This window comes from Cavia porcellus, unplaced genomic scaffold, assembly GCF_034190915.1.
Source record: "Cavia porcellus strain 051 isolate PalLab524CR breed Dunkin Hartley unplaced genomic scaffold, mCavPor4.1 scaffold_30, whole genome shotgun sequence".
NCBI classification, from domain to species: Eukaryota; Metazoa; Chordata; class Mammalia; order Rodentia; family Caviidae; genus Cavia; species Cavia porcellus.
This window is the reverse complement of record NW_026947513.1, coordinates 17,876,043-17,983,225: the sequence shown is the minus strand read 5'-3', so window position 1 is coordinate 17,983,225 and position 107,183 is coordinate 17,876,043. Positions and strand designations below refer to the sequence as shown.

At 40.8% G+C, this 107,183-nt stretch overlaps 1 protein-coding gene across 4 annotated transcripts; it reads right to left on the bottom strand.

Annotated features, from left to right (window-relative positions):
• Positions 1-9,613: 9,613 nt before the first annotated feature.
• CUNH4orf19 (chromosome unknown C4orf19 homolog) lies at positions 9,614-106,835 on the bottom strand. Of its 4 annotated transcripts, none has more exons than XM_003471533.5 (4): positions 106,744-106,835; positions 46,385-46,434; positions 27,081-27,135; positions 9,614-25,616 (listed from the first exon to the last, which is right to left on the bottom strand). In XM_003471533.5, the coding sequence occupies exons 3-4, from the start codon at positions 27,110-27,112 to the stop codon at positions 24,698-24,700; spliced, it is 951 nt and encodes a 316-aa protein (XP_003471581.1). In that variant the 5' UTR covers positions 27,113-27,135; positions 46,385-46,434; positions 106,744-106,835; the 3' UTR covers positions 9,614-24,697. The 4 variants fall into 4 exon arrangements, with proteins under 4 accessions (XP_003471581.1, XP_063096803.1, XP_063096802.1 ...); XM_063240733.1 differs by lacking the exon at positions 106,744-106,835 and adding an exon at positions 80,382-80,402; XM_063240732.1 differs by lacking the exon at positions 106,744-106,835 and adding an exon at positions 78,192-78,214.
• Positions 106,836-107,183: the final 348 nt, after the last annotated feature.

The window sequence follows — 107,183 nt, the reverse complement described above, 5'->3', positions numbered from 1 at the left end:
GACATCCTGTTTGTGTTAGGGATGCAGCCCAGAGCAGAGCATGTGTTTAGCATGTATGAAGCCCTGGTTTGGATCCATGGTGCCACAAAATGAAACAACCAAACAAAACTCTCATGCTTGTTAAGGAAAAACAACCAATCATTCTGTGTTCTCAGCAGATAAAAGGAATTCATTGGACTTTAGCTCTTTGTAGTATTTCTCTTTTTGCTTAGAAGTCGCTTGAAAGCTCAAGGGAATGATTGCTTTAATGGGATTGCTGTTGGGAGAGCATTAGAAGAAAACTTGTGAGGAATCTCTAGTGAGGGTTAAGGTATCTCTATCCCAGGGGAAGAGGATGCCACTGCAATCCCTGGGCAACAGTAGAGTCTCTTGGAAGGCTGAGAACTGTAGATTTCACCTTTCCAGCATTTATTCACATTTTACTTAAAAATCAGTTACATAATGCTTAACATTTGCTATTTGTCCCCCCAGAGGTGAGTGGTGATGAGTCCCATTACAGCTTCTAGACTATAATCTTCAATAAATTGTACCATGACTCCTATGCAAATATACAGTGACCACATGGAAGATTTTACTCATTTATCAGTGAATGAGGGGACCACTAAGATGTTAAAACTGGCCTAGTTCTAAAGCATTTTGAAGAGCAGATATTCATATATGCTATCAGGAATCTGAAATGAATATTTTTAATGTTTGGAAAACTTGTCATTCTTTTTAGATGATGATATACAAAACAAATACTAACAGAAATGAAAATCAAATAAGCAGTAACACAGCTATACCAGGAGACCTTAATACCCATTGACACAAACAGACAAATCAACTAGACAGAAAATTAGCAAAGAAATAACAGAACTGAATCACACCTGTGAACAAATGGGCTTGGTGGATGTATTCAGTGTTCCACCTAACAACATCAGAATGTACATTCTTCTCAGCAGCACATGGGATGTTCTCTAAAATAGACCATATACTAGCCCACAGAACATGCTTACATAAATGCAAAAGAGTTGAAATTATCCCATGCATATTATCAGATTATAACACCATGAAACTAAAAATTAATGACAAAAGAAACTGCAAAAACCTGACAAACACATGGAAATTGAATAAGATACTCCTGAGCAATCAGTGAGTCACAGAGGAAATTAAAGAAGAAATTAAATAATATCTATAAACAAATGAAAATACAAATACAACTTATCAGAACCTATAGGATACAATGAAAGCAGTCCTCAGAGGAAAATTTATTGCGGTGAATTCCCACATCAGGAAAACAGAACAAATACAAATAAACAACCTGATGCTACACCTCAAACATCTAGAAAAAGAAGAGCAAGTCAAGCCCAAAGCCAAAAGAAGGGAGGAAATTATAAAGATCAGAGCAGAAATCAATGCAGTAGAGACTAAGAAAGCAATACAAAGAATCAATGATCAAAGATTTGGTTCTTTGAATGAGTAAATACAATTGATATGCCCCTAGCCAACCATATTTAAAAAAGTAAAGAAAAAGCTCAAATTCATGCAGCAAGGAATGAAAAGGGTGAAATCACACAGACCCTGTGGAAATACAGAAGATCATCAATACCTATCTTGAAAACCTCTACTCTCCTAGGTTTGATAACACAGAAGAAACTGACAGATCCCTAGAAACATATGAATGACCAAAGCTGGATCAAGAAGATGTAAAACTGCTGAATAACCCAATTTCAATTAATAAAATTGAAAATGTAATTAATTAAATTCTTGCCAACAAAGAAAAGCCCAGGTCCAGATGGATTCTCTGTGGAATTCTATAAGAAATTCAAAGAAGAGTTAATGCCAACACTCCTCAAACTCTTCAGTGAACTTGAAAAGGAAGCAATTCTCCCTAACTCATTCCTGGAAGCAAGTATTATCCTTGTACCAAAACCAGAGAAACACCCAACCCAAAAAGAGATCTACAGGCCAATCTCCCTAATGAACATAGATGCAAAAATTCTCAATAAAATATTGGCAAACAGAATGCAGCTAATCACCAAGAAGATTATACTCCACGACCAAGTGGGATTCATCCTGTGCATGCAGGGATGGTTCAGACATATGCAAATCAATAAATGTAACACACCATATCAATAGAGCCAAAAATAAGAACCACACGATCATCTCTATACATGCAGGAAAAGCTTTTGATAAGGTCAAAACTCATTCATGGTAAGAACCTTACATAAAATTGGAATAGATGGTCTTTACCTCAATATGATAAAAGCCATCTATGACAAAACAACAGCCAGCACCATATTAAATGGCCAAAAACTGAAAGTCTTTACTCTAAAATCAGGAACAAGACAAGGATGTCCATTATCACCACCCTTACTCAATATAGTGCTGGAAATACTAGCCAGAACAATTAGACAAGAGAGAGAAATAAAAGGAGTAAGAATAGGAAAAGAAGAAGGTAAATTATCAGTACTTGCAGACAACATGATACTCTACATAGAAGACCCCCAAAACTCCATTGAAATACTTTTAGATATAATAAACAAATTCAGTAATATAGCTGGATACAAAGTCAACACTCAAAAATCAATAGCATTCCTATACACAAACAACAAACTCACTGAGAGAGAAATAAGAGAAGCCATATTCTTCATAATAGCATCCAAAAAAATGAATTACTTAGGAATCTGTCTAACAAAAGAAGTAAAAGATCTATTCAGGGGAAATTATAATGCCTTGAAAAAAGAAATTGAAGAGGATCTCAGAAAATGGAAAGACATTCCTTGATCATGGATAGGAAGGACAAATATTGTGAAAATGGCCATTCTTCCAAAATTGTTATACAGGTTTAATGCAATCCCAATCAAAATACCACTAGCATACCTTACAGTTATAGAGAAATCATTCCTAAAAGTCATCTGGAAGCAGAAAAGACCTAGAATAGCAAAGAGAATTCTGAGCAACAAAGTCAAGGCAGGAGGCATCACAATCCCTGACTTGAAGTTACAAAGCTACTGTAATAAAATCAGCATGGTACTGGAATAAAAATAATCCTGAAATCAATGGAATAGATTAGAAGATACAACTGCAACTACAAACACACTCTGCTTTTGGTATCTTTAATAAAGGGGCCAAACAATTCATTGGAAGAAAGACAGTCTCTTTAATAAACGGTGCTGGAAAAACTGGCTCTCTATATGCTGAAAACTAAAACTAGACCCATGCCTATCACCATGTACTAAGCTGAGGTCAAAATGGATCAAAGACCTAAATCTTAAAACAGAAACATTAAATCTGCTGGAAGACAAAATAGGTAAAAATCCTGAAGACATAGGGGTAGGTAGAGAATTCATGAACAAAAACCAAACTGCATGGGAAATACTTTCCAGACTCAATAACTGGGATCTCATCTCATTAAAAAGTCTTGCATGTCGAAAGAAATCTCCAACAGAGTAAAAAGGAAACCCATGAATTTTGAAAAAATCTTAGCCAACTGTCTCTCAGACAAAGAGCTTCTATCTAGAACATATAAACAATTTTAAAAATCAGACAGCCAAAATTCAAAGACTCAATCCAAAAATGGGCATTTGAAATGAATACACAGTTCTCAGATGAAGAAATACAAATGACAAATAAATACATGAAAAAATGTGCAGCATCATTGGTTATTAGAGAAATCCAAATTAAAAACCACTCTGAGATTCCATTTCACTCTAGAAAAAATGGCCAGGATAAAGAAAACCACCAACAACCAATGCTGGAGAGGTTGCAAAGGGAAAAAGGAACTCTTCTGCACTCTTGGTGGAAGTGCAGACTGGTGCAACCACTGTGGAGGTCAGTCTGGAGGTTCCTCAAAAAGCTGGGATTGGAAGTCCCATTTGACCCAGCTATTCCACTTCCGGGCATATTCCCAGAAGAACTGAAAGCATCTTATCACAATGATATGTGCACACCCATGTTTATAGCAGCACAATTTGTCATAGCCAGATCTTGGAAACAACCTAAAGTGTCCATCAACTGAGGAATGGATAAAAAAGATACGGTATTTTTATACAATTGAATACTATAAAGAATGATCACACTGAGATATTTATAAGTAAATGGATGCAACTTGAGACCATACTCATAAGTGAAATAAATCAAACTCATATGTGTAAATACCATATTGTCTCCCTAGTGTAAGAAATGGTAAGAGTACATACAAAATCTCAATCAATATAGTGAAAGGGAAAGAATCTGCTCAAAGAGGAAAAAATAATACCTCAGGGAAAAAGAGGAAAAGAAAAAAGGAAGGGAAAAGAAAAAGTATCTAAATTTGTATAAACACACTTTGGATAGCTAAGATGATTGTGCTACAAATTCTATAAGTTCATAGAACAAAGCAGTTAACATTCGTAGGAATGGAACAATTTTGCGTGTTTTTGTCAAGTGACCTGAAGAACTCGTGAAGATCACTGTGTAAAATATCAACCTTAGTTCTGTTCTTACCACCTTGTTTTGAAAGCCTGTATCATCATTGTTTTGGGCTCTTGGCTATTGTTATTTATTTATCTTTTTGTTTCTTATTTTTCTAGTAAATTGTTTTGTTTTCCCCTCTAATGCAGAGAGGATAAGTATACATGGAGGCTTACACACACCTAGAACTTCTCCTAAACAGTTTACAAGAATCAATTTTATTATGTGTGATGAAATGAACAGCTACTTTAAAGAAAAATAGACATGGTATCCATTGCTAATTCTGTACTGTCATGCTGTGAAATCCAGTAATGCTTTTATTCTTTGTTCAGAGTGGTGTTACTCTGTTTTGTATTGTTTAATTTCAACATACATGAAGGTATGGACAGCTATTTTGAAGCGAACAAGAGGCATTAAGGTAGCCATTGTTGATTTTCCTACTGTCTGGTTTTGAAGGCCTATAATGCCTTCACTACTCTGTTCTGATCAGTTGAATACTATTTTGTTTTGTATGTATTCAATGTGTTTGAAGATACAGACAACTATTTAGAAGAAAACAAGAGATACTATGCTAGACAGTGAAGATCTCCTGTTGTCTTGCCTTGAAATCTGTGTCACTTACATTGTTTACTTCTGATCTGTTTTGTTATGCTTAGTTTTAAAATAAAAAAATTAATAAAGAACAGAAAAAAGAAATTAAACTGTTACATCTTTGGCAACTCTTAGATGGGGACTAATGGAGTGTGTATAAGGGACATGGCTGAGTTTTGGGGGGGTCTAGGCATGGAATGCTATGATTCTAACATTATTATGGCTGATACATTGCATCAACTTGAAAAGTTTAGAAGTTTAACTAACAAACTCAGCAGGAAGACAGGATTCTTATTTTGTAAATATCCTCATCCTGTGCAAGAGGAGGGCACAGAGATTTTGTGAGTGCTATAATCATCCTTGGGGGCAGAAGGTGGCCTCCTTCAATATAAGGGAGAAAAAGAGGCTTGCTTTTCCCTCTCTCTCTCTCTCTTTTTTTTTGGTTGCTTTTGCTGGCTGCTGCCTTGAAGTGTTGTACCAGTGCTATGCCATCCTGCTTTGGAACCAACTGATTATGGACCTCTGTAGGGAGTGGCGCAACAGCCCATTGTTGCCTCCCCATCTCTCTCTCCTATGGGCACATAATGCACCTGCCTACATTAACCATAATCCTCTCCTGCTTAAGTCACATACCCGGATGTGACGATGACCTATCAGAAACCACCCCATAGCCTCTTCCTGTCCCACCAGCCCACCCTTGGCCCATAAAGATGTGACCACTTCCTGAATAAATGAGGCTTGATCGGATTCTCTTGACTTGCTTCAATCTCTCTTTGTCTCCCCGCTGTTTTATTTCATCCCTGTTCCCCCTCCAGGTATATACCCCACAAATTGATCCATGGACCAGATCAAGTGGCGTGTGGGGGCTCCTGGCATGGGGGAGTCAATGAGGGAGCCATTTGAGAATGCTGGCTAAAAGTGGAAACAAATTGAATCAAGGACCGAGACCTGTGTGGACGACTGCCCAATGTGCTGCCTGAGTCATGGTGAGTGAATGGCAACCCCATTCCCTTTCCCGGACATGGGTCAAGCATTGAGCGAACATGAATTGTTTGTGGGAGGCCTTAGCAAGGCATTAAAGACAAGAAGGGTGAGGGTTAGAACTAAAGAATTATTGCAGTATTTTTCAATTTATTCATAAGGTTTGCCCTTGGTTCCCCCTAGAGGGCTCTATAGATACCAAGAGGTGGAAAAGAGTAGGAGATGCTCTAAAAGATTATTATAGGGCTTTCAGTCTGGAAAAGGTTCTGGTAACCACCTTTGTATACTGGAATTTAATCTCTGAGCTGCTGACCCAGCAGCATGCAGATCCTCAGATTGAGATGGTCGCACAAGGTGAGGGGCCCTGCGTGACTCCGCTAATTCTACCCTAAAACTGTCCTCAGAAAACTCTGAAGCCTCTGACCTCTCAGACACAGAGGCTGACGACCTGTTAGAGGTCCTCCAAGATGGTGATCTGCTGCCACTTCCCCCTGTCGACATGATTGACAGGTTCCAAGATGGCAGCCCGCCACTCCCCATGCCTTCACGGCCAATTGGGGATTCATATAAGTCTTTATACCCCGACCTCTCTGATTTTCAAGAGGTCGACTGGGAACAACTAGAACAAGCCTCTACATACCATCCTGACCCTGTTGTGGCACTGGCCGCCATTAAGCCCCCTGACTATGATGATGCCCTTAGCGTCTGCCCTCAACCTTCTAGCACACTAGTGGAATTAGAACAAAGAGAAAGGGACAGCTACAGATACAGCTAGAAAAAGAATACCAAAATCTTTCAACTCAATTGCAGGCCCTCCAAGCTACACAGCCTTATAGTGCTCCTAAGATGGTGCCTGCCTCCGGCAAGCCTCGTGGTGCTCTTAAAATGGCGCCTGCGTCTGGCAGCTGACCCTTAGCGGTTCTCGTGGCCAGACCCTCCCCTACAGGGGGATCAACTCAAAATTGGGAATGCAAAACTAAACCCCAAATTATACTCAAACAAAATAACCGACCGGGGCCTTGCCCACAGGAGTATAAGTCATATCAGATAGAGATACATAGCTCCTGTTATGATGCTGTACAAGAATATACTGGCTTAGATAATGCCACTTATTTTACAGCCATACTTACAAAAATAAAAATGCTAGCAGCCAGAGGTGATTGGGGCCTCAACCCCTCTGTATCGGGAAGCCCCATATATACCCAAGCCTCCTGCAAAGGCAAAATCAACAAGCCGGTCTGTTGGTATAAGAGGGCTCCAATCCATGTCTCAGATGGGGGAGGTCCTCAAGACAAAATGAGAGAACTTTATGTTGAAAAAAAACTAATAGAAGACAGTCTATTCCCAAAGATCAATTACCATCCATTAGCTCTCCCCAAATCACGGGATGTGGATTTAGACCCACAAACTTATGATATCCTTTCACCCACTCACCATGTACTTAACCTCACTAACCCTGCTTTAACGCAAGACTGCTGGTTGTGCATGGCCTTAGGCACTCCTATGCCCTTAGCCATCCCCTCCAACTCAACAATTGACACCTCTCGTGATCCACATAATTTTACCTGTAGACCTTCCCAATCACTTCTAGTCCAGCCATTGACACCCAACATATCCATGACTTGCCTACAGGGCTCTCTCCAAAATGATTCTACCCTTACAGATATGGGCCATCTCCTGTCCACCACCTGTGTTCAACTTGTCAATCATACAGGCCCTCTGTGCCCCCCGACAGGACACATTTTTGTCTGCGGTAATAATAGGGCCTATACCTATATTCCAGCCAACTGGACAGGTACATGCATAACTGCGTCCCTCCTGCCCAACATAGATATTATCTCAGGTGAACAACCTGTCCTGGGGCCAACACTTGATTACATTACTGGCCATCAAAAATGAGCATAACACCGATCCCACTTTTGGTGGGAATGGGCATCACTGGCACTCTAGCCACGGGTACTGCTGGCCTCACCGTTGCCTTAGATAAATATGCTGACCTGTCCAACCAGTTGTCTAAAGATGTTCAAGCCTTATCCTTTATGATAAAAACTCTCCAAAACCAATTAGACTCACTGGCAGAGGTTGTCTTACAAAACAGACGAGAGCTAGACCTGCTCAGGTAGAGCAGGGGAGAATCTGTCTTGCCTTACAGGAAAAATGTTGCTTCTATGTCAATCAGTCCGGTGTTGTGTGAAGCAAGCTCCAAGAAATAGAAGAACGGCTTCAACAGCGATGACAACAAATGGCTACTAACTCCTTCTCCTCTATGTGGGGGGGACTTTTCTCTTACCTAGTGCCCCTTTTGGGTTCCCTAGCTGTCCTGTTGCTTCTCCTCTCTGTGGGTTCTTGTATTTTTCACAGGATTATGACGCTCATTAATAACCGGATAGATGCGTTTATGGCAAAGCCCATTCAGGTACACTTATCACCAGCTGGAGATGGCAGATCAACAAACCTACTGGGAAGGAATTCCCACGAGTGGCCCATATGACGATGTGGCCCAACTGCCCTGGGGCAATGGACAGGCAGCCAGAGATGGGCAACTAGGACATACATGTTACTCCATCGGCCTCCTAAGACAGGCACAGGACCAACTGCTGTCCTGCAAGCCCATGATGGGTAAAGCCTGGTTGGGTCCATGTAATGAGGTTCCTTGACCTAAGGCAGGTGCTGTCCTCACAGGGCCTTGCCATACTCCTGATTAAATAATATAGAAAGGGAGGAGATGTAGGGAGTGGTGCGACAGCCCCATTGCTGCCTCCCTGTCTCTCTCTCCTATGGGCACATAATGCACCTGCCTACATTAACCATAATCCTCTCCTGCTTACGTCACATACCTGGATGTCATGATGACCTATCAGAAACCACCCCATAGCCTCTTCCTGTCCCACCAGCCTGCCCTTGGCCCATAAAGGATGTGACCACTTCCTGAATAAACCAGGCTAGGTTGGATTCTCTCGACTTGTTCAATCTCTGTCTTCCCCGTTTTATTTCATCCCCGTTCCCCCTCCAGGTATATACCCCATGGATTGATCCATGGGCCAGATCAGACCTCCACACAATGAGCTAAACAAACCTTTTCTTCCTTCATTTTGGGTGTCAAGTATTTTATTCCAGCAATGAGAAAAATAAGACTGTAGCCAAGACAGTAATATAACATTGATTGACTTAATACTGGTTCTTAAGGATTGCTAAACCTGTGTTGTAATGTGCAAGTTGTGAAATGATAAGAATAAGCATCTCTTTTTATCTGGAAACCTGTTTAAAGAACTGTGGTTGCTAAGTTGACAAAGCGGTGGATTGTAATGTTTGACACACTGTGTCAACTTGAGAAGCTTAGAATTTCTTTTTATTTTAAAGAAAATAAAACCAAGCAAAATAAAACAGAATAAAGTCAATCAAAACAAAACAGAGTAAATGATAGAGGGCTTCAAAATAGGATAATAGGAAATTCACAATGGCTACCTTAATGCCTTGTGTTGTCTTCAAAGTAGCTGCAAGTACCATCAGACATAGGAAAATCAAACAAAACAATAGAACCAATAAAAACAAAACAATGAACACAAAACAGGGCTTGCAAACAAGAGTAAATAAAAGACAGCTACCATTAATATAACTGGTTATATTTGAAACAGCTACTCATGCCATCAGAACTAAACAAGAAAAAAAAGAATAAAACCAAACCAAACCAAACAATGAAATTTATGCAGGACTTTACAACAAGATAATAGGGAATTAACAATGGTTACCACCTTCAGAAGGAGATCTCCCATCTATGCTATATTTCATCTTGTTATCCTCTAAACAGATGATCAGATTACCAGTTTTAAGCCTGTAATGAAACACTAAGCACTATAAGCATTAGGTTGTATTTTACCTCAATAGCCATCATGTTAGCCTGTGTTTCTCCAGATCAGCCAGTTGCTCAAGGGGGAGGGGGAAATTTTGGCTCTTCTTGTCTCCCAGCCTGTGCATCAGGAGGGGCTGGCGTGTGTTCTGCCCATGGCTTGTGCATGGCACTAACTCACAGGGAGTGGCTGGCTTCTTCTTCTCCTCCCTGTGGCCCACAAATGGCACAGACTAACAGGAAGGGGCTGGCATCTCAAGAACTTTAGAACTTTAACTGAACTAAATTTTAACTAAACTCAGTAGGGGGCCAGGGTCCTCACTTTGTAAACATCCTCATCCTGTGCAAGAGAAAGGTAGGGAGATTGTGTGAGTGCTACACCTGACTTAGAGAGTGGTAAGGGAGGAAAAGAGGGTTGATCAACACCTTTTTTGCTCTTGCTGCTTTTGCTGTCTTCCACTGCCAGAACTGTTGGCCCTGCACCATGCCACCCTGACTTGAGGCCAGTTGTTTATAGACTAAAACCTCCACAAAGTGTAAGCTAAATAAACCTTCCTTCCTTAATTTTTGGTGTTGGGTATTTTATCTCAGCAACAAGAGAAAAGTAACTAAGACACGTTGAAAATAAAATTTTGGCATGGGTTTTAGCCATAGTACTTGGTAGTAGGTTTGTGCATCTGTTCTTTAACTAGAGATCTAGCTGAGACACTGAGTCTCTTGCTCTGAACATAGCCTATTAGCATCAGAAGTCATCATAGTTGGGTCACAGAGGGAAGGAGAGCCCACCTTCTGAAGAGGCACAGGCCAAGAGTAAAAAGAAAACCTGAGCATGGAGAGGCAGGATGTCTAGAGAACTTCTCTTCTGGGAAGCTTCTCTCCTTCCTCCTAGACTGCTGCTGGGTACCCTGCCCCCTGGTCATAACCGGACATGGCCAGGTGAGCAAACAGCTCAACTGCAATCTGGCTTCAAGGAGCCACTCCCTGGGACGTCTGAAAACTGCAGTTGGACAAAGTGGTTTATTTTTCTGGTGGGGGCCTGATGCTTTGAGGAAAGGAAGGAAAAAAGCAAAGTGAAGATGAGTCCTGGTTGCTTTGGGGCCCTGTGGCACAACTGCCCTTTTGTTCTCTGAACACATCAAGGGTATTTCCCCTTTCCTTACATAGTTTTGCTGTCACTAGTAACAACAATCACCACAATACACAAATCTCATGACCAATGCAGTTAGTTATTCACAGACAAATAAATTAATGAGGAGTCACAGAGGCACAGGGTTCATGAAGCCCTGGAATCCAGTTCTGTGGTGAGACGCTCCAGAGCTGCCTTGGCTCTGTGACCAGGAATGCCACCATAGTGTGTTCCTGCTCTAAAAGTCTCTCATAATACCACTCCCCTTGGTCTCCTCAGAATCATATTCTACAACTTGCCTTGACTTAGCACAAGGCTCATTATTATAACTCTTAGCAAGAGCACAGATTTGGCACTCAGAGGCTTTGGGGCATCTTAAACTCTTTGGACCACAAATTTTTAACAACAGAATGAAGGAAACACATGCCTTGAGCTGAGCTTGGATGTGTCATGCACTTTGCACAGGGCCAGATACCGTTGGTACTCACTCACTCTACTGTCACTAAGATTACATAGAATAAGGAGCTGCCAAGCTCTGGCACTCTTTGTGAGATAAACAATGGGAGTCTGACCACACGAGAGTCAACACTCTTGATGTTCCTGCCACATTGCCACTGCTTAGCTTTTGAAGATGAACTGCAGAAGAACCAGGGACAAGATAAGTTATACCGCACATCAGGCCAGAGACTTATGGTGCCACGTCATAAACCTTATTTGAGGGAAAGAATTTCTTTCTCTAATACTGAATGGATCTGGATCTAAAAGATAAGAGGCATGCTTTTTCTGTTTGTCCAGGTTGAAATTTTATCTTATCACTCTTATGGTAATATGGGCATCTCAGTGAGTTAAAAAAATTTAACTTATTTTTATTTCCAAGTTAATCTTAGCTGAGAAATAACAAAATGCTCTTGGAGTCATAATATTATACTCAAATTGCAACATATATGGTTTTGCTTATTGTGCATGAAAATTGGCCAAATCCAAAAAAAGCCATAAAAAATGCCATATTAAATAAAATCCAAACCAATACAATCTCTCAAAATAACCAAACCACACTCCTATCCCTCTCAAGGTTTTGTTTTGCAGTAAACATTCATGTTGTAAAAATTTATTTAGGGCAAGAAGAAAAAAATAAATAGATCATGCTAGGAAGATGGTGGAGTGGTAAGCAGCAGAGCAAACAGCCTCTCTGGGAGTCACCATCCAGACACTGGAATGTAGCATCATGAGGAAGACAAGCAAGGAGGGAAGCAGGTCCTTTGGAACCTGGAAGAATCTGAAGTGCACGTCGACACACACAGAGACAGTGAAAAGAAAAACTTCAATAAAGAAGAAGGCGGTAGCTGGTGGCACTTCTCCCTGAAACTGGACTCATTGCATGAGAGGAGCTAGTTAAACCTGAGGATGCAGGGCCATGATGATGGGAAGGGTGGAGACCTCAGAGGCCTCTACAGAGAGACATGGCAATGAAGGGGAGCAATGGACATGGAGGACTGCACTGGCTGGAGCTGTCAGTCCTGGTATCCCATGACTGAGATTGACTAAGAGTCACAGAAATACTGTGGCACAGTGCCAAAGAACCAGGGACTAGGCCAAATAAGCAACAACTTCTCATCTCTATCAAGCAGAAGAGGTAAGATCTTCCAACTGTCATAAAACCCCAAAACCAGCTACATTTGGAAGATACCTCAGAGAAGTAGTCATCACTTAAGGGTCCTAAATACTAGCAATAAAGCAACCCACCATAGGCAATTTACAAGCATCATCCCAGGAACTAAACTAAAAAAAGAGAAAAGAAAATGAGAAGACACTTAAGCAAAATGCAACACCAGACATTCAGTTCACAAAAGACAAATCTAGGGAGCAATGAGGTGGGACAAATCTGAAAACCCCCCATCAGGCCTCTCTGAAGTGTTAACAACAAAGTAATTGAAAGAGGCCCTGGAAAAAATGAAGTAATCTCTCTGGTAACTACAAAGATAATAAAATACACACCATGCTTAGTGAGGTTAGAGCACACACAGACAAAAACCAAGATAGACAAGCTTAAGAGAATTATGGAAGCCCAGAACAGGAAAGAAATGGAATCCATTAAGCAGATTCAAATAGACATCCAGGAGAATAAAAATTCTATTGAAAGTATTCAAAGCAGATTAGGCCAGTGTGAGGACAGGATCTCAGATATTGAAGACAGGCTTGCAGTTAGCAACCAGGAAAAGAAAGATTTCTCAAAAAATATCCAGGGACCATGAGAAATCAATCTGGCATGTTCTAGATGAGACAAAGATGAATAACTTAAGGTTGACTGGAATTAATGAAAAAGCAGGTGATACCACAAGTGACATTTAAAAAATGTTCACAGACATCATGACAGAAAACTTTCCTGGTAGATAAAAATAATCTGACATTCAGATAAACAAGGCACACAGAATTCCAATTAGCACTGATAAAACAAAAACAAAAATGCATATCATGGTCAAGATTCCAGAAATTCAACACAAGAATAGAATTCCAAAAGCTATTAAAGAAACAAATCACCTACAAAGGAAAGCCCATCAGAATTATAGCTGACTTCTCGGCACAAACTCTCAAGTCAAAGAGAGCTTGGAGTGAAGTACTCCAAGTTCTAAAGGAAGATAGCTTCAATCCAGATTGATGTGTTCTGCAAAACTATCTTTCAAAATTGATGAAATAAGATATTTCCATGACAAAGAACATCTGAGGAAATTTATGACTACCAAACCAGCACTCCATCATGCTCTGAAGGACATTGAAGAAAGAGATAATAAAGACTACAGTTCCATGAACACCAACAGGGAAGGCAAACAACTAGAGGGAAGGGAAAAAACAGGAAAATAATATGACAAGGATAAGTCAATACATATCAGTTATAATCATCAGTGCTAATGGTCTCAATTCACCAGTCAAAAGACAAAGACTGGCAGAATGGATCAAGAAGCAAGATCTAACAACAAGCTGCATACAAGAAATACACTAAATTCAAAAAGGAATTCAAAGACTGAGAGCCAAAGGATGGACAACAATATTCTATGTGACAGGAATCCAGCAAAAGCAGGGGTAGCTATTTTTTTTGCAGACAAAGTGGAGTCCAAGAATGATTAAGATAAAGGTCACTACATCCTTATAAAGGGAATAATCCAAGAGGAAGAGGTAACAATCATAAATTTATATGCAACAAATACCAGTACATTGAACTATATAAAACTATTAATGGACATGACAAATCATGCCCTAATACGATTGTATTAGAAGACCTCAATACCCCATTGCCACAAAAAGATTTATCAACTGAACAAAAAAATCAATAATGAAATGTTAGGACTGAATGAAACTTTTGAGCATGGATTTAGTAGATGTGTATAGAGTGCTTCACCCCTCAACATCAGAATACACATTCTTCTCAGCTGCACATGGAATGTTCTTCAAAATAGACCATATACTGGCTTACAGAACATGCTTAAGTAAATGCAAGGAATTGAAATTATCCCATGCATACCATCACACTGCAGTGCAATGAAATTGGAAATCCATGGCAAAAGATACCATAAGAAGTTTGTAAATACTTGGAAATTAAATAGAACCTTACTGAACAACCAGTGAGTCACAGATGAAATTAAAGAAGAAGTTAGACAGATTTTGCAGTTGAATGATAATACAACATACCAGAACTTGTGGACACAATGAAAGCAGTCTTAAGAGAGAAATTTATAGCAAAAAATACTCATATCAGGAAAATAGAGCAACAACATAAAAACAATGCTGAACTTCAAACTTCTAGAAAAAGAAGAGCAGGCTACTAGCATCCTAGTAGCCTAGGATGAGGGAGGAAATTATAAAGATCAGAGCAGAATTTTACACATTGGAGACTAAAAAAGTAATACAAAGTATCAATGAATTGAAGAGTTGATTCTTTGAAAAATAAAATAAAACTGACAAACCCTTAGCTGACCTTATCATAAAAAGGAAAGAAAAAACTTAAATCCATGCAATTTAGAATTAAAAGGGTGAAATCACAATAGACCTTGCAGAAATCCAGAAGATCATCTATTCCTACTTTGTAAACTTGTATTCTAAAAAGATGGAAAATACAAAAGAAATGGACAAATTCCTAGATACATATGAACTACCAAAGTTGAATCAAGAAGATATAAAAACCCTAAATAAACTAATATCAATCAATGAAACTGAAGATGTAATTAAAAACCTATCAACAAAGAAAAGCCCAGGTCCTGATGGATTCACTGCTGAATTCTACAAGAAATTTAGAGACTACACCTAGCACGGTTACACTCAAGACTCTTTAATGAAAGTGAAAGGGAAGCAATACTTCCACATTCATTACTGGAAGCAAGTATTATCTTGATATCAAAACCAGAGAAGAACCCAACTAATGAAAGAGAATTATAGGCCAATTGTACTAATGAACACTAATGCAAAACTTCCCAATAAGATACTAGCAAACAGACTGCAGCAAATCATCAGTATGATTATACACCATGATCAAGTGGGATTCATCCCAGGGATGCAGGGATGGTTCAACATACATAAATCCTTAAATACAATACACCGTAATAACACAGCTAAGGACAAAAATCATATGATCATTTGAACGGATGCAGAAAAAGCTTTTGACAAAGTCTGGAACACATTCATGATAAAAACCCCTACACACATTTGGAATACATGGTCTTTATCTCAATCTGATAAAAGCCATCTATGACATACCAACAGCCAACATCACATTAAATGGATGAAAACCGGTAGCTTTCTCTCTAAAATCAGGAACAAGACAAGGATGTCTTATTCAGCTCTTACTCAACATAGTCCTAGAAACTTTAGCTGGAGCAATTAGACAAGGGAAAGAAATAAAATAAATAAAGGAAAGGAAGAAGTTAAACAATTATTATTTGCAGATGACATGATACCCTATATAGAAAACTCCACCAAAGACTACTAGGTTCAATAAGCAAATTCAGTAACACAGTGGGATACAAACTCAACACTCAAAAATCAATGGCCTTCCTATACAAAAATAACAAACTCATTGAGAGAGAAATCATGGAAACAACATCTTTTACAATAGCATTCAAAAAAAAAAATGAAATACCGAGGAATCAATCTAACAAAGGATGTAAAAGACCTCTACATTGAAAACTAAAATACTCTGAAACAGGAGATTGAAGAGCATATTAGAAAATAGATACCCTGTGCTCTTGGGTAGGAAGAACCAATACAGTGAAAATGGCCATACTTCTAAAATTGTTATACAGATTCAATGCAATTCCAATCAAAATACCATATCTCAATTAGAGAAAACAATTCTAAAATTTATCTGGAAAAAGAAGAGACCTAGAATATAAAAGACAGTCCTCAGCAAAAAGACAAGACTTGGGATATCACAATTCCAGATTTGAAATTATACTATAAAGTTACTGTGATTAAAAACAGGGTGGCACTGACAAAAAAAAAAAAAACCAAAACAACAACAACAACAACAACAACAACAACAAAAAACCCAGATCCGAAGATCATTGGAACAGATTAGAAGATGTGGCAACAACTTGAGAAGCACTCAGCCACCTTATCTTTGACAAAGGTGCCAAACACATTCATTTACGTGACGAAAGCCTCTATTCTAAATGGTCCTAGAGAAACTGATTTTACACATGCCAAAGATTAAAACTGGACCCATATCTTTACCATGCACTAAGCTAAAATCAGAATGGATCAAAGGTCTTAATATTAAAACAGAAACATTAAATTTGCTAGAAGTTAGAGTAGGTAAAACTCTTGCAAACATTGGTGCATGCAAAGACTTTATGAACAAAACCCCAGCTGCACAGGAACTACCACAAAGAATCAACAACTGGGATCTCACCCTACTGAAAAGCTTTTGCACAGCAATAGAGAAATCGCCAACTGAGTGAAGAAATAACCTACAAAGTGGGAGAAAATGTTTGCTGGCTGTACCTCAGACAAAGGACTATTTTATTGAGAACATATTAAGAAAAAAAATCAGTCCTCCCAGTTTAAAGATCCAATCCAAAAATGGGCATCTGAGATGAATACACACTTCTCAGATGAAAAAATACAAACAGCAAATAAATATTTGAAAAAATGTTCAACATCACTGGTTATTTGGGAGATGTAAATTAAAACAACACTGAGATTCCACCTCACCCCAGGAAGAATGACTAGTATTAAGAAATCAAGCAATAACAAATGCTGTAGCTCTGGGGCTAAGGGAACCCTTCTCCATCCACTGTTGGTGGGAAGGCAGACTGGTGAAACCACTGTGGAAATCCTCAAAAAACTAGGACTAGTTGTCCCATTCGGCCCAGCTATTCCCCTTCTGGGTATCTTCCCAAAATAATTAAAAATGTCAAACTACTGCAATATGTGTGCACCCATGTTTATAGCAGCACAACTTGCAATAGCCAGATCTTGGAAACAACGTAAATGCCCATCCACTGAGGAATGGATAAAAAAGATGTGGTATTTTTATACAATGGAGTACTACTCAGCCATAAAGGATAAACTAGAGATTTTTATAGGTAAATGGATGCAACTTGAGACCATCCTCGTTAGTGAAAATAAGACACGTGTAAACATATTCTCACTAGAGAAGCTGAAGGAAACAACATATTTATATGTGTATGTATGTGCATGTATATAAAAAACTAAGATAGTTATCCTACTGCTTTCTCTAAGTTCACTGAAGAGAAAGATTTGTGCTGGTATTGTTTGGACAATTGATTTCAGATATTTTGTGCTCCAGGTGAATGATTTGGGGATGACAATGAGCAGTACCATTGTTGCCCCCTAATTGTCATGTTTTGAAATTTTGTGTTAATTTTTCTTTTTTCCTTGAAATAAAATGGATTTGAAAAGTAAATAAATAAAATGAGGAAAAAGAAAAGGATTAATTTTAATCAGGGATTTTCAGGGACTCACTTCAAATGCAATGACTCAAATTTTTAAGTAAACATAAATTCCTGGGTGCCCTGCAGTTAACTGATGAAAAGAATGAGAATAAAATCGGTACTAGAATTTAAGTATCCCCAAGTTGCATTTTTGGACTTATAATGATAATTAATGATGTTGACAGAAAAGAATTTATCTACTTTGGACACTATTGTTTTTAGAAGCATTGAGAGGTTTCAATGAATATCAATCAAGATTTACTGAAAGTTATTCACAGAAGTGGTCTAGTAACCTTGGCTAAGTGAAACCATCATATGTAGCATTTATTATTAGTTTCATGACAGCCCAGAGGAAGGAACAGCTGTCTCCTCTGCTCTGCACATGAGTGAAGAAATGAACCTCAAGCTACACGGGACAGTCACAGGTGAGTACGGATGGCCCAGGAGGGCTTCCTCTTGCCTTGTAGGATAGCGAAGATCATGGTCCTACAACCAATGGAAAAATACATTGCCAGTGAGCAGGCTCAGAGATTTTATAGGTGAGGCCTTGGCTAGACTTTCTATTCTTTATAAAAAATCTTCCTTAGAATCAAAAAAATAAAAAGGAAAAAGCAACCATTCCCTAATGGTAATATATATTAACTTTACATTTGCAAGAGTGAGTTTTCCTGATCCCTATTACTTTGTTCTAATGTTCTCTTGTCTTTCAGAGCTTCACATTGACTTTATTGATGGTTGCACATTCCCAGAAATAATGAAGAATTTTCTGAGAAATTTCCAGTCTCTGAGGAAAGCTCACATTATGACTCAGCCCTTATTTGTGTCCAACAAGGGCATTTCCATAGTGTGGTTGTATCATTTAAACAGTATTTCAGCATCCTATCGGTGGGAGATTGGGTCCAGGATCCCCTCGGATACTAAACTCCTGGGATGTGCAGGTCCTGATATAAAATAGCATTGTATTTGCATGTAACCAATGTACAGCCTGCATAAATCATATATAGTTATTATACCTACCACAGTGTACTTGCTATGGATAATGTACTGTTGAGGAAATAATAGCAAGGTACAAACATCTTTATTCATCTATATTCGGTACAGATGCATTGTTTTTCAACTGGTTGAATCTGAAGGTGACAGCTCATAGACAGAGAGAGGTAATAACAGTCCTCAAAAGCACCAGGATTTGTGCACTCTAGGCCAAGTTGGGACTGTGTCACTGATGGGTTTTATGACTGTTCACAAAGTATTTAACTTTTTGATCTCCATTTCCCCCAGCTGTATGGGGTTGTGGCAATCATAGCCATGGTGGATTTAAAGGAGGTGATGCATGATCAGGATGAGAAAAGGAGCTGACAGGACTAAAGGTTTAACAAGTGTGTTTCTTTTTAAATAAGTTAAGCTATATTTGCACCTATAAAGATATATAAAAAAGTTTAGTAGCTCTCAGGTATTATCATTAAATGACTTGTATATCAAGTATAACTTAGCAAATCATCTTTAAAATAATTTCTCTGCAGGTATTTCTCCTTCTCAATGTTTTTTCCCAATAAAGTTTTCATTTAAACATTATTGCAGTCTTCACTGGTTTGTCCCCTGGCTGATGACTGATGTCATGAAAATCTTGCAGGCTGAATCTTATGATTTCATAAATTTGTTGAAATTTAAACTTTTTGTTTCAAGCATTGACATGGCAGACTGGACATCAGTTGATGAGCAGAGACCATGAACCCTTTTTGGTGTGAAAAATCTTCCCTCCTCCTGTAAGGCCTGAGGTTTAAATACACACATCTTCATAACTTTAGGAATATTTTGGAGGACTGGAGAAGGGTGAATAGAACCTGGACATGAAATTTGTTTTTCTACTGGCGATCAAATGCAGGGTTTCACACGTGCTATCCAAATGCTTTACCACTGATCCACATCCCCAGCCTCGAAATTTTTTATTTAAATTGGTGATTCAGGTCAACAGACATTCACTGTATTGTTTTCCCATTCAAGTAGCAACATTCCTATTAAACAAATATTTTAACCAGTCTGTCTTTCAACAGTTTCTCCCATTTGAGTTTGGATTATGAAATTTTGCTGAGAGGAATAAAATTCTCTACCTTCCTTTGTGTCTCTAGGTTTGAATTTATCCTAGTTTTATATTAATTACTCTAAAATGCCTAAAAGCAGTAAATACAGAAGCCTGCTACATACCAGAGTCAAGGGCAGTACAGGTGAGCATGCATTGTCACAGGTGAGTGGTGTCAAGGTATTTCAAGCACAATGCAAATCTCTTACATGCGTGTACATGGTATTGCTAGAAATATTAACCGCGCTTTATTTACAAAGTGATTTTATATATGAAAACTTCAGAGCAGGTTTTGCATGCCCCAGGAGTGTGGGAAGAAAACACGAAATCCCCAATATTTAATTACTGACTCCTCCAGGTGTCAGTAGTACAAAACTTTTCACTAGTATAAGATAGGACATTTATTTGCAAACATGACTACATCCAGAGTGTGCAATGTTTTTTTCTGATAATCACTGCAAAATCAACTGGGTGTTGTAGTCTCTTGCTCTTCAGCCCATCTCCAGTCCCAAACCTACTGAATCCTTGAGGTCCAGAAAAAGTAAGCACTTCTGTCAGTGCTGGAAAACAGGTAGGATCTTCATTTTACAGATGAGGAAACTGAGTTAAGAAACATGAACCCAAGGTCAACAGCAAGAGACACAGTCAGATTCCAGATTTGTTAGGACTAAGGAGGCAGAAGTGTGTGCCTGGAAGTCACCACGCTGGTGATCCAGAAGCTGGGGGTGCACTTTTCCCATCACTAGGAGTTAAGAGACTAAGAGAAAAGTGAGATCTGAGTCTCTTTACACAAATACACTTCTTGTTTTTTCTTCCTCAGGATTTTAAAGATCGAGTTCAAGAGGATTGGAAAGTGGGTCACCTAAGCTCCCAACTGCTTGCCTCCAACACTGGCCTTAAGATTTTTGACTTAATTTAGAATTTTCATCCTCAGGGAACACAGATTCATTATGGAAATTTAACCAAATTCTGTGTATCCACCTTCCCATGGACCACCCAATGCCTCACTCTTCCAGTGGAGCAGTGTAGTGTGAGGACATGAGCTTAGATAAAAATTATCTTTTCCATTCAACTTGGTTCTTTGCCACCTGTATGACATCCTGTCACCATGTCGAAAGCAGCATTTGGAAACCTCTCCTCAAACAACAGTGGGGAGAGTTCTTGAACGAATAACAATAACCTACAAAGTTCCCACTGTGTGTCATGGGTGACCTTGGAGCTAGATGAAAGGCACGAATTAGTAGTCACTTTAGTTACAAAAGCAAGTTGCCAATAGCTGACTCCCTGGGACTTGCTTTCCTGGCATCTCAGAACCAGCTGCAGGCAGCAGCCTGGCTTCATCTGGTGGCTGAGGCTCTTCCCTGGCTCACAGACTGCTGGGTATGTTTGCTAGGACCTGCTGCATAGAAGAAATTTGCACACTTTGCTACTTATTTTGGTAAATTATCAGGGAACACATCCATGAGAAACAAACATCAGCTTGTTTGCATTTAATTAACACCATCTCCAAAATCAAAGATTTTAAATGAAAGAGATTTGATCTAGAGAAAGACACCAAAACAAAACCAGCAGCAAGGATTCCCCCATTTCCATCATAAAGACTGGTTGTGCAAATAGAAGCCCCTTTGGTGAGATGCCAAGTCCAAGTTTGAGACTGCAAGTAGGTGAGAGTTACGGGAATGGGTTCACCCCATCTGCTAGCAGCTGTGCACAGACGGCCAAATGTGGGGTGTCAGTAGATCTTTGCTCACATACTTGCTTTGGCATCTCATTCCTTCTTCCCAGGGTTTTGGGCTTGGGGGTACTGATGGGAGAGGCAGGAAGAGAACAAAAAAAGGCAGACAGGCAGAGTAGGACAGAAAGGGAACTGACAAATGGCCAGCACTTAGGAACATGAGAAATGGGTATGTATCGTGTTAGAAACCTAAAATTCTCTTCACTTTTATGGATGTGATTCGTGTGCTATAACAATTTGCTGCTATCTACCTTGGCAACCATTAAATATTCATTTGGTAATTTCCCCCAGTAAAAAATAAAATTATTTTAAAACTGTACTTTATTTATAATATGGAAATAAAATATTCCTAAATCAAAATCAAGATTCAACATGCAATGTAACCGGCTAACAATAGTGGAGAATTGTCAAGTCTGGGCCTAATAATAGTACTTCACAATCAGAATGCATCTGTGTCTTTATTGTCCGGGATGCCTGAAAAGCTTCCATTATCTTCAGTATCACGTTTCTGGTAAGAGGTGGCACCAGGCTACAAAAGAAGACCCCTGCACAGAGCAGGATGCTCAGCCACTGGACTACTTGTAAGATAAAGCTGCAGTCTGTAATTTCTTTTCAACTAAACATCCTGACTTTACCTCTGAGGTCATTGGTGAAGCCTAAATATTGGGATAAAGATACAAGAGGGTAGTAATGCTAAAAAAAAGGATTGAAATTTCTGGTTGGCTGTTATGAAGCATTTAGTTACCTACAAAACAGAATCTTTGTAACTTGAGAGAGCTGTCAGCTATGGCGAACTTTGCAGTAGCTGTCACGTGTAAAATGATACGTGTGTGCTGTGCAGAAGGGTGTTTCTGGAAAGGGAATGCTTTATTTGTACAAATACCTTACTGAGTATTCTCGTCTCATCCGTTTTGGAGACATCAGAAGGAAGCTGAGATGGCAGCAGCTGTCCACTTCTGCTTCCCCAGGATCAAGGCCTGGAGCTACTTTTGTGTCACACTCAACATGAATACAACCTTTCAGCCTCCTCTAAACCAGCTCTATTTCAGGCCTTTGGTCTTTGAGGGCCTGGGGTGATAAGAGATTATAAGTTGACCAACTCAAAATCCCCAACCAACCAACCAACCAACCAACCCCAAATAAAAAACAAAAACCACCCCAAAGCCTCAACATCTATTTTTCTTCTCAGTAACTACAGCCCAAATATATTTGGGAAAGTCAACCACTCCGAAGGATAGCTTTTCTTAACCCCTTTTGTGCTAATGTGGCCAAATGTCTGGATGTCTAGATGTTGACCAGTGAAGTGGAACAGGAAGCAGTGAATTATGCCTCTGGGAAGTCCTTAACAGAGAAGGATTTTTGACCCTCTGTCTTCTTCCCATATGAAAAGCAAGTGTAATATCTGGAACTGCAGCCCTGCTTTCGAATGAGGAAAACACAGGTATTGGTCAATCTGAGCCCCAAGGAACTAAAAGGTTAGTTTCTGGACAGAAGGAACATGGAGGTCATAGGTACATGGACTTCTCTCCTAGCCTGGACTGCTGCTCCCAGAGGTGAACAGATTTCTGTTTATCACATTCAGCTAAACATAAGCCCAACAATACGAGTTATAAGCAATCTGAAGAAGTAAGCATTCGGTGTACTAAAAACAATGTCAAACATACACAATGCAATTAATAAGGCCAATAGTTTGTATTTTAAGGGCTCTGAGAAACCAGGTACACAGAGATGGTTTGTTGTTGCACTATCAAGTAACTCCAGGGTGTGACTGTTTTACTAAGCATCTGTGACAGTGTCATCCTTCACGTGCTCGAAGGCTGAAAAATTATGATGAATAACTACTAAAAGGAAGTGATAATATTATAAATACTTCACAGTATTAGAGTTTTCAGTTGTGAGGATGTAAAAATCTTTAAAGAATTTAATAAGATATCATGGCTGAGCAGCTTCTGTGTGTCAGACAAAGGTGTAAATCTTTACAGTACATATTAGGCTCTCACTTAACAGGCAATGAGAAAAGATGAATTATTTGCCCAAAGTCAGTTAAATTTCAGGGCTTATGTTGCAAAGCAGCAGAATAAAATATCTTACATGCTTATATTTTTTTCTCCACAGTTTTGATCATCTTAACTCTTTTCAGTTTTACAAGGAGCTATGTCAGAGCCACCTCTAAGTCCATACAGAGAGACAAGCTGTTGTATTTTCATTAGGATCACACTTTTAATGGCTTAAACCCTTCCACATATACTTTTGCTATTCTAAAAATTCATGAATCTAAAGCCCAAATAGGACAAATGAAGTTTTAAGAACTGTTTTTGCCCTGGCCCCCCCAACCTTAAAAGAGATTTTTAAAAAGTCACAATGTAAAAAAAGTTAAGGTCAAGGTGTTTTGCTATCATGCAAAAGACTAACCATTTGGTTACCGGTCACTTCGACTCCCCCTGAAAGCTGCTCAACCAAACTTGTGTCCAACAAGTGGTTAATTATTAATTCCCTGGGTGACTGTCCCTGAACGTGGTAGGCACTTTAAAGGGGTAGCTACCTTTTCCAGGCTGAGGACAACATTTGGCTCTCACAAGCAAGACAAAGAATTTACAGTTGAACATGGTGCTCAGCGACTGTGTGCCCTTGGGGCTAGGAGAGGGGACTTCACAGCGTTCTCACAACATCTGCACCAGATGTTGAGGGCTGTGACCGTTGGCAAGCTGGGCGCTCAATTTCTCAGTGAGCACAGCAGCTCACTCTGATATTTATCCTGGTGTCCTGAGCCAGGGCCCATTCACATAGTGAAGCTACAAGTATTTAACAAGCAGCACAGCCCACGCACCCACCATCACAGCAGATGCTGAAGGTAAACAACTCCTAAGTTGCAGCAAATGGTCAGTTCTGTGTCCCAAGGAGCAAAGGCGTCTCCCCTTACTTAGCATGGCACTGACTCCCCTGCCCACCCCAATTCTGTCTTCTAATCTGCCTCGTCCTCATCTTCTCCTGCAGTAGCTGCTTCTAATGCTGCAAGGGCTTCTGCCACCGCCTCATCCTCGTCCTCTTCCTCCTCCTCGCTGTCTCCCTCGGAGCCCTGGGCAGGCATCTGCTTGCTCCTGGAGTCAGCTATAGGCACGACCTGAGCAGGACCCTTCTCGTTAAAGTAGATACTTAGAACCTCAGTTGCCACTGCCTCATTCAAGGAGTCCCAGTTCCTTTGCATGGGGAAGGGAATATTTAGTTCATACTCGGTCAACCCAGGATGAACTTCTGCCAGGGGCTCATTCTCTGCATGAGTCTCAAAGAGACAGTCCTTTTCCTCCTGCTCCTCACTGTCCCCAGCCGGGTCCCACAGCTGAGGGTAATCCGGGACTGGCAGCTGGGGGATGTGGGCTTGTCCTTCCGAGACTGGGCTCTCCGCCTCAGCAGGAGCCCTGCAGCCTCCTCTGCCCACGGCTGGAGTCTCTCCCGAGGCAGGTGGCACACAGTCCTGGCTCCCGGTGTCCCTGCCTTCAAGGAAGGGTTGAGCTGAGTGAAGACTGTCTGCAGTGCTGGCCCAAGAGCCCATGGGCCCAGGGTGAGGCCAGAGGTTTCTGGAGGATTCCGGGGAGGCACTGGGGCCAATGCCATTGGCGGTGCCTCCAGGCTTGGTGCAGAGCCCCTCTCCAGGGTACCCCTGAGGGAGTGATCCTTGGGGAGGCCCGCAGGGCTCCTGTGGGCCAGCTTCCCTGCTTCTGCTCTCCGTCCTCCTCAAGCCCTCGCCCCAGAGTGCATTTTTATGCACCAAAACCTCACTGCTCCGACTTTTTAAGTTATCAGTGTGGTCTTCATCCAACTTGGTGCTGCTTACTTCACTGACATAGTCAGGGGATGGTGCTTGAACTGCATCAAAGAGGTAGCTGGGGGTGAGAGGAGTGGAAATCAGTGAGTTTGGCATCACAATGGAGAGGCGAGCACGTGCACAAGCTCGGGGATTACTCCTTTAAACCTCTGTGTGTCTAAATCAAAGATATATTATTGGTGTAAAAAATGTCCCGCCATTGGAAAGAGAGCTTAAGAAGAGATACAAAAGGAGGAGAGAGGAAAAGTGCAAGGTGGTTTATGAAATTTTAAAATAAAAAATAAGGGAAACAAATGTCCTCTGAGAGGAAAAGGAAACAAATGTCCTCTGAGAGGAAAAGGAGGGGTGAACACTGGTGATACATCTCTGCAATGGAATATTATGCAGTCATTAAGATGTTAAGTATGAAATCTGTAGTGGCATAAAAAAAAACTGTCCCTCTGCATCTGTGGAGAACTGCATCTAGGGCCTTTTAGACACCAAAATCTGTACATGCTCAAGTTGTCTGCAGAAAACAGAGCAGGATGTACATATAACCTATGCAAACTTTCCCTTATGCTTTAATGTTCTCTATATTAATTAATACAATGTGAATGCATATCAAAATTTACCAAACTGTATTGCTTAGGATGGAATAAAAAGAAGTCTGTAAGTGCTCAATACAGCTATTTTTTTTCAGAATATTTTTGATCTGTCTGTAGTTGGTTCAATGAACTTGGAATGCAGTTATAGAGGTCTGATTATCAATAATTTTTTTTTGGTTTTGTTTTTCAACACAGGGTCTCACTATGTACTATGGGCTGGCTGTGAACTTACTATGTAGCCCAGACTGGCCTCAAAATTATGGTAATCTTCCTGTTTCATGCTCTCCAGTGCTGGTACTACGGTACATCTCAGCATGCCTGACATAATAAATATTTTCTCAGTAGAGCCAAACATCACATGACTATGGAAGAGTACAACATCTGTTGTTAAGGAAGCGAGACTAGCAGTTACCTTACTTCCTTGTTTTATGATTCATCATGTTTTTCTGAAATGAAACAGACAGAACTAACAGCGTAGATGTGACGGGGTTTATCTTCACTGATTTCATTTGAAGTATCCTCTGAAAACCAAGCTTTTCTTTTCCCTGAAGCTCTTTGAAGAAATGGATATATGATCCAGACCAAATCATCTCAGAGAATGATAGCATTCTCTGCACACTAGGCGAAAGTTCAAAAAGCCAGGCCGCACATGCTCTGACATCAAAATCATGCCGAATGCTTACTGAGCAGCGGTGCTGATTGGGCCCCATGCCAGGCAAATGCACTGACTGCATGCACGGCCTTTATTACTGTTATTTTAACATATTGCTACTGCCTGTTAATTTTATAAAATATTGGATTTCAACATGGTACTTTCATGCATGTATATGTTTTGATAATATTCTTATTACTTCTGAACCACTGTTATATGCATGAACTTTAAAAGTGACTTTATAATCAGATTCCTCAAGTTGGATGAAGTCTTGGTTCAACTTTACCTTTGTATTATTTTACAGCACTTGCACCCCATCTGGATTTTTTTATTGTTACCATCTGGAAAAGAAAGGGCAGAAAGGAGAGAACATCGTGAATGGCATTGTAGCAGGAATTCAGTTCACTTTCATTCCCCCAAATACTCAAAATTCAGACTCACAAATTTCAGCAAAGGGTGACACACAGATGGAGGGGGAGGAGGGCACTGGATACCCAGAGCAACGTTACCTCTCTGAGGGCCAATTTGGAGTTCTCAGATATTGCTGACTCTCATCTCTGTGCCAGAACCCGTCCCCACTCCTATGAGTCATAATCTCCATGTTTATAGATGAGTAAAATATGGGTGCAAGATTGGCAGCGAGGGCATGGGCCTACTCTTTCTGTCACCCATTGGCTTTCATGGAGGACCCAGGGAACTTACCAGGGCACAGCCCACTGAAAAGCTGTAGGATTTATGAGAAGTTCTGAGATGCGTCCTTACTAGGGGTTAGCTATGCAGTTCTGATGGGATGCTGCAGGGAACGTCTCCAAAGGACAGTGGGATCTTGGTTGCTCTTGTTTTTCTTACTTCCCAGCTGCTATGAAGTGAGCAGCAGGCTTCCTCTACCATGTGTTGGACCATCATATGCCCAATCGACAGGGCCAACTGACCATGTGAGCACAAATAAACCTTCTCTCTTTATATGTATTAGTTTGTGTTAATGCTACAGATTATTTGAAATAAACAAAAGGAGGAAAGGTTTATAATGGCTCATGGTTTCAGAAGTATAAATCCACAGTTTTTTGTACCATGGCTTTGGGCCTGTAGCAAGGAAGACATCGTGGCAGACAGCGCCTTCAGAGCAAAGCTACTCTTCACACCAAGAAAGGCAGAACATTTCTTTGTACCAATGTGCATGTTACTCATTGTAATTACAGCTGTGATTCATGAGCCCTGTTCTCCTGCAGGTCAAAGAAATATCTCTGAGGTTTCCTGGAAAACATAGATTCATACTGTGACCTGCTCTTTTCCAAGTTGGATCTCCCCATCCCATTTTCTTCTGAACAAAATCTCTTCATGTAAAACTGGCCTATCATCTATGTAGAAAATCCTAAAGACTTAGTATGGAAGGCTCTCTAAATCAGTCTTTATTTCTAATAACTATGCTTTAAAAGTTACCAACATCTGTATTAGTTAGCTTTCTTATTGCTGGGACACAATAGCTAACACTCATAACAGAGAAGAGGTTTAATTTTGCTCAGGGCTCAGGGGAGTTAGTACATGGTTGGCCAGTGCCAAGGCAGGAACATCATGGTGGAAGGGCACAGAGGCGCAAAGCTGTTTGGTTCATGGAGACCCAGAAGCAGAGCAGGAGAACAGTGCCAGAGAGGAAAAGGCAAGGGATCAGCTAAGGTACCCAAGGGCACACTTTCACGACCCTCCCAGACACCCTAAAAGTGTGCTGCATCAAAGCAAGCAGTTCCCAAGCCAATCAAGTCGACACAATCAAACTTAATTATCACAAATACCAAAGCCCCAAGTTCCTCTGTGTCTAAAAAATATGCACACTAGGAAGAGATGAGTTGTTGCTGGGTATCTCTGCCTCCCTCATTCTCTCTCCTTTCTTCTTTCAGCCATAGATAGATTTCTTAGGATGCCACCTTATAAGCCTTTCCCCACAGGGAAAACAACTGTTGCTTTTTAAGAACTGACAGGCTGTGGAGTGCTGCTCATCACAGGGCCTGGAGTCACCATCTGATCAAATGACTTTGCTAGTGTGTCTTCTGCCGTGAGAACTTTGGGTACCTCTAGCAGCGCAGCTGTGACCTTGGCTGACCATGGGAACTACAGCGAGGCCTCCAGAACCCCTTGGAAACTGGAAAAGGACTCAGTGGCCTTGGAGGGTGGGTTTGTGACCCTCACTCAGGAGGAGGGGGCACTGCTGTGTCCCTCCCAGAAGAAACTTCATAGAGACTGATGTCAGAAATTCTTACGTGCTTGATATTTCTTGGAAGAAAGTTGGAAGATAATAATTTGAAAGGTTGGTATAAAAAAATGGGAAGAAAATTTAAGATGAGGTCTTGTGTTTCCCTGGCTGGTCTCAAGTTCCGTAGTTCAAGGGACCCTTTCACCTCAGCCTGCTGAGGAGGTGGAACTACCAGCACACGAAATCTGCCCCATTAACTGGGACACATGGTCAATCTGTGAATATTAATATGCAGAAAGTGTGTGACAGTAAAGAATTTTGTTATTCTGGAAGAATTACCAAGATTTCAAGTTGTAGTCTTAGTAAGAAGATTCCTATTGGAGTAAAATCACATGTGTGTAAGTTTTGTGGATACTCTCCACGTGTCACGCATCTCTTATCAGGTGCACAGTTACAGTGAATACAAACAATGTGAGAATCAGGAAGGTATAAAGAGAAATCATACACCTATACACAGCGTGGCAAGGCCCGTAGTTATCACCACTGTCTTCAAAGACATGAAAGGAGTCACATGACAGAGAACACGTATCGCTGTAATTAAAGTCGAAAATCCATCATTTCTCTTAAAAGTCACACAAGACACATGACATTGCACACTAAAGACTAACCTTATAAATGTTAGACATGTGGAATAGGCTTTTTGGTTCCAGTTCATTTCTAATACATGAGAGGACTCACAATGCAGGGAAATCATACTATTATGAAAAACGCAGAAAACCTTCCACACATTCTAGGACCATTAGAAGACATAAAAAGATTCACACTGGAGAGAAACCATATCTTTGTAAAGAAGGTTGGAAATTCTTCAGTGACCCTGGTTCTTCTAAAGTTCGTGAAGGAGTCACTCTGGAGAAGAGCCCCTAAATATGAAGAACGTGGAAAAGCCTTTGCACATTCTGCTCATTTTTAAGCCCATAAAGGTTTCAAACAGGAAGTTTCACATAGAGATCCTGTGAGTGTAAACCATGTGGAAAAGCTTTCACACTTTCCAGGGCTTTAGAATCCATGACAGGGTTCACACAATGCAGCAACTGTATGTAAAGAATATGGGAACTCCTTTAATGATTCTAATTCCTTTAAAGTTCAAGAAAGGATTTAAACTAGAGAGAAACCCTTTGAATATAAAGGGGGTTGTGGACATTATCAAGTCCTTGAAATAAGTCACACTGGAGAGAACCCCCCACACTGGAATCAGTACAGTAAAAAAGCAGGAAGGAACATGGGAAAGACTATAAGGATTCTTGTTCTTCTTAAGTTCATGAATGGATTCACACCAGACAGAAAACTGTGACCTTAATCTGTGTGTCAAAGCCCTGGCTTATTCTAGGTCTTTTCCCTTTATTAATGTGCTCACCACAGAGAAAGTTTGTGGATATATGCAGTGTGCAAAAGCCCTCAGGGATTCTTTTTTAAGTCCATGGAAAGATTCATGATGCAACCAAACATGAATGTAATATATTTCCATTTCATGCATGTAGTGTTTGGGTGAAGGAAGTATATTTGTAATATGGTGGTAGTTGCAATTTTTGCATGTGAATAAGGATCCACTGAAATGATACCTGCTTAAGTGTTACCATTTTTCTATTAGTCTACAGAGCAGGTACTTGGCATAGTTTTTATTCTAATAAGAAATACTTTTAAAAATCAGGGCTGAAAAGTTTTGTTTTGTTTTCCTTGCCGATAAATTCTTAGTACAAATTTGCAATATTAATTGTGTAGCTGTATAAATTACTGTTCTGCTAGTTTTGATATTTTTTAATAAAACTTCTTTATTAAAATAGAAGAATTAAACCATTTATGCTGAAGATTGTATTGTCTTGAATCTTTATAGGAAATTCATATATGTTACCTAGAAAAATTCAAGGAAAAAGAATTAAGAGAAAAAGTTTTATTGTGTTCTATTTTAATGAGTGTTCTAAAAATGGAACACTAGGCACTGGAGGGTAACAGACTAGTTAGATGCTTATGGGGGACTATATTTACTACATTGAAAAATAAAACCCTCAAATAACCTGTCATAGGCTGAAAAATGGCTTCCTAAGAGAGATCTCTGCACTACTGCCTGAATCTGTGAATTGCCTTCCAAGGAAAAGCAAAGACTCTTCAGATGTGAAGCGGCCTTCAAGTTAAGGGTCCTAAGATAGAGAAATCTGCTTGAGTTACCAGGCAAACATGGAGGCAATTCCACATCTGCTTATGAGGGGAAGGTTTGGTCACAAGGCGAGGAAGAGGCAAGGAACGGATTCACCCGTAGAACCTCAGGAGTGACCCCGCTCACAGCTCAGTTCAGCATGGTGACACTGATTTCAAGGCTTTTGGCCCCTAGGACCATGAGAGAGTAACTTCAGTTGCTTTAAACCCCCAAATCTGTAGTCTTTTCTTTGAGTGGCACAGGGAGTAAATGCATCTACAAGTCAGTTCATTCTTGGGCACCAAATCCTTGCTTCATACTTTTCTTGGGAAGAAAACAAATCAGTAGAGTCCATTGGGCCACTCAAGCATCATTGGTCACCTGTATCTCTTGAATGTCCCTTCTTTTCCTCCCTAGAAGGTACTACTACTGGATACTGAATCACAGTTTTGAATCTGAGGGAGTGCTGTGAGGCAGGGTGTTTCCCATAGCAGACTCCCAGCCCTGGGGACAGTGCCTGAACCAGGGACATATAATAGCTACCTCTGTAACCAGTGGGTTTTCTAATGGCTACAGCTCAAAAATGAGAGCAGAAGCTGCAAGCGTTTGGGGCAGCTGTGATGAATCAAGACCTCTGTCATAGGCTGACCGTGTCACCTAGGAGTTATGAGTAGGTACCGGGGCGAGAAATCCCTGGTTCTGAGCCCAGCTGTGCCTCGGGCTCACTGTGTGACTTTGGCCTCAGCCATTTCACAGCCTCTCACAGGGATAATACTACACTGATCTGATGGCATTGTTGGGATACACACAAGTAATATTCAGAATAAGCATAATGCTGGTAGGTATGTATTACTCAGTGCTTGAACTCACCGGCTTGCACACAGCATATTAAAATTTTTTCAAAAACATGCATGTCTTGCACTCATGAAAAATACACTTTAGTTGGCATGATACACACCTACAAACCACAGCATTAACAATGCCAAGGAGTCTTTGTTACCAGAGGAAGGGGCAAATGATGTATCTTTATCAACTCTGACAAGGACTGGAAGACATAAGCCCCATCACAACACCAGTTGCGTAGAGATAGAGATCACTGAGGGGCTAGAAGTGCTCTCAGTGAAATCACTCAATTTCCAAAGCCCAGAGGTTTGTTCCCAGCCCCATCTCCTCACTTATGCCCCACCTTTCTGCTAGTCACTCATAGATCAGCCTGACAAACAGGATGCATGAAACATATCACCGGCACCTATTCCTCAGCGTCAGCGCCTCTCCTCCCTGCACGGGCTCTGGGATCCTTATCCTTCCCTGCCTGCAAGGCCTTTACCTACCCAGGACTCCGTAAACAAAAAAGCAAGCAGGAATTAAAGGAAAAGTCCAAATAAGGAAAAGGGGCTCAGAAGTGTTTGAAAAAGAAACAAGGCAGACCGTGGGTTATAATAATGTAACTGTGGCTATTGTAAAATATGAATCATTGAAAAACCTCAGGTCTGCTTTATATTCCTGAGTTTATGAGCTGTAAGTGGGGAGGGAAAGGAAGGAGGGAAGAAGGTTAAGGGGAAGGGATGAAAAAAGGGGAGAAGGAAGAAGGGAAGGGGTACATCCTGAGCAACACCTCGCTTGACAAGCCGGATTCCAGCAGCTGCCCAGGACACTCGCTGGCCTGAAGCGGGCTGGGGGTTTCTTTCTGGCCCTGTGCTGCTGGGTGATGCCTGGGAGCCTCCCTGCACCGGGAGGACATGACTGCCGGACTTTAAGAGCCCGACTCCCACACCACCATCCCCGCTGCTTAGACTTCATCAGTGGCTTTCAGTCTCTCCTTCTTCTCCTGAAATGTGCAGAACCTGCATGGCGCGGCTTTTGGGAGCCTGCAGTTTCAGACCTTTTGGTAGCCTGTCCCCCTTCAGGATCCACTGGCCAGCTTGGTTTGTTCCGCCCTTGCCAACTTCCCCTTCAGGCACAGCACATGCCTTTCCTGCCCACCTGTCCCCACCCCGCGGTCATGCTCCTGCACCCTGCATACTCAGTGCAGCAGCCACTTCCTGATTCCAGGTTCTGCCCTCTTCCACTCTTTTCTTCCCCAGCAACATTCCTTCTCTAGAGAGCTCTGTGTCCAAGGTTGTATGATGGGGGGAGTGGGGGAACAGGGCGGGGGACCAAGGCATTCAGTCCAAGTCGCTGCATGCCTGTCCTTCCTTATGTGATATGACAGATCAAATTCAATTCACTCTCTTTTCATAGTCACTGCACAGCTACACAGTATTTAAGGAAGAATCTCTCTTCTGATAGGAGCAGAAAGGACAAACTTCTCATCCAGCATAATCACAGGAGACCAAGGTCCACAGCAGTGGTCTATGTGCTCTGCTCTGCTTCTTTTGGCAATAACTAGCCTGAAGTTCAGAACTTGGTTGTTGGGTACCCTTTATTGTTAAGCAGAATTAAAATTTGCTTAACAGGGAAGTAAAGGGCAAATCCTTCACAGCCATCTCTTGGTTTACACAGGGCAAAAACAAATACCATTAGGGTGGCCCTGTCTCTCCACTGCAGGAGCCAGCTGCTCCTGTATGGGAGTCCTGTGCTGGGTCTTGGCTCTGTCCTGAGTTTCGTGTTGAAGTTAAATAATACCGTGTTTGAGATGGTCATACTAACGCCCATTAGCTACTGGATGTCTCTTTGCAGAAAAACCCTGTTTTACAATGAGGGACGCAGTGGAAGGAGGAAGACCATGAACAGTTAGGAGATTTCTGATCAGGCAGAGAGGTGGACTGAACGTTCATCAGGAATTCTAGAGAACACTGGAAAGAGTTCAACTCACTCAGAAAGGCTGCCTTTAAACACAATTACTGCAGAGAGTGACAGGAACAGACAAAAAGGTATTTACCCACAGAAGCCAGATAGAGGGGTTCTTACTGGCCATGTCAAGAACCATTAGAACATCAAAATAAATACTACTAATGTGAAGGATCACAGTCCACCAAATGCAACAAGATTCGGGAGTCTAAAATGAGATAAAGAGAGGGGAGGGCCTGCTTTGTCTTCCAAGTAGAAATCGTGCTTACAACCAGGGAACAATGAGAGTAGGAAATGCATCATTTGACTTCTCTCATAATAACTGGTTCATGGACCAATCACGACGGACCTGGGGACTGAGGGGTGAAAGCTTGAGAACAGGATGTGCAGCCTCAAAGCATCTTTTCACATCCTCACTCAATTTACCATAGCGACACCTGGTGCTCTGGATCTTCACCAGGTGATCAAGGGAACACAGCCAGAGTGAGACTAATCAATGGGCGGTCCTGACGGGATACACTGCAAACCCACCACCCCTTCTGGGAGTTTCCTGCTGAAATTGTGTACCCTGTAGTAAAATATGAGACATTCTGAAAAGCAGCTGGTCTGTACTTGCTTAAAAAATGTAGTGCTTTTAAAAAAAAAAAAAAAAAAAAAAAACCAAGACAAACTATTCCAGAGTGCAGGAGACTAACAAGACAAAAAAGTGGATGTACTACACAGTCTTCTTGATAAAGGTCATTATTAGCATGCCTGGGAGAAATGAGAATAAAGTATGCAGATCAGGTAATAACATTAAATCAACGTTCATTTTCTAGTCTTGATCATAAGACCCAAAGGAATAGTCTACTTTCTTCCTTTGGGTTAGGGTTATAGAGGAAAATGCTCCTATTTAGCAATTCTGGTAGAGGACATATAGGTATTTTTTGTACTTGTCTTACAATTTCTCTATTCAGACTAAAATAATGTCAAAAGTTTAAGAGAGAAAAAGAGCACAGATCTGACCTCACTTCTTATACTGCTTTTCCCTGGCTTAGGATGCAGAACCTCCAGGAAATCACTGATGTTCTGTTTAAAGAAAGCCATGGAGAAAAATCCTGGAAAAGAGAACAGAAAACCCCCAGCCTTTCTGAATTTACAGGGTGCTACTGTGTGCACGTCTTGAGAGGCTTTGCCCAACATAGTCCTAGGCAGCAGAACTCAGAAATAAAGGGTTGGGCTGCTGTTCTCAGACTCCTGCTCCATCCTGAAAGGACTCTCTTTCCAGTGCTCTCGTGTTGGTCTAAGTCTGTGGCACATGGGGCAGCTCACAGGAAAAGCCTCTCCCAGCCAAAGCCCAAGTCATATGGAGCACATTTTCAAGTGAAGGACTGATTGGTGAGTGAATGGGTGGTGTTAGGGTTTACACGTTATCCCAGCAGAGCGTCTACTCCTTTCCATGATCAAACCTCACACTCACATTACCCAAAGCCAAGTTCACGGCTGAGCGGGATGTGGGAGACTGTGCTTCCCACTTCTCAGCTTGGGAAGTGGCCAAGCCTTCCTGGCACAGTTCCCAGGGTCAAGGACATCCTGCTTCAAGGGTTGTTAGATGAGGCTTTAAAGCAGCTGCTGGGAAGTAGTTTGAGTGTATAGCAGGTAACTGGAGTATTTGCAAGAGACTTTTAATAAAGTGAAATGCTTAAATTTCAACTCTGCTTAAAAAAAAAAAAACCACAACTTGCTAGTGTTTAGGAAACAAAATCCGGGACTTTTGGAACCTGGCCAGCAGGCAAAGGTGACAAGTATTTAATGAGCCACTCCTGGGTGAGGGTATGGAGCTCCTGACTCAAGAAGAATGAATGAAAATTACTAACAGGTGATGCGGGCTCCTTTCCTAGAAGAAACTAAAGAGATAGTGGCCAGCTTCAAAGACGGAGCTCAGACCATCAGTGAAAACGGAGAAGAGTGGTGGTGGCCAACCTGTGGCACGCGCACTGCAGTGGCTGCTTGTTATCACTGGAAGCTCTAAAAGGTTCGCCATCACTGGGCCAGAAGATGAACTGTGGACGCCTCAGCTTATTTCCTTGGCAGAACCATTTCCGCCTTTTTGAGCAGGCTTTGAAAACACACAGACTAGTATTTTTGGTGTGTTTACTTTTCTCCCAAAGGGGCTGACCTTCGGATTCTTTGGAGAACTTGAAAGACTATGTGAAGGCTTTTATCTTGAACACCATCTAATCCTCCACTTTATGGATTCTCAATAGTTGATGTGCTACATACAATTCATAGGCGTTAACAACATCTAGCACCAGGTATTTGTGTATAGAACATTCCTAAGTTTCTTCTCCAAAAGGGGCCAGCTGGTATTCTGCCTGGAACATGGCGATTAACACATTCGTGGTTACACAGAGGAACTGTACACCTGCACCCCGAAACCACATCTCAGCTACAACTCTATCACCACGAATGGCAAGGAAGTAGACAAGTTATTTAATCTCTTTGTTCCTTAGTTACCTTATGTGAAAAATTGGGGGCCGTGATACCAAAGCTCTCCACAAATATAAAATCTAAATGGTAATGGGAAAGGAGCACTTTGCCTCATCATCTTGTCTGAGTGTATCACCACTGCTTCCCAAGCACCTTGCACACCATGGGCCTGGGCACTTCATTTATACAGCGGTGCATGTGTGTGCACGCATGTGTGTGTGTGTGCAGGGAGAAGGGCGGCAGGTATAGAGAGCAGATGGAATTTACGTAACCCTGAGAAGACCCCTCCCCCTTACACTCGCAGCCCAGCACAGTGGTCACTAACGATTTGAGGTCAGCCTTAAATTCTTGCCTCATTTATTAGCTGTGACTTTTAAAACTTTAAATGATGCTGGGGATTGACCCCAGGGCCCTTGCACCGAGTGAGTGACCTCCTGCCAGCCTCCTGCCTCAGTCTCCTGAGTGCTAGAATGATAGGCGAAAAATTTTTTCAAAGGTCTTCCCAAGTCCATAACTTGCCCATATTAGGCTCGAATGTACTATTTTCCTGTCTCAGCCTCCTAAAATGCTGGGATTACAAACTCGTGCCAGTGTGGTTGGCTTAGCCAGTGACTCCTAGGCAAGTTTCTTTGTTCTGTGAACTTCGGTTCTCTTATCTGCCAAAAGAGATAACAGTTCCTGCTTATCAGGACTGTAACAAAAATTCATGCGATAAAAATACATGAAGCATTTACTATCATGTCCAGCATATTGTCAGTGTTTCTAATAAACGCTGCGGTTATTACGTGTTTACTATGTACCGAGGCATTTCAGGGACTTTTTATAGTCACTTGTTTCAGCTTTACAAGAGTTCTTTTAAATGGGAACAGGATTTTACTATTATTTTGCGTTTTTGAGTTGGGGGCTTTTTTTTTTTTTTTTTTTGTCTTTTTGAGACCGGGTCTCACTATGCGGTTCAGGCTGGCTTTTAGCTCACTTCATAGCCCAGGCTGGCCTCAAACTTACAAGGATCCTCTTGTCTCAGCCTCCTGAGTGCTGTGAGTTAGGGTCTTGCTATGTAGTTAGGCTAAATTTGAATTCGCAGTATAGCCCAGGCTGGTCTCAGACTAGTGGTGATCCGCCTGGCTCAGCCTCCAGCGTTCAGGGGTTACAGTCGTGCACCACCAAGCCTGTTTGGGGAACAGTGTTTTATGGAACACAGCAAGATTATACTACTCACCTAAGGTTATAAATTGGATAGTGGGATAGTGTTGCTATCATAAAAGCTGTGGTTCTAGTTTTCATATTATGACTGTCTTGGCTTCTCTTTTGTGGATTCCGTTTTTTTCTGAGTTCACTGGATCCCATCCCAAGATGCAGCTTGTGCGCCAGTAACTTGTAAAAGGTTCCGTATCTAGATTTGGCCTGGGGCACAATTATATAGGTGTAGTTCCAGCTATTTGCCACCAGATGGCGATTAGTAGTTATTCCTCTGGTCTAAAGGGAGGGACTTTGTAGAGAAAGGGCCTCAAAGGATTCCAGGGCTACAGCACAAATAGCAAAGGTGGCTTTCCACGTGGCATCTTTTAGAGCTGGTGCCGTGGTAAATATTTTAGACAGTTACTGTCACCTTCAAGTCCTTGTCGCCATGGCCCCAACATCTGGCAGGGCCTCCAGCAGCACTGGACAGGCGTGTGGTTTATTCTGCAGCCTGGGCAAAGTGCAGTAGTTAAAGAGCACAGGATCCTGGCATGCAGTGGCTCGTCAAACCCACGTGTCTGTCTGTCACCCCCACCCCACAGTTGGGGCAAACATTCTGTGGGAGGGGCTAGGTCTTCCTCCGGTGGACTGGAAGCTGCTGGGCCAGCATCTGAGGCTGATTCCACTCTGCTGCTCCCAGCCCTGTGGCTGCAGATGTTGTGAGCGGAGGAGGGCACAAGCATGTGAGCTGAGGGGCAAACACCATGGGCAGGTTCGAAGGGCTTAGGGGGAGAAATGCCTGGTATCTGTATTTAAAGTAAATTAAAAATACTGTATGTGAAATGGCGATATTTTAATGATTAGAACGAGTCAGAATGTACACAGAACCGTCAGCCACCCGAGGGACCTGAGCCCTGAGCTACAGCGCCAGCCTTTTATTTTAATAATTTATTTTCAGACAGGGTCTCACGAAGCAGCTAAGCTGCCCAGGCTGGGCTCGAACTTGTCATCCTCCTATGGCATGTGCCACCACACCTCGCTTTGTTTTAGGCTAAGTTTTGAGAAGCCAGGTGCCTGTTGACCTGTAGGCTCCTGCCGGGAGCAGGTGAGGGCAGTTCATGACCCAGTAAAGGCACAGGGGTGTGGGCACAGGCAAGGATCCCGCCCGGGTCTGCAGGGGGCCTGAGGTCAAGCTCCTGCAGGATGCTGAGGGTGCCTGGGGACTACACTTTGAGAACCACTTTTTTAGTGCTTTAGAGCTAGAAGGGCAGTTCAGGCCTCCTCGCTTTGCTCAGCTGCTGGTTGGCTTATGTCAGCTTCCTTTAAAGGCAGAGGTCAACATTTTAAGAAGCTTGGTGAGGGTTGGCAAACCTCTGGCAAACAGTGGAGTCATGAGCATCAGTGCTGGATTCTTTTGGTAACAAGTAATGTGGCTCACATCAACTTGACTCGCATTATCACTTGGTTGCAACATTGTTTGGGCAGGAACTAATACCTGAGTCACCGCTCCAATCCTCTCCCCAGCTGCTACAGTTTCACAAAGTCTTAAATGTCTAAAAGCTGTCTCTTTTCCAGAACTTGCTTCCTCACATGTTGTAATTCATGTTCACCTTTTTATCCTCATCTGTGGGGGTGTAAGAGGGCAACCTTGGAATAAGTCAAGTACGTAAAAAGACAGGATTCACTTGCACAAGCTAAACATTAAACAATTGGGGAATGGCCAGAACAAACTCAAGATTCTTTGTCCTCGCACCCATTTTCCGATTTCCCTTTGCATGGCGCAGACTGTTGGGGCACCACACTGTGGAGGGGCACCACTCCCCTGCCTGCTGGTCTGGCCGGGTGCCAGCATGGGAAGTGCTGGCCAAGGCTGCAAAGGGGAGAGGGGAGAATCCAGGGATGCCTCCTTTTCTCTTTCTGCCCTGTCCATCCTGGCAGCAGATGCCCATCCTCACAGATGCCCATCAAGTCCTCCCTCCTTGGCTCCAACTCTGCAGCCCTTCACTGTGGCTCCAGGGGCTGCTCTTGTAGCTGCTTCTGCTTCTTACCATCAGGTGGTGTCTTTTGCCCACTTTCTGTTGCTGTGACACAATGTTACAGGCCTGGTAATTTAATAAAGAAAACAAATGTGTTTCTCACAGTTCTGGAGGCTGGGAGGTTCAGGATCTGAGGTTCCACCTTATGAGGGCCGCCTTGCTACACAGTAACACGAATGCACAGTAACACGAATGTGGGCTGGTGCACAGGAGAGAAGGGGGCCCTGGGAAGTGTGGGATCAGGAACCCACTCCTTAGATACCACTCAGGAGGACTGAGGCCTCCTGACTTAAACACTGTTCGGCTGGCCCTGTCTTCCACAGCATGGTTGTTCTGCGGATTGAAATTCAAAATGAGTTGGGGAGGGAAATCAGGAGCAGCAGAACAGCAGGAAGAAAACCTGTGTCTCCTCACCAACTCATTTGGTTTCTCAGCTCTTCCAACACCTGCATAACCAAATGACCCTCCACACACAATCCCTGCCAGAAAGGAGGGGTTGCTGCTCCCGGCTGGGCCTTACCTAATATTATTAACATCCTGGCCAAGGTTTGTACTCTGGCTAAGTAAGCAACTAAGTAACAAGCAGGAATGGTCGTGGACTCCGTGAAAACTGGAGTCATGTGACCCACATGCTGTGTTTGCTGCACAGCTTGACATGGGGCAGGTCACGGTGGGGTGGAGAGGGTTAGGGTGCCCACTGAACACTGAAGGATATGAGTGCTTCGATGATTTCTCTCAAGGTCTCTGTCCCTCTCTCCCCGCATCAGTCACTTCAGGCTGAGTCTCAGGGAATCTCTTCCAAGTTTCTAAGCCCCTTTTAAGTTAATGTCCTAAAATTGCCATTGGAGAAAGTGTCAGGGCAAAGAGACCTTCACACTACCTTCCATAATATGAAGATATCATGGGTGCGAGGGATGGTCAGTTAGGAAGTTTAGATGTTCTTCACATTTGCTAAAATGTGGAAGGTGCTATCTGTTATTAGTATAAATGCCAAGCACCATAATCCATGCCCCACTATCTATGCAGCAGCAGGGAGTCCATATCTATTTGCCCCCGGTTTCCTCACTGAAAGTCCAATTCATTTGTTTAAGACATCTACAACTCTTGGAGTTGGTAATCAAGACATCTTCATATGCTTATGTATGCACTTGTGATGTACAGGAGTTTCTTGACATCCACAGGGAACTGATTCCAGGATGTATGTATGGGTAACAAAATCCTTGGATGCTTAAGTCCCTTCTATAAAAAGTGCTTCAGCATTTGCATGTAACCTACATACATCCTTCTTTGCATTATAGACACAGATAGGGTATAAGTATAGGTATAGATATAAATATATAGACAGAGAACTGGAGAATGAACTGGGTATTGAGCTCAGGGCTTTTGTACTAAGCTACACCCTTGGCTCTCTTTTATGTTTTATTTTGAGATAGAGTCTTGATAAATTGCCAAGTTGCCAGGGTTGGCTTGAATTTGCAATCCGCCTGCCTCTGCCTCCCAGGGTGCTGGGATTAAATATGTATATCACCATGGTTGGCTTATGTTGTACTTTATCTCTAAATTATTTATAATACCTAATACAATGGAAGGTTATGTAAATAGATGTCACAACAAGGACTAATGATGAGAAAAAGTTTGCACATGTTCAGTACAGATGCATCCACTGAAGGCTTACCTACACAGTGCATGACAGCAACAATGTTACATTTTCCCCCCAAAACTTTCTATCTGGGGCTGATAGGAGCCACAGGCGTGGAACCCATGGGTATGGAGAGCCGAGTGTGTGCTGCAAGGGTCATGCAAGCTGTCACAAATGCATCTGAGGAGAAAGTGCTGGGGACCCTGCAAATAGCTCAACCAGTCACACATGCAATCTCAAATCCAATCAGGTTTTCATCGTTCACTTTTCCCTAAAGTGAGCTACTTGAGTAGAACACTGTTCACGGAGGAATAAGCAGAAAAACCTCCTTCAAACTGAGCCTGCTGTTCAGTCCCAGCACTGGGGTGATACCGAGCCAGCGTGTGACCAAAAAGGCTTTTAGTTTCCGAACAAAATGGAAAACTCAGACAATACAAACACCATCTTCTTGAGGAGATGATTTCTAAACCCTGAAAGATGATGTTTTGCCATTCTGTGTGGAAGTTCTATGTATTTTAAATGTGGATTTAGTGGACCCTTTCTGTCCAGCTCATCTGATGAAACTTACCTTAACTCAGCTTGTTACACTGATTTGCCACACTTTGGTTCAGGTTGCAAGGCGAGCTCAGCATCTCCAGTCTTTGGTGGGGGACCTGCCCGTGTCAGAGACAACCTTCTACCTTCATTTCTATGGTTTCCATATCAGAAGGCTAGTCAAAGAGTAACACATCTGTGGGGCATACCTCTGCACCCAGCACTCTGGGAAGCTGGGGCAGGAGGATTGTAGATTGAGTCCTGCCTGGGAAACTTAGTGATTTAGTGAGACTCTATCTCAAAATAAAAAATAAAAAGGGATAAGGATATAGTTCAGTAAAAAGGCCTGGGTTTACTCCCTGGCACTATAGCAACCAAACAAACACTCATATAAAAATCATATCAGGAGTTGTGATATAAAAAAATATTCAGTCTTTCCTCTTGGTTGTCAACAGAGAGCTCCTCAAACCCTTGGAATTATGTTAGTCATAGGAACATCTTTGGGATTTCCAAGGTAACTACTGCCTTGGACTCACAGAACTCAGAGAATACTTTGTTTACCTCTATTGATTTGTTGTGTCATAAAAAATAAGGATGAACACTTAGATGATGAAATATATATGGTAAAGTCCAAAAAGGTCAAGAGCAGGAGCTTTTTTCTTGTGGGGTTGGGGTACTTTACCCTCCCCCAGTGGTGCAGTCACCAACTTGGCATCTAGCACACTGGAAAGTTTACGAGGTTATAGAGTTGCACCCAATACCTTCACACCCATGCAGCAGAGGTCATGGCCTTTCTGGTGACAGTCCCCATCCTGAGCTGTCTAGGGCCCCAGTCTGAGTCATCTCATTACCTAAGCACAAAATAATCATGTTCTACCAAACACCTGAGCAATGCTCAACAAATGGGCCAAGGTCACAAGAGACTGAGAAAAAGAGACTGAAGAAGCCTGAACAGAGAGGCTCAACAGTTCATTGAGATGTCCTGCCCTGGACAGAATTCTAGAAAGGGGCCACAGTGAGAAGGTCTTCAAAGGACAGTGCTAAAATTAATTTCTTAGTTTTGATGAATGGAGCAAGTTATGAAAGATGTTAACATTATAGGAAGTCCACTGAAGCATGTATAGGAATACTCCTCCATCTTTCAACTTTGCTGTAAACCTTCTGTAAATTTACAGATCTTCTATAAAATTCTTATGGAGGAACATTTAAAAGTGAATTCCCATAACACAGTTTTAACATTATCATGGTGAACTAAGACCATTTATAATTAGACTAACGCACATACACGTCACGCATCAGGAAGATGTAAAGTTCTACCCTGTCCAGAAGCCATCCGAAGTGCAGAAGTCTTGTGTGACTGACTCCTTACGTCACAGCATCTGATGACAACTGACTCCAGGCAGCCACAGTCACAACCGAATGAAGTGACAGGACACTCAGCTGGTGTCTGGAGCTGAAGGATGCGCTTGATGTGCAAAAGCCCCACATATTGGCTCTCAAAAGCCAATGTGCTCCATACAGTAATACAGGAAGCTTCATCTACCGAGGACAAGGCACCTCAAGGTCATCTTGTGATGCTTTTGGGTGCAGGTTGACAGCTGGTGCTACTGAGGACTTCCAGAGTCCATACGAGCGGCAAGTCAGAGCAGGGGTACGAATCCTACCTCTAGCAGTGTCTCCTAAGCCTCTCTTTCCTTCCGTGTGCACTGCCAGGGTCCTGTCCTGAGACATCATTGTCTCCTCACTGTGATTACTGCAATATTTTGTCACCTCATCCATTTGTGTCCCCTTTCAAGATATTTGCCACACAGAAGTCACAGGATCTTTTCAGGCCACAAACCTGAATCACTGTCACTTCCTCTCTGAAACTTTTCAGAGGTGTCTAATGCCCCCAGGATATTTAGCAACACATAATAACGAAGATGAAGATGATGATGATACAAATAGCAAACTTACACAGAGCTTCTTATAATCCGAGACTGAATTACACATGCAATTGACCTTCATTAATTGTAGATTCTGTATTTGTGAATTCGCTCAGTTGATTAAATTTCTTAGTAACCCCAGATCAGTACCCGCAGTGCATGTGTGGTCATTTTGGGTGCACAAAGAGTGGCAAAAACTGGGTCACTTGATGTGTGTGTTTCGACCTTAGATCAAAGAAGGTAACTGATTGTCTGCCTCTGTGTTTGAGCTTTGATACTCTTTTTGTGAGCTATTTAATGCCATTCTTTTGTTTATTTTGTATTTCTCTCCCTCGTTCTTTTCCCCTTATTTCCTCTCTTCTTTTTTTCTTTCCCTTCCTTCCTTCCCTCCTTTCTTCCTCTTTTTCTTTCATTCTTCTTTCCTTCCTTCTCCCTCTCCCTCTCTCTCTCTTGCCTGCCTGCCTGCCTGCCTGCCTTCCTTTCTTCCCTCCTTCCTTCCTTCTTTCCTTCTTTCCTTCCTTCCGGTGGTTTCACTCTTTGAAAGGTCCTAAGCCTGGTGCTAAAGTGCTCTCTGGAGGTCCTAAGTGTGGGAAGGCTGTGATGTGCCGTGCAGAAGAAATCCGTGTGTTACATACTTTCCTTCAGGTGTGCCATATGGTGCTGCTACCTCTGAACTCACTGTGTTAGTGAATCACCAAAGTATTTTTAAACAAGGTGCCTGAGACAGAAACACACATAAAACGAGGCTATCTATTGATTAGTTGATGAAAATGTTGTGATGGGAGACTCAAAGGAACCTGTGCCTCTATTCGCTTGGAACAACGGTTCCATATGCACTAGCTCATTGTTTGGACAATTTTATAGAACATAAGCATAATGAATTGTGTGTATTGACTGCAGTAACTCACTTAGAACTTGTAAGAATCTTATAAGCCAAAGTACTGGCATACATAACCCTCTAGCATGTCATCTCATTTCTAGTCTCAGCCAGACCTGTCTTCTTTAAAATCTTAAAAGTGTCTTTCCAGGACAGAGTAGACAATTATATTAAGGACCTCCCTAATTTGCATTAAAAATATCAATATAGAAAATAAAAGCATCTCTCTGCAAAAAAAAAAAAAAAAAAATCAAGGACTTTTCATAGACTATTTCCTCTGCCTCTGACCTCAGTTTCAACCCCTTTTATCACAGCTTCTTAGCATCTCTTAGTTTATTTAACTCATTGTTTAATGTGAGTTTGAGGGCCAAAGATCCTAATGAGGTAAGAAAGAAGGGCGGAAAAAACCAGAGCCAGTAATGTGGCACCTTTGTACATGAGAAACTTGGAACATGGAGAGATGATGTCCTGTATCATGCCAGTAAGTACAGTTTGCAGTTACTACCATGGGTTAGGATGTAGCTATGGAAGGAGACGGAAATGTAGCTGAGAATGACTCAGTGCAGGAAGTCAAGAAGGCTTGAGCCTTCGATACTGAATAATACACAGTAGCTGGGAAGTGCCCAAAGCATAGTGACAAGTAGAGGAAAGGGCAGAATAGGAAGATGGCACTGAGCACCCAAAGGAACTGAGGCACCGCACAAAGGAGTCAGCTGGGGGATCTGGAGATCACAAGGGCATTGTGCCCACTGGCTTTGAGAGACAAACAGGTTTGGGGAGGGCTAAACCCACTGGGTGAAGTATGCACAAGATGGGAATGATGACGGTGTTGGGGAGAACTAGAGAGAAATAAATGGAAGAAGAGTCTGTAATTCCATGGCCTGATTCCTATGCTTGAGACTACATTGGGGGGCTGGACATCATCCCCCAGCTTCAAAGTAAGTAGGTCTGGGATGGAAACAGAAAAACTGCATGTTATGGCTCGTGTCTAGATGTCTCGTGGTCTCCCACAAAGCCTCATGTAGTCATAGTTGGTGCTTTTTCACAGGCTGGATCTAGAGTGTGTGATGCTAGAACTGATTCATGGTGCAATGCTGGTGTCGAATTTAGGGTTTGGGTGCCACCCCCCTTAAGCAGCCTTGATGATATAAAGGGATGGCAGGAGCTGTGGTTTTCTTGTTGTTTGCTACATGCTGTCCACTATGAACTATTTCTCCTCGGCAATGCCTGTCTGCCATGCCACCCTGTCTTGGAGCCAGCCAGTAACGGACTAAAACCTCTACAAACTGTGAGCTAAAAGAACCACGCCTCCTTTAATTTTGGGTATATTTTGTCTCAGCAATGAGAAATGTAACAAAGACACAGTATTTCTAAAAGTTTCTGGAGGAGGCTGGTTCTGCAGCTCCTAAGATGAAAGCCACTCTTCTGGGTGGCATAGTCTATACTCTGAAACTCCCCAAATGCTTGAAGGGACAGCCCGCCTAAAGCCTTCAGCATGAAGATGTGGACAGGCCATGCCTGGGTATGGGCTTTAGGCTCATCTCCCCAAACAACAAAGGTAGAAAGAAAAGCACAGAAGTCTATGTAAACCTGGGTGAATCTTTGGGATTTGGGGAAATACTTTGGGAAGTACTCTGTCCACCAGCTCAAATGATTTAGATGATTAAAAACTGTATCGCAAATGGATAGGAAATTTAATAAAAAGTGGAAAGTGCAAAGAATAGACTTTTTCTGTGAAGCATAGAAAAAGAAAATAGCTTACCGGTTGAGGAGATTGTCCATTAGGTTTCTCTAGGAGTTCAAGTTCTCTTCCTGCAACAACAAAATGGTGAGACTTGAGGCCTGCATGTCACTTCCTTCTCACAACCAGGTCACATCACCACGGTGCGGGAAGATGGCGTTATTTTGTATGGCTTTGGGCTGATACAGGAGATGGAGTTCCCAGCCCATAACTAGCGAGTTGCGGCAGGCAAGAGGTTTGAAGCTTGTTAGGCCTTATTTGGCAGCCCAGCGCTTGACACTTAGCAATCAATTAACAATTAACCAATGTTTTAGTTATCCATTTATAAAATAAGATTGTAATGAGATTTAAATGGCACAGTGTGTAAGCTGTTATCACATGTTGGAATTATTCAATAACCCAAAGCTCCCTATTATGATCTGAATGTGTGTCTCTCTTTAAAACGCCTGTGTTGAGACTTAATTCTCAATGTGACGGCATTGGAAGGTGGAACCTTTGGGAGATGATTAAATCATGATGGTCCATGAATGGGATTGATGCCTTTTCACAAGAGAGTCCAGAAAGATCCCTCGGCCCTTAGATAAAATGAGGGAAAAGATGCCCACCTAGGATGCAGCTCTCTTCAGAAAACAAATTTGCTAGTGCCTTGATCTTGGACTTTCCAGTATCTGGAACTGTGAGAAATGTATTCTGTAGTTAATAAACCATCCACAAAGCTGGGCATGGTGGCACGTGAGTTTAACTCCAGCACACATGGGAGCTGAGGCAAAAGGATTGCAAGCTTGAGTCCAGCCTGCTCTATATAGCAACTCAGTAAGTCTGTCTCGAAAAAAGAAAAAAAAAAAGGACTCTGGTTGTAGCTCAGCGGGAAGACCTAGGGTTCAATCTCTAGTTACCACAAAAAGCAACCATCCAGCCAAACAATCAAAAGAAAGTATCGATAGCATTTTTGTAACAACAGCCTGAAACTAAGATACTCTAATCCTATAGTTGTAAATAGCACTGATAAATTAATAAATACTACATGACAATGTGCCTCTTCTCCGATGGGTATAGCTTCAACTATAAGTAAAAGAAAAATTAAGGAATTTGCTACATGAGGACATATCAAGCATTCAATAAATAAATGTAAATTTCCAATGAGAAATATATCACTTGGAAAATACCTTTGCTTAAATTGAAAACGTGTAGCATCTAGGATAAATTGAGTGTTCAGATTTCTTTTTTCTTTTTTCTTTTTATCGGTACCGGGGATTGAACTCATGACCGCCTGCTTGCAAGGCAGGTGCTTATGAGCTAAATCCCCAGCTCCGAGTGTTCAGATTTTTAACAATTTCTTGGTAATTATTAGAATATTTTACATAAACACAACTTTTTTCCCCTCAAGAAATGCTTTATTGGATATTTAGATAATGAACATGGCCTCAAATTTACCACCCAATATTGGAATGGTCACATCCCTGAAGATGTGTCAGTTGCATAGGGGTACAGGGGACCAAACTCATGACCCTGTGCTTGCCAGGCAGGTGCTTATGCTGCTGACCTAAATCCCTGGCCCCAGTTGCAGATCCTTGTCAGACACATCTTTTTTCACTTATCATTTTTTTGTTTAATAATTCCTTAAATTCTAAAATGCTGCTCAAATATCACATGCTTCTATTGTATTCTTAATTTTTATCACAGAACCCAATTTCATTTCATATATTAATTGATAATCAAGACATGAGAAGGCCAAATTCATGTGCAGATGGAGCCAAGTATCTAGTTGGAAAGGGAGTAAGAAGAGCTCACAAATAATTAAAATATTATGCAGGCTACAAATAATACCCTAAAGGGGGGAAAACCCAATAATCCTAAGGAGGTTCAGGTCTGAAAGATTGCAGGATGAGCATTTTGAGCTCATTTGGAGCTTATCAGTGGAGAGATGAGAGGACAGGGGCAGAGGGAAACTCATCATGGCCAGGAGCCTTTCAGGCAGAGCAGGGATTGTGACAGAGAGGCAGGAATGGGTGGATTATTACTTATTTTGCCAACAAATGACTCTGAATTACTCTATGACAAGTTCTGCTCTAGGAACCAGGAAGTGGCAGTAAATGGGACGCTGTATGGAGCACCACAGAGTGCAGTGGCAGCCTGGTGGTTCTGGATTCTTGGTGTTCAAAGAGCAAAGCAGTGAGGAGACCAAGATAGATGGAGACTTACTTAAAGGCAGAAGAAGAGGGAAGAAGACAGAACCCTCCAGGGGGTCATCCAGGGGTTGGACACCTGCATGAAGGGCCCGCAGGTTCTGGGCAAAAGAAATGGAAGGAGCATGAAAAGGTTTCTGAGAGGAGGAACCAGCCCTGGGGAATGAATGCTGAGCAAAGGAGAGAAGCAGTTCTTACAGGAGGACGCTTCTTGTCCTTTCATTATACTGTATCCCTGTACAACAAATCTGAAGTGGACCTCGATGGCCACCCTTTTGTCTCTTTGGCATCAGACCCTATTTTGCCTATCAGTGATGCAGCACTTCTAGCAAGACCTCAGCAGTCTGCTTCAGCAGGCCTACAGCTTCAAAGAGGAAGACACAGAGGACCCAATGTTAGCGACTTATCCAAGGTCACCTAAGGCTTCAGCTGAGACAAAAAAGGAGGCGTTGCTGTTCTCCTAGCTCAGAATTGGTAACTTCACGTAATCTTTGTTACTGCCTTGATTAAAGTACCCAACGGTTAGAAGCCAGTCTTAGACGTCTGTCTCCACATGTAGTGAAGAGTTTTGAGAGCTGAACAGGGTGCTAAAGCTGAGAGTATAAAAGGGAAACAGACCATGTTCCTTCCCTGCCATGTGGTTGGGAGGTAAGTGGTGAAGCAGCCAGTGATAAGTGCTTCATAGGATTGGAGGTGGCCATTTGGAGTTACAGATGTGCCTCCCCTTAAAGCAGAACATTTACACTAATATTCAAAACTTGAGATGGAGGCAGCCTTACAAAAATAGGTCTCATCCAGCTGCTTCTTTGGTGGAAGCTGTAAGCGGTGCTGTATGGCTGACAAGTCTCTGAGGTCCTCAGCTGAGTATTCAAGGCCTTCCCCAACAGGCACAGAGGGTTTGCCTAGAGGACCCCTGAAATGCTAATTCTGTTTTCAGCCAATCTGAAGTTTTTGCTGCTCTTAAAAAGCCCACCAATGCTCTCCTGTTTCTAGGCCTCTGGGCCCACTGTTTTTCCAGGTGGCATGCCTGCAAATAATTCACAGTTCCACTTAGCTTTCAAAACCTGTTTCACACACAGCTTTTCAAGGAATCATTTAAAAACTCCCCAAGCCAAACTAAATGTAATCACTCTAGACATTTTCTATGAAACCTTTAAGCTTTTGGAGAGCTCTGTTCATTTTCTGTTTTGGATTATCATAATTTATTTATATAACATTTTATGTCCCTTTCATGGTGGCATGGGGCCACGGTTATCTCACTGTTTATACACCGTGTCTTCTGATATGGTGACTGGCAGGTAGATGGCACAGTGCATGTCTTTTCAAAATGTGGATTATTACGGACAATTTTAAGATGCCTAGCACCAATGAATTAGATTATAATTTAATGATGCCCACAATTTAACAGATAATGCAACACTACTTTCACTTTTAAGATCTTTGGAATTGGAATCCACATTGTAATCACTGCCAAATCAGTGTTAAATTGGCAGATTTTCTATCTTCCTGACACATAAGATAATAGTAAACACTATAATCAATGATATCTAGTATTTGATGTAATATGGCATTTAATACTATACTATAGTTCATCTTTGGAAAATATGATGCACAAATTTTCTTTAAAAATCTTATATTAAGCGTATCTACACAGATTATACAAAGTAGAGCAAAATGTGTTCAATTTGTCCAAGAACCTTCTATCATGAAACTAAGAATGTCCAGAAAAGGACGTCATGAGCTCCATGCACTATAATGATCATGTATGAACATAACAGTAATAGCCATCACATATGACGCTTCAAGGAAATTCTGATTTTTCCCAGAATGATTTTCTGCAAGATAAGCCTTTAAAAGTGGAAATATTTTGAGTACACACTGTTGGTGCTTTGGAAGCACATTTCCACACATGGAAATAAGCCTGCCTACTTTGCGTATTGGTCAAGCTGACACTGACAGTGAATTGGCTTTTACATGGTGAGGACCTGATTCCTCGCACAGCCAGCAGCACTAAACGTCTGAGGAGTTTGAGAGAAGCACTTCTCCCAGTGTGACTAAGCTACCAAGAAAGGCTTTATGAAAAAATAAGGCCATGAAAGCACATAGAAATTAGAGGGGGCAGTGCTCATTCAAACCGAACAAGAAAGAAGACACGTGCAAAAGACAGTGAGGAGACCCATGTTGTGGGTTTTGCGGTGACAAAATCAATATGGCACGTATGGTCAGGTTATTGGGGCCATTGAAAGTAGGCCCAGAAAACTGAATGTGCAAACGACAGGATGAAAGAGACATGCTAGAAACTGTCAGCTGCTAGTTGAAAGTTGAGAGAATTAAGAGATGAGTACAAAAAGCCTTTCAAAGAGTTGACCATTTGGTGCAGTAATGAGAAAAAAAAGCCTGATATATGTTGGTGGTGAGGGGAATCCACAGGAAAGCACAAATCTAGAAAATTTTGTTGTTTGCAGTGTTGGGATTAAATTCAGGGCCTCACACATGCTAGCAAGCACTTTGCCACTGAGCCACGCCCCCAGCCCTGGAAAATCATTTTCTTATGATTCTTTTGGTTTTCTAGTTAGTAATGATTTCTGCTGCTCCTGGTTACTCTTAGTATTTTGGTTCATGCCTTTACTCTATGTGGTGGCTTAGAAAAGATACGTTGCCTTTCACATTGCTTCCTTTTGCATAAAGCAATGATAACAGTGTCTTTTTCAGCAAGTAGCTGGGAGTAAATGAAAAACCGTGATAAAGTATTGGCCATAGTGGCTGGCATGATGTACATTCTTGATGTTGTGTACGATTTACTTATCACTACCCTCAGCAGCAGCATCGTCATCATCAACATTTGTTCGACCGTTTTTCTTCTTGCTACTAAAAAGGAAGCTCCTTGAATCCAGTGAAAGTATCTCTTTGTTTCTTCAAAAAGTAGGACTTCCACAAATAGACTCTGAACTTACAGTATAAAAAAGGTCAGATCTCCATGAAAGAATAGAATCATGTGAATAAAAAAAGGGTCATTGTAGTTATTTAGGAGGCTGAGTGACGGGGAGAATGGCAGCTCCATACAGGGCAGAGCTGGTAGGATAACTATGTATCTGACATACCAGATCCCAAGTCAGCATTCAGTTGAAACAGTGGAAGGGAAGTTGACAACAGAAATGTGGTCGTGGAATAATATCCAATCACTGTCCAATTTAGAAAGTCATAAATCCACAGGGACAGCAAGAAAGAAGGTAAAAGTAGAAAGGGCATGGTGTGAAGTAACTGACCTAGCAAAAATGAAGATTAGCCCTTGTTAGATGGTGAAATCCTTAAACGCTTGAGAAAGTAAAAGGGGGGTACGTTTGGCACGGTGGTACACCTCTTGGAAGACTGAGGCAAAAGGATCACCGCAAGTTCCAGATCAGCCTCGGCTAACAGTAAATTCAAGGCCAGTCTGTACCACACAATAAGACAGTGAGACCCTGTCTCAGAAAAAGAAAAAAAGAGATAATCTAGAATATGTCTCAGAAGTTGGGCTCCTACATCCTTCTGCATTCCTGGTCTCATATGGTTTCACTGTCCCTCTCAGATGAAGAACATAGGTTTTGTGTCTGAAGACATAAAATAGGATTTCTGCATTTGAAACACAGTAGAGGATTAAGAGTGGAGGGTGGCGGTTCCACCCTAAAACTGGGGGGCTGAGTGAAGGGGATGCGGAGGGGAGCTTTCAGTTTGCCCTGTTCTGGGAACAGGGAGAGCCACCCTCAAGATCTCCCCCAGATTTCTGAGCAAAGTCTCTGACTTTAGGATAGACTGAAACCAACCAACCAACCAGAGCAAAACAACAAACAATGATCTCTTCCTGTCATTTGCATCTGAAAAGAAGTGAAAGCTATTTTTTTTAAAGAAAAAGAAAATTACAGCAGAAAAGCTCTTGGAAATTAAAATATATAAAAAAAAAGCATATCTCAGTAAAGAATCTGGAAGAAAAAGCTGATAAGGTCTTGTTTTTTTAGCAAAAGTAATAAAGACATAGAAAACTGAATAATTAGTTTTAGAAAGATAACACACAAAATAGAGGATTCATTGATAAAATAATTGGAGGAAATTTCATATAATTGAAGGATATGAGTGAAAAGAGAGAGCTACCCAAGTCGATGGATAAAAACAGAGAACACCAAGACATGTCATTAACATCTTTCAGAACTGGGAAAAAAATGAAGATTCCACGGGTCTCCAGAAAAAAAATAAGATCAAATATAAAGATTTGGGATCAGAATGGCTTTAGATTTGTTAAAAACACACACACACACACACACACACACACACACACACACACACACACACAAATTTTAAACCTGGCCAAACTACCAACTAATGTTTGATGGCTATGACCTCATTAGGTGACAATAATTTTCTAGTTCTATTATAATCTTTTGGGATCACCATCATATAGGTGATGCCTTGCTGACCAGAACAATGTTATGTAGCACTTAATAGAAGGGATAGCTCATTTACATTAGAGAAAGTAAAAACACTCAGGACAACTTTTGAAGAGAAGAAATTGGGCTGGAGCGAAGTTCAGAGCACTTGCCTAGTATCCTGGTTACTTTCCTCTCATTGCTTGGGCAAAATACCTGCAAAGTCAAGGAAGGAAACGTTTATTTAGCTCGCAGTTTGTGGAGTTTTCAGCCCATAATCAGTTGGTTCCAAGGCAGGGTGTTATGGCACAAGGGCAGCACTTCAAAGCAGCAGATGACAGCAAAAGCAGCAAGAGCCAAAGGGGAGAAACAAGCCTCTTTTCTTCCCCTATATTACAAGCAGGCTACCAGCCTGGGATGAGTATAGCCCTCACACCATCTCCATGCTCTCCCTTTGTACAGGCTCAGGATATTTACAAAGTGAGGACTCTGGCTCCTTGCTGAGTCCCTTAAACTTTTAAACTTCTCAAGCTGATACAATGTATCAACCATTAAACCTAGCATCCATAAGGCCTTGGATTTGACTTGATATCCAGTGACAGAAACAGACAGATAGAGATAGAGACAGAGACAGAGATAGAGGGAAGGGGAGGAGAGGGAGAGGGATCCTCAGTGAGAAACCCAGACAAGAGAAAACAGAAAGACACAGACTAAAGTGTCCCAAATTTAGAAAAACTAGTGTTCCAAAGAGAGATTTATATAATAGGGAAGGAATTAGGGGTTGAATCAGTGGTAATTATAAATGAAAATTGAGCTATTTGTTATCCCCCAGAAAAAAACTGTATAGAAAAGGAAATAGAATTTATTACACCTCCTTTAGTTGTGAACAATATTTACATAGTTACAATAAATGTGCATCTAAACAAAATTAGCCAATGGCAGTTTAAGGGGAATGGGACCATTGCTTATGGGTGGGGGCAGGAGGTAGCAGTTGAATCATCTTCGATTCTAGAGTAAAACAATGCCTAAAACTGGAAAAAATTATCAAGAAATGTCTAGAAATCTTCCTTTAGAGAGTAGCAAATACTAAAATACTCCACTTAAAAAAAATAATGTGAGAAAGAAAAAACGTGCTCATAGGTGAGGAGACTGGTCATAAAAGCAAAGTCATGAGAAAGAGTAAACTAGATGACTGCAAGCAGTAACCATGCCTCTGAAAAAGCCAACATATCCAGTTATTTAACTTGCAATTATTATTAAACAGCTACTGCTCTGGGCCAGGTCATGTGCTAATAGATGATCATTGTGGGATGAACTAACAAGACATCAAATTTATAGTCTACTGAGATGGACAAAACTTAAATAAATACGACCTAGTATTGTGATAGAGATACCAGGCCTTTGCCTTACTGTCAACCTTTCAGAATACTTTAGAGCTACTTAGTCCAATAGGATAACTGCTAGGCGCATGTGGCTATCTAAACTTAAATTATTCAGAAGTAAATAAAATTCAAAGTGCACTTCCTCCATGACACTAGCCAGCTGTATTACAAGTGCTCAGAAGTCAAGTGTAGCTGGTGTCACTGTACTGAACCATGGTGTCACATGTTCCTCATTGCTGAGAGCTCTGTTGGATGGCCTGGTCTAGAAGTTCTGAGACAGTGATTTTTGTAGTGTATTCTTTTGCAGCATATCCCAGTACAACATTAAACCTTTGGAGGCATCGCATTCCATGGTCAAATTAATAAACAGTCTTGCAGAGCTTGATATTTAACTAGCTAAGTTATCTATACATGGAATGGAATTTCTACCTTGTTAGCCCATTAGCTTCCAGGAGAAGCCATTGCTGGAGCTAAGCAAAAGGAGGGTATTTTTTACTTGTGATACCGTTTGATCAGGGTAAATGCTGCTGGTTATCCGAAACCTACAAATCTTCAAAAATGCATTTTTGCTTAGTGCAAGAAGGGGTGAGCTCTTGAGCAAGAAAATTCTGAGTTTGCATCTGACCTTTACTACTCATGAGTTGTGTAGCCTCAGACAAACCTCTCAACCTCTCTGTGCCTTTCTTCCTTCATGTGGTGTATACATCAGAGGTGAACCCGGGTAGGCAGGTGGTAGATGCAGAAGCTGCCATTCTTGTTCATGTCCAGCATGTAATGCATAAGTTCCAAGGGCAGGAGCTCCTTATCTCTTGATGTTTCTTCTTATCATTACCCTAATTTCTAGCTTTTACTAGAGGATCTATCACTGCTCAAGTACTAAAATGCCTATAACAAAAAAGGGAATTTCTGTTCAAAGAAGGGTGACAGTAAAGGACACTAACATTTACCAAGGCCCATAAATCCTCCGTCCAGGTCCAGGAGGAGTCACAGGATGTGGGGACGGCAATTGGAGGGTGAGCGGCAGGTGGGGGGAAAGCAGCCTGGTGGGAGGTAAAGCCACAAGGACGGGCTGCTGGGTATGGGAAAGGCCTGGAATGCCACACTAAGTGCCTGCAGCCGGGGATAATAAGTGCTGGCATCATGTTGGCCTCGTTGCTGGGCAAGACAGTGGTGAACTGAGCCAGACTATGCCAGTCCACATTCAAGGGATTTTCCATCCCAAGTTTATGCTCCAAGTGGACAATCTCCACTCTCTTTTCTGACTTCCAAACCAGTTCTCTCCAAATGGGTTAAACTCTCAATTCGATAAGCCTGAGTTGGCATGGACTGTGGCTGTAAGACTCCACTTTTCCTTGTAACTGGTCAATGCTTTCAGGTTTGTTTTTTGTTTTCCTTTGATGGCTTTCCCCTCCCCCACCCCCAAGCGGGGCCAGTATCTGAATAGAAAGAAAAGACTGCAGGCAGGCATCCTTTCTCTGAACAAGCTTTGCAAGCTTTGCACCATCTTCCTTGGATACGGTTCAGTTGGGGGCCGATTCTCTGTTCCAAAAGGAATTCCTGTTCCTCACACAGGGGCCTTTGTTGTCCGAGGTTATGAGAAGTTAACCACCACTTCACACAAGGAAATATCTTTTCATTGTGCAAAGTCATGATCAAAGAGGTCTATCGTTTAAAACCAAGGGAACCAAATCATGATTTATATGTAGAATCACTACAGAAAAAAGAACGATCCCAGTTACCAAAATAAAACTCTATTCTGTAATATGTGGCACGAAATTTGTTCATCTAGTGATGAAGTTTACGGTTTCGCCCTCGGTAAATGCCAAATTCTAAGTCTTTTTATTACGGTATAAAAACTTTGCTTCTGTTTGCATTTGTTTGGCTTATAAATGTTTCCCATATTTTCCAAGTCTCTTTGAGATCTTTTTGTTAAAAATTATGTACTATAGGGGGCCAGAGGCATAAGTGCCTGCCTGGCAAGTGCAACGTCGTGAGTTCAATCCCAGGTACCAAAAAAAAAAAAGTATTATAAATATTGTGTATGTATTTGTACACATATAAAATATAACTGATATACAGCGTATGTGTAAGATAGGTATAGTTACATGCATGTACATATACATACAAGCACACAAAGGTTAGGAAAAGAGAAGGAAACAGTTCAGCTATAATCATAACTATCTAACTTTGGGTTGTGTTCAGTTTTTCCTATAGTATACTTTACATCCACCTACATTATAATTTTACACGATATTAACTACTTCCTGCCCTACTGTTTTGTATAGTTTTAAATGGATTTTAGAATTTTTAGAAAAAGATAAACTGTTTTTCCAGCTTTTGATGCTAAGAACAGAAACTTCCCCTGACTGCAGCCCTGGCACAGAGGAAGAGTCTGGGTCCAGCCCTGACTAAATCTACATCTGTGTATTTGTGAACTTTTGTTCCACTTTTTCTGTAAAGTGGAGTACCTGGGAGGAAAGGGCACAATTTGGCTACATTGTTTACAAACCTGTGTTTCCAATTTCATGGGCTTTCTTCATACTCTTGATAGCAGGAGAACAAATACATCCAGACTACTAGGTACCAGATTCAGACCTTGGATCAAGTTCCTGGTAACGTGGCTTTTTGCATGAGAATATATAATATTCATAATGATTATTTTAAATGGCTACAGATTATTCAAGGAGTGATCTGTCATCATTCCTCTCCAGAGCTTAACATTTTTGGACTCTCCATTGCTGGTAAAGTCACTTTCCTTGCATTTTTCAAGTTCAAAGTCTGCAGTGCTGACCATAAACACGACATATTATTAATGTGTGACATGACTTTGATTTTCCTTGCCCTCCATCCTCTTATAATTTTCTTCTGACATGAAGTGAAGATGACCTGTAGGACCAGGTGGTTAATGACCAATCAAGGGGCTAAGCTCCTCCATCACAGTCCAGGAGTACTGGATCTACAATCCAAAACTTTGAGCCAGGAAAATCTGCAATATAGCAGGCAGAAAGTTTTATTTTCAGTTTCCAAGTAGCTTAAAACTCCGCACAACAGAAGAGAATCCAAGCCAATTTTGAACTCCTCTTAAGTCTGAAAGCACAAGCTTCCCACAAGTTTTTCACAAGCACAAGTGAGAGGCGACCAAGTGTGTCTGTCTTAGCAGGAGGTGACATCCTGTAAATCTTTAGGTACTACATGTCCTTTCGATATACTCTTTTCTAATGTCCTTATTTTGTCTGAATTTTCACAGATATAGGGCAGTAAGAGATTTGACTCAGACATGCAAACTTTTTTGCATATGATGATCTGCAGGGCAGATGAGGGTGAGTGGGAGCTTGAGTGAGGCAGGACTCAGAGACTGAGTCACTGTCACTGGAATGCTGGCAGTTCTTTTAGGGTGCTCAGGGAGGTTACAGCCACAGTGCTGTTCACTGGCGCCATGCATGCAGATTTTCATAGCCAAAATTTGGGGCTCTGAATGGTGGTAGTACAGGTGGTGATGGTGGTGGTGATGAAGGGGGTGATGGGGATAGTAGTGGTGGTGGTGGTAGTGACTGCTAGGGTGGTCGTGGTGATTTCTGACCCTTGATCATCCACTGTGTGCTTAACACTTCATGCGTGCTATGTCATTTTCTTCCCAACATGCAATGTGATAAAAAACTTTAGCCAATGTTTAAATTTTAAAATTACAGTAACAGCCACATTGCTATTGACTCCCTTCAAAATTCTCCCTCTTTCTTTGAGCACTTGTCCCATGTACTTGGCACTTTCTGAAGCAGTTCTTGAAGTATTCGTTCATGAGCGTCTTTATATGTGCTGTTGTCTCCGCCTTGATGTCACGAATGAAGTCAGAACATTTACCATTCATGGTCATTTTGACACTGGGGAAGAGCTAGAAGTTACACAGTGCAGATTTAGTAAATAAGATGTAAGAGGCTGCACCCAAATGTTGCTATGAGCCTGGCTGCCTGTTAGATGACACTCAGCAGCGGCATTCCCTGTAGTTTTCATCATGCTTCATAAAGCGCTCACTAAAAAGGACTCCAGAACAGCTGCTTCAGAAAGTGGCAACAACGACAGGGTGTGTTTTAAGCAAGGCAGGGAGCATCTAGAGGAGAATGTCTTCTACTATAATAAATATTTAAACATTCGCCATGTTTGATCAGGCCTTATCATCATAACTAGTTCCATTCTATGGATAAAGAAAGTGCTCTGACAAGCTTAACCATAACTAACACACCACTGTACCTAGGAAATGGTATAGCAACGATTCAGAGTTTTAAGCTTTTTCATTTATGCCAAGGAGCATTCACTATGACAAATGCATGCAGTCAAGCTGATCAAGACAGAGGTAGACAGGGGACACAGGAAAAAGGAGCTCAATTAACCTTTGACTCCCCTTTATGAAGGGCTTCAAAGGTAGAGACCTGACAAGTATCTCCAAAATGCATGCGCAGAGCCACACTGCCAGCACTGGGAGAAGACAGTGTTCATCACACAGCTTTGTAGGTCAACTCTGCTATTCTCTGCAATAAATCTTCTGCTCTTCCCTATAAATTAACACTCTTCCTTGAGAATAGGAAATACTATCACCTTTTTCTTTCTTTCTTTTTTTTTTTTTTGCCTTTTGAGACAGGTTGCTATGCTGTTCATGTTGGCTTTGGGCTCACTTTGTAGCCCAGGCTGGTCTCAAACTTGCAAGGATCCTTCTGCCTCAGCTTCCTGCGTGCTGGGATTACAGAAGTAAGCTACCATGCTTGGCTTCTATCACCTTTGTGTAAGTGTGCAAAACTGAAAATTTGTACATGAACATTTAAAATGTTCATTTTATATAATCATGTTTTGTCACTGATTTATGACCAAAGTCCTCAAAAACAACTCAATAGTCATCCAGAACTATTCAACCTGTGAGATATCTCAATCTCCTCTTACACGTGCTCCAGAAAAACCAAGTTGTACGCGTGCTTTAAATGTAATGCAGGAGGAAATACTAGGGAAGCATTCCTGTGCAACTGGAAAATCCTGCACAGGGGGAGGCAGGGAGAATTATTCCCACTGTTTCTTTTGTGTGGATGGCACAACCTGAGTCTTTAAGCATCCTTAAGACTTTTTTTTTTCTTTTTATTTTTTATCGGTACCGGGGATTGAACTCACGACTGCCTGCTTGCAAGGCAGGCGCTTATGCCGCTGAGCTAAATCCCCAGCCCCCCATCCTTAAGATTTTAAGAACTGATATCTGTGGGTCACACACTTTGTATTGGTGCAGGGTTAACAATCAGTCACCAGAGCTATCGTTACACTGCTGCTGGGCTGCTGGTCTGGGCTTCTGGTCCTCTCTTTTCTTGCGCTGCTATAAAAGGCACTGCTGTCGTGAGCCCATCCTTTCTGCCTCACAGCTGGCCAGCCACACAAGTGACAGACTACATGTATTAACAGGAGGGAGTGCATCAGTTAGGTTTCCTACAGGTCGAGTCACATTTCTTTTGCTAATAAATTTTATTGGAACATAGCTGTGTCTATTCATTATGTAATGTCTTTCGAGCTCTACAGCAGAGTTGAATAGTTGCAACAGACACACCTTATGGCTCACAAAGTCTAAAATATTTACTAGATGGGGCCATATGGAAAAATCTGGCTGACTCTACATTTACAGGATTAAAAAAAAATGCATGTTATTGGCAACCAAAGCGTGGCAGCCACCACACAAGCGAGTGTAGAGTCAGATCAGAGGTCCAGCAGGTACTGAATGAGCACGAAAGCACATTATCCCTGGTGCAGCCTAAAAGTGACGCGCTCTGGTAACACCTTGAGGAAACCCTTTGAGAGACTCTGCCCGAGAGCATCCTTTATGTTGTGCCTTGATTCCACCAATCAACAGAAACCAACAGTAATAGCTGTTGTTGTTTTATGCTGCTAAATTTTGGGGCAATTTGTTTTAACACCAAGTACATTTATTAGAAAAGAAGAAAGTAACAAAATTTCCTATCTTTCCTTAATAAACTAGAAATAAAAGAATAAAACCAAAAACAAATAGAAGAAAATAATAAAGATCAGAAAACATAATCCCTTATCAAAATGTCAACATTTTTCATAAAAAGTAACATTTTGATGCTTATATTTCTGTAGGAATAAAAAGACTCAGAATGGTCTAAACAACTTTGATAAAGGAACAAAATTAGAGTTTCAACCGTCCCCAATCCCACAACCAATCATGACAAAACGGCGTTGCCATCAAGGTAGACAAACCACCAAGGTACCAATACGAAGTCCCAAAATAGATACCTGCATAACGGACAATTGATTTCTGACAAAGATGCAAAAGCAATTAAGTGGAGAAGGATTGTACCTTCAATAAATATACTGGAGCAACTGGATACCCACATGCAAAAATCCCAAACCTTACATAGCACATCAAAAATTTCTTAAGACATTCAAAAATCAACTCAAAATGGCTCACAGTGGGTTAAAGTAAAGGCAGGTTGGGCCGGGGGTTTAGCTCAGTGACACAAATGCAAGGTCATGAGTTTGATCCCCAGTATTGCCCCCCAACAAACAAACAAGCACAAAACAAAATAAAGGCAGGTGTGACCTGAGATGTTGCTTTGGCTGAGATCATTCTCTCTGGGACAAAAAGACTGGGACAAGGTGTAGAAGGAAAGGAAGATTTTACAGAAGTGTTCAGTGAATGGAGGAATTGAATTTGATTCTGAACAGGCGATGTGAATGAAAAAGGAGGCCATCATGCTTCTTTTTCTTTTTTTAAACTACCTTAACTATTTTTTACAAACATATACACACATACATTTTTTAAATTTCAGCTTGTCGCACTAATGAAACAATATGTTTACACACGCATGTCTTATTTATTTCACTAATAAGTATGTTCACCAGGTGCATCCATTTACCTATAAAAGTGCCCAGTTTATCATTTTTTATGGCTGAGTAGTATTCCATGGCATAGAAATATCGCATCTTTTTTATCCATTCCTCAGTAGATGGGCATTTAGGTTGTTTCCAAGATCTGACTATTATAAACTATACGGCTATAAACAAGAGTGCATATATATTGCTGTGGTATGATGTTTTTAATTCTTTTGGGAAGATATTCATAAAGGGAATAGCTGGGTCAAATGGGACCTCCAACCCTAGTTTTCTGAGGAGTCTCCACATTGATTTTCAGTGGTTGCACCAGTTTGCATTTCCACAAAGAGTGAAGGGTTTCTTTTTCCCCACAGATCCTCCAGCACTTGTTGTTGGTTGATTTCTTGATAACAGCCATTCTTTCTGGGTTGAGGTGAAATCTCAGTGTTGTTTTAATTTGCATCTCTTGAATGACCAGTGCTGTTGAACATTTTTTGATGTATTTATTTGCTGTTTGTACTACTTTATCTGAGAAGAGTGTGTTCATCTCAGATGCTCAGTTTTGGATTTGGTCTTTAAATCTGGGAGGACTGATTTTTTTGTGTTCTATATATGTTCTTGATAGTAACCCTTTATCTGAGGAACAGCTGGCAAACATTTTCTCCCAGATTGTGGGTTGTCTCTTCACTCTGGATGGTTTCTCTTGTTGTGCAATGGAGTAATTTGTTATGCAGCAGTGAACTAATACAACTGCATCTCTTTAGCTTGGCTTACCCTTTCATAGTGAATGAAATTTTACCTCCTAGATCAGAGTCTTAATGTATTCCGCTTTGGCCTGTTCTCCAACCTCAAATGGAACCATGTAAGATCTGGGACAACTGCTTACCCTGAGTCTGTCCTCTGGTCACATGGTACATCTCTCACTCTTTCTAGCTAGTCCTGTATCTTAATTTTATATCCACAAAATCTGATTTAGTGCCTGTTATTCATAATGGAATGGTACTAATAAATGCTGAGTGCTAAGTATCTTAGACCATTGTGTGCATTATTTATGTGCATTACGTAACCTTCATGATGACCTTAATAAGTGTTACTTTTAAGCCTATTTACTAGAAGAGGAAACAAAGGTTTAACAAGCTAAGGAATTTGCCTTATATCCTCAAGTCCTAGGGAAGGTGTGTTTATCTCTGTGCTGCCCTTTGGCTCTGTGATGCCACTCCTTCTGAGGAGGCATGCCCTCACCCATAAAGTGGTAATGATGATGGCCCTTTCCTATATTTCAGGGTGACCGCCTGGAAAAACATGGGAAGTGAGGTCACGGTTTTAAATTCTCAGTAACTGTGGAATCCAAAGACCTCTAAGGTGTGACAAACCTGAAAAGTGTTTAGAAAACCAGGCAGAGGTAGAGTGGGAGCCCGGCACCCGCCTGCCTGATCCTCTTACTGGGCTTCATCCTCCCGCCCTGGGCATCACTGTGTCTCCACCTCATCTGCAAAATCCCTGCAGTAATGGTAGGCAGAAGTGTTGGGACAAAAATACTTCACATCTGCACACTGGGCATTTTTATTGGGACTGTGTCTGTGCTCTGTCCTTTCTAAGAAGCCCTTTTTACCATTTCGGTGACTCTTGACTTCTCAGTCTTGTCCTCTTCCAAAAAGCATACTGGATACCTCTAGGCTAGATGCTTGTTCCAGTTCTCAGTTCCCATGGCACCCTTTGCATCTCTCACACAAGAGTTAGAACTTTTCACCTCTGCACCCTGAGGATGTAGAATATGGTTACATAAAGGCATTTGATTTTAGCTGAAAAAAGTGAAAAACATCATTCTAGACTGTTCTATGCTAAAATGCAAATTCCATAAGAAAGTTGCCCAGTGTTTATTCCAGTGCCAAGACTATAATGGATGCTCAATTAATCTTGAATTGATTGTCCTTAAAAATTCTGCCCTCATACCATCACATTTAATGTAGCCTGGTCAGACTAAAAGTACAGGTGATGGAATGGTTTCAAAGTTAAGATGCCTGACTCCAGTCAAGTCCACAACTGTAGCCTTGTAGGTCTGGGTCCCCATGGTGTTCTTGAAAATAGGTGACTTACATTGAGAATTTAAGTGGTTTCATGGTGCCACATCATCAGTGTTGTGATTTCATCTTCTAGGACAAGGATTATCTGTGTGTTCTGATCAGACTGCAGGCAATGACCTTGGCTTTAAATTAAATCACTTGAAGTAGTGATTTTTACAGGAAAAAAAAAAAACACACACTCACGTTTCTGTATGGATTATTTTGTCTTGCTTCTTTAAATGCCACTGGAAACAAAATAAACAAAAATCCACCAATACTGCCCCTGAGGAATGCAAAACCCAGAGAGCAAAAACCTTATCACAATATCCTTTCAGCATCACTTAATGATGAATTAGGTAAATTGGATATAAGGTAACAAAAACCCTGATGCATGCTAAATATCAAAACCAGAAAAAAAATTCTGCCTGGTCATCATTAGGAAATTGTGCATTTTAAGTATTCCCACCCCTGCCCAGCAATCTATCTGCTTTCTAAGGTAACACAAACCCTGCAGACATTTGTCTCCACTGGGTGACTATTCAAACCTGACTTAAACATGACATGCTGAAGTATTAGTTTATCCTTTCTTCCTAAATACTCATCTGCCATGAGAGAAAGCAATTTCTAGAAAACATTAGAGGGACTTTTAGTTGTTCATTCATTTACTCTTTCATTTTTCCATTAAACAAATGTTAGACTGCCATAAGAGTAACAAGGAAAGAGGGAAGTTCTCAAAATTTTGCAGGTCAAGGAAAGTTTGCTAATTTGTAAGCTAAAATCAACAAAATAGCTCCACCTTCTGTGGTATAGAATGTAATGCGGAAACAGTTTGTGGAAATAATCCAAAATCAATTAAAGTAGACGTAAGTAGTTGAGTATATAAAAATATACAGGACAGTCCACAGGTCACAAGAGTATTTCTAGGGTAGAAACAAAGCAAACCTAGAAACAAACTGTTAAGTCTACTTTTAATTTACTCAATGAAGTGGATATACGATGGGCTTAAATCCCGAATTTTTCAGTCCTTCATGTTTTCTTAGTTGGATATATAGAATACAAACTGCATAAACTAATGTGTGTATTGGAGAGGCAACTTCTGCTCCTTAAGCCAGTGATACCTTAAATGGAATCTATAATCTTCATTAATAAAATTAGCGTGTTGCCATACACACCACAGCAAAATGCATGACTTACTTGTAACCTGCTTTTGAACAATCGCAAGATTTCTTTACAGTATTCAGTTTTGCTATGGATGAGGAAGGTTCATTACCACTAGTCGGCATATTTCTCATCTTTAGGTAAGTGAAAAGTTTGCAAATCAGTTATATTTTGTAGGCAGTGGTGTGTTGGTGAGTTTTTTTCTTAAATAAAAGCAGACAATTTATTTGAAGGTGGAGAAGGGGTGGAAGAGATCGATACAGATAGACACACAGACACAGACATGGCAAACAGCTTCTCTGGATGAGGAGGGAGCATTTGAAAGGAAAACACCCCAGCAAATATTTACCAGCTGCTCAAAGAGATACTTATTATAAATAAACAGTATATAGTACAATGTAGAAATATTTTAAAAACCAATAAATTGTGTGGGCCACTGATTTTCACAGAATGACCTTAGTGAGTTTTGTTGTATTTTTTACCTGTAGTCAACTTATCAAGGCAACTAACGAGTAGAAAAAGTTCTGATGTGAATGTTGATTAACATTTTTACTTAACAATTTAGAAGAAAGTGAAATAATGAACTTATGTGAGGATTTCACTTGTTCATGAATTACATAAGCAAAGTTTTGCTGAATCAGATAACAGTTTTTGGATAATAGAAGAAAAATATCCTCAAGGAATTGTTTTGTGTTACTGTCTCATACAACAGTCATAGACTCAATCTATTTAAAAAAAAATTTTTTTTTAACCCTAGGGATTGAATCCAGAGCCTTCACACTGAGTTATGTACCCATCTCTTTAAAAAAATTTTGAGCTAAGCTCTAAGCTGCCCAAACTGAGGTCCGACTTGAAATCCTCCAGTATCAGCCTCCCAGAGCGCTAGGATTACAAGCATTTTTCACTACCTCTAGCTTGAGTCAATCTACCTTAACGCTTATTCACACTGACATTTTCATCATGTTCTTAATTACAGACAACTGAAAATCATTCCTGATTTATAGTATTTGCCAATTTCCATGACATAACTGCTCCTGCCATGTCTGATTTCAAGCTAGCCATGCTGAGTACTGATCACAGGTGGAAAGAAAAAGTATAGCATTATACTATAGTATTTCTATATAGTATTATATAGTATTTCTCCTACACAAATATATGAAGGTAACCTGAAAACAGAAAATAGTAAAAAAAATCTAGAAAATGTTTTGAGTATTTTTAAAAATTATAATTTAGTCCACCTATGGGTATGGTTGTAATTTAATTCTGTGATCTAATTTCAAACATTATTAAAGTCTCACAGAATTTCTGAAATTCTAAAATTCCACAGCCAGTCTTGGCTGGATCTGGCATAAGCTTTCAAGGCTTTGAGCTTGAAGGACAAATGTGTTTCCCAAGCAACTTTCCCTCAGCCACAGGCCACTACCCTCCCATTCACAGTGACCTGAAGGCCCCGTTACCCCATCTGTGAGTTAATCAGTCTCAAGGGGGCAGGGGCCTGGCTTGCAGGTCCCACTAGGAAATTAACATTTAATGAAAAGCATATGGGGGAAAAAAGTGACTCCAGCAGTCACATGAATTTTTAGACAGTACTTGGTGTCCTGGCCTATAGAATGGCAAGAATAGTGCTCTTAGGGCTGGGATAAAGCTAAGAGATAATGATACCAAGGCCTTAAAATCATGGCTCAGACACTGCAGATCCCCATCTCTTGAACTGTATCTGAAGATCATAGCAGAATCACTGGACCGGGTTCCATTTCTGAACACAGATGAGTCGGTTGGGGTAACAGTTCCTACATCCTCATGCCAACAGGGGCAGTTGTCAGATGTGTCAGACTCACCATGAGTCTGAGAAATTGTAGGCACAGTCTGTTTTCTTAAATACACGGAAGACTGTTATTTGCTGCTGGGGATGACTATCCTCATCTTTTGTCAGAAAGGACCCAAACCAAATCATTATAAATTTGTAACAGGATAAATTGTAACAGGATGAATTTGTACCAGTCCATTAGATGCTGGAAGCTAAGAAGACTCAGCCACCTCTGTGTAACCCATACAGATAACAGGTTCCTGTTACACAAAGACAAAAACTTTCAAAGACTTTTTGAAACCTTCAGAATATGTTGCCCTACATTTATGATTAATTTTCGAATCTTGAACCTTTTTAGTCTTTAAACCATCTTTAAAATCAGAAAGTTAAAAACAAAGCAAAATAATACAAAACCAAAAAGGTTTATTTTCCTTTTCTATATGTGAAATTGGGCTAATACATGTTTTAAAGGTTTGTTGTATTAAATGAACTAAAGCATTTGGCCATCGCCTGTGCCTGGCATATGTCCTGAAAACCACTGTGACAGCTGAAGCACATGGCATTCCTTCTCCTTTAAGCTGACTCAAGATTGAGGGGCTACAGACTGAACACTGGGGAAGAGGCCAGTGTCTTCCCGTCGTCTAAATGGGTAGGTAGCAAACTGAACTGATATCATTTCCCCTCCTCCTGATGACAGTGTTTTTCCAAGAATAAAACAAACAAACAAACGAAGTCCACCTATGGGCATGGTTATTAACCAGACCAAATCTCAAAGGAGTAAGAGATTCTAGGTTTTCACTTATTTTGTGTGTGTGTGTATATAGAATCATATATATAGAATTTTATATATATATATATGAAACTCATTTTTTTCTTGTTCGCTGAGGATTAATAATTAAGCAACGAACAATTTCAAAAAATACTAAGAGTTTCAAGCACAGAAGGGACAGTAGAACATGTGGAGTCAGCCTAACCTAGACTCTAATCTTACATGTAGAATCAAGGAGTACACAATCATACTGTTGAAAGAAAATAAAAAGCAAGATTTATATGTGTCTCAAAGCCAGAAATATTTTTTAGAATAGTAGTTACAATTTAAAGTATATGAAACTAAAATAAATGATCTAACATATTACTGATGAGAATTCAACATATTTGTGGGGAAGTCACAGAATTTAGCCCAGAAGCATTTTAAAGGGGTAAGGACTTGACTTAATACACTGTTAAATGTAGCATTGCTTGAACTAAGAGATTTTAGTTCTAGTTGCTTTAGCATCATGTTTCACAAGAATGTAAGACAGATTTCTAAAGTAGAAACACTCTAAATTGAGAAAAAAACTGCAATGTATAATAAATCAAATATTGGCAAGCTGTTAAAGTAAAAATCTCTAAGCGTGAGCACTGAACCAGGTTACCTAGGTTGAATTTTTACAAGTAATAATAATAAAGTGTGTATGTGTCTGTGTATGGGTCAGGCTCACGCAGGAATCAAGGATGTAGAATTATTTCACTCCTTGTGAAGTTTATATAAGGTACACTGGAACTCGACCTGTTTGTGAGAAGGGTTCCTTAAACAACAGTATCTGTAAGTCTGACCGCACATGGTCTTACACGGTATGTGCATGATGTTAAGGAAATCTATTGGGTCAATCTACTTTAGCCCTGGACCCTTGCTTCCCAGACTGTAGTGAGACAACTCTTGTGGAGAAGAAGAGTACGAGAATTAGTGCTTCTTCCTTTTTCTGAACAGTTGCAGAAAGAACTGAGATTTTTTTGTTTTAAAGATGTTCTTACCTCACTAGTAGATTTTGTCCTCATCGGAAGTACACTGGAGCTGATCTGCAAGTTCTTTTCCCAAAAAGGCGCCCAAAGTCTTACACGCCAAAGTTCTCAGAACTTCACACAGTTGAGCAATGGTTAAAAACAAAGCAGGAAACCCAGCGAGGGCTCTCTGGCCTGGGGTGGGGCCACAGGTTGGCCCTGTACTAGCTGCTATTGCTTAAGGAGGCCAAACACTCAGCACTCCCTGCCACGAGGAACTAAGAACGGTAATTACATAGTAAATACTAAGGGCTGTGTACCTTCCCTTTTGTCTGTCGAGCGCGGCAACCTGCAGTCCCTGTAGTTAAAGCTCTTCCCATTCAAGTATTACAGTGCTTTTCGGCCCAGGATGAAAACCAACCCACTGGCAGCCTTGTCTTGTAGGAGTTAGTGGCCCAGATAATTAAATTTGTGAACGGACAAAAGGACTTTGAAAAGTTCTGAAATGAAGCTGAATACCACTATTTGTTTGCATGTTATGATTCACAGTTTGTCTTTATTGCTGATGGAGGTAAAAAGATGTTGGAACTGATAGGAAAAAACCCTACATAAATATGTATATCGTTCCTGTTGCTCACTCCAGCCCCACTCTGCTGAGTCATTTCAAGTGAGTCAGCTTTAAAAATTAGGCTTTCAGGCTATTGAGATGGTTTAGAATCTCAAAGCAAATCTAAAAGGATCATAATGTTAAAAGACTTCAAAGATATTGACGTAGATTTTAATGATTAAGGAGGATTGATTCTAGACTCACAGTCTGCCAAAAAAAAAAAAAAATGTATGCACACTTCAGCAGTTTGCTGTACCAATACATGCCTGGAGCTGATGGCCACCATTCTGAGTCCTTGTAATTGTAGAGGCCAAAGGTAATTTGTATTAATCGTATTATATCTCAATAAATTCAGCATTACAATATTTATACAAGTTTTCTTTTCCTGATGCACGTTTTTTTCAGACTCTGTATATACACCTATATATCTAGCACTGTACTGGTCATTGTGGAAGAATAAAAAATTATGACTCTCCCTCCAAGGACTTTATAATCTGACACAGAAGCCAGAAGCAACACATATGAAACAACCTGGTTAAGAACAAAACAACATGGTACTGGATTCTTGTAGGACAGCAACCCAGTCCTGGACTAGCTCCTATTGCATCTACGGTCTGGCCTAAAGAATAATAGGTCTCCCTTGCTTTGGCCATTACTTTATTTCACCATCAAGAACATGATGCACAGATTTTATGTATTAAACTCCAGGGATAGGAGTGATCAACTAGAATCCAATCAGAGCTAGTCAACAGATAGAACTGATGAGACTAGTTTTCTACTAGAGTAGATATATGACAGCAATGGTCTTCTTTGATAAAATTAATAGCTCAATTAGAAAAAAACACATTCAAGAAAGAGATATCATTTAAGGGATTCAGGTGTGCAGCTGGACTTCTGTGGTTCTGTAATAAAAGGGAATAAGACTCTAATGAAGCCTGTAAGCATCAAGTTGGAGGGTGGGTTCCTGGATTACATGATTTCTGGAGCCTGCCGCTGACTATTGGGAGTCATAGTATCCTGGGTCTGGAGTGCTGTCAGGTTGACTCACATACAGTGGACCCCCCACAGAACTTCCACATCTGTGGATTCACCTGTGAACTGAAACCATCCCCCCAACAGTTGTGTCTGTATTGAACATACACAGACTCATTTGTGGTGTCATTCCCAAAACTACATAGTATTGCATTTACTTAGATGACATTTGTGCAGAATTAGGCATTACAAGTAATCTAGAGAAGATTTAGTATATGGGAGCATGTATTAAGCTTATAAACAAATACCATGTGGACTTGAGCACCTGATTTTGGTATTCACAGGAGTCTTGTAACCAATCCTTAGCAGGTAACAAGAGATGTCAGTATTTTTTCTGCAGGATGATGGCAGAACAACATAAAATAATGGATTTGAGAGACTTCAAGTTTTACAGAACAGATTGATGTACTGTTGAGTTTATTTGCTAATTAACGTAGTTTAAAAATATGTATGTAGAGAATTTGATCTGAGATTGCTTTGATTTTATCTTGACAGGGACTATGTAGAGGAGTAGCTATTTCTCAGTCATTTTACGCTTCCCTGTGGCTTCTGATTCCCACATATCTACTTGTTATCTATGCTTAATCTAATTGACTTTAATTTTTTTTTAATGCTCTAAAGACCTATTTTAAAGTTCAATATAGTTTTGGCTTCAATATCTGGCCACATGGCTGACTGTGTATCTTCTAAGTTCAACTTTATTTGCATTAAATAAGGATAACAGCACCAACCTCCTGGGTTACTGTAAAAATTAAAGACAATTTTGTAGAGTTGCATCATTAGTTTCTCTTTCCCCCATCTCTGTCTCATCGTTATCCCTTTCCTATCCCAAAGGAAATATGAAAATATTTGTAGAATTGAAATGAGTAACATTTCCCCATTCACTCTCCAGTTTTTAGTTTCTTCCGTGAAAACATATTTTGGAATTATAAATTCAAGGACTATAATCTACCTTAAATTTAGATTGCCAGAGACGCATAAGTCCTTCGGCTTTTCCCTTCCCATCCCTTCTCTTTTTTGGTATTCAAGGTCCAGCCTTACTCTCTTCCTGAGTCCCTCATGTCCATCCAAACTTCCCGGGCTTTCCATGGATGATGATGGCTTTGGCCTCACTCAGCCGCACCTCAGACTTTCCATTTTCTGATGTCCTCTTCAATCTCCTTTTTCAGAGTACTGTAGTTCTCTTTGTAGATGCCTTTTACTTCATTGGTTAGTTTAACTCCTAGATATTTCAGTTTTCTTGATGCTTCTGTGAATGATATCTTCTCATAGTTTCCTTCTAAACTCATTGATATACACAAATGCTATTGATTTTTGTGTGATTTTGTATCCTGCTACATTGTTAGAGTTGGTCACACATTCTAAGGCTTTTTGGTGAATTCTTTGGGTCCTCTATGTATTGTATATCATATGCAAATAATTTCAGCTCTTCCTTTTCTATATGTATCCCTCTTCTTTTCTTTTTGCGTAATTGCTCTGGCTAATGTTTTGAGTTCTATGTTAAATAGAAATGGTGACAGTGGGCATCCTTGTCTTCTTCCTAATTTTTGTGGGAATACTTTTAGTTTTCTCCCATTTAATATGATAGTTGTTGGTTTGTCACAAGTAGCTTTCATCAAATGCAGGTATGCTCCTTTTACAACTATTTTTAGTTCTTATCATGTAGAGGTTTTGGATTTTGTCAAAAGCCTTGTCTATTACTATGATCTATTAATATGATCATGTGGACCTTGACCTTGCTTCTGTTTATGTGATATATTACATTTATTGATTTGTGTGTGCTGAATCATCTCTGGGATGAAACCTACTTGATCATGATATGTGATCTTTTTGACAATGTGTTGCATTCTATTTGCTAATACCTTGTTGAGGATTTTTGCACCTATGTTCATTAAAGAGACTGGCCTATAGCTTTTTTTTTTTTTTTTTAAGTTGGGTCTTTATTTGGTTTTGGAATCAGTGTGATGCTGTATGGAAGCGTATTGTCACTTTCAATTTCTTTCAAGAGTCTGAGGAATATGCATGGTATAATATCTTTAAATATTTTATAGAATTCAGCAATATTGAATCCATCAGTTCCTGGGCTTGGGGGGGGGTAAATTCCTTATTATTATTTGAATTTTATTGCTTCTTACTGGTTTGTTCAGCATTTTTGTGTCTTCTTGAGTTAGCTTTGGTAATTTGTGTGAGTCTATGGATCTTTCCATTTCTCCTTAATTTTCAAGTTTATGGGGATACAGTTTTTCAAAGTTATTAACTATTTTCTGGATTTTAACAGTGTGTGCTGTGATTTCTCCTTTTTAAATTTCTAATTGCACTGCGATTGAGTGCAACTCTTTTTGTCTTGGTAAGTTTGGCTAAAACTTTATCTGCTTTATTCTTTTGAAGAACTAGCTCTTTGATTCATTGATTCTTTGTGTTTTTTTGTCTCGCTTGCATTGACTTTTGTTCTAATCTTTATGATTTCCTTCCTTAATTTCAGTTTGGGTCTCGACTGTTGTTTCTCAAGTATATTAAAGATACTTAAGAAGTTATTTATTTGAACTTCCCTTGTCTTCCTAACATAAACATTAATTGCAATAGACTTTCCCCTTCAGCTGACTGCTTTTATTTGAGTTGTACAGGAATTGCCATTAACTTCCAATGTTTAAGAATTTCCTCTCTAGCCCATTGGTTGATTCATTCTTTAGGAATGTTTTATGTTTTGGTTTTTGGTACCAGGGATTGAACTCATGACCTTTTGGTTCACCAGGCAAGTGCTTGCCCCAGTATTTGGTGCATAAATATTTAGAAGGGTTATTTCTGCTTGAAGGATTATTCTCTTAAACAGGATGTAGTGATCTTTTCTGTCTAATAAATTTTAGCTTGAAATTTATCATGTCTTGAGATTAAAACTGCTACTTGTTTTGGGAGTCCTTGTGCATAAAATATTGTTTTCCAACCTTTGATTTTTAGTCTATGAATTTGTTTGATGAGTTACCTAATGTAACATACTGAATTTTGATTTTTGATCCAGTCTTCCAATCTGTGTATTTGGAAAGTTGAGGCCATTAAACGTGAGAGATTATTATTGAGATGTGTTGATCATTTACTATCAAATTTTTTCTTTGTTGATTAGACCCTTTTCTTTTCCTGTTTTTTTTTCCTATTCATTGTCCTTGCTTGGTATTTTCATTTCATCTGGTTAACATTTTTGGTTTTGTTGTTTCTGTTTAGAATATTCTTGGATATTTTCTGGAGTGCTGGTTTAGTATTCATTTATGTTTTGGTCTTTTCCATGAAATGTCCCCCTCCCCCCCACCTATTTTGAAGGAAAGCTTTGTTTGGCATGTTTATCTGGGTTGGAAGTTATTCTTAGGGCTTGAATATTCTATTCTAAGCTCTTTTTGCCTTTAAGATTTGTGTTGGGAAGTCTGCTATAATTCTAATGGGTTTACCTTTATATGTGATTTTTTTGTTTTTCTCTGACACCTTTTAAAATTCTTGGTTTTTGTTGGCTGTCTGGCAAGTTAATAAGAATATGCTTTGGTGAGTGTTTTTCATCACAGTTGTTTGCTGTTTTGGAAGCCTCACTTGTATGTTGAGCTCTTTTCTCATATTTGAGAAATTTTCTGTTAGAATTTCTAGGAAAATATTAACAATTTCATCTGCATTATCTTCTAGCTTTTCTGTAATTCTAATTAGCCTTATCCTGGTCATCCAGTAGCTGCTGGATGGCCTTTTTTCTTTTTCTCTGTCTTTGTTACTCTGGGAGTTTCTTCAATATTTCTTAATTTATCATTTTGTCCTCAATTTCAGAGACTCTATGTTCACATTGGTCATTTCTGCAATGAATAAATTTTATATTGTTATTTAATTTCAGGTATTTAATTTCCGGTTCAGATATCTTTTTGAGTATATCTTTGGCAAATTTGTCACTCATATTTGAACTCTTCTGGTCAGCTTTTTCATGTATTTTTTTAAAAACTTATTTCCCTTGAGTCTACTTTGGGGCATTTTGAGTGATATTTCTGTGAAATTCTGGCTCATTTCCTCTTTGAACTCCTCTAGTGTCTTCATTTCTTCTTTAACCTCTTCAAAGAGTTCTACTACATGACATGTGCTTTCTTTTCTATTTCTGTCCCTTGATCTGCCCTCAGAGAGCTGGCAGACCTTGGGGGTCTTCTACTGCTTGCTTTTCCATGATGCATTTGGGTTTATTGTGACCCTAAAAACTCAGATATTGGCACAGAGAGAGGGTCAATTATCAGCCATCACTCTGTTACCTTGGCTATAACAGTAAATTCAATAACAACAATGGCATCGAATATCAACTGGATGTTGATAAGTCCGAGATAGTGAAGATAATCAGCCACTCATTTAATGACTGAAAGTCCTTCAGACCACAAACTTTTGCTAGATGTGGATGTCTGGATATCCTACATATGGTGACAAAGCTCGAATATGTGGCACCAGTAAACTAAATGCCTTCTTCTTCTGGACCAGCCCCTTAGACTATTACACACTCCAGACCTGACTTCTCATAATGGCACACAGACCCTGTAAGCTTTGTAGTCTGATTCTGTGCTTTCCAGGGGATCACAGGAGATCTATATTTATTCTCATCCTCTCCAGGCCTATCTTCTAGGGCTGTCACTCACCTGATTTCTGGGGTAGGCACCACTAGTTTAGAAGAGAAACTATCTCCTTGGGTGTTGGTCTCTTCTTCAGTCAGGTCAGTCTACTGGTTGTTACCTCTGTTGTCCTGTACTGTGGAGATCCCAGGAGCAGGAGTTTTGTCCGTTAAGGCAGCATATATGGTCCTGGGTCTTAATAGACCACAGATGGGTACCATTTTAATAGACCATCATGGGTACCACATGGCTGGGGACATGTGGTTTAAGGAATGCTGCTTTTCATCTATTCTTAAGGTAGTTTATAAATGACTTGTGGTGGTTTATTTCTTCATCATTTACATCATATTTCCCTCTCAGTAGATTTTGTCTTTCAGGGACAAAAGACAGAAGATTATAAGATCTTCATTACCTGGTACAATACCACGGACAAGGCAGATATGAATAAATGATTGTGAAGTATGATGATTTGAATTTTTCTAAAATTCAGGTTGAAATTTAATTGCCTCTGTAACAGTATTAAAGGTTTTAGGGTAAAGGCCACTGGGATTTCAGTGGGTTCTTACAATAGCACTTTGGCTTCCTTGGCATCTTCTTGTTCCCACCCTCTCTTTTGTGCTCTTCCTCAACCATAATGGCCTCACCAGTGCTGGCACATCAGCATTGGAATTTTCAGCATCTAAACTGTGAGAAATACGTTCCTTTCCTCTTTGACTACCTGCTCTGTGGTATTCTGTTATAGCAGCAGAGAACGGACAATGAAAAGGAAAATATCTAAAATGATCATTAAACTAAAATGCTAAGAAATGGGGTTAAGGAAAATTAATGTTCACGGATGCATTAGCTTATGATAAACAATTTAAAAATATAATAGAATACTGTAACTCACTTCTATTTATGTTATAAAATTACATATTCTTGGGGCTTTGTTTGCATGCATATATATTATATATGTACATATATTAAACAACATTACCATTTAAATATGTATTGGAACATCAGACAAAGACAATGGATTAAACACAGTCATTAATTTTAGCCTCCTTGTTAATCTTATTAAAAGTAGGATATATATTAAGTGGACATATACACAATATAATAAAGCAGTACCTCAGTTCATGAATGCTTGTTTTCACAAACAAGTTGGTTTGTGAACAGAAGTGTTTGGCAAAATTTTGCTTCTGTTTGTGACCTCCATATTAGTGACAAACATGTCTGTGGTCATCTTCTTCACACAAACATGAATGTGGAATCCCACAATCATGGAACAAATTAAGTTCATGAACCGAGGTACCATCACCTACTTCACAGAACTAGAGGAGCTAACAACAGCATTCTGGAAGGCAGGAAGCAAGTGGATGAGTAAAGAGTGTCTACTCAGCGGCCCCGAGAAAGCTTAACCAGCACTGTCAGGGAATCAATTTCCAGTAACAGAGGTCCTCAAAGGCTCTGGGATTGGCTACAGCGGTGAGGCTGAGACTTGAATGGGGAGATTTGAATAAGAAGCAGTTGAGTCACTTCTGCTTCCCTAGCTTCAAGCACTTGGGTGACCATAACCCTCCACCTCAGCAGGAGCCTAGGAGTATACTTTGTGGTTAGGGACAAATCAATTTTCTGAATTGATACACCAGCTAATGATGAAGGTGGATTCTATATAAAGCAAGGACGAATAAGAAAACATTCACGCAGCATACTATGATTGCTTTTATCTGTCCCTTACCTGTGGCTCCCAAATACTGGCAGCTAGGTGCTTTCCTCCAGGCAAGAGTTTGGAAGAGCCTTCTTAGGAGTCTGACCAACCTAGGAGAAAATCGCTAAGAACCCCCCTGGATGTTTCCTAACAACTGGCTCAGCCAGTTTGCTAAGACACTTTCCTCATCAGAGGCTACGTCCACCGTCCCTAAGTTGATCAGGGCCTTGGATCTCATCTCTGTTCTCTACCCTTCCCTCTGAGCAGAACACCATAAATCACCAAGCAGCTGAGAAAAATGCAAAACAGCTTGGAAAGAGAAGAACTATGGAAGAAAAGGAAAACATCAAATAGTATTTAAAACTCAGGGATAAAAGAAATATAGACCTCCTGTCTGTGTTCGTTTTATGAAACAAGAAAATGATGTCATACTGTGAGCAAGTAGACAATGGGGCAATGTTTTCAAATTTTGAAGACAGAAAAGAGTGAAAATGATTCCAAATGTAGAATTCTTTGTGTAATCACTCCTTCAATCAAGTAAGAAGGTAGACTAGAGACATTTCCAGACAGTTGAGTACTGAAATATATTTTCCCTCCATATATTGTTCTTAGGAAGCTAACAGCGGATGTGCTCCACAAGGATAAAACAAGAAGAAAGGAAAACATGATGCCAAGATATGAACATCCATCTAAAGCTCAAGTTGACATTTAGTTTTCATTATAAAGGTATTAAAAGATGAGACCTATAAGAAATAATTAGGTCATGAGAGCTTTGCCCTCATTGTGGATTAATGTTTTTATTGTAAGACTGAGTTATCACAGAAGTGGATTTGTTACGAATCTGAGTTTGGCCCAGTTGTCCTCTGTCTCATACCTGCTTGATTGTCCCTCTTTTATGTCACAACAGAGCAGACACTCTCACCCTGTGCTGTGGCCATGCTCCTGGACTTCCAGTATCCAAAACCATGAGCCCAAAAACCTATTGCTTGTAAATTAACCAGTCTCAGTTATTCTGTATTGCAGCACAAATGAACTAAGACACAGGAGGTCTAAAAATAGAAGCTTCAGTACAAGGAGAGGTGAGAAGATGTCAGGATAACCAAGCATGGAGACAAGCAGTCCTGATTGGCAGGTCAGAAGCATGCTCCTGATAGGACTAAGAAGACACACGATGGGAAAACGAGAGACTCACTGAATATCTTGAGAGACTACTTAGACAAGTATTTCAGTGTTTTGAATGAAAGGTAAGTGCACTTTCACAAGCACACGCGGGCTTGGCAACAAACACCTGTAGTCCCAGCCCCTGGAGAAGCTGAGCTGGGAAGATCTCTGCAGCCTGTGAACTGAGACCAGACTGAGCAATATAATGAGAGTAGTCTCAAAAAGAGAGGGAGGGAGGTAGAGAGAGACGGGAGGGAATACACAAGAAAAACAGAGACAAAAAACAAAGGAAATTGAAAATTACTAACTCCAGGATGTTAAGTTGTGCTGGAAAGACAACGAATTTAGGATATGTCCCATATCTGAATATCATCAATATTCATAAAAACATGAATAATATAGATTATTTTTCTAATCAAAATCGAGATACAACTGCATTGCATGAATGGGAATCCATCTAGTGTGGATAAGGAGATGAACTAAATCCTTATCTTCCACGGGAAAAGTTAGTGTTTCAGACAAACAAACAAAAAGTTAGGAGAGAGCAATACAGACTCAGTGTTAAGGTAACAGTGTTAGGGGCCAGGTGAGGAGTTTAAAGTGGTGTCTTTGGGGAAGGGAATGGGTGGCAGAGGAGTTGGAGACTTCTCTGCCTTAAAAATCTTGTTAAAATGTGTAAACTTGTAACACGATGCAGTGTAGATGACTACCAATATGCACAGTATACGTTCTAGTACATACCTATGGTCGACTTCTAAAAAATGACTTAAAGTACAATAGTTTAAATAGACCTAAAGGTTCAGACAGAGCTAAATAGTTTAGATAGAGCTAAGGAAAAGGCTTTATCAAAATAGAATCTATGACCTTGGTAAACAATTTTGGGGAAGCTCACTGTCCTTTTTTACAGATTGAGAGACTTCCACTAGACATTTTATAATGGTCCCTGCCCACCGCTTGTCTATGTTTCTGGTATGTTTTTGTACCTGTAGTTTTGAGCATAAACACAGAAACTGAGAGAATCCTCTAATTATTTCAGTGGCTAAAATGTAATAGAAAAGTCACAATCTAATGCTTTGGAGTGGAGGAGACTAAGGCAACAAGACCAGTTACCAGTTTGTTGGAACCCCCCGCGGCTGCATTTCTTCTGTCCTCCTGTGTCTGTACTACAGGAGGCACCAGAAGAGACCAAAGTTCCCTGCTGTTTAAACTCTGGCCTGTGATGTCAGGCAGTGCTGATCTAAAAGTTAATATTTATCCATCTCAGTGAGTTAAGTTCTGCTTGAGAACATGTGACAGAGAAAAAGTACTCTAAATGGTGGGAAGGTTTGCTGTAAAGTCACTGCTAATCTTGGTAGCACAGGCCAAGTCTTGGTACAAGTCATTAGGACATGCCAAGCGATAATGAGAAGGGTCTTTAATAACACCATACTAGAACAGAGGTGAGGAGGAGCTCAGGATTAGGAGAAAAATGAAGGTTTCCCAGTTTAGATCTTCCACTATTTAACTACCTTTGTGACTTTGGGTAGGTCACTTAATCTATGCCTGGGTTTCCTCATCCACAAATTGAGAATAGTAATATTCATTCCATATGAGCTATGAGAATGAACTCATGTTAATACCTGAAAAGCAGTGTGCGTGGATCTTTGATCTGCTCTTTCTGTAAGAAGGTACAAAAAACATTAGACTCACAGTGCCTTTGGGTGGATTCATGACATTCTGTCCTTCCATGCTTTCTTTTTTAAAGTTATGTATTAAAGTATGGTATTACAAAGGATAGGACATATAAGAGGAGAGAATTTTCCCATAACAGAGTTGGTCTAGTTAACCTCAAAAGGTTAAGGGACATACTGTGCCACTGACTATCGTAATCCCATTTGGTTTAATCTCAGTTAATGTTTTGGATCTGACACTGAAGCTTTCCTGTGCTTGTCAGATTTATCTGGCACTCTGGATGCACTGGAAAAGCTTGTGTATGGGTGTCAAATCATGGAGTCCCACACTTTAGGGACACATTGCCACTCATTGTTTTTTGTTTTTGTTTTTATCCCAGATTCTCAACAATATCTGGCACACAGAGAAGGCGCTCGATGAATGTTGAAGTTTAAAATGGAAAGATACATTGATGGACTACTTAGAGTTCTCTAAGCAGACCTCATAGTCACTTACAATTCTCCTATCCAAGAACGTAGTCTTTATTTCATTCATTTTATTTTTCTTTTTTTGCAGTACTGGTGACTGAACTCCCGTTTTTACTGAGCTGCATCCTCAAGTCTTCATATTTTTCTTTTGAGACAAGACTCACTAAGTTGCTTAGGCTGGCTTGAGCTTGCAATCTTCCTGCCTCAAGCTGCTGGAGCGCATTTTTCTATTTATACTAAAATGTTTATAGTTAAACCATGATATTACCTGCCACCAAATCACAGTATAATTTACATTTGAAAAAAATAAAAGACTATCATTGTAGAGATTTTAAGTATTGAGCTATTTTACTCCAAAATCCCATAAAACAAAATTTAAACAAAAACATAATACACTTTCCCCTCCACCTGAAGAGATCATAGTGTATAAGAGAATTTAGAAAGAAAAAATATGGACTAATAAATGGCTTTTATTTTTTAATGTGAAATCAATCAATTTATCTATCCATCTATCTATCTTTGGTGAAACATTCATTCAAGTCCTTTGCTCATTTTTAAATCAGTTTTTTTTTTTTTTGGTTACTGAGTTGTAGGCATTCCTAATGTTAACCCCTAGTCAGATTTATGGTTTTCAAATATTTCTTCCACTTCATGCTTTGTCTTTTCATTTTGTTTACTACGAGGAAGCTTTGGTATGATGCAATCCTACTTGCTATTTGCTTTTGTCGCTTGTCCTAACATCTTCAAGGTGCTTGGCTGTGTTGGTAGGAGAAAGTTGGAGAGAAGGGAGGAGTTGAAGGCCGAGGAAAGAGACAAGATAGTCATTTGAACAAAGTCTACTAGCAGGTACCACAGGAAGAGATGGCAAAGGATTGAACGTCAGCCAGATGGGAGAGGAATATTGTGAAATGTGCCCCACGTTTTCATCCATCTTTCCCAGAATTGCTTGGGTTTCCACACTGACTGAGATAATCACATGCAAGAATGAGGGAAGGAGGTGTTACAGCGGGCACATTTTGCTTACCACCTTGTGTGGACCCACACAGTCTTTAGTTTTGTTCAGAGGACACCTAGAGCCATTCAGTGGTAATTTTGGGTCTATTCAGATCCAACAGGCATGGTGTGACTCTAGGGCTTCCATTTGTATAGTTTAAAAACCAACCTCAGCTAAGATGGTGTCCTTCAGTAGCAGAGATTATTTCCAGCTTCCCTCCTTTCTGATTAGGTAAATGGAAGCAGCTCATCTGTTAGAGAACGTGAGAGTATGTTAGTTATCATGCCTGCTATTTCAGCCCTTCCAAGGATATGATAACTATTTTAGCTCTATATTAAATTATTCAATTTTATTAGATTAACTGATGGGATTTCATTTTGTTTGAAATAGCTAATTACTGTAAAGCAACAGACCCTGCGAGTGAGGGACATGTATGCATTCTTGTAGCAGGAGGAAGGAAGACAGGATAAGCACAGACAATTTATATGTCAATAGCATGCTTCCTGACTATGTGACAAGATTGTCTCCAGACACTTCCAGATACTCCTGGGGGCCAGGTTTGATGCTGAGAATCAGTACTGTAAAGTCGTGCTGAGAATGGAAGGTGACTGGAGTTGAGATCCGATTAGAAAAGAGAAGTTTAAATTGGGTGCAGTGAAGGACAACAGAGAGAAACGCCTTTGGCTGACCAATGTGGGACGAACTGCAATGAACTGTAAACAGCAGTTCAGGAAAAGAGAGGAGCTTCTTGAGTCCTTTTACTCCTGAACATACCTGATGAAAACTATTCAAAGGATGGACAGTCTGGTATTAATAGTATGTTTGCTTCACAAATGAGACAGACTAAATATTGGAAATCTAGTTTCCAGGGTGTGTTTCTCCCATCAATTCATGGCCAACTTATCCTAACATATTGGGTGAGACTTGGCCCTTTGGGAACCCCACTTCTTCCAAGAACGAGGGAAAGAAGAACATTTAGAACCTAAAAATAACTATTATGTCCCCATGTTTTTTTACTGTGTGTAAAAATAACAAAAACAAAAACAAATCAGGGCTTGAGTTGATTTCAGAGTCACTTGTCCAAGAAAATCTGAGTCCAGTAGGTTTGGACAAGAAGGATATGGAGCAATCCTGTGATCTAACAATAAAACTCCTACATATTTACCCTAGAAAAGGAGAAAAAAATGTGTATACACATAAGAGTGTTATATGTTATTTATAATAGCTCTAAGCTAGAAATAGCAATCTAATGTCCATGAATGATATAAAATGCTGTGGTGTACTCATATGATGAAACAGTACTGAGCAATAAAAAAAAAGAATGCACTACAGACACACACAACAGCATGGATGAGTCTCAAAAACACCCTGAATAAAATTAGCTGCCTTATACAAAAGAGATCACATCTACATAGAATTCATTTATATGAAGTTTTTAATAGGCTAAATTAATGTATGCACATTTGAAAAAGGTAGAGGAGTGACTGACTCATTAGCAACAAGAATTACCTGGGAAGGGGTACGAGATATTTTTCTCGGGTGCTGATAACACTGTCTACGTATCTTGATGGAGATATGGGTTACACTGTGTAAGTATACTTACCAAATGGTACACTTAGATTTATGAATTTCACCGTAGGTAAACTATACCACAGAAGGCGGGGGAAAAACAAAAGGGAGCAGATAAAAGAAAAAAGAAAGAAGGTAACTGTAGATAAAGATTACACCCAGAGCTAATACAACACATTTAAAAGTGTTTAGGGTGAAATGAACTGATTGCTACAACATATTCAGAAACATATTTTTTTTTTTAAAAAAGGTGGATCAATGGATGGAGGGATGGCTAGATGTATAGAACTGTAAACATGTAACCCAATAAAATACTGTATAGGAAATGTTACTTGTAAAGTCTAGTCGGGGTATGGCTCACACTTAAAACATTTAGCCTTTCTGTAGCTCGGAACTATTCAGACTAAAAGTAGCTGAGTGTGAAGGTTATTTTTTTTTTTTTTTTTTTGCCTTTTCGAAGTATTCTATTAATTTTTAGGGAAAGGCACTCCACAACAGGTAAAGTATTGCATGTGGGCCTTGCTCTGTTTTAGTATATAGATCACAGAAATATCATACTTCTAATCTCCATTTCAGTATCACCCCCAAGAGAACCCCACTTATGCACATATGGAATATGCTAGGCACTACATGCAAAGAAAGTAAGCGTTGTACAGAAAATATGAGCTGCCATCATTGTTTAATGCAAATCTCCAGGATGAGCTATATTTTCAAAATTTAGATGGGCAGAAACTAGAACAAATGAATGTCCCCAAGGAGGTAACAACTTTGATGGTAACTCTGATAGAATTTACCAATCCAATGATATGAATGTATGAGGATAGTGTGTGGGTATGTATGCACATGTATTCTTGCGTGTTTTAAGGCTTTGTGTGTGTGGTACTGCTGATTGAATACAAGCCCTTGACACTGAGTTACCCTCCAGGATTTCTTTTTAATTTTAAATTTTTTTAGACTCATGAGACAAGGTCTCACTAAATCACTAGGGTGCTCACCCTGGGCTTGGATTTGCAATCCTCCTGCCTCAGTGCTACACAGTGCGAGGACTGCTGGCGTGCATCACCACACCTGGCTATGTAAATATATTTTAGAAAGAGGATACACACTAAAAGTCACACAAAGGAACAATAACTTTAATCCTGTTTTGACACAGAGAAGAACTTTGTTCTTTTTCCCCTTTTCCAAGCTCATATTTGATGCAATGTGATACTGCCACTTGGCCCAGGAGTGTGACCAGGAGTGTGACCAGGAGTGTGACCAGGGCTGCTTGGAGTTTGGCATTTCCAGCTCTCTTGTGGCTTTTCTTTCTCAATACGTCGCTGACCCAGGTTAGGTGTTTGACAGGCTACATTCTTCCTTGTGTGGTCTATGCATTTCTTGCACAGCAGAATGATTAGACGTCTTAGAATGTCCATTAATAAGCGGTTTCAATGACGCTTTCTGGATTATATTTCCCCGAAGGCTGCTTGGTGGCATGCTTGGGGTTAGTTTGCTTTTGAGTGCAACTAGTAAACAATGTAATTACCAGGCTGTGTGAGAAGAGAGCAGGAAAAATATTTCCACCTCTATCTAACAGCAGGAATCAGAGGCTTTGAACTGCAATTTGCATTGATAAAATGCTACAGTGCCGATGTGGTAGCACTACAAAGAATATGAATCTTGCCAACATCTCTTATCGTCGCTCAGTATGTGTGGAAGAGTAATTCCGGGGCCCCCTATGGGTACCACAACCCCATAGATGCTCCATTCTTTTAAAATAAAATGGTACAGTTGTAACATGTAACTTCTGCCCATTCTGCCTGAAATTATCCCTAGATAACCTATAATGGCTATTACAGTGGAAATGTATGTAAATAGTTACATTATATTTTTAGTGAATAATGACAAGAAAAAGTCTATTCATGTTTAAGAGATGAAACTTTAAAATATTCAATCTACATTTGGTTGAATCCATGGATGCAGAGGGATGATCACACTAAGAAACAGGTACTAAGTATGCCTGAATGAAGACATATCAGTGACCTCTGAACTTGATTGTGTGTCATAGCTGGAGGCCATAATTCAGGAAACAGTGCCTAGGTACTGCCTATTTACAGAGAGAACCAAACTAACCCCTTGTTGAGTATGTCAGGGAAGTCTGTGTACTTTCTTTCATTTTGATGAATTCTTGTCTGTCTGCAGGACAGGACATTGGTTTGGGCCTCATTTAGGACTTAATTCCGCTACAGAGGTTGTGATGACATTTAAAAGCTTCATTGAAACGAGAAACCTGTGAGATCTGAAGGTGACTCTGGGGGCCTGGTGGAGAACACTGAATAGGCAGAAGCATCAACACAAAATATTCATTTCTTGGGTGGGTTTTATGAATTATTGATAAATAGTCCATATTGCTTTGATGACTTGTTATGTCTTAGTTTGGGCTTCAATAACAAAGTTTCATAAAATGAATGATTTACAAATAACAATGACAACAACAACATGTATTTCTACAGTAATGATGACTGGGAAGTCAAAGATCAAAGTGTCAGCAGATTTGCTGTCTGGTGAAGGTTCTGCTCTATTTCGTAGACTGTCCTCCTACGACAGAAGAGACCGGCTGGTTCTCTGGTATCTTGTCTCCAAGGGTACTGACCTCAATCACAAGGGCTCCATCCAAGACATCATCACCTTCCAAATACCACGAACTCAACGTGTGAACAATGGGGAGCTGCAAGCACTGAGATTCCAGCACTGCCTTACCAACTCAGTGGTCCTGGCATGAATGATGTCTTGCTTTAACATGAACAGAGCATTTTGATTTTACTTTTAAAGACAGGATGCTCTATCAACACTTATTCTACCAGGATAAGAAACATAAGAGTGGAATGACTTTGCTTTCTTGGCAGAGAGAATTCAAATTTATACCGTGTTCCCATGCTTCTCATGAATTTTACAGCCAACACAGAGGAGAGCTGGCTGCCCAGACACTGGGCCCTTCTCACCAGGAGCAGGCAGACTGGCACCCACCTGGGCTGGTACTCTTTTGATTTAAGGTGAAATCCTTGTTTCATCTCGTTAGAATAAAAATACAGAAGCAATCTGCTTCGTGCACTCCCATCTTCACGTCTGATGAATGGAACTGGGGTTGATCATGATTGCGCTTGCTTCTTCCTTTTACTATAATGGTGGGGTAGAGGTTTACTAATTAGAAGCTTTTGTAATAGAAATCTTCCCACAGCATGTACTGTGATTCACCAGGAAGGATGCTAAGGACAGAAGCATTTTAGGGTGACTCTCCATGACACAGGACTACAGGACGTGCAGGTGGCATGGCGTGTGATGGTGACATGAGTTCTAGATAAGAAGTTTTTGCATTTGGGAATGTTATAGGCTGAATTTATAACTTGAGTCTCCTACCCCCAGTTCCTGAGTGCCATGGTTTGAATATGGTTTGTTACCTCCTGAAACTTACACTGGCATTTAATTGTGAGGAACTAAGAGGTTGGAGATTATCTGACTATGGTGTTTAGAGGTGGGGTGTCTGGGAAGTGACTAGGATTAGATAAAATTAATGAATGGAACCCCCATGATTGAATACTGGTGGCTCTAAGAAGAGAGATTTAAAAAATACATGTGTATGTTCTCTCTCTTTCTCTCTCTCTCACACACACACACGATCCCTATTTCTTATCATAGGTTGCCTTTTGATGTCCTAGGACTTTGCTGGCAAGAATCAGACATAGCTCCTCAATCTTCGACTGTGAGCCAAAATAAACCTCTTCCCTTATGACTTTCCAAGTCTGTGTTATTGTGCTACATGCATCAGAGAACAGACTAACACCCTGAGAATGTGACTGCATTTGAAGACAGAGCAGGTAAAGAGGTAATGGCAGGTAAAAAGGCTGTAAGCCTAGGTCCTAACCCCAGGAGGAACCCTTATAAAAGAGGTTCAGACACGGACAGCATATAACAGGGCCCCACACCGTGAAGGTGCAGCTGGACAGAGGCCTCGAGAGAGACCCCACCCTGCATCTTGATCTTGAGCTTCCGGCCTCCAGAACGGTGAGAAGATAAATTTCTGTCACTTGAATCCTATTATATTTTGTTCTGGTAGCTCTTGAAGATTATCACAGGGGTCTAAAAAAATGTGACTTTTGCAAATGTTCAGAATAAAAAGGTCCTTTTAGGTAACTCAGAGTTGTCTGACATTATGCTCCCAGAAAGTAACTGTTACCAGAAAAAAACAGAAAGAGGGACTCTAAGTTTATATAAACCTGCAAAGTGCTAGATTAGATAGTAACCTGGTTTCTTCTTCAGCACATTTAACGTGCTGATGTACACATTATTTCTATAGCTCATAGAGTCTGGAATCATCTTTGACACCTTCCTTTCCCTAACTTTTAATTTTGAATCCACTGCCAACTGCTAAATGTTTCTTAAATCAGTTTGTGTCTATCTGTGCCTCCATCAAAACCGGAGTATACCACACTGCCTGGCATTTTTATTATCTAAATGCATCATGAATTAGCTCACTTCTGCCTGATGAACCTGCCCATGTATTCTGAGTCTGTCTCCTGCACAGTCCATCATAAAGCTTTTGGGTACATCTACACATATTTATTGAGAGTTCTCCAGTCAGTTCCCCCAACACAGATGGAATAAGTATTTTTCCAAGCACGGGTCTGACTATGCTAGCCTCCTGTTTTAAAAAGACATTCATTAGCTTCCCATTGGTCCTAAAACAGGAAGACAAAATTTCAATTTTTTTGTTTATGCTTATTTTGAATCATCTTCCTTTCTGGGCTTCAGTATCCTAAGTCCACTTTTAGACTCACATAGCTTTGGACCTGCCACCTCAGGGCCTTTGCTCATGACATGCCTGCTGCCTGGATAAGTTTTCCTACTTTTCTCAGAGAACTGTCCTTTATTTTTCTTATTGGGTCAAATCCTTTTGTTACTGATTCTCTTGTCACTAGTGAAAATTTGCATTTGTGTGATTATTTGGTTAATGTCTGAATCCAACACTTCTAAACAAAATATTCTGAGTTTATAGAACATCTTTTGTGGAATACTCCATTTGTTTATTGAGATTTAGGGAGACCATCACTGGGACACAATGTAAAGAACTTTTCACAAAGAATGCAAGCAGGATTAAAAGGAAAGGTTTGGGATTCTCAGGAATATTCAGGTACATTTGCTATACTCACCCTTTGAAATGAATCATCTCTATCAGCAGTGCAATATAAAAAGGATATGATATTGGTCCTAAATTTGGAAGATTAACTAGGTTATTTCACTCTTTTAACCTTTTGATTTTGAAAGTTTTTTAATATAAGGAGTGGCCACTACCTTAATCAACCTGTTCATGGTTTCATTATGTCCTGAAAGGGCTGTTGTGCAGGTGTGACTCTTCTGCTTTACTCTGGGTCTGTGTCATTCTGATCCTACCTTCAGAGAAATGTAAGACTACATAATTAGATCACGAATGTCTGGACTTCAAGAAGAAAGGCTAGCTGTGCCTACCACCAAGTAACTAACCAAAATGTAGTTAGGGTTTAAATTTAAACAGGGTTCCATGGGAAAGGGAAAGAAAAATACTTATAGGAGACACTTGAAAGGTAAGAAAGTGAGACACTTTCACTTGAATGAATTTTAAGCAAACACACACACACACACACACACACACACACACACACACACACACAAACACCAGGAGAGCTGACGGAGGAGGAGACAGAAGGCAGTGAGACAGTTCAGAGGTGAGATTGCTTCTATCACATTTCCTTATGCAAACGGGTGCCCTATGAACAACCACACATCTTATCAATTAATTCCCTTGCCATAAAGATCAACTCAGGAAACACTTTTGTAAGACAAATTATAAACTGGCACTTTCATTTTACCAAAGGAGTGTAAGGAGTCCAAATGCTTATCTAAGAGCTGGACAACTAGAGCCAGAGGCAGTATTTGTTCATTTCAAGGCCAATCCGAGTTTGGTGGACTTAAACCAAATAACGAATTTTTTCCTACTAAAGAACAGGATACTCTATTCACTTGCTGTATCAGATCAGACCCACACGGAGACCCCACCCTGGGTGTGTGCGGGATTTGGGCTCGGTGATCTGGGCAGCGTTTCTTTCTGATCCTATTACTTCCGAAAGGCTACATACAGGCCCAGAGAAATTGGAACTAGGTAAACAGTGAATAAGATCACAGCCTAATACAAATGTCAGCAACATATGAAGGAAAGAAAAACACACAAAGGGTGAGGCCGGATGTGAAGACTACTACGGGTAGTAAAAAGACAGTGTGACAGGGGAATGCCTTTAAAATAATATAAATGAGACTACATTTGGACACCACCTGACCTTCAGAAGACTGGAAATCGCCTTTATCAAGATGAGAACTTCAGGCCTAAGACATCATGTCAGATTGGCTCTGCAGAGAGGAAGTTCATACATGTCCTTGGCATGAGAATTTGGTCTCTATAACCTAAGTACTAAATCAGATTTTCCAAGCTGGAGAGAAGCCAGGGAGGGATATTGCTCTCAGATCACAGGATTACTTGTGTTCTTGAATTTGAACTCACAGTTTTCTTGATTTTTTACCAATAAAGATATATTAATTTTATATTCAGAAAAAAAAGAACCAATAAACAAGCAGAAATCAGAGTTGAAGTTTCCCATTTTTACACATGGGAAAACTTCTGCTTGAGGCAAAGAGGATTCTCAAATAAAGGCCTCCTAGCCAGCAATATCTAGGGATGTCAGAGCACTTCTATGATGGGGTAATTAACAGAAATCTATGTATGGACCTACTGACTGAAAACACATAAGCTTAGAAGGTTAGTGAAGTTACTCAGAAGTCTGTCACTTTTTTAAATGATTGCATTGGGATATATGCCTTATAACTGACTCATTTAAAGTATGTAATTTCACGGTTTTTGTACATAGAGAATTGTAAAATTATCACCTCAGTCAATTTTAGAACATTTTCATCACTATCCAAAGAATCCCCATAACATCAGCTTTAATCATCAAGTCCCAACTTCTCTATTCTCTCCAGCTCTAGACAATCAGCAATCTACTTATTTCTGTTTGCCTATTTTGGATCTTTCATGTCACATACAATGTGGTCTTCTGTGCCTGATTTATTTAGTGTGATATTTCCAGGGTTTACCTATGTTGTAGTACGCATTAGTTTCCCACTTTTAAAATTGCTAATAGTCTAACTGTACAGATGGATTTTAGTTCCCCATTCATCAGTCAGTAAGTGTTTGGGTTGTTTCCACTTTTGGCTCTTATGAATAATGCTGCTATGAGAACTAACTAGTATACAAGGTTTTACATGGATGTAGATCTTTTTTTTGGAATATTTATCTCCTAGAAAAATTATCAGATAATATAGTATATCTGCATTTAAGCTCTTAAGGAACTGCTAGACTATCTTTCAAAGTGAAAGCACCATTAACATTCTCAGCAGAGGTGTGAGAGGGTTACAATGTTTCCACTCACATACCAACACTAATTATTGCCATCATTTTGATTATAGCCACCCTAATCGGTGGCTATCATGCAGTAGTACACTTCATTATTTTTAATTCATATTTAAAAATTTTTTTCTAATTACAGAAGTTAACATATAGCTACACTGATTTGATTCCCAGATTTTTGGTAAAAAGAAACATGATGCATATATCAGAATGATTATTATCTCCATTTTACAGAGAAATGGAAGCTCACAGAGTTAGGAAGCTCGAACACTGGAATGTGAATCCAGAGAATATAAACACTTGTGCTTTTGACCACAGTCTTAATCTGTGTCTTAGTTACTTTCTTGTCACCAGGACAGACTACCTGACACCCACAATTTAAAGGAAGAAAGGTCTATTTTGACTCAGTTTGTAGAGGCATCAGTCTGTAGTTGGCTGGTTCCAAGGCAGGGAAGATGGCATGGCTGCAGGAAGGATGGGGGGGGGGGGCGGAGGAGACAGAAGGAGGGGCAGGGGGAGAGAGAGGTCGAGGGATGAAGAAAGGAGGGAGACATACCATTCCAGACCACGCCCCCAGTGATCTAGCTCCTCTAACCATACTTCACCTCCCAACATGACATTTAGCTATAAACTCATCAGTATATTAATTCACTGATTAATGCCATGTCCCCATGATCCATGTATCTCCCCAAAGCCATATATATGAACACATGAGATTTTGAGGGCCATACAGATATAAATCATAACTGCCTGCATCAGCAATGTGATGTGAATGCACTAACACACAAAGAACAGATGATATAGTTCAAGGTATTTGAGCTTTAAGAATTTAATATGCATCTAATAATGAGGAAGAGACTGAAGAATATTATAACAATAGGTAACATATTATCTGTTGAGAGATTAAGGAACAGAGACACATGATTTCTGTGAAGTTGCAGTAACTTAAAGTCCTGAAATTAAGTAGTCCGTATCTGATTTATGACTTTACATACATTCTAGTTTTTATCTTCTTTGGAATATACAAACATTAGCTGTCCTTGGGGTATGTATGGTGTTACATAGAGTGGAAACGTGCTCAATGCATTTTTGTTTTGGTCTCAGCACATTCAAGAACAAAGCCAATTTCTCGCAAAGCAGTGTACATGAATTAGGTTTTGTGATGATTTTTCACTATATAAAAGGTAATTGATCCCTTTTGCTTGTAATTCCTTGATTGAGGAAAAACTGTTTTGCAATAATTGGATTTTCGCTACAAGCAAATCTGGAAATTCCTCATGCTCTTGTTAAGTATTATTAGTAAAAAGTTCTTCCTCACTGGATCCCCTTCCTAGAAATCTAATCTGTGGCACTGCATGTATAGCTCTTAGATCTTTAGCTAGACTTACTCTAGCATTCAAATTTGCATATGTGGCCCAATTAAACAGAGGAGTGCAAAGAACTGAGCTAATTCATAGGTATTGCTAAAAGCGATACATTTTTGTTTGTAATTGCCTGAACAGAAACTAAACAGAAGTTCCTGGAACTTTAAGAATCTTAGAAGACACAAGCTAGTTTTAAGCAGGTCAGAGTTAATTTGGAAATGTAAACTACAGAGAAGGATGCTCATTATTCTAAAAATGTTTATTTTGGGCAAAGGACCCTTGTTATCTCAACCTTTAGCTTGCATTAGGTAGAGTGCATTTGAAGGGCTCATTCTTCAGTGTGCTGGGGGAGGTGGGGAACGTCTGTGGGGGGTGGATATGGCAAAGATACGACTTCCAGTTTTACTACTTTATTGATTTTGTGCTGGGCTTGAAGCACTCAGCAGAAAAAAGGAGCATTGTTTCTATGAACTGTACAAAGGAGAAGGAAGAAGGAAATCTTAGAAGGACGATTTCTCAATTTTATTTCTTGAAAGACGTTCCGTGGTTGTATTTCTTCCAAAGCCAAACTTTTGTGTTCCGCTTGACTGAAATGTATTCTTTGTGGTCTAGCAGTACATGAAACTGTTGAGAAGGAATCTTCCTAAACCACTGGTGGATCACACAGGAAATTCAGGAGAGCTGACTCTGCTGATGTACCTTTGTCAAGGGACAGTATTGATCTTTGAAATGATTAAGCTTTGATATTTTGGGTTGCCTGAAAATGTGAAGTAAGGTGTTTTGTAAGGAAACAAAAATAAATCAGCTACATTTTTGTAATCATTCTAGTTTCTCAGTATCTCTTGCTCTTCAAAGTTATACTTTCAGTCAGTGAAAATTTAATGAGCAAGCTATTCCTTTGAGGTGAGCCAGGTACCCTAAAGGGATTAAAAATGGGGCTCTGGAGCCACTGGGCTCTAGACTGAGTTTCACTTCTGTCGCAGAGTTTGTCAACTTGAGTAACTGGCCTAACCCTCCTGAATTCACTCCTTAATGTGTACAAAGCACCTAGAATGCCTGGCACACAGTAGTTGCTTGATGGATGTTAGTTATGCCTGCTTTCTGGACAAATGGAACTTTAGGCATGAGCATGATAATGGGGTCTCCCATTCATCCTACTCGTCATGTCTGTTTACTTGGGCTCCATCTTTATCTACTAAGATTCTGAGTACTTACTGCTGTTGAGGAGAATCAATGAAAGAAAGTCAAGCCGCAGCCCTTGCCCTTGAGGGGAAGAAATATTTGATGAAGGTATCCACTGAATAACAGAAAGACAGCAAAGCCATGGGGCTGGAGTGGGAGCAGTGAAGGGTGCCTTTCCAGGTGAGCTGAGTCTGATGGAGTTTAGGGACATGCAGGATGGATTTGGCATGAGGAAGCCATTTTCAATGGATCTGTGACTGCAGGACAGGAGGGGGCTGAAGACAGGCAGGTGGCTACTTGTGCTTGAGCCATGAGTAGTACATGCACCTGGACTCTGCAAGAGGTGGGTTAGGGATCTAAGAAAGTGGAAACAAGGGCAAGCACCTGCTTGGCGAGCACAAGGTCTTGAGTTCGATTCCTGGTACCAAAAAATTCGATTCCTGTCATCCAATCACATATATTGTTAGCAATCACAAGACTAATCATGTTAATGAGTTATCTTAAAAATTATAAATATATGAAATATTAGACTTTTTCAAAATTTATCTGAGTATAAATCTTTGAGTTTTATTTAGTCCATAAAATTTACACTTGAGTTTAAATTTTCCCAAAATTAAAGTTTTCCCATAAAATTTGGGGTTATTTGCTTAGTGCATTTTTAGCAGAGGTTAACCTGGGATTCAGGATTTAATTTTCTCTGTATCTAACTGCTTTAATGGGGACTTTGTACCTTACAAGGGTTCAGCCTTGTTCCTATGTCCCTAAGATTCAAATTACTAATTCTGAGATCATCTCCGATTGTGCAGCCTTGCATACATTGCTTTGCCAGCTGATCTGAATCAATGCATCCAGGCGCCATTAACCCTACTCAGTCCTTCGTATGTCTTTCGTTGCATAGAGAGTTACAGTGCTGAGATAGGTCGTTTAAGTCTTTGGATTAGATTCCAAGTCATGAAAACCTCAGGGTCAGACTTGCTAATAAGTAGTGGAGAGAGAAACAGGGACAAAATAATTTTGTCCTAATAACTGGTCCAAAAAGTGGAAGAATACCCAGGAAGAAGAAATGAAATAGCGTAACGAGTCAAAAGGAAGGAGAGAGAATTTCCAAGGGCAAGCCACGGGAACATGCACATGATGAAACATAAAAAGGCAGTAGGTATGGACGGTAAAGGAGTGAAAAGGACAAATGTCTGCGACATTTTCATGGCACAATGTGGACAGAAACTGAGCAGCTACATATTAAGAGCGAACTGGAAGTGCAGAATTGTAAGTTGCAGTTTAAAGCAACAATAATCCAAGAATTCTGCAAACCTTTTAAATACATTTTTACTAAGGGGAAGGAGTAAAGGAAAGGGAGAGTTATGGAAATGGTACCCCAAAGGCTCAAAAAAAGATTTTGTACTTGTATTTTAATTAAAAAGAAAAGCGCGTTTACTGCAAAAAGAACATAAATTTACTCTGTATTCTATTTTAATTAAAAGAATAGAGACGCGTGCATTCACTGAGTGTTGACTTCCTGTGTTATTGTCCTTGGAGGTTACAGATGCAGGACAGGGACAGAATCAGTGGGTGAAGGACACATTCTCCCAGAGGATGGGGGAATCCTAAAAGCATCCATGAGAAACGATTCTGAAAGGAAAAGGAACCCCATTTTTCTGAGAATAGAGAATAAAGAAGAGATTGATACATAGGTAGATAGCTTGCCAACAGGGCAAAGTCCCCTCACTGTCCCCTGTGTCTGCCAGGGACAGCTTGGGTCGCAGACAGGTTCAGAAAAGGTCCTCAGGAATGGTCCTGGAATTTCCCAGCAAGGAGGCAGTTTACACTGATCAGAGATCAGAGGGGAAGTCCTAGATGCTTCTGTTCAACTCTGATTCCCAGTTAAAGAGATCAGGCACAGAAAAACTGCTAGTATTTCTGGCTCTCGGAACAGGTCTTTTGGCTCTCACAGATCTGCCCCTTCCTTTTACGAAAAAAGTACATATAGCCAAATTTCTTTACCTGTTTTCCTGGCCAAGTTTTCTTCATTTTTCTGCTTTTAGCGTGTTAGCACGCCACTTTCTCTGAGAAGTCTTCCGTGCTTCTCCCGTTTTTTTTTTAGGTCTCCAGGACTCCTAAATGCTGGAACAATCCCTTTGATCATTGCTCTACAGTTTAAATTCCATTTATATTTCAGGATTGATGTTCTTCTTTCCCAGTGGCTATTCTGAGCCATACTAGGTAGACAGGGATTTTTTTAACTTCTGTATCCTGGTCAGCATCAAGCAGCACGTCCAGCATGTAATTAGTGGTCAATAAACAAACACAGTGTATGCATTTATATAGACTGTTAAGTCAATATCCAGAGGCTATATCCATATTTTGCATTCCTATAAAATGAACTATAGTATAAGCTAACAAAACAAACTGAAACTTAATTTAGGAAGGTGTTTTGTTTTTGTTTTTGGTAACAAATGATTGGTCCTCAGCCAATCAAAGACAGGCTGGGAACTCATCAGACTAGGACTGCATGAAGAAACACCTAACTGTAATCAATGATGTTATTTCTGTGTTTTAATTCTGACTGCAGCCTATGAAACCACACTGCCACTGTGGAGCAGAGTTCTCTGATCCTCTTGTGGTTCTTAGCTGATGAATTGTTCTTGGCTTTTATAAACTGTCAAAATTATTTTGTCTAAAGTTTATTTTTACAAATACCAAATGCATGGTGTAGAAAAAATATTAAATAATTTTATTTGAAAATTAAAGTTTTGCATTTATGGGGAAAAATACCATGAGATTTCAAGAAGGGTGATATACTTTCTCACACATGGGAAATATGGCAAATGCATAACATATTAATCGAGTGATTAAATATTTCTGAACTATTGTAATTTTAATTCCTTAACAGGAAAGAAATATACTTTGTTCCCAAGCCACTAAAAACAGACTTTTTTTAACATTAAAAAAGGCCTAATTAGACAAGCAAATTAAGATTTTCCATGTAGACTGAGTATTACAGCTGATTAAAATGTTGATGATAAAAAGCACTGATCACATAATAAAACTAGCTTCTGGGATAGTAGCTAACCAGAAAACTCAGCATGAAGATTAGTACTATACAATAGGCAAATATTTTTCCATCTGCCACCCAAAGCAAACAAATGAAAACAGAGACTTCAAGGACAATTATAAAACCTCTTCAAGTTTAAAGGTACAGTACACTTTTATCTTCTGGCTCTATCTATATCTTTAACAGAAACATATATTTCCTAATCAGTTCCAACTGAGAATTTCTATCAGGAAACCATTTCTTCCCTTGATTCTGAGGTAATTAATTTTTCTTATTTTTTTATTCTTAAAACATTATGAAACAAGAAAAAGACTGGGTAGAAAGCACTCACATGCTTGTTAATAATGCATATTAAGAGACACAAGTGAATTCACCAGCCTTTAATTATGCTTACAGACACAAACTAACACTTTCATGAAAGGTTTAATTTCTGTTCTACAAGTTAATATTTCTGTTAATTAAAATGCTCTAATGTTTAGGCAAACAAGCTATACCTCCCCAAATGTCACAACATTGGCGTCAAAATGCTAGGCAACACCTGAGAGAGAATATGGTTGCTGTTCTTACGCCAACTCAGCGAAGGCGCCAAGCTATGGGGAAGAGCGATGCTTGAGTTTCAGGACACGCTGATTCAAACAGTCCATCTCACTGTTCATCTAATGTGTTTTGCATTTATTAGAAATTTCAGTAATCACACCAAGATTACTATAAGTTGCTGCTGATGTCTGAGCAGAGTTGAAAAGGAACAGTGAGAAACATAATCTTTTCAGGTTTTTCTCCTCAGAGTCCAGGTTCTAAGTACCATAATACCAGTTCCTTTAATCACCCCTCTGGTGTGTGACCATCTTGTCATCCTCTACTCTTGCCTTGGAACGTTGTAAGATCTGTTGAGTAGCCATGTAATTGTTCTCCTTGCTTAGATGCCACGATGAACTATGCTCTGTTCTGTGCTTTCTCCCCTGGGTCCCACTCAGTCTCTACGTGAAGTCAGTATTCAAGATGCTTATGAGAAAGAAATTTCTGCATTTGTGTAACATACAATATGAGCTTACAGCAGAAAGACAACCAACCAACCAAGGAGAGAGTGGATCAAAATATTAGCTTATGTAGTATAATTTAGAAACCTGTCAGTTATGAAACATAACTGTTGTCTTTCCCCAATTTTAAGTAGATATGCCTAAAAGCATAATACTTTAAATACTTAAAGGCACCATCAATTCACACAAGGTTCACAACAGAAAAAACTGGTTTGAAAGAGTTTAAAAACCAAACTTTACATAAACAGGGTCAACACAGAGTCGAAAAAGTGAAGCAGATGGTTCTATTAGAAAATGGAAATGTTTAAGTGGGATATGGAAGATGTTCAATTGAAATAAATTAATAAAGCACTGGATACAAGCTCACTAAATTTGCTAAATGGGGAGTAGAGAGGAGGAGAGTTTCCAAAAGACTGGCTCACTTAGGTGATGAACACCAGATGCCACGTGGAGCTCAGTGGAGACAAAAGTGCTCAGATTGGCTTCAGGGGAAGAGGAGAAAAGAATAAGGCAGGAGAGGCGGAGCCCACACAGCCTTTAAAGCTGCCTGGGACTCCCTAATCACTGGGGTTGTTAGCTTTGGTGACAAGATAGGGTAGCCCTAGCCTAGCCTGCTCCTAGCAACCTGAGGGGCTGAGGTAGGAGGATAAAAAGTTTCAGCCCAATGTAGGCAGCTTAGTAACACACTGTCTCAAAATTTTAAAAATACAAAAATAAAAGGACTGGACATATTGCTCAGTACAAAGGCCCTGAGTTCAAGTCCCAGCATTGGGGGAAAAAATACAAAGGGTATTTTGGGGGTTGTAGGTAACCTAAGACAGTCACACATGTTCATGTCTGCCCCAAGAGGAGGCTTAGGTCAGTGAATAAGGATCCAGAAGTGTTTATTTGGCCATCGTCACCACCCCACCAGAGGTGATGTCTGGAACACTGCACTAAATCAGGCCACGTGTTTCTGTGAGATAAGAAACAATCTGTGAAACACACTGTGTGGAAACACATCTGTGAGAGTCACAGCACCAGAAAGATCCCTAATACAGCTGAGGGGAATCACTGAAATAATTAGTGAATTAGAAGTAGAGTTCCAGTAACAGTACCATTTTCTTTGGTTCAGGGTAACTTCTCAGCATATCCAATTAGGTCAGTGTCCTTAATTTAGAGAAGAGGAGGAAAGAGAAATGGAAAAGAAAAGACACAGGGAGGGGAAGGGAGAGAGAAAGGGAGAGGGGAGAGAGAAGGGAAGAGAGGGGAAGGGAGGAGGAGAAGGAGTAGGGGGAGGGGAGGAGAGACAGAGGTTGAGAGAATTCTGTGAATGCAGATGTGAGATAAACTCTCCCTCTGTCTCCCCTCTCCCCTCCCCTCCTCTTCCTCCTCCTCCTTCCCCTCTGCTTCTCTCTCTCTCTGGATTTTAGTCTTGCCTCTTGGATCTGAAGTCTAGTCAAAATCTGTCAATTGTTTTAACAAGTGCTTTACACTATGTGTTAAGCACCATACTGGCTCTCCAGGTTTGAGCACATTATTTCCTGGAGGAGAAGGACAAGTTTACTTACTTGCTAGTCCACTAAAAACCAAGTTATTCACAGGTACAGGGAGTGCTACAAGAAACTATCCCAGACTCCAACTCAGCATATTCCTGGGCCTCACTCTCTGTCCTGCCATCATCAATTTAGGGCTAAGTGAGGTTAGCCAAGTCACTAGCTTTTCTTGATCTCTGTTCCCTCATCTGTCAGATGGGAGTGCTGAACTGAAGAATCTTTAAAGCCCTTTTTGAATTTAACACTTTTTGTTCAGAAGAGAGAGAAATCATTTGGAGACACAGTGATCAGAGGCTTTCATGGTCGAAGCAGGAAGACATTGGGGTGATTGGCTCATTTCTGTTAAATTTGTTGTTTTCTGATTACGAAAGCATACCATACAAAAAGTCCAGAGTACAGAAAGGTCAAATATAGATTGCAAATGGCCCTGTCCTCTCTACTTTTGTCTGTTTGGAATTTACTCTTCCAGATATTTCCTGTTAAGTACTAATGAAAATCATTACTGTTTTATTAAAATGAAACACAAAATAATTATAATTATTAACATTTTATTAAAATGAAAAAACACTAAGTGCATTCTTCCACAAATTTTCTTTTTCATTATGTCATTCCATCCCATTTTTAAATCAGTAAGGAATAATACATTGTACCTGTAAATTGTAGTTAACTAATGTATATTGGTGATATATAAATCTTTGTTTTTTTTTAAATGACAAACAACATTATTACAAAACTCCCTGTGTGTCCAGGCACTAAAATTCCATCCTGAACTCTCTTACTTCCCATTTCTAATCACCAGGTCACGGTATCTCACTTGCCATTTTAGAACCCATCCACTTCTCACCATGGAACTGCTTCTACTTTACTCAGGTGGAAAGTCCACAGCATCTTCTAATGCAGCAGTGCCTTCAAAATCTTCTTGTCCCCAAGCCCAGCCTTCTCATTTCCTACCCTGCAGCCAGAAATGCGCATCTTAGTACTCCCCCATTTAAAACCTTCAATTGCTTCTCACTGTTGGTTTGATAAACATCAATCATCATGATAATTGAGTCTTCTGTAATTTGCTTTAAGATTAACCAGCACAGACAGTTAGTACTTATGATATGTACCCGAAGATGCAGACTAAACGACATCCTTTACAGATGGACAGTAAGAACGTTACAGAAGGCTGCAAACCAGAAGTGGTTTGTTCACTTCTTTATCTCTCATCTACACAAAGCACTTCTTAATTAGCAAAACTGATGTTAGCACTTTACTTTGCCTTGATGAAGTGAGTCGTGCCTGCGTGTGGACTGGCTGGGAATAGCGTACACCACTCCCACTCTTGGGTGGGCATGGCTGATTGCAGTCATCCAGTAGCCTGGACCCTTCCCAGTGCGCCTTTCTGAAACACCATCCTGACCAGCTGTGAGCTCAGAGGGAAATTTAATTTAAGGGTCAGCTCAACCCTTCTTTAGAAGAGTGTCACATGTGCCTTCAACAAACTTTCCAGGAAAGATACTGTCAGAAAAATCAAAAGAGCGTGAGAGATTTTAGCAGGACCTGGAGCAGGATGTGCCATTGTTTTCACCCCTGCTTACCACCTGATGGGGGAATGTGCCAACCCAAGGGTCAATGTTAAGGCTGTGGGAAGGCTTACATCCTCGCATACCTCAGCACTGGAGGTTTCAAGGGCCACAAAGCAGGACTAATAACTCCAAAGGTCCAGATAAGCACAGATCAGTTTATTGCATGTGGCCTAACAAGCTCTGTGTGATCCAGCTTTCTCCTGCCTCTCCTGGTTCTCCTTGGGCTGAGACATTTCCTGGAACACCATCCACTTCAGTTCCCTAAGTACGTCCTCCACTCATCCAGTCCTGCAGCTGCTTTGCTACTGAGACCCCAAACATCCTCCCAACTTAATTGGATGTCCCTGGTTAGGGAATCCCTCCAGCCTTTGGTCATTCTTCCCTTTCAGTACCCACAGACCACACTGGGACATGGAGCTATAGATTTGCCGAGATACTGGACTGATGTGTCTCCCTCTGAGGCAGAGCCCAAGTCTGGCTAATTTTGCCTTTGCATCTCCACTACCTGACACAGTACTTGGCCCACCTACACACCTGTTCAGTAAGACAGCATCTAGTTTGTATTCTATGCAACATTAATAACAAAACAAGACACACACACACACACACACACACACACACACACACCCGCGTGCACCAAAACCAACCAAACAAAAATGTTTCTGTGGCAGTAGGTTTAACTGGAATGAGCCCTGCATAACAAGAATACTTCACAATATTTTAACTCTAGCAGTCTTTTGGTGGAGGTTTTGGGGTATTCTATGTAGAGTACTGTGTCACTTGTGAGTAACGATAGTTTAAGTTCTTCCTTTCCTATCCTTATTCCTTTGTTTCTCAATCTTGTCTAATTGCTCTAATGCTTGTAGAGCTATACTGCACAATATTATTAAAAATCCAACTAAAGTCACAAAAGAAAAGGGTAGAGAATACATAAAATACCCAAAGTGAGTTTGCTGCCCTCTCTTTTAAATGCTATCCATGTCAATTTGACTATGTTGAAAATCCTGCCTGGAGCCAGGGCCAAGGAGAGGTTGCCTTCCTTAGCTCTCATATTTCCTTATGGTACAGTATTCTATATTTCCAACACTCATAACCTGACTGTTTTGGCATGAAAAAAAAAGTCAGCTTCCTCAAAGAACTCTACGTTCACCTCGTTTCCTCACACTGACGTCTGACACCGATACTCCACACTTTACAATGCTTGAAGCACAGTTATATTTCAGAAACATTTAAAACCGCCCGTGGACAGGTATCGAGGTAGACAATTTTGCAATAAGGAAATGTATCTAGTTAGAAACTCTGGGCACTCCCATGTGTTCAAGCTTGAAAGTTCCGGTTTCTTGTGGCAATATCCTAGGTCAAGGTGAGGTGAACTATGAAAGATCTGAGGAGCTTGCCACCCCTTCTTTACCCCTTCCCTCCTGAACCCCAGTCTGATCCATACTTCTCACTTTATATTCTGACTCTCAAGGCCACAGAGGCTGAGAATTAGATTCATGAAGCATTTGCCTGCTGCAGACTCTGCCAGATAGACATGCCTTAGGGGAAGTGTCCTGATAGATTAGGTGAAATTCCTGAGTTCCTTCAAACCTGATGAGAGTCAGCCCTTATTTCTGTCCCTTCTGCAACAGCCAGGCCTGACTACACAGGAGCCATGTCTTTTCCTCCTTTGAGACTCAATGCAACCAAACAGTTTTGTGGCTACAAGAAAGAAGAAAACAAGGTAGAGCCCCTGCCCTCCAGTTGTTTCCAAAGGGCCCATACTAATGAAACAAAATAGATGCTGAGCACCTGCAAACAGGATCGGAGGGATGGAATGGGAAGAAACATGTCCCCGATGAACACAGCGTCTGTGCTGGAGAAGGTGACCATGATGATTTGTGACTTACAGGTGTGAGTGTCCTGGCAACTGGCCCAGTCAATCTGCCTTAAGGGGCCCTGCAAAATGCCCATCAGTAACTTCTTCAGTTTTTGTCTGCTTCTTTTGATTTTTGTTCATGGACTTCACTCTTAAGGGATGATTGCCTATCAGGATTGCAATTCAGTTATTCTGCTACATTAGCTTTTGGGGGGGGTGGTGGAAGGTGATTGTATAAAGGCAGCCCTCTTACTGGCCCACTAACATGTCCATGCCAGTGGTGTATGCATGACTCTCTCATGCCGCCTGACAGGACAGTCATACCTGTATCACCAGTGGTTCAGAGCCTTGACAGGGAGACACATGAATTACGGCCCCCTCATGAATGTGTTAAATCCTTGAATCAAGGGTAGCCATTAAAAAAATAACCCTTCTCCTCACCAGTGAGCTTGACTTTGCTACCTTCTTGTTTTCAGTCTCAGCTCCCTGGAGTTACAGCTTAGTCCTGGGCTGCTATACTAGATAACTCCTGGCTTTTCCTTTTGTAGAAAGCAAGCCTCACACTCAAAGCACAGGGATCAGGCCTCATCAACCACCAGGTTGCAGTGCATCTCCTGAAGCTTTTATTATGTCCACTCCTAGAACACTTGGCTCCCTTCACCAAAACCAAAACCTGGCGACGATCATAAAACCTGTCCCATCAAGTTTAGAGGAACCTGTAGATAAATGGTACTCTGTGAACCAAATCTTGATTGTCTAGTCAATTATCTCTGTTTTATGATTTTTTTAGACTTGACTTGTGCATTTTGTGACATGCTAGGTAGCTGCCAAACCCAGACTCAAACTGCAGTCATCTTGGTTTTAAAATGTGAGCTCACTTGACTTCCCCACAATGCTTGTCACTAGCCAGTGAACACCATCTCAAGGAAGGGAACTGTTCTGAAGTAATTTAGTCAGAGAAGGGTCTGGGGCATTAGAGACCTGAGGCCTAGCTGTAGGCTTATCCCTAATGTAGAGTAGCCTCTCACAGGTCCTTTCCTCCCTCAGACCTTGATCTTACCCATTAAGTGAAGACTGCATGCCGTGGTCCTATCATCTATGGACAGTTATAAAGCCTCAACTTAGTTGCTTAAGAAGCATCAGAATCAATCTGAAAAAAGTCAAAACCTTTTTATCAAAGGAAAGGGCTGCAGATTAGCTCACACTGTTTGACATACAAAGTGTGATTTGTTGTCATTGGATCAACTAAAGGATTGAATAAAATCAGAAATCAGGTGAGAAGAAAATCAGTTTTTTTATAAAATATTTTTAGGTTTCCATGAAATAATTATTTCAAAATTAACAGTATAAACTTTTCAGCATCTCCCTGAGTTTGGCTCAGTGTATATAAAAGAAGAAATCAAATGCTTATTGGTTTGATATTCTTGCCCCAAAATCAAACAAAATCTGAGTATTTTAGGGAACACAGAGCAAAGAAAGACTGGGTTTGGAGATAGTGGGCTGGGTTCACATTTTTGCTGGTTTACATCTCCAAGTCTCAGCGTACTAGGCTAGGAAAGGGGCTTAACAACAGTAGCTGTCCCAAGATAGTTGGGAAGGTCTGGATCCTCAGTAACTACACAAGTGACTACTGCAGTCTAAATAACTGCCTGTTCATGCCCCTCACCCCAGAAAAACCTTCCCCACTATTTACATGGATTGCAGATTTCGAATTTAAATTTTGAATTGCCTTTACCAACAGCTGAAAAATTGCCACAATTCAAAGGAGAGAACCTGCTTTAAAACAAACAAAGCCACCATTACCAGAAGGTGTCCTTTTCCAGTAGTAAAGAATGAAAAGATAGTTTTCCCACCTGAGTGTAGGAAACATAATTCATAAGTGGCAGCCCAGAACCAACCTTCTTTTCCTTTTCTTCCCTCTTAGAATCCAAGCTGCCACCAAGTCCTTGTGATGTTGAGATGACTTTCAGATTGGACCCTCTCCTCCATTTCCTCATTCCTACTTTAGATTGGGCTGCGTTCATAGCACACCCAGACGACTGTAAAATGTCATACCTGGAGTGCCTGTGGTCAGTGCCTATCCTCTCCTGGCCATCCTCGGTGCATTCCTTTTGAGCTTCCCTAAGAAGCAGCCTTCATGGGGCTGGGGATTTAGCTCAGGCACTGGGACTTTAGCTCAGCGGCATAAGCGCCTGCCTTGCAAGCAGGCAGTCGTGAGTTTGATCCCCAGTATTGATAAAAAGGAAAAAGACAAAAAAAAAAAAAAAAAAAAAAAAAAAGCAGCCTTCGTGAGGATCTACAGGACAACATCCTTCATATGCTGCTACTTCCCTCTGATCTGGGAAACCCTCCATTTGCCCTGAGACCTGTGGAGGTGGCTTCAGGTTCAGGGCTGGTCTCTCAGCTTAGAAAGTCTTTAGTCTTTTTTGGCTATGTTAATGCAATATCCATGTCCTGGAGCTCCCTTCAGTGCAGGACTTCTCAGACTTCCCAGGCTATGCTATACGGGGAACATCACATTACAGATTTTGATTCAATAGGCAGGAAGTTGGAGATGACTAAATTTCCAACAAGCTCTTGGTTGCCATGACTCTGCTGGGCCAAGGATGCCACTTTGAGCTGCAAAGCCTATTGGTTTAGTATGTGTTGGGGGGCAGTTTTTGGAGACACACAGACACATTCATAGACTTGCATGCTAGCTTTACCAAGTGTTAGCTTTGCAATCTTGAGCAAATAATTTGTCTTGTACATTGGGACTATTGCCTATGTTTCATCAATGATTCAAGGAATTTTTGAGATAATAGGTACTGTTCTTTTTGAATGGCCCAACTACTTAAGTCTACATAAGGAAGCAATAGATTGTTGCAAATGTAACTATAAGTGGCTTCTTTTATCAAAAGAAGTTTGTTTTTGTGATGGAAACAAACTGGGTAGCTCTAGAGTAAGTGTAATCAGTGGGACCAGAACTGCACTGAAATATGTCTTCTGTTTATCTACCTGGGGAAAATGTGTTTTGAAATAACTGGAATGTGACATCAAACACTGGAGTTGCCTAACAGTTTTTTACAACTGCAGTTGTAAATACTCTTGCTTCTCTATCTTTTGAATCAACTCATTTCTTCCTCTTACGTGGATTTCTGCAGCAGCCGCCTTTGGTCTAGTTTGTATTTTCTCCATTTCATTCTTCCCACTGCAGCCGGAATGAACTGTCCAGGAGAGCAATCTTCCCTGCTTAAAACACTCCAAAGGCTGTATGGCCCTAGAAGATGGGGCCTGTGTACTCAACGTTCTGGCCAACTGCATCTGGGTCAATACATGGGTCCAAGCTCAGCAGGGTTTCATTTAAGTTTGGAGAGCCACTTGTGCATAGAAGAGGGCTCACTGCTCCTGGTAGAACTGGAGACATTCTCATTTAAGTCAGTGACAGTCATTGCCACTCAGGAGCGTCTAAGATGCCTGACATCATCTGAGTCTATATTTGGAATTATTTTAATTATCTGTTTCATAATACATATGTACTCATCAGCTTGGTGCTTTAAGTATTATTTTAGGATAGGATCATTTTGATGGTTTCTAATCCTATGGAAAAGTCCAATCTTGGTGCAACCATAATATTCTCAGGTCAAAAGGAAATTAGTAAATCATATTTAATTTTTGGTGTATTCTTTTCAATAGCATTCTAGGGATAATCATAGTTTAAAAAAAAAAAAAAAAGCTTACACCGAGGTAGCTAGAATGGCTCAGAAATTACCTAAAAAGGCCAGAATGGAATGACCAACTTGATGACCTCCAGACAGGTGAAGGCTCAGAGCCTGCCCTCTCCTGAAACAGACCAATTGCTTCCTCTTAATTTTTTTTTTTTTTTTGTCTTTTTCGTTTTTATCGGTACCAGGGATTGAACTCACGACTGCCTGCTTACAAGGCAGGCGCTTATGCCACTGAGCTAAATCCCCACCCCCTCTTAATTTTTTCTAGGTGCCTGAAAAGTCTAACCAAAGCCAGATAATCAGTCTAATGATCAGAAAAGGATGACAATAACTAGGAGATACCATAGTACTACTTTACCACGATTTAGAGTTACCTAAAAAGTTGTATAACTATGAGATTTGAAACACAGTCTGGAAGGAGGGAACCAGCTCCGGCAAGGTTGGCACTGAGTTATTAGGAAACAGGAGTCCTCTCTGAGTGGCAGTGAATGGGCTCCTGGGGGGACCAGGGGTGGCGAAGTCCCAGGAGCCCGGCTGACACCACCTGCTCTGTCTTTGGGCTGAGACTGGACTCTAGGCAGAGCTTAGCAAGGTTGCGATTCCAGCCAGGATCAGGAAGGTGCTAGGTGAGAAGTTGGGCGAATTACTTCATTTTTAGGGTAACAGAATACATTTAGTGCCAGTCAAACTTCTGCTGTTTTAAATTGCAGATTAAAAAAAAAAAGTTCTATGGAACACAGCTAATATTAGTCCTACTTCTCGTTGGCTATCGCTAGGTATTTAAATCTTTAGAACCATGGCCTGTATGAGGCCCAGCAGCCAGGGACATGACATTGCTTCTTATCACACACTTGCAGAATGAAGGAAGAAGCTGCCTCTGAGACCTGGCAGAATGGACAAGGAAGAGGCATAAACTGCACCTCCCTTCCTCCGATTCCTTCTCTCCCTTTCTCTCTTTTCTTTTTCTTTCACCTCCAGAGCTTCAATTTGTTTAGTTATTCGCGTCAGGGCAGTGGTTTTATGGAAGGGACCCATAAAGTATTCCTTAGGTAGTTGCATTTAGATACAGAAAGCTTTAACATCTGTTTTTGCCTTCGTAGGAAAGTATTAACCAAGACGAGATGTTAGAAGAAACAGTAAATATAGAACCCATTATCTTTAAAACACAGCAGCCACCTCTGTTTCTTTCCAACTCAGCCCTCTAATGCTTTTCTTTCTTTCTTCAGCAATTTCTCCTCCCAATAGCGTGGTTAAAATCACTCACCCACCGGGCACATGCCCGGCACAGAAGCGCGGTACCTCTCTCCCCCGAAGTGACAGGAAGAAAAGAAACACCCACGTTTTTAATTATGTGACCCCCCCCATCATCCCAGGCTCCTCTAGATTCACTGGCCAAATATCTACGCTTCGACGGAAAAATAAAACACTAAGTCACTAAAGGGAGTTAGTGCATTTTGTTCTGTTTTTAAAGGTTAATCACGGTGCTTTGGGGAAGCGGGGACGCATGATTTCTACCCCATGCAACTCAAAACAAAGCCCCCCCCCCCTTCTCCGCAACAGGCTCACTTCATTAGGGCTGCCGAGGTCCACGAGACCCAGGTGACCCAGCAGTATTTAGCAGCTTGGGCCCATTTCTCCGTCGTCTGTCCCAGGCGCCCTCTCGGCCCCTGCCCTCCCCCAGCCCTGCCGGCCGCCGCGGGGGTGGGGGTGGGGACCGAACCCCGGACCCGGAGTCACCCCGGGACCCCGCGGCGGTCCTGCCAGGCTCGGCCAACTCCATTTCCGTTTTGTTTAGAGCCCCTGAGATGCCTAAACGCGAGACCAGGGGGCACCGAAACAGGTCCGAACCTCTCGCAGTTTTGCAAACTCAAGTTCTCCGGCACTGCTTGCAAGCGAGTAAGTGGGGATTTAAAAGCCAGCCGTGCCGCAGCCAGCTCCGCGCCGAGCAAACTTTCTGCACGCCTGGACCTAGTTCGGGGTATCGGGGACCCGCTCTGCCTCCCTCACCGCGCCTTCCCGGAGTTTCCCCAAGTCACCAAACTGCGAGCTGCCGCGCCCCATCCCCCCACCTCTGAGTTTTTTCTCCTCCAGGACAGAAGGAAATGAAGCCGTGGGGACGACGCACGGGAGGACGGGGCTCGCACCCCACGCGCGCCCGCCCGCCTCCTGCCGCCGCGAGGTCCCTACCTGGGGCCGGGGTCGCGGCGCCCCACCGCTTGCGGCCGCGGGCGGGAGAGGTGCGCGGCGGCCGAGCGCGGCGCGGTCATTGGGCCCGGGCGTCACGTGGCTCCGGGCGGGCTCCGCGCTCCGGGCTCCGCCGGCTCCACCTGCGCCCCGCGCCCGCGCCCCTCAGCGCCTGGCTGCAGTGCGCGGCCCCCGCGACCTCCCGGAGGGGGCGCACGGAGGCGGAAAATCCGGGGCGCCTGACGGACACCTAGTTTGCTCGCCGTCCTGGGAAACTTCGGTGCCTCTTTTTTGTTGGAAAAAGAAAATTCCCTAGGATCGGCGACTTAAGTGTGTGGGTTCCATAGACGCTCACCCCGCCCCTACATTATCCCTCACCCTGGCGTTCTGGGTTTCTAGGCTTCCTGCTCATTTCTGGCTTGAGGCGCAGATCCGATGTGCTC

Bases quoted from the DNA above. Each gene is read 5' to 3' on its own strand.
- CUNH4orf19 (XM_003471533.5), bottom strand. From the start codon at position 27,112: ATGGGGTGCAAGTGCTGTAAAATAATACAAAG. The intron at 25,617-27,080 runs GTAAAGTTGAAC...TCTCACCCCCAG, and splicing joins TGCTGTAAAATAATACAAAG to CTACCTCTTTGATGCAGTTC.